The sequence below is a fragment of the Hyperolius riggenbachi genome, chromosome 2 (assembly GCF_040937935.1).
Source record: "Hyperolius riggenbachi isolate aHypRig1 chromosome 2, aHypRig1.pri, whole genome shotgun sequence".
Lineage (NCBI taxonomy): Eukaryota > Metazoa > Chordata > Amphibia > Anura > Hyperoliidae > Hyperolius > Hyperolius riggenbachi.
The window spans coordinates 565461255-565598201 of record NC_090647.1 but is presented as its reverse complement, the minus strand read 5'-3'; the positions used below and the strand labels follow the sequence as shown (position 1 = coordinate 565598201).

The window sequence follows — 136947 nt, the reverse complement described above, 5'->3', positions numbered from 1 at the left end:
TAAAATGGACAGATAATTCCATTAATCACAGTGGACAAGCAGGATGCCGGAGAGGAGAGCGAGGAATAGACTACATAGGAGGTAAGTATGACTTGTGTATGTTTATTTTTACTTTTAATTTTCAGTTCAGGTTTGCTTTCAGACTCCTTCATAAAAGAAACGCCAGTTGCTTGGCTGCCATTGCTGTTCTGTATTCCCATAGATGTATTTTATGACTGTATTTATTGTCCCTTCTCTGTCCTGGATATCTGTGTGTCAGAGTGTGGCCAGCATTCCTGCTGATAAAAGATACATTGCATAGAGAGTCTATTGTTTTCAATAGGTCTGCGCAGATCATGTATATCAGTGAACAGGTTTCCTTATTTATCTATATCTAATTAATAAACTGGATTTGAGATGGGCTAAAATTGGCAAACATGTAAATTCCCATTCAGCAGCACCAGAAAAGGTTATTATAATGAAACTTTATAAAGCGCTAACATTATGCAGCGCTGTACAATAGATAGGAGAGACAGCACAACATTAATGAACAATGTTACACAGGGGGCATTATAGCGTTCAATACTGGTACACAGAATAGTGATGCAGAAACAATGCTGCACAGATTGCAATGTAGAGATAAGTATAGCAGACAAGTCACTGAGTCCATAGGGGGGTGGAGAAGAGCACAGAGGGAGGAGGGGCCTGCCAAATAGGCTTACAATCCAAGGGGGCGGAGGGGGGGAGGAGTTTGAAGCTATGAAGATAAGTTTTAAGATAAGTTTTTGGACCCTGATCAAAAACAGAGCCACGGATTCCAATGTTAAGAATAGCAGCCTTCTTCACTCAAACAAAACAAAAACAACAACAAAAAGCAACGATCCGTCTGTATTCAGGGGGATTGGTTTTCAAAAGCTGAGCGGACGGTCCCGATTTGCAACATTTTCACAGACCGCACATGGATCCGGATACACGGAGGGGTAGTGCAGAGGAATAGGAAAACAGATCCCCCTCTACACAGGTAGCTTTGGACACAGAAACAGATCTGTTTTCTGTGTCCCAGTCTGTGGGTGGTGAGGGGGCTGCCTTGCTGGAGGGGGTAGCAGCCAGGACGGAGGGGTCAGCGGTAAGGGGGGCTGTCCGCCTCCCTCACCGGGGTCCCCCATCCCCGCTCCCCCTTCTGCTACTTTGCGTAAAAAGTTGTTCAAATGTATGTAGGTGGCGAGCGGGGAGCTTACCTTCTTTACTTCCTCCATTCGCTGCGTCACTTCCTGCAATGTCGCCCTTCACTGCGTCACTTCCTGCAATGCCGCCCTCCGCTCACTACGTCACTTCCTGCAATGCCGCCCTCCGAAGTATAGAGGGCAGTAAGTCAAGCGGCGAGCGACGGAACACAAAGAATTTAAAGGGAACCTGTACTGAGTAAAATTATTTAAAATAAACATATGAGGTAACTTCAAATGAACATTACATAGTTAGCTTACCATCAGTTCCTGTCAGAAGCTCACAATTTTCTTCTGACAATAATCCCTTGCAATTCTGACAACATTTTGTCAGAGCTGAAATATATCAGTTGCTGTCAGTTATAGCTGAGAGGACAACTGATGTGCCAATTAATGTCCATGTTTCCCTATGGCTCAAGTGGGCAATGCTACAGTTTAACTGTGTGCTGACCATGAAGTGGTTATGGGATAATGGACATTTTCAAAATGGAGGACGGAGAATTCCCTTGATCACAGTGAACAAACAGGAGGTGGGACAGGAGAAAGATTGAGGAGTAGACTACATGGAAGGTAAGTATGACTTGTGTATGTTTATTTTGGGTTTTAATTTCAAGTTCAGGTTTTCTTTAAGCTCCCCGCTCGCCACCTACATACAATTGAACAACTTCTGCGCAAAGTAACCGGAGGGGGAGCGGGGACCCCGGTGAGGGAGGAGGAGCGAGAACCGATCTGCGTGAGGACTGAGACTGAGGGCTGCTCTGGAGAAGTCCTGGAGCAGAAAGAGCAGCTTGGGAACTATCTATGGACGAGATCGGACATATATGAAGGGGAGGTAAGGTGGATGGATTGGTAGGCCAGTCAGAGCAGTGTGAATGTAATTCTGAGGGGATAGGGAGCCAGTGACAGGATTTGTGAAGAGGGGCAGCTGAAGAGAAGTGATGGCAGTGAATGAGCCTGGCAGTTGCATTCATGACGGATTGCAGGGGGTGGAGTCCGGTCTCCAGAAGGGAGGATATTACTGTAGTCCAGCCAGGAGGTGAGGAGAACATGGACCAGTTTGGCAGCATCAGGGGTTAGGTAGCAGCAAATTTTGGTCATGTTGCTGAGATAACTGGCAGGATCTGGAGATGTTGTGGAGGGGCGAAGAGAGTGCTTACTCAAAGGGTGACATGCAGGTAACCGGTCTGGGAGAGAGGGGGATGGGTGATCTGTTGATAGCAACGGAGATGTCGGGGAGAGGACTCAAGAAACAGGGTGGAACGATCATCAGTTCAGTCTTTTCCTGGTTGAGTTTCAAAAATCTGTCAGACGACAGACAATGCAGTAAAGACGGTTTCATCAATCTTCTCTTAGGCTCTGTTAACATCTAAAAATCGAAATCGCAAATGCAAGCATTATGCGATTTTGTACAGAATATTTCTAAAGCGCCTCCCGGTGCTTGCCTGCACGCTGCGCTTCTGCAGAGCGATTTTTTAATTCACTCCGTGACGCAAGTCAGGAAGTGAACACTTTGACCCGGAAAAGAATACAATGTATCTATTCTTAAACTCGCGAACGCAATTACTGCACAAAGCGATTTTATGAGCATTTAGCACTCTTCCTACACCTTCCATTAGAGCAACCCCCCCCCCCCCTAAAAATGGTACAGGCACCGCTTTGCGGCGTGTAAAGCGGTCAAAATGTGCTGATATGAACCTTCTCATAGAGAATCATTGCACAAGCGTTTTGTGGGCGAGTTTAACAATCGCCTGCACTTGAAAAAAAGGTTGAAAACACCCCGAGTGTGAACAAACCCTTAATACACGTTTTCTGCAATCAGCGCTCCCTACAACATGCAGTCCAGATAACCATCCCTCTCCAGCATTTAGCATTAGTGCCTGACTGTGAATAATTCATATATATGTGTCTGTGTATGACCATACTCATTCCCATTAACAGGGATAGGCTAAAACTTTGCAAAATACAGTAGAGTCCCAGTTATCCGAAACCCAACTAAGCAGAAGTCTCATCTAACTGGCACAAATCACCGGCAGAACTCACAGTGGTGAAGGCCAGCTTCTTAGGCTGTCTGTGGGCTGTGCTGTGCTTACAGACTGGGTCAGTCAGCTCTTCCAAGGCTAATGTATGTACAATGACTGTATTCTAACATTTAATACAGAGATCATGGTATGTATATAGAGTAGGATATAGTACTGTATTAGCTTGCAGGGTTGCTCTCCAAATTCGGGAATTTGTTTTGTACACGAAAATTTGGGTCAATTTTCATGGTTGCCAAATTCGAATCCCAATTCGGATACTGTTGACAAATTCGAATTCAAAGCTACCCAAATAATGACTCTCAAATTCGGTCGAATGATCGCAAATTCGGGTTCGATTCGGTTCAGCTATCTGGATCAAAAAAACTAGAACTCTCCTTCTCCTCCTCCCGTTTTGTCTTGTCTTCCAGGGATTTGTAGGATGTCAAAAGCCAGCTCACATACATTGGCCATGGCCAGGAATCAAACCCAGGTCCACTGCATGGAAGGCAGATATGCTCACCATTATACCACCAACACTGCCTGCTGAAGTACCATTGTGATATACCTTGAATCTACATGGCTATCTGGGGTTCTCTTCGGACAACTGTTGAACACAAAAGGAAAGGCCATCCCTGGGTGGGCTTGAACCACCAACCTTTCGGTTAACAGCCAAACACAATAACCAATTGCGCCACAGAGAATGTGCACACAGCCACTGCTAAACAATTTTATGTGGATGCATGTGTGTGTTGTGGAGGGAGGAAAAAAGTTTGCTCCAAGAAGTTTAACGCCACTTGAAACAAAACCTGTATATATCAAAATTCTACATATATTTCTATGATCCTTTCATAATGACAAAAGCCAGGAAGAAGTAGGCAAATGAGTACCCATTTTTTCGTACGGCTAAGCAGTCTCACTCACTTTTTCCTACAACGAGGAAGCGTGCTGGGCCCATAACCCAGAGGTTGATGGATCAAAACCATCCTCTGCTAGGCATTATTTCATTTTTGCACCTCGCTTTGTCGCATGGGCAAAACGGTTTCCATAGCCCTGTAAGAGAAATTGTAGCAGTGGCTGTGTGCACATTCTCTGTGGTGCAGTTGGTTAATGTATTTGGCTGTTAACCGAAAGGTTGGTGGTTCAAGCGCACCCTGGGATGGCCTTGCATTTTTTGTTCAACAGTTGTCCGAAGAGAACCCCAGATAGTCATGTAGGTGTGTGTGTAGGTGTGTGTTTATTGTATGTTAATCAGAATACTATAATTTAAGTAAGAACAATCTCATAAAAAATACCATTCTGAGTGACATCTTCTCATCTGGGTAAGGGCTGGAACCCACTAGAGCGATTTTGTGAGCGTTTGGGAGCGGTTCAGAACGGTAGCGTTTAACAATTAGCGTTAGCGTTTCTGCAATGTAAAGTATATAAACGCTGGCCTAATCGCTCGTCAAAACCTACACAGAGTGATTTTGCTAGCATTTTTAAATTACTGCACACTGTAAAAAAATTAAAAGTAACTGAAAGGACCAATCAGAATTAAAAACGCTAATCGCAAATCGCTACACAATCGCTGGTAAAAACCTTACACTTTAAAATCGGTACCAAAATCACCAGAAACGACTAATGAAATCGCTTACAAAAGGCTCATTAAAAAACGCTAGCGATTGCGATTAGTGATAGCACTTTGTAGTGGGCTCCAGGCCTCAAGCAGGTGACAAGTTTCGCCCTCGTTTCTGATGTTCAAAATCACCTTCGTGTCAAAAAGCATAAAAGGGAGAGTTTACACTTCTGGTGTGCAGGGATAGCGGAGATTCTTCTCCCTTCCTCCGCATGCGTTATCCTGTGTGACAAGGCATGGGCAGTTACACTTCTGGTGTGCAGGGATAGCGGAGATTCTTCTCCCTTCCTCCGCATGCGTTATCCTGTGTGACAAGGTGTCACGGACGATTGCGGGGACGCAGGCGCGTCCTGGAACCGCCCGTGAAGAAAAGAACGATCGCACTCGATTCCTGCGTCGATTGCGCTTCAAATCGGTACAATCTGGATTTATTGTGTAGGAGGTCTGCAGTCCCTTCTTAGCAGAGGAATAGCATCACCTTAACTGCAGGATGGCTCTTTTGATATGCTAATGAGCCTAATCTGCCCTGGAGGGCCCTGGCTTCAAGCTGTGCTGATGGCCATCCATCAGGTACAAGGTGACAAGCATCCTGGCAGAAGCAATCTAGCTGGGGGGAAAGCCAGACCCACTGGCTCCCTCACTGCAGGGGAGATGACACCTAGCTGGCTGCCCCAAACTTCAAAGAAGCCTTTGCCTGGGAATAACCTCTGTCTCATAGCCATATCTATAACTTCCCAGATCTGTCATATTTCTGGGGTTCCTAAGGTGGCAGCAGTGCCAAACGTGGGGGAAGGGTAGCATGAGCCCCGGTGCTGGTTCTGAGGAAGTTTCAGAACATTCTGAGGTAAGGACTACCAGTTAGGCAGTCTCAAAATGCCCTGATGATACCGCAGGGGTCCCACCCCTCATGTCTGGTATCAGGGCGCTGGGTAAATCGAGACAGACCTGAAAATGTTAATAAATCTGCCCTGACCTGTACGGTTCTGTGAGATAGAGCCCATATATGGGTAGATATGATTTCTAGCCCCAGTACAAGGGGAGGGCTCATCTCATCTTTGAAGGGGGTGTATGGCTCCCCGCCCTCACTCCCTCCTACTGAAGCAGGGGCATAAGAATGGCTGAGGACCCAAACTCAGTGTCCTCCATTCTGAAACATCTTGAACTCATTTATGCCAGCTTGAGGATATGCTGGCATCTGCCTGGTCTGAACTCTGGACTTTGATTGAAACCAAGGACTTTACAAGTTTTCCCACTAAAGGACCTCTTTCCACCTACTAAGTATTTTTCTCCCTTCTTTTATTTTCTTACTGGTTATTACTGTCTTAACGATTGTTGATTTTAATAATTGTCTGTATATATTAATTATTTATATTGCGTGAATAAACGACTTTCTCCAAGTCATTCACTTTCCGCTACCCTACTTATCAGCACACACACAGAAGTGATCCCGTGTCTCTGAAGATACGCTACTGTTTGTTGTTGGCTAGACAGAATATCGTGTGTTTAACCGTTTTATTCGCAGGATTAGTCAGTCAGTAAATCGGGTCCACTGGCCCATACCAGTGGTGGTGGCAAATCCCATGAACCAGTGGGTGACGTTGTAATCACCCATATCTCACAGGCTCCCTTCTGGTCGGGCTGCTGCCCAAATTCCTGTCTGTTTCTGCGCAAAGATCGCGACCAAAGCTTGCATGGTCTGTGTGCAGAAACCGATTGGAAGGCAATCTGTGGTCTGACCACTAGGGCTCCTGTGACAGTGGTAGGCAGCGGTGAGACCTGTGTTGTGCTGAAAGTATCTGCGATAGCGCTAGCGCTATCGAGAAACGAACTAATTCGTTGGTGTAGCTGGAAGGCAATATATTTTTTATATATACAGAGAGACTGTGTAGCCAGTACCCCTCCCCAAAAGTTTTATTTTATTTGGCATGGAAATGTCCGGGAACTACAAGAAAATGGGCCTGGCGGACCTGCAAAATCTTTGCCAAGAGAGAGGCATTGATGTCGGCCGCAAGAAACAACAGGACCTGGTAACGGAATTGTTTCAATGGGATACCCAGCAACTGCGGGAGCCGGGAGTGTCCGCTGAAGTGGATACCAGCCCATCTGACAATCGAGGGGAACCAGAGACTGAGACTCCTGACCGTACAGAGGTTGTGCATCCTGAGGGCCCTGCATCAACAGTTACGCCGGAGAATGTCAGTGTGGACCCCAATCCCAGAGTTTCTGACAGTACTCGCCCGGAACTGGCCAGTACTGGACTGTCCGTTTGTACTGATCCGCTAATGCAGCAGGCGTTACAAAAGCTGATGGACACTGACCTGGACAAGTACCTGCAGTACATGCGTGAGGAGCGCCAATCTGCAGAAGCGCGGACAGAGCGCCAAATGCGGGAGGAATGGGAGCGGCAAGCGGCTGCTACGGAACGGGAGCTCCAACGACAGCATGAGCTAAACATGGCAAAAGTGCAACAGGCCAGCCGGAGTTCACCGCCCAGCCTCCCTGCTGAAGGAGCTGCAGCACCCGTAAGTGCAAAATTTAAATTTGCTAATATTGAAAAAGACACTGACATTGACTTGTTTTTGCGGTCTTTTGAAAAAGCATGCCGTCAGTATCGTCTGTCCCCAGACCAGTGGGCCAGACATCTGACACCTTTGCTGCGCTACAAAGCGCTTGATGCTTTCGCAGAATTGCCTGCGGAAAAGGATAATGATTATGCTGCTATAAAAGACGCTATCATTACTAAGTACCAGCTGACGCCAGAAGCCTATCGGAAAAAGTTCAGGGCCTGGCAGAAAAAATCTTCTGACTCGTACCGAGATGTGGCCAGCAGCTTGCTCACCACACTCCGCCAGTGGACACTAGGCCTCACCAAAGGGTCTTATGGCGTCCTAGAGGACTTGATAGTCCTCGAACAATTTCTGAACATTTGCCCTGCTGATGTACGACAGTTTGTGTTAGAACGCAGGCCGGCTTCAGCCACTGTCGCTGCAGACCTTGCTGAGACTTTTGCAACTACCCGGGTGGCTGATACCCGCAGAACTGTTCCATCCAGCTGGAGAGGAGGTCAGCCCAATACCTCGGCAGACCCTCCTGCCCCTGTGAGCCGTCCGCCACAGAGGCCACCCAGCGCAGCTGCTGCACCCAGGCCTGCAGCGCCTGGAGAGGTCATCTGTCACTACTGCCGCCAGCCCGGACACATGAAATTCGACTGTCCGGAGCGGAGACAGACACCACCAGCACCTGGATCATCTGCATCACCTGCACCTCACCCACAGCAGAGGCAACCCGCCAGCGAACCACAGCCTGGATCATCAGATTTTGTCCTGTTTGCCCGCGGAAAGGAAATCCGCGACCGAACCGACCAGCAGCAACTGGTTAGAGTGAACGGCAAAGTTGTCACCGGATTCCGAGACACCGGAGCTGACATCACGTTAGTTCACTCACACCTTGTGCCAAAGGAGAGCATCAGCTCCAGCCGATCCCTTGCCCTTACTGGAGTAGAAGGCACCCTTTTTCACATAGCCCACGCCAGAGTGAAGCTGGATTGGGGAGTGGGAGGGGTCCAAGAAAGGGTTGTTGGGGTTATGAAGGATCTCCCAGTCCCTGTGTTGCTAGGGACTGATTTGGGCAAGCTTGTGTCCTACTATGAACCTGCCACGACCGCCTTGTCGCTCACGGAAGGAGACGGACTCTCCACCCACCACCAGGTACTTTATACACTTGGGGGAGCACCAGGGGGAGGCGGGTTGAATGTGCCCAGTTCAAGGGTACCAGGTTCAATAGTGCCTGCTTCAAAGGCACCTGAGTTTGATGTACAGACTGTCTGTTGTGAGGATGCTGTAACTGTACCTGAGTTTACTGTACAAACTGTCCGTGATGAAAATGTTCCTGTTACTGTTATAAATGCTTGTGACAATGATGTAGGTAATGCCAATATGTGCCATTCTGACAGTGTACCTGTGCTAGCCATACCGCACAGCTGCACTGCTCGGAACCCGAGCTCAGAACAGGTGGAGGGGGTTCCGGCCTCCTCCCCCTCCTCTGACCGCAGGGATGAGACCTTTCAGCCGCTGGCCTCGTGTGACATGAGCCAGTTGGCTGAAACTGACAGCGCCATATTCTCAGCCGCACTACAAAGTGACCCAAGCCTGGAGGTGCTCAGGCAGCGAGCCGCTGAGCCCCTCGCAGACGGGGCCGCTTTCAAGGTGTACTGGGAAGGTGGGAGACTGTACAGTGAGTCTGCACAGCCCCCTACAGGTAGATCCCACGCGAATACCAAATGGCTTGTGGTCCCGAGTGCGTTCAGGGGACATGTGCTGAAATCCGCACATGGTAATCCTCTGACCGGGCACTCGGGTGTCCGCAAGACACTCGCCGGTATTCGGAAACAGTTTTATTGGCCCCGGATGAACAGGGATGTAGCCAACTACTGCAGGGCATGTGCCGTCTGTCAGGAGCTGGGAAGGTCCAGGGATTCCCGCGGGGTTCCCTTAGGTCCACAGCCACTCAGCAGGGGAACCCTGCGTGGGCTGGCTGTTGACCTAACCAACCCACTGCCCGTTGTCCGCAGTCCCGGCAGACACCACGTCCGACTGCAGTGGCGCAAACGCCCTGTCCAGAACGGTCCATGTTGGGTCAACCCTGAGGGTAGCCGACCGCGACCGGTCCAGGGGAACCGAGCCACAGGCTCCAATAGGTTTTCCCGCCGTACCGGCAACTCGAGACCCGTCAGCCAGGCTAGCGGCGCCGCCACACATCTTGCGGATGAGTGGCTAAGCCACGGACAAGGGGGGGGGCTGTCACGGACGATTGCGGGGACGCAGGCGCGTCCTGGAACCGCCCGTGAAGAAAAGAACGATCGCACTCGATTCCTGCGTCGATTGCGCTTCAAATCGGTACAATCTGGATTTATTGTGTAGGAGGTCTGCAGTCCCTTCTTAGCAGAGGAATAGCATCACCTTAACTGCAGGATGGCTCTTTTGATATGCTAATGAGCCTAATCTGCCCTGGAGGGCCCTGGCTTCAAGCTGTGCTGATGGCCATCCATCAGGTACAAGGTGACAAGCATCCTGGCAGAAGCAATCTAGCTGGGGGGAAAGCCAGACCCACTGGCTCCCTCACTGCAGGGGAGATGACACCTAGCTGGCTGCCCCAAACTTCAAAGAAGCCTTTGCCTGGGAATAACCTCTGTCTCATAGCCATATCTATAACTTCCCAGATCTGTCATATTTCTGGGGTTCCTAAGGTGGCAGCAGTGCCAAACGTGGGGGAAGGGTAGCATGAGCCCCGGTGCTGGTTCTGAGGAAGTTTCAGAACATTCTGAGGTAAGGACTACCAGTTAGGCAGTCTCAAAATGCCCTGATGATACCGCAGGGGTCCCACCCCTCATGTCTGGTATCAGGGCGCTGGGTAAATCGAGACAGACCTGAAAATGTTAATAAATCTGCCCTGACCTGTACGGTTCTGTGAGATAGAGCCCATATATGGGTAGATATGATTTCTAGCCCCAGTACAAGGGGAGGGCTCATCTCATCTTTGAAGGGGGTGTATGGCTCCCCGCCCTCACTCCCTCCTACTGAAGCAGGGGCATAAGAATGGCTGAGGACCCAAACTCAGTGTCCTCCATTCTGAAACATCTTGAACTCATTTATGCCAGCTTGAGGATATGCTGGCATCTGCCTGGTCTGAACTCTGGACTTTGATTGAAACCAAGGACTTTACAAGTTTTCCCACTAAAGGACCTCTTTCCACCTACTAAGTATTTTTCTCCCTTCTTTTATTTTCTTACTGGTTATTACTGTCTTAACGATTGTTGATTTTAATAATTGTCTGTATATATTAATTATTTATATTGCGTGAATAAACGACTTTCTCCAAGTCATTCACTTTCCGCTACCCTACTTATCAGCACACACACAGAAGTGATCCCGTGTCTCTGAAGATACGCTACTGTTTGTTGTTGGCTAGACAGAATATCGTGTGTTTAACCGTTTTATTCGCAGGATTAGTCAGTCAGTAAATCGGGTCCACTGGCCCATACCAGTGGTGGTGGCAAATCCCATGAACCAGTGGGTGACGTTGTAATCACCCATATCTCACAGGCTCCCTTCTGGTCGGGCTGCTGCCCAAATTCCTGTCTGTTTCTGCGCAAAGATCGCGACCAAAGCTTGCATGGTCTGTGTGCAGAAACCGATTGGAAGGCAATCTGTGGTCTGACCACTAGGGCTCCTGTGACACAAGGCATGGGCAGTTACACTTCTGGTGTGCAGGGATAGCGGAGATTCTTCTCCCTTCCTCCGCATGCGTTATCCTGTGTGACAAGGCATGGGCAGTTACACTTCTGGTGTGCAGGGATAGCTGAGATTCTTCTCCCTTCCTCCGCATGCGTTATCCTGTGTGACAAGGCATGGGCAGTTACACTTCTGGTGTGCAGGGATAGCGGAGATTCTTCTCCCTTCCTCCGCATGCGTTATCCTGTGTGACAAGGCATGGGCAGTTACACTTCTGGTGTGCAGGGATAGCGGAGATTCTTCTTCCTTCCTCCGCATGCGTTATCCTGTGTGACAAGGCATGGGCAGTTACACTTATGGTGTGCAGGGATAGCCGAGATTCTTCTCCCTTCCTCCGCATGCGTTATCCTGTGTGACAAGGCATGGGCAGTTACACTTCTGGTGTGCAGGGATAGCGGAGATTCTTCTCCCTTCCTCCGCATGCGTTATCCTGTGTGACAAGGCATGGGCAGTTACACTTCTGGTGTGCAGGGATAGCCGAGATTCTTCTCCCTTCCTCCGCATGCGTTATCCTGTGTGACAAGGCATGGGCAGTTACACTTATGGTGTGCAGGGATAGCGGAGATTCTTCTCCCTTCCTCCGCATGCGTTATCCTGTGTGACAAGGCATGGGCAGTTACACTTCTGGTGTGCAGGGATAGCTGAGATTCTTCTCCCTTCCTCCGCATGCGTTATCCTGTGTGACAAGGCATGGCAGTTACACTTATGGTGTGCAGGGATAGCGGAGATTCTTCTCCCTTCCTCCGCATGCGTTATCCTGTGTGACAAGGCATGGGCAGTTACACTTCTGGTGTGCAGGGATAGCTGAGATTCTTCTCCCTTCCTCCGCATGCGTTATCCTGTGTGACAAGGCATGGGCAGTTACACTTCTGGTGTGCAGGGATAGCGGAGATTCTTCTCCCTTCCTCCGCATGCGTTATCCTGTGTGACAAGGCATGGGCAGTTACACTTCTGGTGTGCAGGGATAGCGGAGATTCTTCTCCCTTCCTCCGCATGCGTTATCCTGTGTGACAAGGCATGGGCAGTTACACTTATGGTGTGCAGGGATAGCTGAGATTCTTCTCCCTTCCTCCGCATGCGTTATCCTGTGTGACAAGGCATGGGCAGTTACACTTCTGGTGTGCAGGGATAGCTGAGATTCTTCTCCCTTCCTCCGCATGCGTTATCCTGTGTGACAAGGCATGGGCAGTTACACTTATGGTGTGCAGGGATAGCGGAGATTCTTCTCCCTTCCTCCGCATGCGTTATCCTGTGTGACAAGGCATGGGCAGTTACACTTCTGGTGTGCAGGGATAGCTGAGATTCTTCTCCCTTCCTCCGCATGCGTTATCCTGTGTGACAAGGCATGGGCAGTTACACTTATGGTGTGCAGGGATAGCGGAGATTCTTCTCCCTTCCTCCGCATGCGTTATCCTGTGTGACAAGGCATGGGCAGTTACACTTCTGGTGTGCAGGGATAGCTGAGATTCTTCTCCCTTCCTCCGCATGCGTTATTCTGTGTGACAAGGCATGGGCAGTTACACTTCTGGTGTGCAGGGATAGCTGAGATTCTTCTCCCTTCCTCCGCATGCGTTATCCTGTGTGACAAGGCATGGGCAGTTACACTTCTGGTGTGCAGGGATAGCGGAGATTCTTCTCCCTTCCTCCGCATGCGTTATCCTGTGTGACAAGGCATGGGCAGTTACACTTATGGTGTGCAGGGATAGCTGAGATTCTTCTCCCTTCCTCCGCATGCGTTATCCTGTGTGACAAGGCATGGGCAGTTACACTTATGGTGTGCAGGGATAGCCGAGATTCTTCTCCCTTCCTCCGCATGCGTTATCCTGTGTGACAAGGCATGGGCAGTTACACTTATGGTGTGCAGGGATAGCTGAGATTCTTCTCCCTTCCTCCGCATGCGTTATCCTGTGTGACAAGGCATGGCAGTTACACTTATGGTGTGCAGGGATAGCCGAGATTCTTCTCCCTTCCTCCGCATGTGTGACAAGGCATGGGCAGTTACACTAAACAGACAATGATGCTCATTGGAATAATAATGCACACGATAAATTGATGCGTGTGGTCAGTTTCTGGCCCACATGAAGGAATCACGTTTAACCACTTCACCACTAGGGGTTTTTTTCTTGAGCAATTTTCACATTTCAGCGCTGCTTCCACTCTTTCTGCAATAACTTTATCACTACAGTAGAACCCCTTTATAGTAAACTCCAAGAGCCTGGAAAAAGTAGTTTGCTAAATTAGAAATTGTCATACTAAAGCACAAAGTATACTATAGAACTGTATTTTCATTTAGTCAGTAGTTGGGAGTCATTTTTTTCTTTTCAATGTTACACCAAGTGAGCACAGACAACACCTAAGCTGGATCAACATGCACAGTGCTCAATATGCAGGGATTTGTATACAATGATCAGGCAACAGCTTGCACAGGAAACATAGGTCTCACCATTACATGCAGGTACAGTACTGATAGTGTGCTCCTGTGTCCACACTGCTGTGCAGCCTGGTTGATGCTGTAGCATTGCAGCCATGCACAAGCAAGTCACAGATGACAGGCAATTCCCTCAGTTATCAGGCAACAGCTTGCACAGGAAACATAGGTCTCACCATTACATGCAGGTACAGTACTGATAGTGTGCTCCTGTGTCCACAACTCTCTGCAGCCTGGATGATGCTGTAGCATTGCAGCCATGCACAAGCCAGTCACAGATGACAGGCAATTCCCTCAGTAATCAGGAAGCAGCTTATACAGGAAGCATAGGTCTCACCACATAGCACAGATACAATACTGATAGAGTGCTTCTCTCTCCACATTTTGTGCAGCCTGGATGATGCTGTAGCTTTGCAGCCATGCACAAGCAAGTCACAGATGACAGGCAATTCCCTCAGTTATCAGGCAGCAGCTTACACAGGAAGCATTGCAGCCATGCACAAGCAAGTAACAGATGACAGGCAATTCCCTCAGTTATCAGGCAACAGCTTGCACAAGCAGCATAGGTCTCACCATTACATGCAGGAACAGCACTGATAGTGTGCTCCTGTGTCCACATTTATGTGCAGCCTGGATGATGTTGTAGTGTTGCAGCCATGCACAAGCAAGTCACAGATGAAGGCAGTTCCCTCATTTATCAGGTAGCAGCTTACACAGGAAGCATAGGTCTCCACCGGCGCGGGTGCTTTTGAGATAATCCACGCAGTCCCGATGTAGTGTGGTTAGTGGCTAACAGCTCAACCAATGACCACGGCTCCTAGGTCTCTGATTGACATATGCCCCGCCCACTTTCCACTATAGCCGGATATAAAATACTGCAGCGGCTCAAGACAGGTATATATAAAATCACATTTTATTTGCCCTTTTGTCCAATTACATTTCAATTATATCTATATTGCAATTTGTGGCGACAATATTTTATTTGAAAATAAAGGTATATTTTGCCATTCTATGTTTTTGTTTTTTGTTATTGTACTCTGTCAATAATTGCAAGTCCTAAGATAATGTATGTATTGTCTTTTAAATTCTGACACTTTGGCTATTTTTTTTTTCACAAGTTATACGGTGACGGGGCAAAATGGATTAATTATACATATTATAGGAATAGCATATTTACTCTCTAATATTTTTAATGCCATTTTCTTGGGACACTAGATGTCCCCACACAATTTCTTAGAATTAGAGATGGCGTAAACGGTTCGCCCGGCGGGTAATTCACGCAGATATTGGCTACCCGCGCACGCGGCGGGCAGCGAATACATAGCGTGTTCGATCTGCCTCCTATACCTAGTCATTGGGCTAAACTTTGACCCTCTACATCACAGTCAGCAGACACATGGCAGCCAAGCAGGCTGCACTCACCCACGGACCCCCCCCCCCCCAATAAAAACGTTGTTCTCAGTCTGCTGATGCTGTAGTGAGAGGAAGGGAGAGACATTTGGAGCTAGGGAAAGTGTTAGGCTGTTAGCTTGTTCCTCACTGAATTTTATTGCTGAAAGCACCCCAAAACAGCTCTATTGAGAGCAAATATTCGTCTGTTTTTTTTTTTTTTTCTGTGACACAGACAGGCATAGATACAGCCCTGTCGCAGCTGGGCCTAGTTGCTGTACTGTGCCAGGCCCAGCACACTCTGTATTACCATTGCATATCTTTCCACTGTATTTGTGATTTAACTTACTAAAGCATAGCTGTCTTTGCGGGTGACACTGCATATAGATACAGCCCAAAGACAGTTGCCAGCCAAGCCAGCTGGGATTTGTAGTTCCACCACAGGCAGCACACTATTTTACCAGTGCATACCTTCCTATTGTATCTGTGTGACAGCACACTGTATTATACTAGTGCATATGTTTCCTCTGCACCTGTGTGACAGCACACTGTATTATACCAGTGCATACCTTTCCTCTGTACCTGTGTGACAGCACACTGTATTATACCAGTGCATACCTTTCCACTGTACCTGTGTGACAGCAAAATGTATTATACCAGTGCATACCTTCCCATTGTATCTGTGTGACAGCACACTGTATTATACTAGTGCATATCTTTCCTCTGTACCTGTGTGACAGCACACTATTATACCAGTGCATACCTTACCACTGTATCTGTGTGACAGCATACTCTATTATATCAGTGCATACCTTTTCACTGTATCTGTGATTGAACGTACTATACCATAGTTCCCTTTGTGGGTGATACTGCATACAGCCCACAGAGAGACAGGGACAGTTAGCTAGGCTGTTCTTTATTGCTGAAACCACCCCAAAACAAAAACCCTTTTGAGGGCTCATATTCATTCTTTTGATGATTTTTGTGATCGTGGTCCTTTAAAAGGACCTAGTGTGATCCTGAAAAGTTGGGTTTACAAGTTATATTTAATAAAGGCAACAAAACTACTTTAATATGACATCCGGATCTCTCCCGGAAAAAACACTCCAACACTCAGTAATGAAGACAGACATTTAATGGCATGTACAACTTATTTCCAAACCGGTGACTGATAAACATGTTCAAGTATTTCAGTTAGACACTGACTCATTCCACCTCTCTGCCCGCACATTACAATATCAGACGATCTGGGCAATCTCAGACGCAATAAAGCAAAGCCTGCCTTTTCTTTCCATGGGGAAAGGTCCGCAGCTGTTGGGTCATATTGGGCCACAGTGCGGATGAGTTACTGAACGACGCACGCACCTACAGCAGGGAACTTGGATTAAAGGGGAACTTCAGCCAAAACAAACAAACATACTGTCAATAAGTTACATTAGTTATGTTAATTAAAATATATAGGTAATATAATCTCTTACCCACACTGTTTTAAAAGAACAGGCAAATGTTTGTGACTTCATGAGGGCAGCCATCTTTTTTGGTTGAAAGGAGGTGACAGGGAGCATGAGACAGTTCCAACTGTCCTGATCACCCCTCCCAGTTGCTAGGCAACGTGAACATCAGAAATCCCATCATGCTTTGCACAGCATTAGGGGAAAAATGCCCGGGCAGTTTTTTTCTGTGCAGCTAAAAATGAGGCTTAGGTAAGAAAAACAAAGTTATGATGCTGTGAAACTGTTAAAGAAACACCAAGCCTTTTCAGTGCTGCCGAGTAGATTTTTAGTCTGGAGGTTCACTTTAAATACATCCAGGATAACTTTGTCTAGGTAAATCTGCAGACCTTAATCTAAACAACCCTCTTGTAGTTTAGTCATTCAGATATTACTTGTGTGACCTGAGGCTTCTGTAGCTAAAAAATCTTGTCTTGAAATGTTGACCACATGACTTGAAGCAGAGGAGTTCAGTAAATTAGCTTTACTTTGTGGGCGGGGCTTCTGCTGAGCTGCTTCATCCTGCTGTTCATACTATAAGGAGGCTGGGCACAGACTGGATCTCTGAGCATATTGCAGCCTGTAGCACAGACAGTCTGGTGTAGGAAGAAGTGGCTGGTACTTGGGCTCCTGATCTAGTATTTCACAAGTGACATCAGCTCATCGAGAAGCTTATAGACATAAGCCAGTTCTACATTTGAGTGCTACATAGATCTAGTGACATCTGTGATGGGAGAGCAGGCACTGTTTAATAAGGCCAGTCAGGTCATATATGCAGTCAATGATTCAGGATAGGCACTTTTATGGTACTTTTCCTGGTTTCAGCATCATAAATACTTCCTATATCTATAGAATGCTGTATATTGGCATGAAGCCCCGCCCTCCCAGTGATGTCACAGCCTTGGCTGTTTAGCTATGCAGAATCCTCCCCCTCCAGAGCATTCTGAGAGACCAGGTATATTTTGTACTGGCTTTGGAACTCTCAGTAACCAAACATTCCACAGTGATCACCATCTGTGATTAATTTGAAAATGTAAATCCTGGTTTAGAAAGCTGTTACAATGGACAAACACTGACTAGATCACTTATAAAGGAATATTGTAAAGTAATAAAAAAAAAAAAAAAAGGTCCTCTTTAAAGTGAACCCGAGGCGGAAAATAAACTGAGTTAAACAATTGCATTTATCCTCCTACTCCTAAAAATATTTAAGATATCCCATAGTTTTATTTTATATTTCAACATTTAGGAAGATTAAATGTTTTGTTGTCTCTGCTCAGTGGCAGCCTATTAAAGAGAACCAGAGATGAAGCACCCTCATGTATTTTACTATATATACACAGTATCAGAGGGAACATTAGAGAAAACCCCTACCCTGCTCTCTGTTTCATTCTTCACTGCTCAGTCTGCTTGTTACCAGCCCTGATGAAATCCCCGACTGAGCATTCAGTCTGGCTTTGCTCAGGAATCATTATAGCTGAGTCTTTCTTCTCTGATATCTTTTCAAGCCCAAGCCTGCCCCCTGCTGGCTCTGCTATAATGACTTAGCTATAAGGATTCCTCAGCAAAGCCAGACAATGCTCAGTCGGGGATTTGATCAGAGCTGATAATAAGCAGACTGAGCAGTGAAGGATGAAACAGAGAGCAGGGTAGGTGTTTTCTCCAATGTTCCCACTGATATATATATATGGTAAATACATGAGGGTTCTTAGTCTCTGGTTCCCTTTAAGTGTCCCTAAATGAAAATACATGAACTATTGATTTTTTTTCCCACTGCTCTCAGAAGTTGTATTCTGCCAGGAAAACTTTTATGCATGTACTTTGCTTATCCGTTATGTTTATTATATTGCTGATAAGCTACCGACAAGACAGAAGCTGTCGCTTCCATGCCTAGAAATTAACTCTTTCAGGCAGCAAAATAAAACAAGTAAAACAGCCTGGTTATTAATATGTTAGGCACTGTACATACACATGTTTATCTCATGTCACGTGTGGCCTCGGGTACACTCAGGGCCGGCGCTTTCATAGAGGCAAAGTGGGGCAATTGCCCTAGGGCCCCAGATTCTGTAGGGGCCCCCAAGGAGTGTGTCCCCCTTCCCTCTAGCTATGGTGACCCACGATAACGAGGATGCAGTGTTTACTCTGTGTTAGAAATGGAAAAGGTGAATGGGAACCCCCAAAAATGCTTTTTAGGGGACATATGATGGGAAAGGAAAGGGGGGGCTTGGATCAGGCCTGGCTGCCAGTTTAGGGACCCTGGGGGTGATTTGATTGGAGGTGGGGGCATCGGGGGGCCCCCCCAAGTTACTTTTTCCCCAGGGCCCTATCGTAGCTAGAACCGGCCCTGGGTACACTTGAAATCCTCCAACTATCTCCTCAGAGCATCAGAGAAAGTATAACAAAATATGGAGCGATATAAGAACTGACATAAACCATCTGTACTTTATGGATAGTCCTTTAAAATGACCCCATTCCTGCCCCGTGGGTGGGTGTGGTCAGGCTATACATTCCCCTGCTGTGGAGTGTGAGGGGCTGTAATGGGAGCTCCATTAGGCTCTGCTGACGCCAGGTTTTGTTCTTTCGCATTCACCGTCTGGCTTTGCTCATCGCTGCGGGCGATTGGGCCACTTCCAAACTTCATAAAATTTGCATCCAGTCAGAATTTTCAGCATCTCATTGACCAGCCCTACTGATCATCTTCACCAAGTTTTTGTTATTTGTCAGGTTTCCTCGCACGTGGCCCCTTATTAATAAGGAAAGTGGTCTGTACCCCCCCCCCCCCCCCACCCTATGTCATCTCAATCCCACTCTCCGACAGACAGCGTCGTACACAGGAACCGCAATCTCTTTCGCCCGCAGCGCTCCCCGATCCAGCACCTCCCTCAAGAACGCCTTCTCCCCCCTCAGTCTCTGGATCTCCTCCTGAATGGGCCGCAGCTTATCGACGACAGCGTCCGCCACCACAAGCTTATACCGCGCCGTCTCCAGGCCCCGGCTCTGCCGCACGATGTCCTCCGGCGACAGACCAGTCACCGCACTGTGGATCGCCACTAGGTTGGAAACGCCGGGTCGTCCCACCGGGTCATAGGTCACCTCAGAGGTGAAGTCAGTTACGGCTTTCCGAAACTTCAACACAATCTCTTCCGGGGTGTCTGTGAGACGCACGGTGGCCAGCGTCTGGGGGTCCGACTTGGACATCTTCACTGAAGGGTCTCTAAGGGAACGGATCTTCTTAGAGGTACCTAAAAATGAAAATAATCAAATATAAAAAGTTGTGCTATAAACCAGCAGATCTGGAGGTACAGTTGGATAAATGGCTGTAAATTTAGGCTGCATCTGTGCTATAAACCAGCGGATCTGGATGTACAGTTGGATAAATGACTGTATATTAGGCTGTATCTGTGCTATAGACCAGCAGATCTGGAGGTACAGTTGGATAAATGGCTGTATATTTAGGCTGCATCTGTGCTATAAACCAGCGGATCTGGAGGTACAGTTGGATAAATGGCTGTATATTTAGGCTGTATGTGCTATAAACCAGCAGATCTGGAGATACAGTTGGATAAATGGCTGTATATTTAGGCTGTATCTGTGCTATAAACCAGCAGATCTGGAGGTACAGTTGGATAAATGGCTGTATATTTAGGCTGTATCTGTGCTATAGACCAGCAGATCTGGAGGTACAGTTGGATAAATGGCTGTATATTTAGGCTGTATCTGTGCTATAAACCAGCAGATCTGGAGGTGCAGTTGGAAAAATGGCTGTATATTTAGGCTGTATCTGTGCTATAAACCAGCAGATCTGGAGGTACAATTGGATAAATGGCTGTATTATTTAGGGTGTATCTGTGCTATAAACCATCAGATGTGGAGGTATAGTTGGAGAAATGGCTGTATATTGAGGCTGTATCTGTGCTATAACCCAGCAGATCTGGAGGTACAGTTGGATAAATAGCTGTAGATCTAGGCTGTATCTGTGCTATAAACCAGCAGATCTGGAGGTACAGTTGGATAAATGGCTGTATATTTAGGCTGTATCTGTGCTATAAACCAGCAGATCTGGAGGTACAGTTGGATAAATGGCTGTATATTTAGGCTGTATCTGTGCTATAAACCAGCAGATCTGGAGGTACAGTTGGAGAAATGGCTGTATATTTAGGGTGTATCTGTGCTATAAACCAGCAGATCTAGAAGTACAGTTGGATAAATGGCTGTATATTTAGGCTGTATCTGTGCTATAAACCAGCAGATCTGGAGGTACAGTTGGATAAATGGCTGTATATTTAGGCTGTATCTGTGCTATAAACCAGCAGATCTGGAGGAACAGTTGGATAAATGGCTGTATATTATATTGAGGCTGCATCTGTGCTATAAACCAGCAGATCTGGAGGTACAGTTGGATAAATGGCTGTATATTTAGGCTGTATCTGTGCTATAAACCAGCAGATCTGGAGGTACAGTTGGATAAATGGCTGTATATTATATTGAGGCTGTATCTGTGCTATAAACCAGCAGATCTGGAGGTACAGTTGGATAAATAGCTGTAGATCTACGCTGTATCTGTGCTATAAACCAGCAGATCTAGAGGTACAGTTGGATAAATGGCTGTATATTTAGGCTGTATCTGTGCTATAAACCAGCAGATCTGGAGGTACAGTTGGATAAATGGCTGTATATTTAGGCTGTATCTGTGCTATAAACCCGCAGATCTTGAGGTACAGTTGGATAAATGGCTGTATATTTAGGCTGTATGTGCTATAAACCATCAGATCTTGGGGTACAGTTGGATAAATGGCTGTATATTGAGGCTGACTCTGTGCTATAAACCAGCCGATCTGGAGGTACAGTTGGATAAATGGCTGTATATTTAAGCTGTAGCTGCACCATAAACCAGCAGATCTGGAGGTACAGTTGGATAAATGGCTGTATATTTAGGCAGTAGCTGCGCTATAAACCAGCAGATCTGGAGGTACAGTTGGATAAATGGCTGTATATTTAGGCTGTATCTGTGCTATAAACCCGCAGATCTTGAGGTACAGTTGGATAAATGGCTTTATATTTAGGCTGTATGTGCTATAAACCAGCAGATCTTGGGGTACAGTTGGATAAATGGCTGTATATTGAGGCTGACTCTGTGCTATAAACCAGCCGATCTGGAGGTACAGTTGGATAAATAGCTGTATATTTAGGCTGTATCTGTGCTATAAACCAGCAGATCTTGGGGTACAGTTGGATACATGGCTGTATATTTAGGCTGTATCTGTGCTATAAACCCGCAGATCTGGAGGTACAGTTGGATAAATGGCTGTATATTTAGGCTGTAGCTGTGCTATAAACCAGCAGATCTGGATGTACAGTTGGATAAATGGCTGTATATTTAAGCTGTAGCTGCGCCATAAACCAGCAGATCTGGAGGTACAGTTGGATAAATGGCTGTATATTTAGGCTGTAGCTGCGCTATAAACCAGCAGATCTGGAGGTACAGTTGGATAAATGGCTGTATATTTAGGCTGTATCTGTGCTATAAACCAGCAGATCTGGAGGTACAGTTGGATAAATGGCTGTAAATTTAGGTTGTATCTGTGCTATAAAGCAGCAGATCTGGAGGTACAGCTGGATAAATTGCTATATATTTAGGCTGTATCTGTGCTGTAAACCAGCAGATCTGGAGGTTCAGTTGGATAAATGGCTGTATATATAGGCTGTATCTGTGCTATAAACCAGCAGATCTGGAGGTACAGTTGGATTGATGGCTGTATATTTAGGCTGTAGCTGTGCTATAAACCAGCAGATCTGGAGGTACAGTTGGATAAATGGCTGTATATTGAGGCTGTATCTGTGCTATAAACCAGCAGATCTGGAGGTACAGTTGGATAAATGGCTGTATATTTAGGCTGTATCTGTGCTATAAACCAGCAGATCTGGAGGTACAGTTGGATAAATGGCTGTATATTTAGGCTGTATCTGTGCTATAAACCAGTAGATCTGGATGTACAGTTGGATAAATGGCTGTATATTTAGGCTGTATCTGTGCTATAAACCAGCAGATCTGGAGGTGCAGTGGGATAAATGGCTGTATAATTAGGCTGTATCTGTGCTATAAACCAGCAGATCTGGTGGTACAGTTGGATAAATGGCTGTATATTTAGGCTGTGTCTGTTCTATAAACCAGCAGATCTTGGGGTACAGTTGGATAAATGGCTGTATATTTAGGCTGTATCTGTGCTATAAACCAGCAGATCTGGAGGTACAGTTGGATAAATGGCTGTATAGTTAGGCTGTATCTGTGCTATAAACCAGCAGATCTGGATGTACAGTTGGATAAATGGTGGTATATTTAGGCTGTATCTGTGCTATAGACCAGCAGATCTGGAGGTACAGTTGGATAATTGGCTGTATATTTAGCCTGAATCTGTGCTATAAACCAGCAGATCTGGAGGTACAGTTGGATAAATGGCTGTATATTTAGGCTGTATCTGTGCTATAGACCAGCAGATCTGGAGGTACAGTTGGATAAATGGCTGTATATTTAGGCTGTATCTGTGCTATAAACCAGCAGATCTGGGTACAGTTGGGCAAATGGCTGTATATTTAGGCTGTATCTGTGCTATAAACCAGCAGATCTGTGGGTACAGTTGGGTAAATGGCTGTATATTTAGACTGCATTTGTGCTATAAACCAGCAGATCTGGGGGTACAGTTGGGTAAATGGCTGTATATTTAGGATGTATATGTGCTATAAACCAGCAGATCTGGAAGTACAGTTGGGTAAATGGCTGTATATTTAGGCTGCATCTGTGCTATAAACCAGCAGATCTGGAGGTACAGTTGGATAAATGGCTGTATATTTAGGCTGTATCTGTGCTATAAACCAACAGATCTGGAGGTACAATTGGATGAATGGCTGTATATTTAGGGTGCATCTGTGCTATAAACCATCAGATGTGGAGGTACAGTTGGATAAATGGCTGTATATTAAGGCTGTATCTGTGCTATAAACCAGCAGATCTGGAGGTACAGTTGGATAAATGGCTGTATGTGCTATAAACCAGCAGATCTTGGGGTACAGTTGGATAAATGGCTGTATATTGAGGCTGACTCTGTGCTATAAACCAGCCGATCTGGAGGTACAGTTGGATAAATAGCTGTATATTTATGGTGTATCTGTGCTATAAACCAGCAGATCTGGTGGTACAGTTGGATAAATGGCTGTATATTTAGGGTGTATCTGTGCTATAAACCATCAGATGTGGAGGTACAGTTGGATAAATGGTGTATATTTAGGCTGTATCTGTGCTATAAACCAGCAGATCTGGAGGAACAGTTATATAAATGGCTGAATATTATATTGAGGCTGTATCTGTGCTATAAACCAGCAGATCTGGAGGTACAGTTGGATAAATAGCCGTAGATCTACGCTGTATCTGTGCTATAAACCAGCAGATCTGAGGGTACAGTTGGATAAATGGCTGTATATTTAGGCTGCATCTGTGCTATAAACCAGCAGATCTGGAGGTACAGTTGGATAAATGGCTGTATACTTAGGGTGTATCTGTGCTATAAACCAGCAGATCGAGAGGTACAGTTGGAGAAATGGCTGTATATTTAGGGTGTATCTGTGCTATAAACCAGCAGATCTGGAGGAACAGTTGGATAAATGGCTGTATATTATATTGAGGCTGCATCTGTGCTATAAACCAGCAGATCTGGAGGTACAGTTGGATAAATGGCTGTATATTTAGGCTGTATCTGTGCTATAAACCAGCAGATCTAGAGGTACAGTTGGATAAATGGCTGTATATTTAGGCTGTATCTGTGCTATAAACCAGCAGATCTGGGTACAGTTGGGTAAATGGCTGTATATTTAGGCTGTATCTGTGCTATAAACCAGCAGATCTTGGGGTACCGTTGGATAAATGGCTGTATATTGAGGCTGACTCTGTGCTATAAACCCGCAGATCTGGAGGTACAGTTGGATAAATGGCTGTATATTTAGGCTGTATCTGTGCTATAAACCAGCAGATCTGGAGGTACAGTTGGATAAATGGCTGTACATTTAGGCTGTAGCTGTGCTATAAACCAGCAGATCTGGATGTACAGTTGGATAAATGGCTGTATATTTAGGCTGTAGCTGCGCTATAAACCAGCAGATCTGGAGGTGCAGTTGGATAAATGGCTGTATATTTAGGCTGTATCTGAGCTATAAACCAGCAGATCTGGAGGTACAGCTGGATAAATGGCTGTAAATTTAGGTTGTATCTGTGCTATAAACCAGCAGATCTGGGAGTACAGTTGGATAAATGGCTGTACATTTAGGCTGCATCTGTGCTATAAATCAGCAGATCTACAGCTGGAAAACTTGCTATAAATTTAGGCTGTATCTGTGCTGTAAACCAGCAGATCTGGAGGTACAGTTGGATAAATGGCTGTATATTTAGGCTGTATCTGTGCTGTAAACCCGCAGATCTTGAGGTACAGTTGGATAAATGGCTGTAAATTTAGGCTGTATGTGCTATAAACCAGCAGATCTTGGGGTACAGTTGGATAAATGGCTGTATATCGAGGCTGACTCTGTGCAATAAACCAGTCGATCTGGAGGTACAGTTGGATAAATAGCTGTATATTTAGGCTGTATCTGTGCTATAAACCAGCAGATCTTGGGGTACAGCTGGATACATGGCTGTATAATTAGGCTGTATCTGTGCTATAAACCCGCAGATCTGGAGGTACAGTTGGATAAATGGCTGTATATTTAGGCTGTAGCTGTGCTATAAACCAGCAGATCTGGATGTACAGTTGGACAAATGGCTGTATATGTAGGCTGTAGCTGTGCTATAAACCAGCAGATCTGGATGTACAGTTGGACAAATGGCTGTATATTTAAGCTGTAGCTGCGCCATAAACCAGCAGATCTGGAGGTACAGTTGGATAAATGGCTGTATATTTAGGCTGTATCTGTGCTATAAACCAGCAGATCTGGAGGTACAGTTGGATAAATGGCTGTATATTTAGGCTGTATCTGTGCTATAAACCAGCAGATCTGGGTACAGTTGGGTAAATGGCTGTAAATTTAGGCTGTATCTGTGCTATAGACCAGCAGATCTGGAGAAACAGTTGGATAAATGGCTGTATACTTAGGCTGTATCTGTGCTATAAACCAGCAGATCTGGAGGAACAGTTGGATAATTGGCTGTATATTTAGCCTGTATCTGTGCTATAAACCGGCAGATCTGGAGGTACAGTTGGATAAATGGCTGTATATTTAGGCTGTATCTGTGCTATAAACCAGCAGATCTGGAGGAACAGTTGGATAAATGGCTGTATATTATATTGAGGCTGCATCTGTGCTATAAACCAGCAGATCTGGAGGTACAGTTGGATAAATGGCTGTATATTTAGGCTGTATCTGTGCTATAAACCAGCAGATCTGGGTACAGTTGGGTAAATGGCTGTATATTTAGGCTGTATCTGTGCTATAGACCAGCAGATCTGGAGGTACAGTTGGATAAATGGCTGTATATTTAGGCTGTATCTGTGCTATAAACCAGCAGATCTGGAGGAACAGTTGGATAAATGGCTGTATATTATATTGAGGTTGCATCTGTGCTATAAACCAGCAGATTTGGAGGTACAGTTGGATAAATGGCTGTATATTTAGGCTGTATCTGTGCTATAAACCAGCAGATCTGGGTACAGTTGGGTAAATGGCTGTATATTTAGGCTGTATCTGTGCTATCAACCAGCAGATCTTGGGGTACAGTTGGATAAATGGCTGTATATTGAGGCTGACTCTGTGCTATAAACCAGCAGATCTGGAGGTACAGTTGGATAAATGGCTGTATATTTATGCTGTATCTGTGCTATAAACCAGCCGATCTGGAGGTACAGTTGGATAAATGGCTGTATATTTAGGCTGTATCTGTGCTATAAACCAGCAGATCTGGAGGTACAGTTGGATAAATGGCTGAATATTTAGGTTGTATCTGCGCTATAAACCAGCAGATCTTGGGGTACAGCTGGATACATGGCTGTATCTTGAGGCTGTATCTGTGCTATAAACCCGCAGATCTGGAGGTACAGTTGGATAAATGGCTGTGTATTTAGGCTGTAGCTGTGCTATAAACCAGCAGATCTGGATGTACAGTTGGATAAATGGCTGTATATTTAAGATGTAGCTGCGCCATAAACCAGCAGATCTGGTTGTACAGTTGGATAAATGGCTGTATATTTAGGCTGTAGCTGCACTATAAACCAGCTCATCTGGAGGTACATTTGGATAAATGGCTGTATATTTAGGCTGTATCTATGCTATAAACCAGCAGATCTGGAGGTACAGTTGGATAAATGGCTGTAAATTTAGGTTGTATCTGTGCTATAAACCAGCAGATCTAGAGGTACAGTTGGATGCATGGCTGTATATTTAGGCTGTAGCTGTGCTATAAACCAGCAGATCTGGAGGTACAGTTGGATAAATGGCTGTATATTTAGGCTGTATCTGTGCTATAAACCAGCAGATCTAGAGGTACAGTTGGATGCATGGCTGTATATTTAGGCTGTAGCTGTGCTATAAACCAGCAGATCTGGAGGTACAGTTGGATAAATGGCTGTATATTGAGGCTGTATCTGTGCTATAAACCAGCAGATCTGGAGGTACAGTTGGATAAATGGCTGTATATTTAGGCTGTATCTGTGCTATAAACCAGCAGATCTGGAGGTACAGTTGGATAAATGGCTGTATATTTAGGCTGTATCTGTGCTATAAACCAGTAGATCTGGATGTACAGTTGGATAAATGGCTGTATATTTAGGCTGTATCTGTGCTATAAACCAGCAGATCTGGAGGTGCAGTGGGATAAATGGCTGTATAATTAGGCTGTATCTGTGCTATAAACCAGCAGATCTGGTGGTACAGTTGGATAAATGGCTGTATATTTAGGCTGTGTCTGTTCTATAAACCAGCAGATCTTGGGGTACAGTTGGATAAATGGCTGTATATTTAGGCTGTATCTGTGCTATAAACCAGCAGATCTGGAGGTACAGTTGGATAAATGGCTGTATAGTTAGGCTGTATCTGTGCTATAAACCAGCAGATCTGGATGTACAGTTGGATAAATGGTGGTATATTTAGGCTGTATCTGTGCTATAGACCAGCAGATCTGGAGGTACAGTTGGATAATTGGCTGTATATTTAGCCTGTATCTGTGCTATAAACCAGCAGATCTGGAGGTACAGTTGGATAAATGGCTGTATATTTAGGCTGTATATGTGCTATAGACCAGCAGATCTGGAGGTACAGTTGGATAAATGGCTGTATATTTAGGCTGTATCTGTGCTATAAACCAGCAGATCTGGGTACAGTTGGGCAAATGGCTGTATATTTAGGCTGTATCTGTGCTATAAACCAGCAGATCTGTGGGTACAGTTGGGTAAATGGCTGTATATTTAGACTGCATTTGTGCTATAAACCAGCAGATCTGGGGGTACAGTTGGGTAAATGGCTGTATATTTAGGATGTATATGTGCTATAAACCAGCAGATCTGGAAGTACAGTTGGGTAAATGGCTGTATATTTAGGCTGCATCTGTGCTATAAACCAGCAGATCTGGAGGTACAGTTGGATAAATGGCTGTATATTTAGGCTGTATCTGTGCTATAAACCAACAGATCTGGAGGTACAATTGGATGAATGGCTGTATATTTAGGGTGCATCTGTGCTATAAACCATCAGATGTGGAGGTACAGTTGGATAAATGGCTGTATATTAAGGCTGTATCTGTGCTATAAACCAGCAGATCTGGAGGTACAGTTGGATAAATGGCTGTATGTGCTATAAACCAGCAGATCTTGGGGTACAGTTGGATAAATGGCTGTATATTGAGGCTGACTCTGTGCTATAAACCAGCCGATCTGGAGGTACAGTTGGATAAATAGCTGTATATTTATGGTGTATCTGTGCTATAAACCAGCAGATCTGGTGGTACAGTTGGATAAATGGCTGTATATTTAGGGTGTATCTGTGCTATAAACCATCAGATGTGGAGGTACAGTTGGATAAATGGTGTATATTTAGGCTGTATCTGTGCTATAAACCAGCAGATCTGGAGGAACAGTTATATAAATGGCTGAATATTATATTGAGGCTGTATCTGTGCTATAAACCAGCAGATCTGGAGGTACAGTTGGATAAATAGCCGTAGATCTACGCTGTATCTGTGCTATAAACCAGCAGATCTGAGGGTACAGTTGGATAAATGGCTGTATATTTAGGCTGCATCTGTGCTATAAACCAGCAGATCTGGAGGTACAGTTGGATAAATGGCTGTATACTTAGGGTGTATCTGTGCTATAAACCAGCAGATCGAGAGGTACAGTTGGAGAAATGGCTGTATATTTAGGGTGTATCTGTGCTATAAACCAGCAGATCTGGAGGAACAGTTGGATAAATGGCTGTATATTATATTGAGGCTGCATCTGTGCTATAAACCAGCAGATCTGGAGGTACAGTTGGATAAATGGCTGTATATTTAGGCTGTATCTGTGCTATAAACCAGCAGATCTAGAGGTACAGTTGGATAAATGGCTGTATATTTAGGCTGTATCTGTGCTATAAACCAGCAGATCTGGGTACAGTTGGGTAAATGGCTGTATATTTAGGCTGTATCTGTGCTATAAACCAGCAGATCTTGGGGTACCGTTGGATAAATGGCTGTATATTGAGGCTGACTCTGTGCTATAAACCCGCAGATCTGGAGGTACAGTTGGATAAATGGCTGTATATTTAGGCTGTATCTGTGCTATAAACCAGCAGATCTGGAGGTACAGTTGGATAAATGGCTGTACATTTAGGCTGTAGCTGTGCTATAAACCAGCAGATCTGGATGTACAGTTGGATAAATGGCTGTATATTTAGGCTGTAGCTGCGCTATAAACCAGCAGATCTGGAGGTGCAGTTGGATAAATGGCTGTATATTTAGGCTGTATCTGAGCTATAAACCAGCAGATCTGGAGGTACAGCTGGATAAATGGCTGTAAATTTAGGTTGTATCTGTGCTATAAACCAGCAGATCTGGGAGTACAGTTGGATAAATGGCTGTACATTTAGGCTGCATCTGTGCTATAAATCAGCAGATCTACAGCTGGAAAACTTGCTATAAATTTAGGCTGTATCTGTGCTGTAAACCAGCAGATCTGGAGGTACAGTTGGATAAATGGCTGTATATTTAGGCTGTATCTGTGCTGTAAACCCGCAGATCTTGAGGTACAGTTGGATAAATGGCTGTATATTTAGGCTGTATGTGCTATAAACCAGCAGATCTTGGGGTACAGTTGGATAAATGGCTGTATATCGAGGCTGACTCTGTGCAATAAACCAGTCGATCTGGAGGTACAGTTGGATAAATAGCTGTATATTTAGGCTGTATCTGTGCTATAAACCAGCAGATCTTGGGGTACAGCTGGATACATGGCTGTATATTTAGGCTGTATCTGTGCTATAAACCCACAGATCTGGAGGTACAGTTGGATAAATGGCTGTATATTTAGGCTGTAGCTGTGCTATAAACCAGCAGATCTGGATGTACAGTTGGACAAATGGCTGTATATGTAGGCTGTAGCTGTGCTATAAACCAGCAGATCTGGATGTACAGTTGGACAAATGGCTGTATATTTAAGCTGTAGCTGCGCCATAAACCAGCAGATCTGGAGGTACAGTTGGATAAATGGCTGTATATTTAGGCTGTATCTGTGCTATAAACCAGCAGATCTGGAGGTACAGTTGGATAAATGGCTGTATATTTAGGCTGTATCTGTGCTATAAACCAGCAGATCTGGGTACAGTTGGGTAAATGGCTGTAAATTTAGGCTGTATCTGTGCTATAGACCAGCAGATCTGGAGAAACAGTTGGATAAATGGCTGTATACTTAGGCTGTATCTGTGCTATAAACCAGCAGATCTGGAGGAACAGTTGGATAATTGGCTGTATATTTAGCCTGTATCTGTGCTATAAACCGGCAGATCTGGAGGTACAGTTGGATAAATGGCTGTATATTTAGGCTGTATCTGTGCTATAAACCAGCAGATCTGGAGGAACAGTTGGATAAATGGCTGTATATTATATTGAGGCTGCATCTGTGCTATAAACCAGCAGATCTGGAGGTACAGTTGGATAAATGGCTGTATATTTAGGCTGTATCTGTGCTATAAACCAGCAGATCTGGGTACAGTTGGGTAAATGGCTGTATATTTAGGCTGTATCTGTGCTATAGACCAGCAGATCTGGAGGTACAGTTGGATAAATGGCTGTATATTTAGGCTGTATCTGTGCTATAAACCAGCAGATCTGGAGGTACAGTTGGATAAATGGCTGTATATTTAGGCTGTATCTGTGCTATAAACCAGCAGATCTGGAGGAACAGTTGGATAAATGGCTGTATATTATATTGAGGTTGCATCTGTGCTATAAACCAGCAGATTTGGAGGTACAGTTGGATAAATGGCTGTATATTTAGGCTGTATCTGTGCTATAAACCAGCAGATCTGGGTACAGTTGGGTAAATGGCTGTATATTTAGGCTGTATCTGTGCTATCAACCAGCAGATCTTGGGGTACAGTTGGATAAATGGCTGTATATTGAGGCTGACTCTGTGCTATAAACCAGCAGATCTGGAGGTACAGTTGGATAAATGGCTGTATATTTATGCTGTATCTGTGCTATAAACCAGCCGATCTGGAGGTACAGTTGGATAAATGGCTGTATATTTAGGCTGTATCTGTGCTATAAACCAGCAGATCTGGAGGTACAGTTGGATAAATGGCTGAATATTTAGGTTGTATCTGCGCTATAAACCAGCAGATCTTGGGGTACAGCTGGATACATGGCTGTATCTTGAGGCTGTATCTGTGCTATAAACCCGCAGATCTGGAGGTACAGTTGGATAAATGGCTGTGTATTTAGGCTGTAGCTGTGCTATAAACCAGCAGATCTGGATGTACAGTTGGATAAATGGCTGTATATTTAAGATGTAGCTGCGCCATAAACCAGCAGATCTGGTTGTACAGTTGGATAAATGGCTGTATATTTAGGCTGTAGCTGCACTATAAACCAGCTCATCTGGAGGTACATTTGGATAAATGGCTGTATATTTAGGCTGTATCTATGCTATAAACCAGCAGATCTGGAGGTACAGTTGGATAAATGGCTGTAAATTTAGGTTGTATCTGTGCTATAAACCAGCAGATCTAGAGGTACAGTTGGATGCATGGCTGTATATTTAGGCTGTAGCTGTGCTATAAACCAGCAGATCTGGAGGTACAGTTGGATAAATGGCTGTATATTTAGGCTGTATCTGTGCTATAAACCAGCAGATCTAGAGGTACAGTTGGATGCATGGCTGTATATTTAGGCTGTATCTGTGCTATAAACCAGCAGATCTGGAGGTACAGTTGGATAAATGGCTGTATATTTAGGCTGTATCTGTGCTATAAACCAGCAGATCTGGAGGTACAGTTGGATAAATGGCTGTATATTTAGGCTGTATCTGTGCTATAAACCAGTAGATCTGGATGTACAGTTGGATAAATGGCTGTATATTTAGGCTGTATCTGTGCTATAAACCAGCAGATCTGGAGGTGCAGTGGGATAAATGGCTGTATAATTAGGCTGTATCTGTGCTATAAACCAGCAGATCTGGTGGTACAGTTGGATAAATGGCTGTATATTTAGGCTGTGTCTGTTCTATAAACCAGCAGATCTTGGGGTACAGTTGGATAAATGGCTGTATATTTAGGCTGTATCTGTGCTATAAACCAGCAGATCTGGAGGTACAGTTGGATAAATGGCTGTATAGTTAGGCTGTATCTGTGCTATAAACCAGCAGATCTGGATGTACAGTTGGATAAATGGTGGTATATTTAGGCTGTATCTGTGCTATAGACCAGCAGATCTGGAGGTACAGTTGGATAATTGGCTGTATATTTAGCCTGTATCTGTGCTATAAACCAGCAGATCTGGAGGTACAGTTGGATAAATGGCTGTATATTTAGGCTGTATCTGTGCTATAGACCAGCAGATCTGGAGGTACAGTTGGATAAATGGCTGTATATTTAGGCTGTATCTGTGCTATAAACCAGCAGATCTGGGTACAGTTGGGCAAATGGCTGTATATTTAGGCTGTATCTGTGCTATAAACCAGCAGATCTGGGGGTACAGTTGGGTAAATGGCTGTATATTTAGACTGCATTTGTGCTATAAACCAGCAGATCTGGGGGTACAGTTGGGTAAATGGCTGTATATTTAGGATGTATATGTGCTATAAACCAGCAGATCTGGAAGTACAGTTGGGTAAATGGCTGTATATTTAGGCTGCATCTGTGCTATAAACCAGCAGATCTGGAGGTACAGTTGGATAAATGGCTGTATATTTAGGCTGTATCTGTGCTATAAACCAACAGATCTGGAGGTACAATTGGATGAATGGCTGTATATTTAGGGTGCATCTGTGCTATAAACCATCAGATGTGGAGGTACAGTTGGATAAATGGCTGTATATTAAGGCTGTATCTGTGCTATAAACCAGCAGATCTGGAGGTACAGTTGGATAAATGGCTGTATGTGCTATAAACCAGCCGATCTGGAGGTACAGTTGGATAAATAGCTGTATATTTATGGTGTATCTGTGCTATAAACCAGCAGATCTGGTGGTACAGTTGGATAAATGGCTGTATATTTAGGGTGTATCTGTGCTATAAGCCATCAGATGTGGAGGTACAGTTGGATAAATGGTGTATATTTAGGCTGTATCTGTGCTATAAACCAGCAGATCTGGAGGAACAGTTATATAAATGGCTGAATATTATATTGAGGCTGTATCTGTGCTATAAACCAGCAGATCTGGAGGTACAGTTGGATAAATAGCCGTAGATCTACGCTGTATCTGTGCTATAAACCAGCAGATCTGAGGGTACAGTTGGATAAATGGCTGTATATTTAGGCTGCATCTGTGCTATAAACCAGCAGATCTGGAGGTACAGTTGGATAAATGGCTGTATATTTAGGGTGTATCTGTGCTATAAACCAGCAGATCGAGAGGTACAGTTGGAGAAATGGCTGTATATTTAGGGTGTATCTGTGCTATAAACCAGCAGATCTGGAGGAACAGTTGGATAAATGGCTGTATATTATATTGAGGCTGCATCTGTGCTATAAACCAGCAGATCTGGAGGTACAGTTGGATAAATGGCTGTATATTTAGGCTGTATCTGTGCTATAAACCAGCAGATCTAGAGGTACAGTTGGATAAATGGCTGTATATTTAGGCTGTATCTGTGCTATAAACCAGCAGATCTGGGTACAGTTGGGTAAATGGCTGTATATTTAGGCTGTATCTGTGCTATAAACCAGCAGATCTGGGTACAGTTGGGCAAATGGCTGTATATTTAGGCTGTATCTGTGCTATAAACCAGCAGATCTGGGGGTACCGTTGGGTAAATGGCTGTATATTTAGACTGCATTTGTGCTATAAACCAGCAGATCTGGGGGTACAGTTGGGTAAATGGCTGTATATTTAGGATGTATATGTGCTATAAACCAGCAGATCTGGAAGTACAGTTGGGTAAATGGCTGTATATTTAGGCTGCATCTGTGCTATAAACCAGCAGATCTGGAGGTACAGTTGGATAAATGGCTGTATATTTAGGCTGTATCTGTGCTATAAACCAACAGATCTGGAGGTACAATTGGATGAATGGCTGTATATTTAGGGTGCATCTGTGCTATAAACCATCAGATGTGGAGGTACAGTTGGATAAATGGCTGTATATTAAGGCTGTATCTGTGCTATAAACCAGCAGATCTGGAGGTACAGTTGGATAAATGGCTGTATGTGCTATAAACCAGCAGATCTTGGGGTACAGTTGGATAAATGGCTGTATATTGAGGCTGACTCTGTGCTATAAACCAGCCGATCTGGAGGTACAGTTGGATAAATAGCTGTATATTTATGGTGTATCTGTGCTATAAACCAGCAGATCTGGTGGTACAGTTGGATAAATGGCTGTATATTTAGGGTGTATCTGTGCTATAAACCATCAGATGTGGAGGTACAGTTGGATAAATGGTGTATATTTAGGCTGTATCTGTGCTATAAACCAGCAGATCTGGAGGAACAGTTATATAAATGGCTGAATATTATATTGAGGCTGTATCTGTGCTATAAACCAGCAGATCTGAGGGTACAGTTGGATAAATGGCTGTATATTTAGGCTGCATCTGTGCTATAAACCAGCAGATCTGGAGGTACAGTTGGATAAATGGCTGTATACTTAGGGTGTATCTGTGCTATAAACCAGCAGATCGAGAGGTACAGTTGGAGAAATGGCTGTATATTTAGGGTGTATCTGTGCTATAAACCAGCAGATCTGGAGGAACAGTTGGATAAATGGCTGTATATTATATTGAGGCTGCATCTGTGCTATAAACCAGCAGATCTGGAGGTACAGTTGGATAAATGGCTGTATATTTAGGCTGTATCTGTGCTATAAACCAGCAGATCTAGAGGTACAGTTGGATAAATGGCTGTATATTTAGGCTGTATCTGTGCTATAAACCAGCAGATCTGGGTACAGTTGGGTAAATGGCTGTATATTTAGGCTGTATCTGTGCTATAAACCAGCAGATCTTGGGGTACCGTTGGATAAATGGCTGTATATTGAGGCTGACTCTGTGCTATAAACCCGCAGATCTGGAGGTACAGTTGGATAAATGGCTGTATATTTAGGCTGTATCTGTGCTATAAACCAGCAGATCTGGAGGTACAGTTGGATAAATGGCTGTACATTTAGGCTGTAGCTGTGCTATAAACCAGCAGATCTGGATGTACAGTTGGATAAATGGCTGTATATTTAGGCTGTAGCTGCGCTATAAACCAGCAGATCTGGAGGTGCAGTTGGATAAATGGCTGTATATTTAGGCTGTATCTGAGCTATAAACCAGCAGATCTGGAGGTACAGCTGGATAAATGGCTGTAAATTTAGGTTGTATCTGTGCTATAAACCAGCAGATCTGGGAGTACAGTTGGATAAATGGCTGTACATTTAGGCTGCATCTGTGCTATAAATCAGCAGATCTACAGCTGGAAAACTTGCTATAAATTTAGGCTGTATCTGTGCTGTAAACCAGCAGATCTGGAGGTACAGTTGGATAAATGGCTGTATATTTAGGCTGTATCTGTGCTGTAAACCCGCAGATCTTGAGGTACAGTTGGATAAATGGCTGTATATTTAGGCTGTATGTGCTATAAACCAGCAGATCTTGGGGTACAGTTGGATAAATGGCTGTATATCGAGGCTGACTCTGTGCAATAAACCAGTCGATCTGGAGGTACAGTTGGATAAATAGCTGTATATTTAGGCTGTATCTGTGCTATAAACCAGCAGATCTTGGGGTACAGCTGGATACATGGCTGTATATTTAGGCTGTATCTGTGCTATAAACCCGCAGATCTGGAGGTACAGTTGGATAAATGGCTGTATATTTAGGCTGTAGCTGTGCTATAAACCAGCAGATCTGGATGTACAGTTGGACAAATGGCTGTATATTTAGGCTGTAGCTGTGCTATAAACCAGCAGATCTGGATGTACAGTTGGACAAATGGCTGTATATTTAAGCTGTAGCTGCGCCATAAACCAGCAGATCTGGAGGTACAGTTGGATAAATGGCTGTATATTTAGGCTGTATCTGTGCTATAAACCAGCAGATCTGGAGGTACAGTTGGATAAATGGCTGTATATTTAGGCTGTATCTGTGCTATAAACCAGCAGATCTGGGTACAGTTGGGTAAATGGCTGTAAATTTAGGCTGTATCTGTGCTATAGACCAGCAGATCTGGAGAAACAGTTGGATAAATGGCTGTATACTTAGGCTGTATCTGTGCTATAAACCAGCAGATCTGGAGGAACAGTTGGATAATTGGCTGTATATTTAGCCTGTATCTGTGCTATAAACCGGCAGATCTGGAGGTACAGTTGGATAAATGGCTGTATATTTAGGCTGTATCTGTGCTATAAACCAGCAGATCTGGAGGAACAGTTGGATAAATGGCTGTATATTATATTGAGGCTGCATCTGTGCTATAAACCAGCAGATCTGGAGGTACAGTTGGATAAATGGCTGTATATTTAGGCTGTATCTGTGCTATAAACCAGCAGATCTGGGTACAGTTGGGTAAATGGCTGTATATTTAGGCTGTATCTGTGCTATAGACCAGCAGATCTGGAGGTACAGTTGGATAAATGGCTGTATATTTAAGCTGTATCTGTGCTATAAACCAGCAGATCTGGAGGTACAGTTGGATAAATGGCTGTATATTTAGGCTGTATCTGTGCTATAAACCAGCAGATCTGGAGGAACAGTTGGATAAATGGCTGTATATTATATTGAGGCTGCATCTGTGCTATAAACCAGCAGATTTGGAGGTACAGTTGGATAAATGGCTGTATATTTAGGCTGTATCTGTGCTATAAACCAGCAGATCTGGGTACAGTTGGGTAAATGGCTGTATATTTAGGCTGTATCTGTGCTATCAACCAGCAGATCTTGGGGTACAGTTGGATAAATGGCTGTATATTGAGGCTGACTCTGTGCTATAAACCAGCAGATCTGGAGGTACAGTTGGATAAATGGCTGTATATTTATGCTGTATCTGTGCTATAAACCAGCCGATCTGGAGGTACAGTTGGATAAATGGCTGTATATTTAGGCTGTATCTGTGCTATAAACCAGCAGATCTGGAGGTACAGTTGGATAAATGGCTGTATATTTAGGTTGTATCTGCGCTATAAACCAGCAGATCTTGGGGTACAGCTGGATACATGGCTGTATCTTGAGGCTGTATCTGTGCTATAAACCCGCAGATCTGGAGGTACAGTTGGATAAATGGCTGTATATTTAGGCTGTAGCTGTGCTATAAACCAGCAGATCTGGATGTACAGTTGGATAAATGGCTGTATATTTAAGATGTAGCTGCGCCATAAACCAGCAGATCTGGTTGTACAGTTGGATAAATGGCTGTATATTTAGGCTGTAGCTGCACTATAAACCAGCTCATCTGGAGGTACATTTGGATAAATGGCTGTATATTTAGGCTGTATCTATGCTATAAACCAGCAGATCTGGAGGTACAGTTGGATAAATGGCTGTAAATTTAGGTTGTATCTGTGCTATAAACCAGCAGATCTGGGAGTACAGTTGGATAAATGGCTGTATATTTAGGCTGTATCTGTGCTGTAAACCACCAGATCTGGAGGTACAGCTGGATAAATTGCTATATATTTAGGCTGTATCTGTGCTGTAAACCAGCAGATCTGGAGGTACAGTTGGATAAATGGCTGTATATTTAGGCTGTATGTGCTATAAACCAGCAGATCTTGGGGTACAGTTGGATAAATGGCTGTATATTGAGGCTGACTCTGTGCTATAAACCAGCCGATCTGGAGGTACAGTTGGATAAATAGCTGTATATTTAGGCTGTATCTGTGCTATAAACCAGCAGCTCTTGGGGTACAGTTGGATACATGGCTGTATATTTAGGCTGTAACTGTGCTATAAACCAGCAGATTTGGATGTACAGCTGGGTAAATGGCTGTATATTTAGGCTGTAGCTGTGCTATAAACCAGCAAATCTGGATGTACAGTTGGATAAATGGCTGTATATTTAAGCTGTAGCTGCGCCATAAACCAGCAGATCTGGAGGTACAGCTGGATAAATTGCTATATATTTGCTATATATTTAGGCTGTATCTGTGCTGTAAACCAGCAGATATGGAGGTACAGTTGGATAAATGGCTGTATATATAGGCTGTATCTGTGCTATAAACCAGCAGATCTGGAGGTACAGTTGGATTGATGGCTGTATATTTAGGCTGTAGCTGTGCTATAAACCAGCAGATCTGGAGGTACAGTTGGATAAATGGCTGTATATTTAGGCTGTATCTGTGCTATAGACCAGCAGATCTGGAGGTGCAGTTGAATACATGGCTGTATATTTAAGCTGTAGCTGCGCCATAAACCAGCAGATCTGGAGGTACAGTTGGATAAATGGCTGTATATTTAGGCTGTATCTGTGCTATAAACCAGCAGATCTAGAGGTACAGTTGGATAAATGGCTGTATATTTAGGCTGTATGTGCTATAAACCAGCAGATCTAGAGGTACAGTTGGATAAATGGCTGTATATTTAGGCTGTATGTGCTATAAACCAGCAGATCTGGAGGTACAGTTGGATAAATGGCTGTATATTTAGGCTGTATCTGTGCTATAAACCAGCAGATCTGGGTACAGTAGGGTAAATGGCTGTATATTTAGGCTGTATCTGTGCTATAAACCAGCAGATCTTGGGGTACATTTCAGTCCATCAAACGAAGTTGCGATCACAATCCTGCCCTCCCAACAGGAGCCTAGGATTTCCCTGAAAAAAAGCAGGAAATAGTGCAATACTGCCTTTTAAAAACACCACGTGCTTCACTCCAACAGTTTGTGCAAGTAGAAGCCTTCACCCAGGACCATAAGAAAGTAAGGGGGATCTTTATGCCCCCTATGTGAGTCTCACTCACCAGATTATTTCTTGAGTGTTATGCATACAAGCCCTCCTTCCTGGGCAACAAGAGCAGCCGTAACCACCTTCAAACACAAAGCGGAACTCGCATAGTGTAAAAAAACTTTAAGATTTATTGCTAAAATCCTTAAAAGATCTGCGTACCAGATTGATGATCATACAAGCGTTTTCTATGTGTGCCAGCACCGCCGCGGTCGGATCTCCGCTGCACGCCACAGTCCCCGCTCTGATCAATTCCCCCTTCCGTCCTGCGTGACTCCTAGCTCCGCCCTACGCGTTTCGTCATTCGACTCATCAGGGGCACCAGATCTTGGGGTACAGTTGGATAAATGGCTGTATATTTAGGTTGTATCTGTGCTATAAACCAGCAGATCTTGGTGTACAGTTGGATACATGGCTGTATATTTAGGCTGTATGTGCTATAAACCAGCAGATCTGGAGGTACAGTTGGATAAATGGCTGTATATGTAGGCTGTAGCTGTGCTTTAAACCAGCAGATCTGGATGTACAGTTGGATAAATGGCTGTATATTTAAGCTGTAGTTGCGCCATAAACCAGCAGATCAGGAGGTACAGTTGGATAAATGGCTGTATATTTAGGCTGTAGCTGCGCTATAAACCAGCAGATCTGGAGGTACAGTTGGATAAATGGCTGTATATTTAGGCTGTATCTGTGCTATAAACCAGCAGATCTGGAGGTACAGTTGGATAAATGACTGTAAATTTAGGTTGTATCTGTGCTATAAACCAGCAGATCTGGGAGTACAGTTGGATAAATGGCTGTAAATTTAGGTTGTATCTGTGCTATAAACCAGCAGATCTGGAGGTACAGCTGGATAAATTGCTATTTATTTAGGCTGTATCTGTGCTGTAAACCAGCAGATCTGGAGGTACAGTTGGATAAATGGCTGTATATTTAGGCTGTATCTGTGCTATAAACCAGCAGATCTGGAGGTACAGTTGGATAAATGGCTGTATATTTAGGCTGTATCTGTGCTTTACACCACCAGATCTGGATGTACAGTTGGATAAATGGCTGTATAATTAGGCTGTGTCTGCTATAAACCAGCAGATCTGGTGGTACAGTTGGATAAATGGCTGTATATTTAGGGTGTATCTGTGCTATAAACCATCAGATGTGGAGGTACAGTTGGATAAATGGTGTATATTTAGGCTGTATCTGTGCTATAAACCAGCAGATCTGGATGTACAGTTGGATAAATGGCTGTATATTTAGGCTGTATCTGTGCTATAAACCAGCAGATCTGGAGGTACAGTTGGATAAATGGCTGTATATTATATTGAGGCTGTATCTGTGCTATAAACCAGCAGATCTGGAGGTACAGTTGGATAAATAGCTGTAGATCTACGCTGTATCTGTGCTATAAACCAGCAGATCTAGAGGTACAGTTGGATAAATGGCTGTATATTGAGGCTGACTCTGTGCTATAAACCAGCCGATCTGGAGGTACAGTTGGATAAATGGCTGTATATTTAGGTTGTATCTGTGCTATAAACCCGCAGATCTGGAGGTACAGTTGGATAAATGGCTGTATATTTAGGCTGTAGCTGTGCTATAAACCAGCAGATCTGGATGTACAGTTGGATAAATGGCTGTATATTTAAGCTGTAGCTGCACCATAAACCAGCAGATCTGGAGGTACAGTTGGATAAATGGCTGTATATTTAGGCAGTAGCTGCGCTATAAACCAGCAGATCTGGAGGTACAGTTGGATAAATGGCTGTATATTTAGGCTGTATCTGTGCTATAAACCCGCAGATCTTGAGGTACAGTTGGATAAATGGCTTTATATTTAGGCTGTATGTGCTATAAACCAGCAGATCTTGGGGTACAGTTGGATAAATGGCTGTATATTGAGGCTGACTCTGTGCTATAAACCAGCCGATCTGGAGGTACAGTTGGATAAATAGCTGTATATTTAGGCTGTATCTGTGCTATAAACCAGCAGATCTTGGGGTACAGTTGGATACATGGCTGTATATTTAGGCTGTATCTGTGCTATAAACCCGCAGATCTGGAGGTACAGTTGGATAAATGGCTGTATATTTAGGCTGTAGCTGTGCTATAAACCAGCAGATCTGGATGTACAGTTGGATGCATGGCTGTATATTTAAGCTGTAGCTGCGCCATAAACCAGCAGATCTGGAGGTACAGTTGGATAAATGGCTGTATATTTAGGCTGTAGCTGCGCTATAAACCAGCAGATCTGGAGGTACAGTTGGATAAATGGCTGTATATTTAGGCTGTATCTGTGCTATAAACCAGCAGATCTGGAGGTACAGTTGGATAAATGGCTGTAAATTTAGGTTGTATCTGTGCTATAAACCAGCAGATCTGGAGGTACAGCTGGATAAATTGCTATATATTTAGGCTGTATCTGTGCTGTAAACCAGCAGATCTGGAGGTCCAGTTGGATAAATGGCTGTATATATAGGCTGTATCTGTGCTATAAACCAGCAGATCTGGAGGTACAGTTGGATTGATGGCTGTATATTTAGGCTGTAGCTGTGCTATAAACCAGCAGATCAGGAGGTACAGTTGGATAAATGGCTGTATATTTAGGCTGTATCTGTGCTATAAACCAGCAGATCTAGAGGTACAGTTGGATGCATGGCTGTATATTTAAGCTGTAGCTGCGCCATAAACCAGCAGATCTGGAGGTACAGTTGGATAAATGGCTGTATATTTGGGCTGTATCTGTGCTATAAAAAAGCAGATCTAGAGGTACAGTTGGATGAATGGCTGTATATTTAGGCTGTATGTGCTATAAACCAGCAGATCTAGAGGTACAGTTGGATAAATGGCTGTATATTTAGGCTGTATGTGCTATAAACCAGCAGATCTGGAGGTACAGTTGGATAAATGGCTGTATATTTAGGCAGTAGCTGCGCTATAAACCAGCAGATCTGGAGGTACAGTTGGATAAATGGCTGTATATTTAGGCTGTATCTGTGCTATAAACCCGCAGATCTTGAGGTACAGTTGGATACATGGCTTTATATTTAGGCTGTATGTGCTATAAACCAGCAGATCTTGGGGTACAGTTGGATAAATGGCTGTATATTGAGGCTGACTCTGTGCTATAAACCAGCCGATCTGGAGGTACAGTTGGATAAATAGCTGTATATTTAGGCTGTATGTGCTATAAACCAGCAGATCTTGGGGTACAGTTGGATACATGGCTGTATATTTAGGCTGTATCTGTGCTATAAACCCGCAGATCTGGAGGTACAGTTGGATAAATGGCTGTATATTTAGGCTGTAGCTGTGCTATAAACCAGCAGATCTGGATGTACAGTTGGATAAATGGCTGTATATTTAAGCTGTAGCTGCGCCATAAACCAGCAGATCTGGAGGTACAGTTGGATAAATGGCTGTATATTTAGGCTGTAGCTGCGCTATAAACCAGCAGATCTGGAGATACAGTTGGATAAATGGCTGTATATTTAGGCTGTATCTGTGCTATAAACCAGCAGATCTGGAGGTACAGTTGGATAAATGGCTGTAAATTTAGGTTGTATCTGTGCTATAAACCAGCAGATCTGGAGGTACAGCTGGATAAATTGCTATATATTTAGGCTGTATCTGTGCTGTAAACCAGCAGATCTGGAGGTCCAGTTGGATAAATGGCTGTATATATAGGCTGTATCTGTGCTATAAACCAGCAGATCTGGAGGTACAGTTGGATTGATGGCTGTATATTTAGGCTGTAGCTGTGCTATAAACCAGCAGATCAGGAGGTACAGTTGGATAAATGGCTGTATATTTAGGCTGTATCTGTGCTATAAACCAGCAGATCTAGAGGTACAGTTGGATGCATGGCTGTATATTTAAGCTGTAGCTGCGCCATAAACCAGCAGATCTGGAGGTACAGTTGGATAAATGGCTGTATATTTGGGCTGTATCTGTGCTATAAAAAAGCAGATCTAGAGGTACAGTTGGATGAATGGCTGTATATTTAGGCTGTATGTGCTATAAACCAGCAGATCTAGAGGTACAGTTGGATAAATGGCTGTATATTTAGGCTGTATGTGCTATAAACCAGCAGATCTGGAGGTACAGTTGGATAAATGGCTGTATATTGAGGCTGTATCTGTGCTATAAACCAGCAGATCGGGAGGTACAGTTGGATAAATGGCTGTATATTTAGGCTGTATCTGTGCTATAAACCAGCAGATCTGGAGGTACAGTTGGATAAATGGCTGTATATTTAGGCTGTATCTGTGCTATAAACCAGCAGATCTGGAGGAACAGTTGGATAAATGGCTGTATATTTAGGCTGTATCTGTGCTATAAACCAGCAGATCTGGAGGTGCAGTGGGATAAATGGCTGTATAATTAGGCTGTATCTGTGCTATAAACCAGCAGATCTGGTGGTACAGTTGGATAAATGGCTGTGTATTTAGGCTGTGTCTGTTCTATAAACCAGCAGATCTTGGGGTACAGTTGGATAAATGGCTGTATATTTAGGCTGTATCTGTGCTATAAACCAGCAGATCTGGAGGTACAGTTGGATAAATGGCTGTATAGTTAGGCTGTATCTGTGCTATAAACCAGCAGATCTGGATGTACAGTTGGATAAATGGTGGTATATTTAGGCTGTATCTGTGCTATAGACCAGCAGATCTGGAGGTACAGTTGGATAATTGGCTGTATATTTAGCCTGTATCTGTGCTATAAACCAGCAGATCTGGAGGTACAGTTGGATAAATGGCTGTATATTTAGGCTGTATCTGTGTTATAGACCAGCAGATCTGGAGGTACAGTTGGATAAATGGCTGTATATTTAGGCTGTATCTGTGCTATAAACCAGCAGATCTGGGTACAGTTGGGCAAATGGCTGTATATTTAGGCTGTATCTGTGCTATAAACCAGCAGATCTGGGGGTACAGTTGGGTAAATGGCTGTATATTTAGGCTGCATCTGTGCTATAAACCAGCAGATCTGGGGGTACAGTTGGGTAAATGGCTGTATATTTAGGCTGTATCTGTGCTATAAACCAGCAGATCTGGAAGTACAGTTGGGTAAATGGCTGTATATTTAGGCTGTATCTGTGCTATAAACCAGCAGATCTGGAGGTACAATTGGATGAATGGCTGTATATTTAGGGTGCATCTGTGCTATAAACCATCAGATGTGGAGGTACAGTTGGATAAATGGCTGTATATTAAGGCTGTATCTGTGCTATAAACCAGCAGATCTGGAGGTACAGTTGGATAAATGGCTGTATGTGCTATAAACCAGCAGATCTTGGGGTACAGTTGGATAAATGGCTGTATATTGAGGCTGACTCTGTGCTATAAACCAGCCGATCTGGTGGTACAGTTGGATAAATGGCTGTATATTTAGGGTGTATCTGTGCTATAAACCATCAGATGTGGAGGTACAGTTGGATAAATGGTGTATATTTAGGCTGTATCTGTGCTATAAACCAGCAGATCTGGAGGAACAGTTAGATAAATGGCTGTATATTATATTGAGGCTGTATCTGTGCTATAAACCAGCAGATCTGGAGGTACAGTTGGATAAATAGCCGTAGATCTACGCTGTATCTGTGCTATAAACCAGCAGATCTGAGGGTACAGTTGGATAAATGGCTGTATATTTAGGGTGTATCTGTGCTATAAACCATCAGTTGTGGAGGTACAGTTGGATAAATGGTGTATATTTAGGCTGTATCTGTGCTATAAACCAGCAGATCTGGAGGAACAGTTAGATAAATGGCTGTATATTATATTGAGGCTGTATCTGTGCTATAAACCAGCAGATCTGGAGGTACCGTTGGATAAATAGCCGTAGATCTACGCTGTATCTGTGCTATAAACCAGCAGATCTGGAGGTACAGTTGGATAAATGGCTGTATATTTAGGGTGTATCTGTGCTATAAACCAGCAGATCGAGAGGTACAGTTGGAGAAATGGCTGTATATTTAGGGTGTATCTGTGCTATAAACCAGCAGATCTGGAGGAACAGTTGGATAAATGGCTGTATATTATATTGAGGCTGCATCTGTGCTATAAACCAGCAGATCTGGAGGTACAGTTGGATAAATGGCTGTATATTTAGGCTGTATCTGTGCTATAAACCAGCAGATCTAGAGGTACAGTTGGATAAATGGCTGTATATTTAGGCTGTATCTGTGCTATAAACCAGCAGATCTGGGTACAGTTGGGTAAATGGCTGTATATTTAGGCTGTATCTGTGCTATAAACCAGCAGATCTTGGGGTACCGTTGGATAAATGGCTGTATATTGAGGCTGACTCTGTGCTATAAACCCGCAGATCTGGAGGTACAGTTGGATAAATGGCTGTATATTTAGGCTGTATCTGTGCTATAAACCAGCAGATCTGGAGGTACAGTTGGATAAATGGCTGTAAATTTAGGTTGTATCTGTGCTATAAACCAGCAGATCTGGGAGTACAGTTGGATAAATGGCTGTACATTTAGGCTGTAGCTGTGCTATAAACCAGCAGATCTGGATGTACAGTTGGATAAATGGCTGTATATTTAGGCTGTAGCTGCGCTATAAACCAGCAGATCTGGAGGTACAGTTGGATAATTGGTTGTATATTTAGGCTGCATCTGTGCTATAAACCAGCAGATCTGGAGATACAGCTGGATAAATGGCTGTATATTTAGGCTGTATCTGTGCTATAAACCAGCAGATTTGGAGGTGCAGTTGGATAAATGGCTGTATATTTAGGCTGTATCTGAGCTATAAACCGGCAGATCTGGAGGTACAGTTGGATAAATGGCTGTATTTGCTATAAACCAGCAGATCTTGGGGTACAGTTGGGTAAATGGCTGTATATTTAGGCTGTATCTGTGCTATAAACCAGCAGATCTGGAGGTACAATTGGATGAATGGCTGTATATTTAGGGTGCATCTGTGCTATAAACCATCAGATGTGGAGGTACAGTTGGATAAATGGCTGTATATTAAGGCTGTATCTGTGCTATAAACCAGCAGATCTGGAGGTACAGTTGGATAAATGGCTGTATGTGCTATAAACCAGCAGATCTTGGGGTACAGTTGGATAAATGGCTGTATATTGAGGCTGACTCTGTGCTATAAACCAGCCGATCTGGTGGTACAGTTGGATAAATGGCTGTATATTTAGGGTGTATCTGTGCTATAAACCATCAGATGTGGAGGTACAGTTGGATAAATGGTGTATATTTAGGCTGTATCTGTGCTATAAACCAGCAGATCTGGAGGAACAGTTAGATAAATGGCTGTATATTATATTGAGGCTGTATCTGTGCTATAAACCAGCAGATCTGGAGGTACAGTTGGATAAATAGCCGTAGATCTACGCTGTATCTGTGCTATAAACCAGCAGATCTGAGGGTACAGTTGGATAAATGGCTGTATATTTAGGGTGTATCTCTGCTATAAACCATCAGATGTGGAGGTACAGTTGGATAAATGGCTGTATATTAAGGCTGTATCTGTGCTATAAACCAGCAGATCTGGAGGTACAGTTGGATAAATGGCTGTATTTGCTATAAACCAGCAGATCTTGGGGTACAGTTGGGTAAATGGCTGTATATTTAGGCTGTATCTGTGCTATAAACCAGCAGATCTGGAGGTACAATTGGATGAATGGCTGTATATTTAGGGTGCATCTGTGCTATAAACCATCAGATGTGGAGGTACAGTTGGATAAATGGCTGTATATTAAGGCTGTATCTGTGCTATAAACCAGCAGATCTGGAGGTACAGTTGGATAAATGGCTGTATGTGCTATAAACCAGCAGATCTTGGGGTACAGTTGGATAAATGGCTGTATATTGAGGCTGACTCTGTGCTATAAACCAGCCGATCTGGTGGTACAGTTGGATAAATGGCTGTATATTTAGGGTGTATCTGTGCTATAAACCATCAGATGTGGAGGTACAGTTGGACAAATGGTGTATATTTAGGCTGTATCTGTGCTATAAACCAGCAGATCTGGAGGAACAGTTAGATAAATGGCTGTATATTATATTGAGGCTGTATCTGTGCTATAAACCAGCAGATCTGGAGGTACAGTTGGATAAATAGCCGTAGATCTACGCTGTATCTGTGCTATAAACCAGCAGATCTGAGGGTACAGTTGGATAAATGGCTGTATATTTAGGGTGTATCTGTGCTATAAACCATCAGTTGTGGAGGTACAGTTGGATAAATGGTGTATATTTAGGCTGTATCTGTGCTATAAACCAGCAGATCTGGAGGAACAGTTAGATAAATGGCTGTATATTATATTGAGGCTGTATCTGTGCTATAAACCAGCAGATCTGGAGGTACCGTTGGATAAATAGCCGTAGATCTACGCTGTATCTGTGCTATAAACCAGCAGATCTGGAGGTACAGTTGGATAAATGGCTGTATATTTAGGGTGTATCTGTGCTATAAACCAGCAGATCGAGAGGTACAGTTGGAGAAATGGCTGTATATTTAGGGTGTATCTGTGCTATAAACCAGCAGATCTGGGTACAGTTGGGTAAATGGCTGTATATTTAGGCTGTATCTGTGCTATAAACCAGCAGATCTTGGGGTACCGTTGGATAAATGGCTGTATATTGAGGCTGACTCTGTGCTATAAACCCGCAGATCTGGAGGTACAGTTGGATAAATGGCTGTATATTTAGGCTGTATCTGTGCTATAAACCAGCAGATCTGGAGGTACAGTTGGATAAATGGCTGTAAATTTAGGTTGTATCTGTGCTATAAACCAGCAGATCTGGGAGTACAGTTGGATAAATGGCTGTACATTTAGGCTGTAGCTGTGCTATAAACCAGCAGATCTGGATGTACAGTTGGATAAATGGCTGTATATTTAGGCTGTAGCTGCGCTATAAACCAGCAGATCTGGAGGTACAGTTGGATAATTGGTTGTATATTTAGGCTGCATCTGTGCTATAAACCAGCAGATCTGGAGATACAGCTGGATAAATGGCTGTATATTTAGGCTGTATCTGTGCTATAAACCAGCAGATTTGGAGGTGCAGTTGGATAAATGGCTGTATATTTAGGCTGTATCTGAGCTATAAACCGGCAGATCTGGAGGTACAGCTGGATAAATGGCTGTAAATTTAGGTTGTATCTGTTCTATAAACCAGCAGATCTGGGATTACAGTTGGATAAATGGCTGTACATTTAGGCTGCATCTGTGCTATAAATCAGCAGATCTACAGCTGGATAACTTGCTATAAATTTAGGCTGTATCTGTGCTGTAAACCAGCAGATCTGGAGGTACAGTTGGATAAATGGCTGTATATTTAGGCTGTATCTGTGCTGTAAACCCGCAGATCTTGAGGTACAGTTGGATAAATGGCTGTATATTTAGGCTGTATGTGCTATAAACCAGCAGATCTTGAGGTACAGTTGGATAAATAGCTGTATATTTAGGCTGTATCTGTGCTATAAACCAGCAGATCTTGGGGTACAGCTGGATACATGGCTGTATATTTAGGCTGTATCTGTGCTATAAACCCGCAGATCTGGAGGTACAGTTGGATAAATGGCTGTATATTTAGGCTGTAGCTGTGCTATAAACCAGCAGATCTGGATGTACAGTTGGATAAATGGCTGTATATTTAGGCTGTAGCTGTGCTATAAACCAGCAGATCTGGATGTACAGTTGGACAAATGGCTGTATATTTAAGCTGTAGCTGCGCCATAAACCAGCAGATCTGGAGGTACAGTTGGATAAATGGCTGTATATTTAGGCTGTATCTGTGCTATAAACCAGCAGATCTGGAGGTACAGTTGGATAAATGGCTGTATATTTAGGCTGTATCTGTGCTATAAACCAGCAGATCTGGGTACAGTTGGGTAAATGGCTGTATATTTAGGCTGTATCTGTGCTATAGACCAGCAGATCTGGAGAAACAGTTGGATAAATGGCTGTATATTTAGCCTGTATCTGTGCTATAAACCAGCAGATCTGGAGGTACAGTTGGATAAATGGCTGTATATTTAGGCTGTATCTGTGCTATAAACCAGCAGATCTGGGTACAGTTGGGTAAATGGCTGTATATTTAGGCTGTATCTGTGCTTGCTATAAACCAGCAGATCTGGAGGTACAGTTGGATAAATGGCTGTATATTTAGGCTGTATCTGTGCTATAAACCAGCAGATCTGGAGGTACAGTTGGATAAATGGCTGTATATTTAGGCTGTATCTGTGCTATAAACCAGCAGATCTGGAGGTACAGTTGAATAAATGGCTGTATATTTAGGCTGTATCTGTGCTATGAACCAGCAGATCTGGAGGTACAGTTGGATAAATGGCTGTATATTTAGGCTGTATCTGTGCTATAAACCAGCCGATCTGGAGGTACAGTTGGATAAATGGCTGTATATGTAGGCTGCATCTGTGCTATAAACCAGCAGATCTGGAGGTACAGTTGGATAAATGGCTGTATATTTAGGCTGTATCTGTGCTATAAACCAGCAGATCTGGAGGTACAATTGGATAAATGGCTGTATATTTAGCCTGTATCTGTGCTATAAACCAGCAGATCTGGTGGTACAGTTGGATAAATGGCTGTATATTTAGGGTGCATCTGTGCTATAAACCATCAGATGTGGAGGTACAGTTGGATAAATGGCTGTATATTTAGGCTGTATCTGTGCTATAAACCAGCAGATCTGGAGGTACAATTGGATAAATGGCTGTATATTTAGGGTGCATCTGTGCTATAAACCATCAGATGTGGAGGTACAGTTGGATAAATGGCTGTATATTTAGGCTGTATCTGTGCTATAAACCAGCAGATCTGGAGGTACAGTTGGATAAATGGCTGTATATTTAGGCTGTATCTGTGCTATAAACCAGCAGATCTGGAGGTACAGTTGGATAAATGGTTGTATATTTAGGCTGTATCTGTGCTATAAAAAAGCAGATCTGAGTACACTTGGGTAAATGGCTGAATATTTAGGCTGTATCTGTGCTATAAACCAGCAGATCTTGGGGTTCAGTTGGATAAATGGCTGTATATTGAGGCTGTCTGTGCTATAAAACAGCCGATCTGGAGGTACAGTTGGATAAATGGCTGTACATTTAGGCTGCATCTGTGCTATAAACCAGCAGATCTGGAGGTACAGCTGGATAAATTGCTATATATTTAGGCTGTATCTGTGCTGTAAACCAGCAGATCTGAAGGTACAGTTGGATAAATGGCTGTATATTTAGACTGTATCTGTGCTATAAACCAGCAGATCTGCAGGTACAGTTGGATAAATGGCTGTATATTTAGGCTGTGTCTGTTCTATAAACCAGCAGATCTGGAGGTACAGTTGGATAAATGGCTGTATATTTAGGCTGTATCTGTGCTATAAACCAGCAGATCTGGAGGTACAGTTGGATAAATGGCTGTATATTTAGGCTGTATGTGCTATAAACCAGCAGATCTGGAGGTACAGTTGGATAAATGGTTGTATATTTAGGCTGTATCTGTGCTATAAACCAGCAGATCTAGAGGTACAGTTGGATAAATGGCTGTATATTTAGGCTGTATGTGCTATAAACCAGCAGATCTGGAGGTACAGTTGGGTAAATGGCTGCATATTTAGGCTGTATCTGTGCTATAAACCAGCAGATCTGGAGGTACAGTTGGATAAATGGCTGTATATTTAGGCTGTATCTGTGCTATAAACCAGCAGATCTGGAGGTACAGTTGGATAAATGGCTGTATATTTAGGCTGTATCTGTGCTATAAACCAGCAGATCTGGAGGTACAGTTGGATAAATGGCTGTATATTTAGGCTGTATCTGTGCTATAAACCAGCAGATCTGGAGGTACAATTGGATAAATGGCTGTATATTTAGGGTGCATCTGTGCTATAAACCATCAGATGTGGAGGTACAGTTGGATAAATGGCTGTATATTTAGGCTGTATCTGTGCTATAAACCAGCAGATCTGGAGGAACAGTTGGATAAATGGCTGTATATTATATTGAGGTTGTATCTGTGCTATAAACCAGCAGATCTGGAGGTACAGTTGGATAATTGGCTGTATATTTAGGCTGTATCTGTGCTATAAACCAGCAGATCTGGAGGTACAGTTGGATAAATGGTTGTATATTTAGGCTGTATCTGTGCTATAAAAAAGCAGATCTGAGTACACTTGGGTAAATGGCTGAATATTTAGGCTGTATCTGTGCTATAAACCAGCAGATCTTGGGGTTCAGTTGGATAAATGGCTGTATATTGAGGCTGTCTGTGCTATAAAACAGCCGATCTGGAGGTACAGTTGGATAAATGGCTGTACATTTAGGCTGCATCTGTGCTATAAACCAGCAGATCTGGAGGTACAGCTGGATAAATTGCTATATATTTAGGCTGTATCTGTGCTGTAAACCAGCAGATCTGAAGGTACAGTTGGATAAATGGCTGTATATTTAGACTGTATCTGTGCTATAAACCAGCAGATCTGCAGGTACAGTTGGATAAATGGCTGTATATTTAGGCTGTATCTGTGGTACAAACCAGCAGATCTGGAGGTACAGTTGGATAAATGGCTGTATATTTAGGCTGTGTCTGTGGTACAAACCAGCAGATCTGGAGGTACAGTTGGATAAATGGCTGTATATTTAGGCTGTATCTGTGCTATAAACCAGCAGACCTGGATGTACAGTTGGATAAATGGCTGTATATTTAGGCTGTATCTGTGCTATAGACCAGCAGATCTGGAGGTACAGTTGGATAAATGGCTGTATATTTAGGCTGTATCTGTGCTATAAACCAGCAGATCTGGAGGTACAGTTGGATTGATGGCTGTATATTTAGGCTGTATCTGTGCTATAAACCAGCAGATCTGGAGGTACAGTTGGGTAAATGGCTGCATATTTAGGCTGTATCTGTGCTATAAACCAGCAGATGTGGAGGTACAGTTGGATAAATGGCTGTATATTTAGGATGTATCTGTGCTATAAACCAGCAGATCTGGAGGTACAGTTGGATAAATGGCTGTATATTTAGGCTGTATCTGTGCTATAAACCAGCAGATCTGGAGGTACAGTTGGATTGATGGCTGTATATTTAGGCTGTATCTGTGCTATAAACCAGCAGATCTGGAGGTACAGTTGGGTAAATGGCTGCATATTTAGGCTGTATCTGTGCTATAAACCAGCAGATCTGGAGATACAGTTGGATAAATGGCTGTATATTTAGGCTGTATCTGTGCTATAAACCAGCAGATCTGGAGGTACAGTTGGGTAAATGGCTGCATATTTAGGCTGTCTCTGGGCTATAAACCAGCAGATCTGGAGGTACAGTTGGATAAATGGCTGTATATTTAGGCTGTATCTGTGCTATAAACCAGCAGATCTGGAGGTACAGTTGGATAAATGGCTGTATATTTAGGCTGTATCTGGGCTATAAACCAGCAGATCTGGATGTACAGTTGGATAAATGGCTGTATATTTAAGCTGTAGCTGCGCCATAAACCAGCAGATCTGGAGGTACAGTTGGATAAATGGCTGTATATTTAGGCTGTATCTGTGCTATAAACCAGCAGTTCTGGAGGTACAGTTGGATAAATGGCTGTATATTTAGGCTGTATGTGCTATAAACCAGCAGATCTAGAGGTACAGTTGGATAAGTGGCTGTATATTTAGGATGTATCTGTGCTATAAACCAGCAGATCTGGTGGTACAGTTGGATAAATGGTTGTATATTTAGGCTGTATGTGTGCTATAAACCAGCAGATCTGGAGGTACAGTTGGATAAATGGCTGTATATTGAGGCTGTATCTGTGCTATAAACCAGCAGATCTGGAGGTACAGTTGGATAAATGGCTGTATATTGAGGCTGTATCTGTGCTATAAACCAGCAGATCTGGAGGTACAGTTGGATAAATGGCTTTCTATTTAGGCTGCATCTGTCTAATAAACCAGCAGGTGTTTGGGGGTCTCTGTAGATATGCAGTAGTTTATTATCTTAGTTTATCTTATGCATTGTGAGGGGGGGGGGGGGTATTTTGGGGGCGGGCCTTGAGCCGGGTCACTTACTCATCAGAGCTCGGGGGATGGGGAAGAACTCTCCGTATCGGCGGTTGAAGATCCGCGCCGTGTCCTGGGTGAGCTCCAGGTGTTGCGATTGGTCATCACCCACCGGCACATGGGTAGATCTGTGCGGAGAGAATCCAGATACAATCAGACATATCAATCATGAGGGCCTGATCACAAGAGCTTACACTCTCTACATATGTACCATGGGAGGCCTGACCACAAGAGCTTACACTCTCTACATATGTACCATGGGAGGCCTGACCACAAGAGCTTACACTCTCTACATATGTACCATGGGAGGCCTGACCACAAGAGCTTACACTCTCTACATATGTACCATGGGAGGCCTGCCCACAATGTGCTTAGTAAGCGTATGTGAAAAATTTGCTTTGTAATCAATATTTTTGAGTTAACAAAGAAAATCAATATTGCGGCACTTGTGTTGTGACGGGAATGGGAGCAAGTTCCTGTGACTCATTCCCCTGTGCAGAGTCTGAGCAGTTCACCTGCAAGCAGGACAGCCGTATGCTGTGTGGTGGAGGCCCCTCCCCTGTGCAGAGTCTGAGCAGTTCACCTGTAGGCAGGACAGCCATACGCTGTGTGGTGGAGGCCCCTCCCCTGTGCAGAGTCTGAGCAGTTCACCTGTAGGCAGGACAGCCATACGCTGTGTGGTGGAGGCCCCTCCCCTGTGCAGAGTCTGAGCAGTTCACCTGTAGGCAGGACAGCCATACGCTGTGTGGTGGAGGCCCCTCCCCTGTGCAGAGTCTGAGCAGTTCACCTGCAGGCAGGACAGCCATACGCTGTGTGGTGGAGGCCCCTCCCCTGTGCAGAGTCTGAGCAGTTCACCTGCAGGCAGGACAGCCATACGCTGTGTGGTGGAGGCCCCTCCCCTGTGCAGAGTCTGAGCAGTTCACCTGCAGGCAGGACAGCCATACGCTGTGTGGTGGAGGCCCCTCCCCTATGCAGAGTCTGAGCAGTTCACCTGCAAGCAGGACAGCCATATGCTGTGTGGTGGAGGCTCCTCCCCTGTGCAGTTCAGCTGCAGGCAGGGCAGCCGTACGCTGTGTGGTGGAGGTCCCTCCCCTGTGCAGAGTCTGAGCAGTTCACCTGCAGGCAGGACAGCCGTATGCTGTGTGGTGGAGGCTCCTCCCCTGTGCAGAGTCTGAGCAGTTCACCTGCAAGCAGGACAGCCATATGCTGTGTGGTGGAGGCTCCTCCCCTGTGCAGTTCAGCTGCAGGCAGGGCAGCCGTACGCTGTGTGGTGGAGGTCCCTCCCCTGTGCAGAGTCTGAGCAGTTCACCTGCAGGCAGGACAGCCGTATGCTGTGTGGTGGAGGCTCCTCCCCTGTGCAGAGTCTGAGCAGTTCACCTGCAAGCAGGACAGCCATATGCTGTGTGGTGGAGGCTCCTCCCCTGTGCAGTTCAGCTGCAGGCAGGGCAGCCGTACGCTGTGTGGTGGAGGTCCCTCCCCTGTGCAGAGTCTGAGCAGTTCACCTGCAGGCAGGACAGCCGTATGCTGTGTGGTGGAGGTCCCTCCCCTGTGCAGAGTCTGAGCAGTTCACCTGCAGGCAGGACAGCCGTATGCTGTGTGGTGGAGGCTCCTCCCCTGTGCAGAGTCTGAGCAGTTCACCTGCAGGCAGGACAGCCGTATGCTGTGTGGTGGAGGCCCCTCCCCTGTGCAGAGTCTGAGCAGTTCACCTGCAGGCAGGACAGCCATATGCTGTGTGGTGGAGGTCCCTCCCCTGTGCAGAGTCTGAGCAGTTCACCTGCAGGCAGGACAGCCGTATGCTGTGTGGTGGAGGCCCCTCCCCTGTGCAGAGTCTGAGCAGTTCACCTGCAGGCAGGACAGCCGTATGCTGTGTGGTGGAGGCCCCTCCCCTGTGCAGAGTCTGAGCAGTTCACCTGCAGGCAGGACAGCCGTATGCTGTGTGGTGGAGGTCCCTCCCCTGTGCAGAGTCTGAGCAGTTCACCTGCAGGCAGGACAGCCGTATGCTGTGTGGTGGAGGCTCCTCCCCTGTGCAGAGTCTGAGCAGTTCACCTGCAGGCAGGACAGCCATATGCTGTGTGGTGGAGGTCCCTCCCCTGTGCAGAGTCTGAGCAGTTCACCTGCAGGCAGGACAGCGGTATGCTGTGTGGTGGAGGCTCCTCCCCTGTGCAGAGTCTGAGCAGTTCACCTGCAGGCAGGACAGCCGTTTGCTGTGTGGTGGAGGTCCCTCCCCTATGCAGAGTCTGAGCAGTTCACCTGCAGGCAGGACAGCCGTACGCAGTGTGGTGGAAGCCCTTCCCCCGTGCAGAGTCTAAGCAGTTCACCTGCAGGCAGGGCAGCCGTACGCTGTGTGGTGGAGGCCCCTCCCCTGTGCAGTCTGTGCAGTTCACCTGCAGGCAGGCAGGACAGCCGTACGCTGTGTGGTGGAGGCTCCTCCCCTGTGCAGAGTCTGAGCAGTTCACCTGCAGGCAGGGCAGCCGTACGCTGTGTGGTGGAGGGCCCTCCCCTGTGCAGAGTCTGAGCAGTTCACCTGCAGGCAGGGCAGCTGTACGCTGTGTGGTGGAGGCCCCTCCCCTGTGCAGAGTCTGAGCAGTTCACCTGTAGGCAGGACAGCCGTACGCTGGGTGGTGGAGGCTCCTCCCCTGTGCAGAGTCTGAGCAGTTCACCTGCAGGCAGGGCAGCTGTACGCTGTGTGGTGGAGGCCCCTCCCCTGTGCAGAGTCTGAGCAGTTCACCTGCAGTCAGGGCAGCCGTACGCTGTGTGGTGGAGGCCCCTCCCCTGTGCAGAGTCTGAGCAGTTCACCTGCAGGCAGGGCAGCTGTACGCTGTGTGGTGGAGGCTCCTCCCCTGTGCAGAGTCTGAGCAGTTCACCTGCAGGCAGGGCAGCCATACGCTGTGTGGTGGAGGCTCCTCCTCTGTGCAGAGTCTGAGCAGTTCACCTGCAGGCAGGGCAGCTGTACGCTGTGTGGTGGAGGCCCCTCCCCTGTGCAGAGTCTGGGCACTTTCTGTTCAGGGGCTCAGTTTAGCAGCATTCCCACCATGTGAGTTGATAGTTCCGTTAAGTCTCCACACACATAGATGAGGTTATAAGGTTGTCGTTCTGGACTGTAACTCTCGGCATCCTGGCAGACACAGGGAGGAGAGAGCCAGAGCTGCGTACAACAAGTCCCTCGCCACACACTGCGGCCAGCGCTAATATTTACACAGAGCGCCTCACAAGTGACTGATTGTCCCATCGCAACGCTGGCCACTGATAGACACTGTCTAATGAGCAGAGTGATAACAGACCGCAGCAGCCGCCGCATCTCACAGGAAAGAGCCGGGTGTAAAGAGAACCTGTCACAACATTCAGTGCCTGTCAGTACTACTGAGAGAGTGACAACAGTGCAAAGCACGGGAGATGTCAGAGAATAACTACCTCCCGAATCATGTGACCGCTCTGAGCAAATGCGATCATGTCTCATCTCGTGACTGCTCTGTGGAGATCTCTGCCATCATGTGACCAATCAGCAGAGATCAGCACACACTGCAGCTAGCTTACAATCAGTACAGGCACAGAGTGACAGCTTATACTGTACATACTGGAGGTAGCAGAGATCAGCACACACTGCAGCTAGTTTACAATCAGTACAGGCACAGAGTGACAGCTTATACTGTACAGACTGGAGGTAGCAGAGATCAGCACACACTCCAGCTAGCTTACAAACAGTACAGGCACATAGTAGTAGCTTATACTGTACATACTGGAGGTAGCAGAGATCACCACACACTGCAGCTAGTTTACTATCAGTACAGGCACAGAGTAACAGCATATACTGTACACACTGGAGGTAGCAGAGATCAGCACATGCTGCAGCTAGTTTACTATCAGTACAGGCACAGAGTAACAGCATATACTGTACACACTGGAGGCAGCAGAGATCAGCACACACAGCAGCTAGTTTACTATCAGTACAGGCACAGAGTGACAGCTTATACTGTACATACTGGAGGCAGCAGAGATCAGCACACACTGCAGCTAGTTTACTATCAGTACAGGCACAGAGTGACAGCTTATACTGTACATACTGGAGGCAGCAGAGATCAGCACACACTGCAGCTAGTTTACTATCAGTACAGGCACAGAGTGACAGCTTATACTGTACAGACTGGAGGTAGCAGAGATCAGCACACACTGCAGCTAGTTTACTATCAGTACAGGCACAGAGTGACAGCTTATACTGTACAGACTGGAGGTAGCTGAGATCAGCACACACTGCAGCTAGTTTACTATCAGTACAGGCACAGAGTGACAGCTTATACTGTACAGACTGGAGGTAGCAGAGATCAGCACACACTGCAGCTAGTTTACTATCAGTACAGGCACAGAGTGACAGCTTATACTGTACATACTGGAGGTAGCAGAGATCAGCACACACTGTTGCTATATTACTATCAGTACAGGCACAGAGTTTTAAAGTTATTCACTTCCTGTATTATCACCTCAACAGGAAGTGAGTGTCTGCAATAAGGCAAGTATAATTAAAGCATCCATTTTTACATGCTCCAATGGTTAGGGTCCGTTCTCACTTGAGCGGGAATCGAGCGATACCCCTAATCACAATCGCTCCGAAACCGCTGCAGTGTCCAGTGATTTTTCTGCATTAATCGCAGAAAAATCACTCCCGTAAGACAGCGGTGGCAATTGCCGGCGTTATGCGGTTTTAGATGTGAACGGACCCTTAACCAGCTGGGCGGTATGGACGAGCTCAGCTCGTCCAACACCGCCAGAGGGTGCCACTCAGGCCCTGCTGGGCCGATTTACATCAAATAAAAAGCAGCACACGCAGCCGGCACTCTGCCAGCCGCGTGTGCTGCCTGATCGCCGCTGCAGCGCGACGATCCGCCACGTGCAGCGGCGAAAGAGGGTCCCCCCAGCCGCCCGAGCCCAGCGTAGCCGGAACAAACAGTTCCGGACAGCGCTAAGGGCTGGATCGGAGGCGGCTGACGTCAGGCTTATTGCGGCCTTCCGTGTTACTTCTGGCCGCCGGAGGCGATCGGAAGAACGCCTCCGGAGCGCCCTCTAGTGGGCTTTCATGCAGCCAACTTTCAGTTGGCTGCATGAAATAGTTTTTTTTTTTATTTAAAAAAAAACCTCCCGCAGCCACCCTGGCGATTTAATCAGAACGCCAGGGTGGTTAATGGTGGTGTGACAAGCCCTATTGGTGAACATGTCAGTAATTGTAGCCGGATGCCCACAGAACAGAGATACGATCTGTGATTACCCTTTATTATTGATTAATAAAGCACCAACATATTCCACGGTGCTGTACAAAGAAAAACATAATACAGACAATAGTATACACCAATATACAAAATACAGCAATGGTTATTACAGTGACACATGTAACATGATGAATAACAAACTCCAAGACACAAAAGGGTGAGAAAGCCGTGCCCTTGTGAGATTACAATATAAAGGAACGGGGGGGGGGGGGGGGGGGATGCAGTATTCATACAGGCAGTGTGTGATTTTAGGTTGCCTAGTAAGGGGCTGGTTATTTGGGGAGAGGCTGAAGGGGGAGTGGCCTAAGTTAGAGCGTAAGCTTGTCGGAGTAGGAGGAGTTTTGAGGGAGCGTTACCTACTTGTACAGGAGGATGTCGGCCGCCTGCAGCACCGGATAGGTGAAGAGCCCCACGCTGCCCTCGTTCTGCTGCGTCTGACTCTTTATCTGCCAATCAGAAGACACAGGAGATACAATACCGTGTGACATCATAAATCACATGACATCACTGCAGCAAAACAAACTGACCCTCCACCTTTCACACACTGCGGTAAATTCACTGTTATTCTGCACACCTGCGGTCACCTGACCGAATTCCCCCATCTTCATCTTGGTACACATATACAATTTTGATTGGCCCGTCAATGGCCACCTCCATGTAGTATGAGTGCATACCTACACAATCTGTTAGTATTCAAAATCTGTCTGCCCTCATACAGCATAGAGATGGAAAACATGGCCAATCGGTCAATCAATATTGGAAGTGTGTAGCAGGCCCAGGCCTGACTCACCATCATCTCACATGAGCAAGCTGGTGCGAGTGCAGCCCAGTACATCATGCAATCGCCCAGGCCTTCCCTCGCAGCACTCACAGGGCACAAGCTGTCTGAAGTGTTGAGGAAAGGAGGGGGGGGGGGGGGGGGTAGTGGTTGTGCCGAGTTATCCTGGACCCTGCACACCCCAACTTTAGACCTCCCCCACCCACCCACTTGCCAAACTGTGTAAAATTAAAGACAAACTACAAAATTGTAATATTTTGTATCTTTGACGTCTTCAGGGGACTTTTTCTGGACTAGTCTAAATCTGCTAACTTGTCTTGGAAAAATCTAACAAAAAAGGTATGAAAAAGAGCTCATCAATATTTATACCACTCCTCGGAAGAGTCCCACGCCTTCACAACTCCTCGGAAGAGTCCCACGCCTTCACAACTCCTCGGAAGAGTCCCACGCCTTCACAACTCCTCGGAAGAGTCCCACGCCTTCACAACTCCTCGGAAGAGTCCATACTTGCTCGTCTTCGTAAGTACTCAGAGACGCTACCAAAGCCTCTATGGGATCCAGAGAGCTCTCTCTCCATAAGTGAGTATCTGACTTTTTTCCTACAGTGGCTTCAGAATCGCTTTAGGAGTGGTTCTTATGTCCAGTGCAGGTTACTGAGGTGGTAATACTCCAGTTCTGTAGTTTACTGTTTATAGGTTTCCTTGAGGTAGCCTTTGTGACAACAGGATAAGAGAAGAGGAAACTGAAGACCACACTGTATGTGGAGGGTTATTATACTCCAGAGAACAAGGAGGAGTACAGTTGCGCCAGTCCTGTCCATGCTTGTCTGAATGGCTGGTAAAACTGGAAATACTCCTGTATCCAGAGAAAAAAAAAACCTGTGTACCCACAGCATGGTCTTCAGCTTCCATTTCTGTCATCGTAATGCTAAGAATCACTGCAGTTTCCTTCAGGAAGCCACAGGTCAGACCACACTGCACTGCAGACTGACTCCCAGTGGAGGGACACGCTCCCTCCACTGCAGGCTTGTTCTCACTAAAGGAACATGACCCCTCCCACCACTGCAGACTGGCTCCCACTGGAGGGACACACCCCCTCCCAGGACTGCAGACTGACTCACAATAGAGGGACACGCCCCTCCCACCACTGCAGGCTTGTTCTCACTAAAGGAACATGACCCCTCCCACCACTGCAGACTGGCTCCCACTGGAGGGACACTCCCCCTCCCAACACTGCAGACTGACTCACAATAGAGGGATACTCCCCCTCCCAGCACTGCAGACTGACTCACAGTAGAGGGACATGCCCCTCCCACACTCAGTGTTAGTAAAGCACAGGATTCTCACATGGTATCGCTCACCTTCCATTGTGGTAAATGCCGGATACGGGGCATGGATGTCAGGCAGCTCAGAATCCACCCGAGCTCAGCATGTTCCGGAACCTGGAGAGACAACACAACACAGGATCAGATGGGCTGAACAAGAATGGTAAACACTGTCCATACAGATCCCACCTGCAGTATACAGAACTATACTGCTATATACTGCCTGCCACTAGGACTGGGGTGACCGAGGAACTGTCACATTGAGCACATAAAAAGGATACCTCCTCCTCCATGTATTGATAATCCTGCCACTATACCAACATGCTGTGACTCCCCCCTCAGCACCATCACGCTGTGACTCTGCCCTCCGCATCATCACATGGTGACCCCGCCCAACACAGTGACTCCGCCCTCCGCACGGAAAGCCTGATAACAGCCGGAAATTCTCAGTAGTTGCTCAGCCAAAATAGGGCAGCATGGTGACCAAGTGACCCCCAGTCCTGGGAACAAATCCCACCTACGACATTATTTACATGGAGTTTGCTCCCACATCTTAAAAAAAAAAACATACCGGCAGGTTTATTGGCTTCCTCCCAAAAATAGCCCTAAAGAGTGTCAGACTGTGCAACTGAGATATTAGATAGCGAGCTCTGAGGGACATTTAGGGGGATGTTGGGTAAGGCACATGCCCCTAAACACACATTGCTAAGTGAGGACTGTTTGAGGTTAGATTAGAATTAGCCTTGCCAAGTTCTGAATTTAGTTGGAGTATAAATTGTCTAGCCTTCCTGATGCGTGATGTTTGTGTACCCCTTTAAGTCCTGCCCCTCAACCTCACCGACCTGGGAGTGTTGGAAGAGGCAGGTTGTATAGCCCTGCTGACACATTACAACATATCATTGAGTTACCCTTTAAGTCCCACCCCTTGCCCCCCCCCCCACACTGACCTGGGCCAGTTGAGCCTTGTTGACGTGTTACAACACATCACTGAGTTCTCCTTTACGTTGTGCCCTTCCCCGGACTGACCTTAGACTCTTGGAAGAGGTGGGTTGTCTTGTCCTGCTTTGTTACAAAACATCACTGAGTTCACCTTTATGTCCCACCCCTCTCCCCTCCCCTGACCTTGGACTGCTGGAAGAGGCAGGTTGTTTAGTTTCTTCTTTGACGTGTTACAACATATCACTGGGTTCCCCTTTAAGTCCCGCTCCCACACTGTCCTGGGAAGATGTAGATCCTCTTGTGGTAAATCCCGCAGGCCAGCAGGTAGGCCGCCATTAATGAATTCCCCGCCGATGGGCGTAACCGCGACCCCAGGACCGCCTAACGCTGACTGGTCTCAAGTTCTGGAGCTGCAGTTTCCCAGGGAACAGCCGCGTGCATGCGGGATAGTTCCCTGCCACTTCATGAAGCTGAGCTCCGTGATTAGCTTGCTAACCGCCGATCGCGGCTGTTTGTAAATGAAAGGGGAAAGAAATCCCGTTTGTTTACATCCGTACAGCGCCACGGTCTGATTGACCGGGGATGGCCGTGCTCTCATAGGCTGATGCCTACAAGAGGCGGAGAACAAGACGGATCGCTGTCCTGTACAATCCTGTAGGCGGAGGGGAGGGAGGAAGGAGAGGGAGGGGGACAGAGCCAAAGAGAGCCTCTATGAGGCAAAAAAATAAATAAATAAAAAACAAGTGCAGCAGAGATTGGACCCCTCCGGTAGCATGTCCCCTTAGGGACAAAACAAGGAGGTGAGTCCGATCGCTGGGCTCCTTAGTTGGGCTGTGGAGGAGGCTGAAAAGGGCCTAGTCGTTAGGGGGATTAACACTGTGGTCCTCAAGTGGTTAAGTCCCGCCCCGCCCCTCACCTGTGACTGCTGGAAGAGGTGGGTTGTCCAGCATTGTTGACGTGTTACAATATATCACTGAATTCCCCTTTAAGTCACTCCCCCGCACTGACCTGGGACGGCTGGAAGAGGTGGCTTCTCTAGCGTTCCCCTCTAAGTTCCGCCCCTTGCCCATCCCCCACACTGACCTGGGGCTGCTGGAAGAGCCAGGTTGTCTAGCGTCTCACTTTAAGCCTTGCCCCCTGCCCCTCCCCCACACTGACCCAGGATTGCTGGAAGGCAGGTTGTCTAGCATCTCCCTTTAAGTCCCTCCCCCGCACTGACCTGGGATTGCTGGAAGAGGCAGCTCCTCTCGGGGTGGATCCCGCAGGCCAGCAGGCAGGCCGTCATGTCCAGCACACTCTCCCGTAAGGTGTCTGGGTTCTGGGGGACGGTGATGGAGTGCAGATCCACGATGCTGTACAATACGGAGCTGAACTCCTCCTGTAGGGGCACCCAGCTCTGCAGGGCCCCCAGATAGTTCCCCAGGTGGGGGATCCCTGTGGGCTGGATCCCGGAGAAGACACGAAGGCCGCCATCCTGAAATACCAAAGACAGCGAGATCATATGGGGAATACTGCTCGCTGCCTAGCAACGCTCTGTTACTAGGGGCGACGGCGCACAACAGACAAGTACGGAGTGGTTGTGGCAAGAGTACAATACTCTCGTCCGCTAGGCTGTTCTCTGGCCGATGCTCCGAGTGCACTCTCCCTATGCTTTAAACACGGTAAATCCCCCCCCCCCCGATACCTGAGCGCGCACTGCGACGCTGAGGGCTGTCGATCTATCGCCGCTCCTGCCCCCAATTATCTAATGGTGGCCACTAATGATCCAATCTTTTTCATCCAATCTTACCATTTCTATATAATATAAGGGAACTGCTTAAATTATCCATTTAATATATTCACTCAATTTACCATTCTACTACATAGATTTGGTAAAGGGGCCCATACACTTACCGATTTTCCCGCCGATATACAGCCGAGTCGATCACTGTGATCGAATCGGCTGTGAAATCATTGCGCAAACTGATACAATGATCGATTTCCGTTCAAAATCGATCGTTCCCGATGATTCCCGTCGTTCCGCCCATGAGGAAGATTTCCCTCGATTGCCGGCGGGTCGGGGGTGCGTTAATAGTGGTGTTCGAATGCCCGACGCAATACAGCGGCAATACATTACCTGCTCCGGCCAACGCGAGTCCCTGTCTTCTCCGCGCTCGGCTCCAGGTTCCGGCTGGCTTCACTTCCTGTCCGGGGAAGTTTAAACAGTAGAGCGCCCTCTACTGTTTAAACTTCCCCAGACAGGAAGAAGTGAAGCCAGCCGGTCCAAAACCCGGAGCCGACGCGGAGAAGAAGACATCGGTGACCGGGGGATACGCGCCAGCTGGATCAGGTAATGTATAGCTGGCAGGGGCAGCAGCGGCACAGATGGTGATCAGTTTCAGGCTAAAATCGGTTCACAATCCGTTTGCAGTAAAGGCAGTCATACGATCCCTCTCTGATCAGATTCGATCAGAGGGATCTATCTGTTGGTCGATCTGATGGCAAATCGACCAGTGTATGGCCACCTTAAGATTGGAATGAAGATTGGATCATTAGTGGCCACCATTAGATTCCCGGGAAGTAAGGGGGGCCGCACTCCCGCCCGGGAAGTAAGGGGGGCCGCACTCCCGCCCGGGAAGTAAGGGGGGCCGCACTCCCGCCCGGGAAGTAAGGGGGGCCGCACTCCCGCCCGGGAAGTAAGGGGGGCCGCACTCCCGCCCGGGAAGTAAGGGGGGCCGCACTCCCGCCCGGGAAGTAAGGGGGGCCGCACTCCCGCCCGGGAAGTAAGGGGGGCCGCACTCCCGCCCGGGAAGTAGGGAGGCCGCACTCCCGCCCGTGAAGTAGGGAGGCCGCACTCCCGCCCGTGAAGTAGGGAGGCCGCACTCCCGCCCGTGAAGTAGGGAGGCCGCACTCCCGCCCGTGAAGTAGGGAGGCCGCACTCCCGCCCGTGAAGCCGAGGCAGCCAGACGGCAACTGAGAGATCAAATGACACTTCTGATTAGTCACAGATGAGAGGAATTAGGGTAAACTCTCTAAATACACACAGGGTGCGTTTCTATTCTGTTTTCCTTCTGTCCTGCGCAAGAGTTCAGGTCCACTTTAAGTGCTTATTTAGGGCACTTTTCCCTTCAAGAAGACTAAGTAAATAAATTAGAGAAAGAAAGAAAAAAAAAAAAGTAATCAGAGATCTGATCTGCAGATTTATGAGAAGCAGCGCAAGGAGAACTGAAGCAAAATCGGAGTATAAATGAGCAGAAGTCTGGATGGAGGGTGGGGCTATCTCCAGGTCCCGCCTCCTCTCCCCAGCTCTGTGCCGGTTATACAATCCTGCCTGTCAGCTGTATAAACACCCCACACACACCAAGACCCCATATCCACAAACAATCCCTCTCTCTCCGCAGGATCTGTTGCTAATGAGCGTTGCAGTGTGCGAGTCCTCCCACAGCGTAACCACAATAATAATAAATGTAACCGGGTAAATATAACATAACAAATGGCTTTGTCCCCAGGCTACAGAGACATCGGAGTGTGAGCTCCTGGGACAAGCCTGCCAGCGACAGTAACAAGACCGCTGTGACAGAAGGTGATGTCAGAGGCAGTGTTTGTACAGAGAGGGGCTGTATAGTGTACTGGTGAAGGGCTCTGGCTTTGACATGGGAGACCAGGGTTTGAATCCTGGCTAGGGTCAGTGCCTATTCAGTAAGGAGTCCTTAGGCAAGACTCCCTAACACTGTTGGGTGGCCTCCGCACGTCCCAGTGGCTGCAGCTCTTGAGCGCTTTGAGTCCAACAGGAGAAAAGTGCTATAGAAGGTTCGGTTTGGATTGAGATGTGGAAATCGTATTACAGAGACACACCGATCTTTACTACAGCTCCATACATTGCAAAAATTAATGGCAGACAACTTACAGTGAGCGTACAAAACGCAGGCATTCCACGGTGTTCTTAAAGGAGACTTGTGAGATTGTGCCCATTAATCACTTAATTTGAGTGTAAAAAAATATGGGCAAAGTACAAAAAAAATAAATAAAAAAAAATAAAAAATAAATCAAAAAGATGTTCCAAATCAATTACATATAGGTCTAAAAGACAGCACTATTGCCTTGCAGCACTCACAGGTCAATCCTGGACCGAAGCAAGAGGTATATGGAGGTATATGGAGGCTGCCATATTTATTTCCTGTTAAACAATACCAGTTGCCTGGCAGCCCTGCTGATATATAGCTGCAGTAGTGTCTGAATCACACATATGAAACAAGCATGCTGCTAATCCTGCCACACTTCAGTCAGAGCACCTGATCTGCTGCATGCTTGTCCAGGGGCTATTGCTAAATGTATTTAGAGGATCAGCAGGACAGCCAGGCAATGTGCATTGTATAAAAATAAATATAGCAGCCTCCATATACCTCTCCCATCAGATGTCCGTTAACCTGCATGGAGTTTGCATGCTCTCCCCATGTTTCTGTGCACCTCACTTTCCTCGGCAGAGGCGGTTGTCATCGGCCATGTTTCATCTATTTTCCGAATGGCAGACGAGTAGGTTTATAAGCGGGCATCATTGTATAGATCCTTTTCCAGGGAGAGATTTTCTAAATTATAAAGGAAATGCTGAAACTCCCCCATGAGGCGATGGACTGGTCCAAAATCTGTCAGAACTGTCAGATTTCTACTACTGTTCTGGGAGAAATGTACATTTTTAGTCTATGTGTAAACATGTATTTTAACTTTTACAATTTTTCACAGCAGTGGTCCTGTAAGTGCCGGGTGTGTTGCAGCAGCCAATCACTACGCGATCCCCTATCGGATTGGCATATGCGGCCGCGGACAATCCATGTATGCCAGGTGTGAGTCTGGCATCTGTAAGGGGGCTGCACTGTGCCGGGGGTCCCTCCATGTATGCCTAGTGTGAGTCTGGCATCTGTAAGGGGGCTGCACTGTGCTGGGGGTCCGTCCATGTATGCCTAGTGTGATTCTGGCATCTGTAAGGGGGCTGCACTGTGCTGGGGGTCCGTGTCTGAAGTGTGCACACAGACAGGATACCGTCTGAATATTGTTATGGAGTAAAAGCAACAAGCTGAGGCTGGATCTGTGTCAGCCTATTTCCGGAGAGAGGTGTACACACACACACACAGAGACGCCATCTGTAGTAACAGCACTGGTGGCAGGACCGCGGCAGAGAGCGCAGACAGCGGGGGTCCTCCCCTGCTGCTGACTGACAGGGGTGATTGATGGGGGGTATCCCCAGCCCAGGCAGGGGGCAGGAAGCTCAGACACGACCTCCGCAGCAGTTACACCTATGAGGGGGGTGATTAATGAGCAGCGGGTATCTGGGGAGCAACAGACACCCCCAACACCCCTCATCTGTGCAAAGCATAATAACACTCCGCTGGCAGAGAAAGAGACATCAGACTCCACAAGAACGCTGGCCGGACGCCAGCACAAGGACGTCAGCCAATCATATCACTGGAATGGCTGCGCTGCATATCGCTTATAGCGAGGCCTGAACTAAAGGTGCTCAGTAACGGTACAATCACCATAATGATTGCCTGTACAACAGATCGAATTGGCTACCGTTAATGCAGCTGAACGACTACAAACGATCATTTTGAATTCTGGAACAGTTCTATAAAGGTGGCCACTAACTATCCAATTTCTAGTGAAAAATCGTTCGAGCGATCAGATAATTTTGATCAGAAGTGAAATATTATAATACATTGTTCATTACACCATCAACGAACCAATCTTTGCTTCCTGTCTTTCACAACCGACAAGAAAACCCAAATTTTGGTTCAACAGAAATCCAATCGGAAGACTGTTTTTATGATCGTTCCTAATCGATTGTGCCAATGGAGATTATTTACAACCCATCCGATCAGAATTATCTAATCGCTCAAACGATTTTTTGCTGGAAATTTAGCTGTTTAAAGGCCACCTTTAGTCTGATTTGGATTGCTAATCATTATCCCCTCCGTTGGTTGGCCCAAATGATCGTTACCAATCACAGTGGTCGATCATTCAAGAAATTGGATTGTCAATGGGCAACTTAAAGAGACACTGAAGTCCCCCCAAAAATTATGATATAATGAATTGCTTGTGTAGTGCGGATAATAACTAGAACATTAGTAGCAAAGAAAATATTCTCATATTTTTATTTTCAGTTATAGTTCTTTGTCCTTTGCAAAGAAAAATAAAATACGACTGACAGTTGAGATAAGCTTCAGAAGACAGAGCGCTCTGCAACTTTGAAAGTCCTGGAGCTCAATGGCTCTTTTGCAGAGATAACAACTGGAGTTTCTTAACTCTTCCTGTACCGGAAACAATATTAGACTTAAGTCTTTGCTCCTAATGTTTTATTTCTTAGCTGTACTACACATATGACTCATATCATAAAAATGTTTTCGCTTCAGTGTCTCTTTAATGTCCATCTTGGGGAAGATTCTGTATCATAACTTTTGTCATGATAACTAAACTTGTTACAGATAAATGCGGCCATTTACTTGCTCAATTTTCTGAAATCTGCTACAGAGCAACTGACACATTTCTGGTCGATTTTGGACTATATCGACTGACTGCGCGATTCGGTGAGCTTAGGGCAGCAGAACTTCAATAAATTATTGTCCAGATTTGTGCTAAAATCAGATTAGGAGGGGAAAATCGAGCGCTGTAAAAACAGCGTAGGAGGTTTGGGCGCACTGATCACACTGCTTCTCTGTGACTTCTCCTAGACATGACCATCACTAATCAGAGACTTACATATCTATCACCTGACCAGACTGATCACATGCTTCTCCATGACTTCTCCTAGACACGGCCATCACTAATCAGAGACTTACATGTCTATCACCTGACCAGACTGATCACATGCTTCTCCATGACTTCTTCTAGACACGACCATCACTAATCAGAGGCTTACATATCTATCCCCTGACCAGACTGATCACATGCTTCTCCATGACTTCTCCTAGACATGACCATCACTAATCAGAGACTTGTTTATCTGTCACCTGACGAGACTGATCACATGCTTCTCCATGACTTCTCCTAGACATGACCATCACTAATCAGAGACTTACATATCTATCCCCTGACCAGACTGATCACATGCTTCTCCATGACTTCTCCTAGACATGACCATCACTAATCAGAGGCTTACATATCTATCCCCTGACCAGACTGATCACATGCTTCTCCATGACTTCTCCTAGACACGCCCATCACTAATCAGAGATTTGCATACCCATCACCTGACCAGACTGATCACATGCTTCTCCATGACTTCTCCTAGACACGACCATCACTAATCAGAGATTTGCATACCCATCACCTGACCAGACTGATCACATGCTTCTCCATGACTTCTCCTAGACACGACCATCACTAAATCAGAGACTTACATATCTATCACCTGACCACACAGATCACATGCTTCTCCATGACTTCTCCTAGACATGACCATCACTAATCAGAGACTTACATATCTATCCCCTGACCACACTGATCACATGCTTCTCTGTGACTTCTCCTAGACATGACCATCACTAATCAGAGACTTACATGTCTATCACCTGACCAGACTGATCACATGCTTCTCCATGACTTCTTCTAGACACGACCATCACTAATCAGAGGCTTACATATCTATCCCCTGACCAGACTGATCACATGCTTCTCCATGACTTCTCCTAGACATGACCATCACTAATCAGAGACTTGTTTATCTGTCACCTGACCAGACTGATCACATGCTTCTCCATGACTTCTCCTAGACATGACCATCACTAATCAGAGACTTACATATCTATCCCCTGACCACACTGATCACATGCTTCTCCATGACTTCTCCTAGACATGAATATCACTAATCAGAGACTTACATGTCTATCACCTGACCACACTGATCACATGCTTCTCCATGACTTCTCCTAGACATGACCATCACTAATCAGAGACTTACATATCTATCACCTGACCACACTGATCACATGCTTCTCCATGACTTCTCCTAGACATGACCACCACTAATCAGAGAGTTCCATATCTATCACCTGACCACACTGATCACATGCTTCTCCATGACTTCTCCTAGACATGACCATCACTAATCAGAGACTTACATATCTATCACCTGACCACACTGATCACATGCTTCTCCATGACTTCTCCTAGACATGACCACCACTAATCAGAGAGTTCCATATCTATCACCTGACCACACTGATCACATGCTTCTCCATGACTTCTCCTAGACATGAATATCACTAATCAGAGACTTACATATCTATCACCTGACCACACTGATCACATGCTTCTCCATGACTTCTCCTAGACATGACCACCACTAATCAGAGAGTTCCATATCTATCACCTGACCACACTGATCACATGCTTCTCCATGACTTCTCCTAGACATGAATATCACTAATCAGAGACTTACAGATCTATCACCTGACCACACTGATCACATGCTTCACTATGGGTTTTTCTAGACATGTCCATCACTATAAGTGACCTATAAATGTGCCTGCTGCAAGCAACAAGGGGCTAAGAGCCAGTAGCACAATGAAGTCCTGGCTCAGTTTTTAATCCATTTAAAACTGCTGCATCAAGTATTTTGTGTAAAATAAAATACTTGTTGCAGCGGTTCATGATTTTCCAATTCCCCCCCCTGGGTTGACTCCATCCCAGGTATCAACCGCACCCATTCAAAGCCTTTCCTTAAACAATGTGCTTTTTAATGAGGGAAGTGAACAGGGATGGGCTCAAATTTGTATTCGGGTGAATTCGGATAGTTGCTATCCGGATTTCACCCAGTTACCTGTGCGGGAGGGGTCAAGCTTACCTGACGTCTTCTTCGGTCCGTCCCTCGGCGCCTCCCACGATGCGGTCCACGCGACTACAACCACTTCCTCCAACCCGGGAGGAAGTGTTTGTAATCACATGACCGCCGCGTGGACCGTATCGTGGGAGGCGCCGAGGGACGTACCAAAGAAGACATCAGATAGGTAAGCTTGACCCCTCCCGCACAGGTAACTGGGTGAAATCCGGATAGCAACTATCCGAATTCATCCGAATACAAATTTGAGCATCCCTGCCTGTAAACTGCTGCAACATGTATTCTACAGTATACCTCATCTCTCTTAAGGTAAAAAACAGTGCAATTTAGATATAAATTATTGATTTTTCCTATGGAGTCAGGCCCTGGACTTTTAGGCCTCTGTCACATGGGGAGGCTGAATGTGGTGGTCTCACCTGCTAGCACCTGACACAAGCAGCCGCTGCACTGAGTCACATCTGAGCATGTCTGCACTCGGACAAAACATGACACAGTTTTTTGCAGCCCGGTAACCGCACTGCATGTCATAGGCTGCCATGCTGGGGGGCGTACATTTGAAATCGGCGCCGGTAGACTTGGGCGCAGGATACAGCGGTATATGGCTGATCCTGCTTCTGCACAAGTCCGGGCCGATTTAATTACTATTCCCCCTCCAGGCCGACATGGATAGTGGGGGAATGAAATAATTCGGCTTCCAGCGATTGCTGGAGGCCGAATTATTATGTTTTTAAGCAACTTCGGCTCTGTCTTCTGACGGAGCCGACGTTACTCACTGAGCGCTTCAATAGGAATGATTCCTATTGAAGTCTATGGAGGCGCCGGCTGCGCCCAAATCTAGCAGCGTTGAAAAGCACTGCTCCGTGCTGGGGGTGCCACTCTGCTTCATTAAATTGCAGCCGGAGGGCACTATGTGGCCTGCAGAGGAGAGGCTGACAAGTGCACAGTTCAGCTTCCAATATGTAAGAGGCCTTGAGAACCGCTCCGACAACGCCTAGAACAGCTTCAGGTCCAGCTGGCACTCTGAGAGTCCATATTTCTGGCTGAACTTCTTACTTTGATTGAATCTCCAAGAGATCTAATAAGTCAAATACTGCTGACCAGTTTGGAAGGTGAACTGAATGAAAGGGTGATCGCTGCACAGCAATGTGCTCTTGTGGAGACGGCGGTAAGGGAAGGTAGAAAGAAGATCCACCTGATTTCCAATCAGGGACTGACGGATCACCTGCAAAATCTGAGTATTATCAGCCCATATACATCGAGCTTTACGCAAGCAGGAAGATGGAAAGTCTGGGGAGTCCTTAACCAAACTGACTGTTGTCACGGCTGCAAAAAAATAAATAATCTGAAGGACGCAGGAGAGAAGATATGAAGAGCTCATCATTAATGACGCTCATTACATAATTAAGCAATAAGCAACTGAATTCTATTGTGTGATTCCGACAGGAGAAGTGTCACAACAGGGAGCTGGGCTGTACCATCAGCTAGACATCTGTCTGATCTCACAGCAACTACAAGTCCCAGCATGCACTGTGCTATTATATCCGAGGGACTACAGGTCTCAGCAGGGCCGGCCCGCTCATGAGGCGGGGTGAAACTTTTGCCTCAGGCGGCAAATTTCCAGGGGCGGCAGTGCGGCACCCGCCCGTCCGTGGGTGCGGGGAGCCGGCCCGCCGAGCTGGAGGGGTAGCTGGCAGGACGGGGGTATTGGGCCAGCGGCGGGGAGGGGGGTCGGACCCCCCCCTCCCTCGCCTGGGTCCCCGTCCTCCGCTCCCTTCCAGCCTAAATAGACGCAGCCAAAGTGTAAGAGGCACAGGCGGGGAGGACACTCACCTCCTCCTCGCTCCAGCGTGCGCTCCACTGACATCACTTCCTGCAGGACGCTGCAGGAAGTGACGTCAGTGGAGCGCACGCTAGGAAGAGGTGAGTGTCTTCCCCGCCCGTGCCTCTTACACTTCGGCTGCGTCTATTTAGGCTGGAAGGGAGCGGAGGACGGGGACCCAGGCGAGGGAGGGGGGGGTCCGACCCCCCTCCCCGCCGCTGGCCCAATACCCCCGTCCTGCCAGCTACCCCTCCAGTTCGGCGGCCCCCCAGAGCGTGCCCCCCCCCCTCTCGGGGGGGGGGGGGGGGGAAGGGGCGGCGGTGGCAATTTTTTTAAAATTTGCCTCAGGCGGCAAAAAGTCTAGGGCCGGCCCTGGGTCTCAGCATGCCCTGTACCCGTATAGCGGGACTACAAGTCCCAGCATGCACTGTGCTATTATACCAGAGGGACTACAAGTCCCAGCATGCCCTGTGCCTTTATGGAGGAACTACAAGTCCCAGCATACCCTGTACCTTTATAGAGGGACTACAGGTCTCAGCATGCCCTGTACCCGTATAGAGGGACTACAAGTCCCAGCATGCACTGTGCTATTATACCAGAGGGACTACAAGTCCCAGCATGCCCTGTGCCTTTATGGAGGAACTACAAGTCCCAGCACACCCTGTGCTATTATACCAGAGGGACTACAAGTCCCAGCATGCCCCGCGATATTATATTAGACATCCCCTGCGCGATTACATATTTGTACAGTGATGATAAAAGCACTACAAGTCCCAGCATGCCCCGGGGGAAGGGGATTATGTGGGTGACAGGGGCCGTACCTTCGCCCCGCCGCTCAGTCCCCGGTATCCGCTCCGCAGGCGGAACACCGCAGCACGCCGCAGCCTGGGCAGCGCCATCTTACTGACGTCACTACGGCGGCCCGAGCGCTCGAGCAGCTGCGTCACGTGACCCTCCAGAGCTGTCAGCGTGAGTGTGCGACGCCAGTTACCTGAGGCTTGTGACTGTAGCTGTACCGCCCCGCTGACGTCACTGCCCTCTTCACCTGTCCAGCCATGCCGCGCCCCTTCTATCCTCTGGCGACACCCCAACCAGAGGCCACACCCCAATCACCTATCTTACACCTCCCATCTTCCTCCACCCCACTAACAACTGCACCTTGCTGTGCATAGCAACCACCGCCCCACTCCCGACTGCACCCTGCTGTGCATAGCAACCACCGCCCCACTCTCAACTGCACCCTGCTGTGCATAGCAACCACCACCCCACTCCCAACTGCACCCTGCTGTGCATAGCAACCACCGCCCCATTCTCAACTGCACCGTGCTGTGCATCGCAACCACCGCCCCACTCCCCAACTGCACCCTGCTGTGCATAGCAACCACCGCCCCACTCCCCAACTGCACCCTGCTGTGCATAGCAACCACCGCCCTACTCCCGAATGCACCCTGCTGTGCATAGCAACCACCGCCCACTCTCAACTGCACCCTGCTGTGCATAGCAACCACCACCCCACTCCCAACTGCACCCTGCTGTGCATAGCAACCACCGCCCCATTCTCAACTGCACCGTGCTGTGCATCGCAACCACCGCCCCACTCCCCAACTGCACCCTGCTGTGCATAGCAACCACCGCCCCACTCCCAACTGCACCCTGCTGTGCATAGCAACCACCGCCCCACTCCCCAACTGCACCTGGTCCCTGCTGTGCATAGCAACCACCGCCCCACTCCCAACTGCACCCTGCTGTGCATAGCAACCACCGCCCTACTCCCGAATGCACCCTGCTGTGCATAGCAACCACCGCCCACTCCCAACTGCACCCTGCTGTGCATAGCAACCACCGCCCACTCCCAACTGCACCCTGCTGTGCATAGCAGCAACCACCACCCCACTCCCAACTGCACCCTGCTGTGCATAGCAACCACCGCCCCACTCCCCAACTGCACCCTGCTGTGCATAGCAACCACCGCCCCACTCCCCAACTGCACCCTGCTGTGCATAGCAACCACCGCCCCACTCCCTAACTGCACCCTGCTGTGCATAGCAACCACCGCCCCACTCCCCAACTGCACCCCGCTGTGCATAGCAACCGCCGCCCCACTCCCAACTGCATCCGGCTGTGCATAGCAACCACCGCCCCACTCTCAACTGCATCCGGCTGTGCATAGCAACCGATGTTGCTATGCACGTATGGAGAAGTTTGAAGAGGCAGCTTCAAATGTCCCCCAAGTCCCGGCACATGCGGCCTGCAGCTTCGGCAGTGTTGGGCATACCTTCCACACAAGTCCAATGCTGTCCATCCTCTATCGCCGGCTCTTGCATACCTCCTGGTTCCCGTATGTCACATGACATACAGGAAGTATGCCGTGCATTAGAGCCTGCAGGAGGCAAAGTGGATAGATGGGCATTGTTGGACTCCTGCTGGAAGGTTTCCACTAGTCCCTTATCCTCACATCATACGTTCCTCCTGGGTAGGCTCTCACTTGCCTACAGTCATCCCATTATTCCCCTCTGACCAAGAAGGCCACGTGTAGTCCCTGACCCTTCCATCATACTGGAATCATGCTGGCCCCTGCTCCTCCCATCCCATTATACTCACCCGCCCCCCCCCCCCCCCCCCCCCTGGAAGATCCCAGCCCTTCCATTATACTTGTCACCCTTGAGCCTTTCATCCTAGAAAGGCTCCTGCTGGTCCTCCCATCATATCTCCACAGCAAGCCACCTACTGGTCCTTGCTCCTCTCATCACTCACCTCCCCCGGAAGGTCCCAGCCCTTCCATTACACTTGTCAGCCTAGGAAGGCTCTCGCTGGTACTCCAATCACTCCCCTCTCCCCAGGAAGGTTCCTGTTACCCACAGTCATCCCGACATATACACATGCTTGATGCTCTCATCATACCCCCAGGAAGGAACCTGCTGGACACTGCTTTTCCCATCATACTCCCCACCCCAAGAAGCCTTCTGCTGGCCCACGGTCATCCCATCCTATTGTCCTGCCAGTAGTTCCTGATCCTCTTATGTACATCTCCTCACTAGTTTCCGGCCACCAACCCAACCGCAATCTCAGATCTGTACATGAGCTTCTATTAGCCTCCTCTAGAATCACCTTCTCGCATTCATGTACACAAGACTTCTCACATGCTTCACCCCTCCCCAGGAATGCCCTTCCATAGCACATTTGTCACTCTCTAACCTTTGAAATCTTTAAACATTCCCTCAAAACTCGCTTGTTCCGAAAAGCATGCACTCTAACTTAGGACAAAGGCCATTCACCATTTGTCCTAAGGCCAAGTTGCACTCCTACTAAATATCCTAAAAACCAGGGCTGTGGAGTCGGTCCAAAAATCCACCGACTCTGACTCCGACTCCTCAGTTTAGGATTCTACCGACTCTGACTCTGGCTCCTCTACTCCGACTCCTCTAATTTGCATATTACAATTTTGTTGATTAACAGTATGTAACGTGAAATTCGTCTCTTAACTGCCAACGCTTAGGAATTTTACAAGACAACTAAAGTGAAAAGGATATGGAGACTACTATATGTATTCCCTTTAGACTAAAACTAGTCCTTGGTAAGAGTACTTGTAAAAGGTACAGACCGGATCAAAGAACATCTATCAGGCCCTAGGCAATGTAAGTGTGGGTACATGTAAGAATGATGTGCAGGTACTCTGCAGGGGAATGAGGAGATTCTTCCTCTATTACACATTCTTCATGCACAATTTGAACAAGGTTTATGGGTGATAGACAACACCTCTGTGTTCAATGTGCACAGCATTCTCAGTGGATTCCCTGCAGCTATGTGGGGAGTGCATATGTAGAGTATAGTACTACTGTGTAACAAATTAAACCCGAGACAGATGAAATTAAAGTTTTATACATACCTGGGGCTTCCTCCAGCCCCCTTCAGGCTAATCAGTCCCTTGCTGTACTCCTCTGCCACGTGGATCTTCTGCTATGAGTCCAGGTACTTGAGCCAGTCTGGTGTAGTGCGCATGCACACACTCCGCCGCCAGGAGCATACTACACCTGTGCAGCACTATTGCGCAGGTGCAGAACGCTCCTGGCTGTGGAAGCGGCATGCGGCCAGACTGCACTGACTGGCTGAATTACCTGGACTCATAGCAGAAGATCCAAGTGGTGGAGGTGGACAGCGAGGGACTGAATGGCCTGAAGGGGGCTGGAGGAAGCCCCAGGTATGTATAAAGCTTTTCTTTTAATTTGTCTCAGGTACCCTTTAATTCAAAGTCACCAAACCAAATTTTAACAAAATATCAAATTATTTGATTTCATGAGCAAAGAGAGTGCGTACATTTGCATAAATCAGCATCAATACAGAATTATTTCCATCTCATTGACCATCTCTATTAGTGACACGGCTACACATTAGGCTTTATACTAACATGGTGCTAATCTACTTTCTTTACAGAAAAAACACTCCCACCTCCCAGCTATTGTTCCAAATCTACTCCCACAGCCACCTCCACTACATTCCCCATGCTCAAAAAAGGTTAATTAACCTTTTTTGGAAAACATTAACCACACCCATGTCCCGCCCACTGAATTGACCACACCCATGTCCTGCCCATTGAATTACCATTCAAATTGATTGATTATTGTCCCAAAAACTCCTCCCTTTTGGCCAAATTCCATTAAAAAGCATAGAAACGTTTTCTGTCCGTTTTTTGGGGTTAAAAACGGACCGGAAACGGATGCACTTTTTGGTAAAACGGATCCGTTTGCGGTCCGCGGGAGTTCCCCTCAGCACGGACTGCAGCATCCGTCCTGCAACTGGGTCTAGTGTGGACCCACTCTTATTTAGTATATATAAGAGATTCCTGTGTACACATCATATATACAGTCACAATCAGATGTGTATATCTGACTTTAAAAATGAGGGGACTGCTTTATTGCAGCAGCACAAGTAACTACTTTTGATTGGTTTATTTCATTTTTGTGGACTGAGCACAGCTATTACTGTATGTATAAATTATTTATGATGACTATTATCTGAGAAATAGAACATTTTATCATATTTTCTATTTTAATTACAGTTACAAATTCATTAGGAGTCGGAGTTGGTGCATTTTTTCCCGACTCCAGGCACCCAAAATTGCTCCGACTCCATAGCCCTGCTAAAAAAACACTGCCTCTAGATATGATTATATGCTACCCCACCTCTTGTCTTCCCCCCCCCCTCCCCCCATTCCTTTAGATTGTAAGCTCACATGGGCAGGGCTCTCTCCCCCTTTTGTGTCTTGGATTTGTTATACATTTTATTCATGGTGTTACTTTTGTTGCTGTAATTACCAATTCTGCAGTTTGTACCGATTCTGTATTTTGTGGTGTATACCATTGTCTGTATTATTATGTTTGTTTCTTACTTTGTACGATGCCACAGAATTCTGCGGCGCTTTCATAAATCAATAATACCTCATGAAGACCCAATCTGCCTCTCTTCCTGCAAAGTCACCGAACCGACACCTCACCCCTGGGGGGCTGTCCTGGCCTCACCTCTTCTCTGGACAGAATTTCCCACTTCAAAGGCAGCCTCGTCATGTCTGGTGCAGACGTCTGGTCACTGGAGGGGTGACCCCGGCTGAGGGGTATGGGGGGGCAGAGACATGCACCTTCTTCACATTAAGCCATTCAGCATACTGTGGTGGTCCACTGACCCCGATTATGGATGCTGTGGGGGTCACGGAAGAGGGGAGGGAGAGCAGCAGGGCTGTGGGACATTATCATATTAGGGGTAATTGTAGAGTGATTAACCCCTCACTGCCAGCCTTGATAACAGAAGGCTCTACCAAGGAAGGGTTAACGCAGGATTCCCCTACATTGTCTATGTGCTGACAGAATCACGAGACCCCCCCCCATATGTCACTAGTGGCCTTCAAAAATCACCTCAGGCCCTATTGGGGGGAGGGAATGGGACAAGTAGACTTTCATGCTGAAATCTATTGGAAATCCGTCTGCAGTGCGTCGCCAAACAATATCCCTCTCTGATCACATCCAATCAGGGATCTCTCTTATAGTGCCCATACACGGTAGAATCAAAACGTTAGTTTTTTCCGTTTATTTAACCAAAATGATCAAATAGAGTGAAAATCGTAAAGAATCTTTTTGTCGATGGAGAAAAAGCGAAGGATTATTCCATCTGATGGAACATGTTGGAAAAATCTGGGTGATTGACTGTGAAATTGTATTGTGTATGGTATTTTGTATAAAAAACACAAACTTTTTCTTCATAATTGATCGTTTTTCTCAGATTTTTTGGGGGAAAAGACGTTCATGTATGGTACCTCGAAATTAATTTTCAAAAAAATTCTACCAAACAGAATAATCAATCAAATATTTCTGATCAAAAGAAAATTGAAAAGAATTGTACCGTGTATGGGTATCGTTAGGGCTGGATCCCGTTACAAATCACAAAGCGCTATCGCAGTCGCTAGCGGTGTGTGGCGGCGCTTTGTAAGCGGTCTTAGAAGCGATTTCCCTGCTCCTATGCGATACATTCGAGCGTAAACTCTCCCAAAATGCTGCAATCGCTCTAGTGAATTCACCACCATTCACTTTCATTGGCAAAGCATTTTTGGAAATCGCTGGCGATTGTCGGCGATCCAAAAACGCTCACAAAAGCGCTCAAGTGGGCCCTTACGGTTGATTTGGCGGCCATTGTCTTATGTGTGGCCTGCGTAAAGCGTAGTGAGCCCATTACCTGTCTGTTTTCAAACGTGTGCTGCGATCGGATGCAGACTCTGCAGCGAAGGCTGGGCGGCCGTCCCTCGCGTTTTACGAAGACATTACAGCGGCGGATTGTTTTCCTGATCCGGCTGACATCACTTTGTCTTAATGCCTCTAAATTCCTCTAACCTCTTCCAAATGTGTAGCCTCCTCGCCGCAGGCGGGGATACGGTTACTGGCGGAGCCCGGCGTGTCGCTGCGCCCATTACGCTCTAATAACAAGGATCGGCCGCGTCATGATTGCAGCCCGCAGCAAAGTTCTGGTCACTCTTAACCTCATTTAGGGGGTCTCGGGGGAGGGGAGAGGCGGCTGCAACTCATTACATGGGCCGCCTAATCTCCAAAACACGGAGAGGGAGAGAGACTCTCTGTAAATCAGATTTCATCTCTGCCAGCCGCTGACATCCCGACGATAACTGAATTATAGAGGCCTGCCACGCCCTCACACCTCTGCTTCACTGTCTGAGCAGAATACTGAATTAGAGGCCTGCCACGCCCTCACACCTCTGCTTCACTGTCTGAGCAGAATACTGAATTATAGAGGCCTGCCATGCCCTCACACCTCTGCTTCACTGTCTGAGCAGGATACTGAATTATAGAGCCTGCCACGCCCTCACACCTCTGCTTCACTGTCTGAGCAGAATACTGAATTATAGAGCCTGCCACGCCCTCACACCTCTGCTTCACTGTCTGAGCAGAATACTGAATTATAGAGCCTACCACATCTCACACCTCTGCTTCACTGTCTGAGCAGAATACTGAATTATAGAGCCTGCCACGCCCTCACACCTCTGCTTCACTGTCTGAGCAGGATACTGAATTATAGAGCCTGCCACGCCCTCACACCTCTGCTTCACTGTCTGAGCAGGATACTGAATTATAGAGCCTGCCACGCCCTCACACCTCTGCTTCACTGTCTGAGCAGGATAGGACTTTAAGGTAGCCATACATCTAGCAATGATGGGCACATTCAACCAAGAGACAAATCTCTCTCTAATCGAATCTGAGAGGGAAATCTGTTGGCTGCCCATACACCACAGGCCGAAATCTGATCAATTTCATGCTGAAATCGATCAGGAATTGGCCTTGTAACGCCGCATCCGACCGCCTTGCCGACCCGACACTGCCCCCCCTAATGTTTAATGTCCCCCCCGGGTCCCAGCGCACAGGGGCGGCGCCTGGTGGGTGCTTTGATTGCTGAAGCACCCCCTAAAAATCTCCAAGCACCCTATTAGCACCCCCCAAAAAAAAAAACAGGTGCTGATTTGAAATTATTTTTTGAATTTTTTTTTTCGTACAGCGCTGCTCTGTTGCTTTAATTTTTCCCAGACACTAGCCCAGCCCCGTCTAGCACGCCACTCACGCTGCTGTGCTCTGCTCAGGCTCCCCCTTGCTGTGTGCGCCGGGGCGATTGACGTCAGACGTTCCGTGCGCAGGCAGCATAAAACTGCACACGCCGCATGGTGTCGGCGTGGTGAGGGCGGAGCCGTGGGTGTGAGGAGAGAGGGAGTGCGGAGACGAGAGCCGAGCAGTCGAGAGAGAGACCGTCAGTCAGAGCATGGACTGGAGACAGAGAGTGGGGAGCTCTGGAGTCGGAGAGAGGAGAGTCAGTCCCATTGTGTGAGTGAGGGAGGCCCAGTTCAGCGCGGGCATCGGGGGGGGGGGGCGGGGGGGAGGGGTTAAGGTGGGGCCCCTTTTGCTGCGTCATAATCATTGCCTGCCAGCGCTACCTGGGTCGGGGCCAGCTAGGCTGGCTCACTGTAATCCTGTCAGTGTAATGTCCATACTATATTTATATAGCAGTAACATCTTATCAAGCACTTTACAGAGTGCTTAGTCAGGTTCTCGGAAGAGCTCACAATCTAATCCGACCATACTCTTATATCCTACCATATCATTATGTATTTATATAGCACTGGAATATACTCCAGCACTTTACCACGCCCCTCTTTTTAGACCACGCCGCAACACCTAGCCCCCCTTCAAAAGTATCCAGCACCTGCATAGCACCCCCCCAAAAAATTCCTGGAGCCGCCACTGCCAGCGCAAGATATACATTACGTGTCCATGGCTGCCGCTTGTCCTCCGCTGGCTCCAGGCGCACACCGTTCTCCATACACGCGCGTTCCACGTGGTTGCAGGGACGGATCTAGGGGGGGGGGGGGGGCAAGCGGGTATCTTGCCCCAGGCGCAGTTTGTTGAATTCTTAAAAAGGCGGCAAAATGAATGGCAGTTTAGGCGCCAAAACCTGACCTTGCCCCAGGCGCAACTTGGTCTTGTTCCGTCCCTGCGTGGTTGCCTAGTAACGGGGGCCCATGTGTGACATCTGACGTCACACACACACCATTACTAGGCAACCACGTGAGGCGCACATGTTTAAAGTGAATGTGTACCAGTTTAAAAATAAAAGTCAGATACTCACCTAAGGAGAGGGAAGGCTCGGTCCTAATGAGCCTTCCCTCTCCTCTCCCGGTGCCCGGTCCCGCGCAGGATCCCGAGTAGCAGTATTCGACCAGTTCGGTCAAATACTGCCACTTCCGCCACCGAAGGGAGGTTTCGGAAGCCTTCGGGAGCACTCGGGCTTCCGAAGACGGGCCGCTCCATACTATGCATGCGCGAGCGCCCTCTATGACGCGTAGTGCGTAGTATGGAGCGGCCCGTCTTCTGGAGCCCGAGTGCTCCCGAAGACCTCCGAAGTCCCTGCGGCGGCGGACACGAACGGGGAAGCCAGCGCAGCACCGAGGGCACCGGGAGAAGAGAGGGAAGACTCATTAGGACTGAGCCTTCCCTCTCCTTAGGTGAGTATCTGACTTTTTTATTTTTAAACTGGTACCCATTGGCTTTAACATTAGTGGGGACAGCGCTGGTGGTTTTGTTGCACGACCCGATATCGCAAGTTGGCCCTACATCTTGTAGCATGTGAGATCGACTACTGTGACCACATTTCGGCCCCAAATTGGTCGCATTGTCGGCCGTACATGCGTTTGGCGGCACCGATTTTCATTCCAATTCGAAAGAGTTAAATATTAGGTATGTAAGTGGCTGACTCAGTCCTGACTCAGACAGGAAGTGACTACAGTATGACCCTCACTGATAAGAAATTACAACTATAAAACACTTTCCTAGCAGAAAATGGCTTCTGAGAGCAGGAAAGAGATAAAAAGGGGAGTTTCTTATCAGTGGGGGTCACACTGTAGTCACTTCCTGTCTGAGTCAGGACTGAGTTAGCCACTTACATACCTGATATTTAACTCTTTCAGACAGAGAAAGATAAAAATGAACACAGCATAGTTATATGTGTGCTAGGCACTGTACATACACATGTCTATCGCCTCATGTCACATGTCACCTCGGGTATCGTTTAAAGGAAAACTGTAACAAGAGGTATATGGTGCCTGCCTGTTAACTGTCCGTGAAAAAGAGACCTAAAGATGGCCATATATCAAGCGACTTAGCGTCTGATCGACCATCTGATTCGATTATTATAATCGGAATCGGATGAAAATCAGTGCTGCCAAGTGCACACCCTACCGACAATGCAACCAATTGCGGACCGAAATTTGTCGTATTAGTCGATCGGACATGCTGCAAGATGCAGGGCTGACTTGCTCGATCGGGTGCGCGGCAGGAACGGCGAGCGATATCGGGACGAGAGATGAATACGATGGCACCCCCGGTGTTGTTTGCGCAATGTAAATGTGCTGTAGTTGCATTTATACATTACCTGTTTTGTCTCGCGGTGTCCGTCCGTCTTCCGCATTTCTTCAATTATCCACATAGCGTGTATGCAGATAACTGAAGAGAGACGGAAGACAGGCGGACACCGCGAGACAGGACAGGAAATGTATTAACGCACATTACAGCACATTTATACATCACACACACAGCGGCGAGGCGGAGAATGCAGCAAGCTGGTTCGATTCCCGAGACATTTCATGCTGAAATCGATCTGGAATCGGCCTGTAGTGAATGGGCAGCCGACTGGCTGGATGGTGTAATGGTTAAGGGCTCTGCCTCTGACACAGGAGACCAGTGTTTGAATCTCGGCTCTGCCTGTTCAGTAAGCCAGCACCTATTCAGTAGGAGACCTTGGGCCAGTCTCCCTAACACTACTACTGCCTATAGAGCGCCCCCTAGTGGCTGCAGCTCCGCCCTAACCCTGCTACTGCCTATAGAGCGCCCCCTAGTGGCTGCAGCTCTGGCCTAACACTGCTACTGCCTATAGAGCACCCCCTAGTGGCTGCAGCTCTGGCCTAACACTGCTACTGCCTATAGAGCACCCCCTAGTGGCTGCAGCTCTGGCCTAACACTGCCATTGCCTATAGAGCGCGCCCTAGTGACTGCAGCTCTGGTGCTTTGAGTCCGCCAGGAGAAAAGCGCAATATAAGTGTTTGTCTTTAGCCGACAGATCTTTCTCCGATCATATTTGATCAAGGAGAGATCTGCCTCTTGGTCCAATCTGCCCATCATTGCTAGATGTATGGCTGCCTTTAGCCACAGCCCCTGAACAAGCATGCAGCAGATCAGGTGCTCCGACTGAAGTGTGACCAGATTAGCTGCATGCTTGTTTCAGGTGTGTGATTCAGCCACTACTGCAGCCAAGAGATCAGCAGGACGGCCAGGCAACTGGTATTGATTAAAAGGAAATAAATATGGCAGCCTCCATATCCCTCTCACTTCAGGTGTGCGTTCAGGATAGTGTGGGCGCCTCCAAAACATTTATTCCAGCTATAATTCTGTATTTGGATCCAACAATGTGAATGCCTTGTATGAGCTTGATTCACTAAACCCTGAGAACTGATATCACGGTGGCACTAGCATTTTGCGTAACGTTTTTTCACGCGCAATCGCAAATTTTCATGTGCAAACATGAAAAACATTACGCGTGTTAACGTGCGCAAAACGCTAGCGCGACCGTGATATCAGTTACCACGGTTTCGTGAATCAAGCCCCATGTGTGTTGAGGCAGTTGGTGCTGAAGATTGTTCACCGATAGTTCCTTCTTATCGATCTGCACGGTGGAATTTACTTGTTGATTGCAGTAGAGTAGAGAGAAAAAATTGTGTGATACAATTGTACAGTTAATGGGAACTCGTGTCCATGAACGGTATAATTTTTCCATCATATTCGATCCTATGATTGAATTGTATAGAAAACTGTGCTTTGTGTGGCACAGATCGATGTGAACTGATTCTTTGGTCGATTGGAAAAGGAAACAATATTGATCCGAAAGTTGTGTTTTATGATCGAAGAATCGGATTGTACAACCTTCTTCAGGCCCTCCACACACCGCAAGTCCGATTTGTGATTCCGATTTTTCCTGAATGCTATCAAAACAAAAACGCAGAAAAAACGCAACATGCAGTACCGATTCAAAATTGCAAATTGGAATCGCATGTAAAATCGCATCAAAATCGTATCGCATGGAGTGTGCAAGAGGTCTACATCGTTCCAACAATGAAAACAATCGATAATTGCCTTTCGATTAGTTTTGATTGTTCAAATTGCACCTCAAAAAAAAAAAATCGAATCTGAAGGAAAAATTGTACCATTAATACGAACCTTTATGCGGGGTAAACACCATACGTTTTTCCTGTAGATAGATGGATTCGATAGATAATTTCCGACATATCCGATATTCCTTCCGATCGATTCTACGCTCGATTTATCATAGAAGTGAATGGAAGAAGATAAGAAAAACGAGCAGAAGATAAGAAAATCGAGCGTAAAACCGTATTGTGTGTACTCAGTAATACTGTAATATCTCAGCACTGAATTGCCTGGGTTTGACGTTCTGAGTGATTCTGGTCATTAAGTTGTTTATAGAGAGGTCCCCCTCCCCCCCTCGCCGTGCAGCAGGACACCTTCTGTGGATGATGATTTTTTTATATGGTCTTGTATAAACGCTGTTATTACATTAGCTTTGCCGTAAGCGGGGCTGCTCTTATCACTTGACGTGAGTTGTGCTGTAATAAGGCTGCTGGGGGTCACTGGAGAGCACCGCGGTCAATATGAAAGGGCGGCCCCCGTGGCCCGGCGCTCTGCTACGGGTCATGTGATTCCCCCGTGGCCTGTAACGCCCTTAATCTGTTGCTAATGAGTCTCGTCACCTCAGACAGTGCGGGGAAGCGGAGGGAGACGGCGGGGCGCTCGGCCTGCACAGGGATGGTTCCCTTTTTTTTTATCGAGTTACATTTTTCTGGAGGGGTTTGGGGGTCTTTTAGTGAAAGCAGGCCTGTGTAACCCAATAAGGGGTCTGCCAGGAGGGCCTGACGATAGACGTGTCAGAGGTGTCAGGGCCTGAGGGGGCCGCAGCGGAGAATGAGAAACATGAAGAGCTGGTAACAGGAAGCACCGTCTGCCTTTCAGCAGCCCGGCCTGAAACAACAAACACTGGGCCACACCGTGCCCGCGACGCACGCCTGATCCACTAGCATCCTATGCTGCCTGCTACGGGACCCCGCCATGTTCCTGCGCTGCACGCCACGAGACGCCGCTATACTCCTACACTGCACGCCACGGGACGCACGCCTGATCCACTTGCATCCTATGCTGCGCGACTCGGGACGCCGCCATATTCCTGCGCTGCAAGCCACGAGACGCACGCCTGATCCACTAGCTTCCTATGCTGCCCGCCACGGGACGCCGCCATATTCCTGCGCTTCAAGCCACGGGATGCCGCCATATTCCTGCGCTGCACACCACGAGACGCACGCCTGATCCACTAGCTTCTTATTCTGCCCGCCACGGGACGCCGCCATATTCCTGTGCTACAAGCCACGGGATGCCGCCATATTCCTGCGCTGCACACCACGAGACGCACGCCTGATCCACTAGCATCCTATGCTGCCTGCTACGGGACCCCGCCATGTTCCTGCGCTGCAAGCCACGGGATGCCGCCATATTCCTGCGCTGCACACCACGAGACGCACGCCTGATCCACTAGCTTCTTATGCTGCCTGCCACGGGACGCCGCCATATTCCTGCGCTACAAGCCACGGGATGCCGCCATATTCCTGCGCTGCACACCACGAGACGCACGCCTGATCCACTAGCATCCTATGCTGCCTGCTACGGGACCCCGCCATGTTCCTGCGCTGCACACCACGAGACGCCGCTATACTCCTACACTGCACGCCACGGGACGCACGCCTGATCCACTAGCATCCTATGCTGCCCGCCACGGGACGCCGCCATGTTCCTGCGCTGCACGCCACGAGACGCTGCTATACTCCTACACTGCACGCCACGGGACGCACGCCTGATCCACTAGCATCCTATGCTGCCCGCCACGGGACGCCGCCATGTTCCTGCGCTGCACGCCACGAGACGCCGCTATACTCCTACACTGCACGCCACGGGACGCACGCCTGATCCACTAGCATCCTATGCTGCCCGCCACGGGACGCCGCCATGTTCCTGCGCTGCACGCCACGAGACGCTGCTATACTCCTACACTGCACGCCACGGGACGCACGCCTGATCCACTAGCATCCTATGCTGCCCGCCACGGGACGCCGCCATGTTCCTGCGCTGCACGCCACGAGACGCCGCTATACTCCTACACTGCACGCCACGGGACGCACGCCTGATCCACTAGCATCCTATGCTGCCCGCCACGGGACGCCGCCATGTTCCTGCGCTGCACGCCACGAGACGCTGCTATACTCCTACACTGCACGCCACGGGACGCACGCCTGATCCACTAGCATCCTATGCTGCCCGCCACGGGACGCCGCCATGTTCCTGCGCTGCACGCCACGAGACGCTGCTATACTCCTACACTGCACGCCACGGGACGCACGCCTGATCCACTAGCATCCTATGCTGCCCGCCACGGGACGCCGCCATGTTCCTGCGCTGCACGCCACGAGACGCCGCTATACTCCTACACTGCACGCCACGGGACGCACGCCTGATCCACTAGCATCCTATGCTGCCCGCCACGGGACGCCGCCATGTTCCACGCGCTGCACGCCACGAGACGCTGCTATACTCCTACACTGCACGCCACGGGACGCACGCCTGATCCACTAGCATCCTATGCTGCCCGCCACGGGACGCCGCCATGTTCCTGCGCTGCACGCCACGAGACGCCGCTATACTCCTACACTGCACGCCACGGGACGCACGCCTGATCCACTAGCATCCTATGCTGCCCGCCACGGGACGCCGCCATGTTCCTGCGCTGCACGCCACGAGACGCCGCTATACTCCTACACTGCACGCCGCGGGATGCACGCCTGATCCACTAGCATCCTATGCTGCCCGCCACGGGATGCCGCCATGTTCCTGCGCTGCACGCCACGAGATGCCGCTATACTCCTACACTACACGCCACGGGACGCACGCCTGATCCACTAGCGTCCTATGCTGCCCGTCACGGGACACTGCCATGTTCCTGCGCTGCACGCCACGAGACGCCGCTATACTCCTACACTGCACGCTACGGGACGCACGCCTGATCCACTAGCATCCTATGCTGCCCGCCACGGGACGCCGCCATGTTCCTGCGCTGCACGCCACGAGACGCCGCTATACTCCTACACTGCACGCCACGGGACGCACGTCTGATCCACTAGCATCCTATGCTGCCCGCCACGGGACGCCGCCATGTTCCTGCGCTGCACGCCACGAGACGCCGCTATACTCCTACACTGCACGCCACGGGACGCTATATTCCTGCGCTGTACGCCACGAGACTCCTCCATATACCCGTGCTGCCTGTCACGAGGCACTGCTATATTCTTGCGCTGCATGCCACGGGACGCTATATTCCTGCGCTGTAAGCCAAGAGACGCACACCTGATACACTAGCATCCTATGCTGGCCGCCACGAGACACCGCTATATTCCTGTGCTGCACGCCACGAGACACCGCTATATTCCTGCGCTGCATGCCACGAGACGCCGCTATATTCCTGCACTGCATGCCACGAGATGCCGCTATATTCCTGCGCTGCATGCCACGAGACACCACTATATTCCTGCGCTGCACGCCACGAGACACCGCTATATTCCTGCGCTGCACGCCACGAGACACCGCTATATTCCTGTGCTGCATGCCACGAGACACTGCTATATTCCTGCGCTGCACGCCACGAGACGCTGCTATATTCCTGCGCTGCATGCCACGAGACACCGCTATATTCCTACACGGCACGCCACGAGACGCTGCTATATTCCTGTGCGGCACGCCACGAGACACTGCTATATTCCTGCGCTGCCCGCCATGAGACACCGCTATATTCCTGCGCTGCATGCCACGAGACACCGATATATTCCTGCGCTGCACACCACGAGACACCGCTATATTCCTGCGCTGCACGCCACGAGACACCGCTATATTCCTGCGCTGCACGCCACGAGACGCTGCTATATTCCTGCGCTGCATGCCACGAGACACCGCTATATTCCTGTGCTACACGCCACGAGATGCCGATATATTCCTGTGCTGCACACCACGAGACACCGCTATATTCCTGCGCTGCACGCCACGAGATGCCGCTATATTCCTGCGCTGCACGCCACGAGACGCTGCTATATTCCTGCGCTGCATGCCACAAAGCATCGCTATATTCCTGCGCTGCATGCCATGAGACACTGCTATATTCCTGCTCTGCCCTCCACGAGACATCGCTATATTCCTACACTGCATGCCACGAGACGCCGCTATATTCCTGCGCTGCATGCCACGAGACGCTGCTATATTCCTGCGCTGCATGCCACGAGACACCGCTATATTCCTGCGCTGCACGCCACGAGGCGCCGCTATATTCCTGCGCTGCACGCCACGAGACGCTGCTATATTCCTGCGCTGCATGCCATGAGACATCGCTATATTCCTACACTGCATGCCACGAGATGCCGCTATATTCCTGCGCTGCATGCCACGAGACACCGCTATATTCCTGTGCGGCATGCCTTGAGACATAGCTATATTCCTGTGCTGCATGCCACGAGACGCTGCTATATTCCTGCGCTGCAGGCCACGAGACACCGCTATATTCCTGCGCTGCATGCCACGAGACACCGCTATATTCCTGCGCTGCATGCCACGAGACATCGCTATATTCCTGCGCTGCACGCCACGAGACACAGCTATATTCCTGCGCTGCATGCCACGAGGCGCCGCTATATTCCTGCGCTGCACGCCACGAGACGCCGCTATATTCCTGCACTGCATGCCACGAGACACTGCTATATTCCTGCTCTGCACGCCACGAGACACCGCTATATTCCTACGCTGCATGCCACGAGACATCGCTATATTCCTACGCTGCATGCCACGAGACGCTGCTATATTCCTGCGCTGCAGGCCACGAGACACCGCTATATTCCTGCGCTGCATGCCACGAGACACCGCTATATTCCTGCGCTGCATGCCACGAGACATCGCTATATTCCTGCGCTGCACGCCACGAGACACAGCTATATTCCTGCGCTGCATGCCACGAGGCGCCGCTATATTCCTGCGCTGCACGCCACGAGACGCCGCTATATTCCTGCACTGCATGCCACGAGACACTGCTATATTCCTGCTCTGCACGCCACGAGACGCTGCTATATTCCTGCGCTGCATGCCACAAGATGCCGCTATATTCCTGCGCTGAATGCCACGTGACATCGCTATATTCCTGCGCTGCACGCCACGAGACACCGCTATATTCCTGCGCTGCACGCCACTAGACACCGCTATATTCCTGCGCTGCACGCCACGAGACGCCGCTATATTCCTGCGCTGCATGCCACGAGACGCCGCTATATTCCTGCGCTGCATGCCACGTGACATCGCTATATTCCTGCGCTGCACGCCACGAGACACCGCTATATTCCTGCGCTGCACGCCACGAGACACCGCTATATTCCTGCGCTGCACGCCACGAGACACCGCTGTATTCCTGCGCTGCACGCCACGAGACACCGCTATATTCCTGAGCTGCATGCCACGAGACACAGCTATATTCCTGCGCTGCATGCCACGAGACACCGCTATATTCCTGCGCTGCACGCATTGAGACACCGCTATATTCCTGCGCTGCATGCCACGAGACACCGCTATATTCCTGCGCTGCACACCACGAGACACCGCTATATTCCTGTGCTACACGCCACGAGACGCTGCTATATTCCTGCGCTGCACGCCACGAGACATTGCTATATTCCTGTGCTGCACGCCACGAGACACCGCTATATTCCTGTGCTGCACGCCACGAGACGCTGCTATATTCCTGCGCTGCATGCCACGAGACATCGCTATATTCCTGCGCTGCACGCCACGAGACGCCGCTATATTCCTGTGCTGCATGCCACGAGACACCGCTATATTCCTGCGCTGCACGCCACGAGACATAGCTATATTCCTACGCTGCAGGCCACGAGACACCGCTATATTCCTGTGCTGCACGCCACGAGACGCTGCTATATTCCTGCGCTGCATGCCACGAGACATCGCTATATTCCTGCGCTGCACGCCACGAGACGCCGCTATATTCCTGTGCTGCATGCCACGAGACACCGCTATATTCCTGCGCTGCACGCCACGAGACACCGCTATATTCCTGTGCTGCACGCCACGAGACATCGCTATATTCCTACGCTGCAGGCCACGAGACACCGCTATATTCCTGTGCTGCACGCCACAAGATGCTACTATATTCCTGCGCTGCATGCCACGAGACATCGCTATATTCCTGCGCTGCACGCCACGAGACGCCGCTATATTCCTGTGCTGCATGCCACGAGACATCGCTATATTCCTGCGCTGCACGCCACGAGATGCCGCTATATTCCTGCGCTGCACACCACGAGACACAGCTATATTCCTGTGCTGCACACCACGAGACAGCGCTATATTCCTGCGCTGCACGCCATGAGACGCTGCTATATTCCTGCGCTGCACGCCACGAGACACCACTATATTCCTGTGCTGCACGCCACGAGACGCTGCTATATTCCTGCGCTGCATGCCACGAGACATCGCTATATTCCTGCGCTGCACGCCACGAGACGCCGCTATATTCCTGCGCTGCACGCCACGAGACACTGCTATATTCCTGCGCTGCATGCCACGAGACATCGCTATATTCCTGCGCTGCAGGCCACGAGACCGCTATATTCCTGAGCTGCACGCCACGAGACGCCGCTATATTCCTGCGCTGCACGCCACGAGACACTGCTATATTCCTGCGCTGCACGCCACGAGACACCGCTATATTCCTGTGCTGCACGCCACGAGACACCGCTATATTCCTGCGCTGCATGCCACGAGACATCGCTATATTCCTGCGCTGCACGCCACGAGACGCCGCTATATTCCTGCGCTGCACGCCACGAGACGCCGCTATATTCCTGCGCTACACACCACGAGACGCCGCTATATTCCTGCGCTGCATGCCACGAGACGGCGCTATATTCCTGCGCTGCACGCCACGAGACACCGCTATATTCCTGCGCTGCACGCCACGAGACAACGCTATATTCCTGCGCTGCACGCCACGAGACACTGCTATATTCCTGCGCTGCACGCCACGAGACACCGCTATATTCCTGCGCTACATGCCACGAGACACCGCTATATTCCTGCGTTGCACGCCATGAGACACCGCTATATTCCTGCGCTGCATGCCACGAGACGCCGCTATATTCCTGCGCTGCACGCCACGAGACACCGCTATATTCCTGCGCTGCATGGCACGAGACGCCGCTATATTCCTGTGCTGCACGCCACGAGACGCTGCTATATTCCTGCGCTGCATGCCACGAGACATCGCTATATTCCTGCGCTGCACGCCACGAGACGCCGCTATATTCCTGCGCTGCACGCCACGAGACACTGCTATATTCCTGCGCTGCATGCCACGAGACATCGCTATATTCCTGCGCTGCAGGCCACGAGACATCGCTATATTCCTGCGCTGCACGCCACGAGACGCCGCTATATTTCTGCGCTGCACGCCACGAGACACTGCTATATTCCTGCGCTGCATGCCACGAGACATCGCTATATTCCTGCGCTGCAGGCCACGAGACACCGCTATATTCCTGTGCTGCACGCCACGAGACGCTGCTAAATTCCTGCGCTGCATGCCACGAGACACCGCTATATTCCTGCGCTGCACGCCACGAGACACCGCTATATTCCTGTGCTGCACGCCACGAGACACTGCTATATTCCTGCGCTGCATGCCACGAGACATCGCTATATTCCTGCGCTGCACGCCACGAGACGCCGCTATATTCCTGCGCTGCACGCCACGAGACGCCGCTATATTCCTGCGCTACACACCACGAGACGCCGCTATATTCCTGCGCTGCATGCCACGAGACACCGCTATATTCCTGCGCTGCACACCACGAGACACCGCTATATTCCTGCGCTGCACGCCACGAGACGCCGCTATATTCCTGCGCTGCACGCCACGAGACACCGCTATATTCCTGTGCTGCACGCCACGAGACACCGCTATATTCCTGAGCTGCACGCCACGAGACACCGCTATATTCCTGCGCTGCATGCCACGAGACATCGCTATATTCTTGCGCTGCACGCCACGAGACACTGCTATACTCCTGCGCTGCACGCCACGAGATGCCGCTATATTCCTGCGCTGCACGCCAGGAGACGCTGCTATATTCCTGCGCTGCACGCCAGGAGACGCTGCTATATTACTGCGCTGCATGCCACGAGACATCGCTATATTCCTGCGCTGCACGCCACGAGACGCCGCTATATTCCTGCGCTGCACGCCACGAGACACCGCTATATTCCTGCGCTGCACGCCACGAGACACCGCTATATTCCTGCGCTGCACGCCACGAGACACTGCTATATTCCTGCGCTGCACGCCACGAGACACCGCTATATTCCTGCGCTACATGCCACGAGACACCGCTATATTCCTGCGCTGCACGCCATGAGACACCGCTATATTCCTGCGCTGCATGCCACGAGACGCCGCTATATTCCTGCGCTGCACGCCACGAGACACCGCTATATTCCTGCGCTGCATGGCACGAGACGCCGCTATATTCCTGCGCTGCATGCCACGAGACGCTGCTATACTCCTGCGCTGCACGCCACGAGACACCGCTATACTCCTGCGCTGCACGCCACGAGACACCGCTATATTCCTGCGCTGCATGCCACGAGACACCGCTATATTCCTGCGCTGCATGCCACGAGACGCCGCTATATTCCTGCGCTGCACGCCACGAGACACCGCTATATTCCTGCGCTGCATGGCACGAGACGCCGCTATATTCCTGCGCTGCATGCCACGAGACGCTGCTATACTCCTGCGCTGCACGCCACGAGACACCGCTATACTCCTGCGCTGCACGCCACGAGACGCCGCTATATTCCTGCGCTGCACGCCACGAGATGCCGCTATATTCCTGCGCTGCACGCCAGGAGACGCTGCTATATTCCTGCGCTGCACGCCAGGAGACGCTGCTATATTACTGCGCTGCATGCCACGAGACATCGCTATATTCCTGCGCTGCACGCCACGAGACGCCGCTATATTCCTGCGCTGCACGCCACGAGACGCCGCTATATTCCTGCGCTGCACGCCACGAGACACCGCTATATTCCTGCGCTGCACGCCACGAGACACTGCTATATTCCTGCGCTGCACGCCACGAGACACCGCTATATTCCTGCGCTACATGCCACGAGACACCGCTATATTCCTGCGCTGCACGCCATGAGACACCGCTATATTCCTGCGCTGCATGCCACGAGACGCCGCTATATTCCTGCGCTGCACGCCACGAGACACCGCTATATTCCTGCGCTGCATGGCACGAGACGCCGCTATATTCCTGCGCTGCACGCCACGAGACACTGCTAAATTCCTGCGCTGCACGCCACGAGACGCTGCTATATTCCTGCGCTGCATGCCACAAGACACAGCTATATTCCTGCGCTGCATGCCACGAGACACCGCTATATTCCTGCGCTGCACGCCATGAGACACCGCTATATTCCTGCGCTGCACGCCACGAGACGCTGCTATATTCCTGTGCTACACGCCACGAGACACCGCTATATTCCTGCGCTGCACGCCACGAGACACTGCTAAATTCCTGCGCTGCATGCCACGAGACACAGCTATATTCCTGCGCTGCATGCCACGAGACACCGCTATATTCCTGCGCTGCACGCCACGAGACATCGCTATATCCCTGTGCTCCATGCCACGAGGCACTGCTATATTCCTGTGCTGCATGCCACGAGGCACCGCTATATTCCTGAGCTGCACACCACGAGACACCGCTATATTCCTGCGCTGCACGCCACGAGGCACCGCTATATTCCTGAGCTGCCCTCCACGAGACACCGATATATTCCTGCGCTGCACGCCACGAGGCACCGCTATATTCCTGCGCTGCAGGCCACGAGACACTGCTATATTCCTGCGCTGCATGCCACGAGACACTGCTATATTCCTGCGCTGCCCGCCATGAGACACTGCTATATTCCTGCGCTGCACGCCACGAGACACTGCTATATTCCTGTGCTGCATGCCACGTGACATCGCTATATTCCTGCGCTACACACCACGAGACACCGCTATATTCCTGCGCTGCATGCCATGAGACAGCGCTATATTCCTGCACTGCATGCCACGAGACACCGATATATTCCTGCGCTGCCCGCCATGAAACAGCGCTATATTCCTGCGCTGCATGCCACGAGACACCACTATATTCCTACACTGCACGCCACGAGACACCGATATATTCCTGCGCTGCCCGCCATGAGACAGCGCTATATTCCTGCGCTGCATGCCACGAGTCACCGATATATTCCTGCGCTGCCCGCCATGAGACAGCGCTATATTCCTACACTGCACGCCACGAGACACCGCTATATTCCTGCGCTGCATGCCACGAGGCACCGCTATATTCCTGTGCTGCACGCCACGAGACGCCGCTATATTCCTGCGCTGCATGCCATGAGACACCGCTATATTCCTGCGCTGCACGCCACGAGACACCGCTATATTCCTGCGCTGCATGCCACGAGATGCCGCTATATTCCTGCGCTGCATGCCACGAGACACCGATATATTCCTGCGCTGCACGCCACGAGGCACCGCTATATTCCTGCTCTGCCCTCCACGAGACATCGATATATTCCTGTGCTGCATGCCACGAGACACCGATATATTCCTGCGCTGCACGCCACGAGACGCCGCTATATTCCTGCGCTGCATGCCACGAGACGCCGCTATATTCCTGCGCTGCATGCCACGAGACACCGCTATATTCCTGCGCTGCATGCCACGAGACACCGATATATTCCTGCGCTGCATGCCACGAGACACCGATATATTCCTGCGCTGCACGCCACGAGGCACCGCTATATTCCTGCTCTGCCCTCCACGAGACATCGATATATTCCTGTGCTGCATGCCACGAGACACCGCTATATTCCTGCGCTGCACGCCACGAGACACCGCTATATTCCTGCGCTGCATGCCACGAGACACCGATATATTCCTGCGCTGCACACCACGAGACGCCGCTATATTCCTGCGCTGCACGCCATGAGACACCGCTATATTCCTGCGCTGCACGCCACATCGCTATATTCCTGCGCTGCATGCCACGAGACACCGATATATTCCTGCGCTGCACACCACGAGGCACCGCTATATTCCTGTGCTGCACGCCATGAGACACCGCTATATTCCTGCGCTGCACGCCACGAGACACCGATATATTCCTGCGCTGCATGCCACGAGACACCGATATATTCCTGCGCTGCACGCCACGAGACACCGCTATATTCCTGCGCTGCATGCCACGAGACACCGCTATATTCCTGAGCTGCACGCCACGAGACACCGCTATATTCCTGCGCTGCATGCCACGAGACACCGCTATATTCCTGCGCTGCATGCCACGAGACACCGCTATATTCCTGCGCTGCACGCCACGAGACACCGATATATTCCTGCGCTGCAGGCCACAAGACACCGCTATATTCCTGCGCTGCATGCCACGAGACACCGATATATTCCTGCGCTGCATGCCACGAGATGCCGCTATATTCCTGCGCTGCACGCCACGAGACACTGCTATATTCCTGCGCTGCACACCACGAGACACCGCTATATTCCTGCGCTGCACGCCACGAGACACCGATATATTCCTGCGCTGCAGGCCACAAGACACCGCTATATTCCTGCGCTGCATGCCACGAGACACCGATATATTCCTGCGCTGCATGCCACGAGATGCCGCTATATTCCTGCGCTGCACGCCACGAGACACTGCTATATTCCTGCGCTGCACGCCACGAGACACTGCTATATTCCTGCGCTGCATACCACGAGACATAGCTATATTCCTGCGCTGCATGCCGCGAGACGCCGCTATATTCCTGCGCTGCATGCCACGAGACACCGCTATATTCCTGCGCTGCATTCCACGAGACACCGCTATATTCCTGCGCTACACACCACGAGACGCCGCTATATTCCTGCGCTGCATGCCACGAGACACCGCTATATTCCTGCGCTGCATGCCACGAGACATAGCTATATTCCTGCGCTGCATGCCACGAGACACCGCTATATTCCTGCGCTGCACGCCACGAGACATAGCTATATTCCTGCGCTGCATGCCACGAGACACCGCTATATTCCTGCGCTGCACGCCACGAGACACCGCTATATTCCTGCGCTGCACGCCATGAGACATCGCTATATTCCTGTGCTGCACGCCACGAGACACCGCTATATTCCTGTGCTGCACACCACGAGACATAGCTATATTCCTGCACTGCACGCCACGAGACACCGCTATATTCCTGCGCTGCATGCCACGAGACACCGCTATATTCCTGCGCTGCACACCACGAGACACCGCTATATTCCTGTGCTGCACGCCACGAGACAACGCTATATTCCTGCGCTGCATGCCACGAGACATCGCTATATTCCTGCGCTGCACGCCACGAGACACCGCTATATTCCTGTGCTGCACGCCACGAGACACCGCTATATTCCTGAGCTGCACGCCACGAGACACCGCTATATTCCTGCGCTGCATGCCACGAGACACCGCAATATTCCTGCGCTACACGCCACGAGATGCCGCTATATTCCTGCGCTGCATGCCACGAGGCACCGCTATATTCCTGCGTTACACACCACGAGATGCCGCTATATTCCTGCGCTACACACCACGAGATGCCGATATATTCCTGTGCTGCATGCCACGAGACACCACTATATTCCTGTGCTGCACGCCACGAGATGCCGCTATATTCCTGCGCTGCACACCACGAGACGCCGCTATATTCCTGCGCTGCATGCCACGAGACACCGCTATATTCCTGCGCTGCACACCACGAGACACCGCTATATTCCTGCGCTGCACACCACAAGACACCGCTATATTCCTGCGCTGCATGCCACGAGACACCGCTATATTCCTGCGCTGCATGCCACGAGATGCCGCTATATTCCTGCGCTGCACGCCACGAGAAACCGATATATTCCTGCGCTGCATGCCACGAGACACCGCTATATTCCTGCGCTGCACGCCACGAGACACCGCTATATTCCTGCGCTGCATGCCATGAGACATCACTATATTCCTGCGCTGCACGCCACGAGATGCCGCTATATTCCTGCGCTGCATGCCACGAGAAACCGATATATTCCTGCGCTGCATGCCACGAGACACCGATATATTCCTGTGCTGCACGCCATGAGACACCGCTATATTCCTGCGCTGCACGCCACGAGACACCGCTATATTCCTGCGCTGCACGCCACGAGACACCGCTATACTCCTGCGCTGCACGCCACGAGACATAGCTATATTCCTGTGCTACACGCCACGAGACGCTGCTATATTCCTGCGCTGCACGCCACGAGACACCGCTATATTCCTGCGCTGCCCGCCACGAGACACCGCTATATTCCTGTGCTACACGCCACGAGACGCTGCTATATTCCTGCGCTGCACGCCACGAGACACCGCTATATTCCTGCGCTGCCCGCCACGAGACACCGCTATATTCCTGTGCTACACGCCACGAGACGGTGCTATATTCCTGCGCTGCACGCCACGAGACACCGTTATATTCCTGCGCTACACGCCACGAGACGCTGCTATATTCCTGCGCTGCACGCCACGAGACATAGCTATATTCCTGCGCTGCACGCCACGAGACATAGCTATATTCCTGCGCTGCACGCCACGAGACACCGCTATATTCCTGCGCTGCACGCCACGAGACACCGCTATATTCCTGCGCTGCACGCCACGAGACACCGCTATATTCCTGTGCTGCATGCCACGAGATGCCGCTATATTCCTGCGCTGCACGCCACGAGACACCGCTATATTCCTGTGCTGCATGCCACGAGACGCTGCTATATTCCTGCGCTGCATGCCACGAGACACCGCTATATTCCTGTGCTGCATGCCACGAGATGCCGCTATATTCCTGCGCTGCACGCCACGAGACACCGCTATATTCCTGTGCTGCATGCCACGAGACGCTGCTATATTCCTGCGCTGCATGCCACGAGACACCGCTATATTCCTGTGCTGCACGCCACGAGATGCCGCTATATTCCTGCGCTGCACACCACGAGACACAGCTATATTCCTGTGCTGCACACCACGAGACACCGCTATATTCCTGCGCTACATGCCACGAGACACCGCTATATTCCTGCGCTGCACACCACGAGACACAGCTATATTCCTGCGCTGCACACCACGTGACACCGCTATATTCCTGCGCTGCAGGCCACGAGACGCTGCTATATTCCTGCGCTGCATGCCACGAGATGCCGCTATATTCCTGCGCTACACACCACGAGATGCCGCTATATTCCTGTGCTGCATGCCACGAGATGCCGCTATATTCCTGCGCTGCACGCCATGAGACACCGCTATATTCCTGCGCTGCACGCCACGAGACACCGCTATATTCCTGTGCTGCATGCCACGAGATGCCGCTATATTCCTGCGCTGCACACCACGAGACACAGCTATATTCCTGTGCTGCATGCCACGAGACACTGCTATATTCCTGCGCTGCATGCCACGAGACATCGCTATATTCCTGCGCTGCACGCCACGAGACACCGCTATATTCCTGCACTGCACGCCACGAGACACCGCTATATTCCTGCGCTGCATGCCACGAGACATCGCTATATTCCTGCGCTGCACACCACGAGACACCGCTATATTCCTGAGCTGCACGCCACGAGACACCGCTATATTCCTGCGCTGCACGCCACGAGACACCGCTATATTCCTGCGCTGCACGCCACGAGACGCCGCTATATTCCTGCGCTGCACGCCACGAGACGCCGCTATATTCCTGTGCTACACGCCACGAGGCACCGCTATATTCCTGTGCTGCACGCCACGAGACGCTGCTATATTCCTGTGCTGCATGCCACGAGACATCGCTATATTCCTGCACTGCACGCCACGAGACACCGCTATATTCCTGCGCTGCACGCCACGAGACGCCGCTATATTCCTGCGCTGCACGCCACGAGACACCGCTATATTCCTGCGCTGCATGCCACGAGACACCGCTATATTCCTGCACTGCACGCCACGAGACACCGCTATATTCCTGCGCTGCACGCCACGAGACGCCGCTATATTCCTGCGCTGCACGCCACGAGACGCTGCTATATTCCTGCGCTGCACACCACGAGACACCACTATATTCCTGCGCTGCACACCACGAGACACCGCTATATTCCTGCGCTGCATGCCACGAGACATCGCTATATTCCTGCGCTGCAGGCCACGAGACGCTGCTATATTCCTGCGCTGCACACCACGAGACACCACTATATTCCTACGCTGCATGCCACGAGACACCGCTATATTCCTGCGCTGCCCGCCATGAGACACCGCTATATTCCTGCGCTGCATGCCACGAGACATCGCTATATTCTTGCGCTGCACGCCACGAGACACCGCTATATTCCTGCGCTGCCCGCCACGAGACATCGCTATATTCCTGCGCTGCACGCCACGAGACGCCGCTATATTCCTGCGCTGCACACCACGAGACACCGCTATATTCCTGCGCTGCCCTCCACGAGACATCGATATATTCCTGTGCTGCATGCCACGAGACACCGCTATATTCCTGCGCTGCATGCCACGAGACGCTGTGACTGTACATTGTACATCGGGGACGTGTGTCTTCCAGGTGACAGGTCCTCATTGCCCCACCCCTCCAGTGACTGTACATTGTACATCGGGGATGTGTGTCTTCCAGGTGACAGGTCCTCCTTGCCCCACCCCTCCAGTGACAGTACATTGTACATCGGGGACGTGTGTCTTCCAGGTGACAGGTCCTCATTGCCCCGCCCCTCCAGTGACTGTACATTGTACATCGGTGACGTGTGTCTTCCAGGTGACAGGTCCTCATTGCCCCGCCCCTCCAGTGACTGTACATTGTCCATCAGGGACGTGTGTCTTCCAGGTGACAGGTCCTCTTTGTCAGGCCGTCACAGTGCGGTATAAAGTCATTACTGGCCGCTGGGAGTGGATTATGTACCCGGGATTTTTATATTCTCGCGGTGGAAGGAAATATTCCAGTAAATGATATTAACATGCTGGCAGCCGGGATACGGCACCCTCGGGTCCAGCATGAGGTATACTGAGGACTGCCAGAGTCAGATCCTATAAGACCAGCACAATGTTTAGTCTACATATCATGGGAAGTACGGGGGAAGGGGGACATTAGCTCCCAGCCGGATGACGGCATCGGCCAGCTGCGGTACTGCCGAGGGCTCCTCTCTGACGGCCTGCAAACCATATATAATAATAGATAGAGATATACCAACCATTCACCAGTTATTTTACGCCTGCCATTAGCTGCAAATGTAGTTGTGTGGCTATACATCTTACCTGGGGGCTGCCCTGCCCCTCCCTCTGGGTACAGTGTATAGTCAGGACCAGCTATACCTGCACCTTACCTGCAGGCTGCCCCGCCCCTCCCTCTGGGTACAGTGTATAGTCAGGACCAGCTATACCTGCATCTTACCTGGAGGCTGCCCCGCCCCTCCCTCTGGGTACAGTGTATAGTCAGGGCCAGCTATACATGCATCTTACCTGGAGGCTGCCCCGCCCCTCCCTCTGGGTACAGTGTATAGTCAGGGCCAGCTATACCTGCATCTTACCTGGAGGCTGCCCTGCCCCTCCCTCTGGGTACAGTGTATAGTCAGGACCAGCTATACCTGCATCTTACCTGGAGGCTGCCCTGCCCCTCCCTCTGGGTACAGTGTATAGTCAGGACCAGCTATACCTGCACCTTACCTGCAGGCTGCCCCGCCCCTCCCTCTGGGTACAGTGTATAGTCAGGACCAGCTATACCTGCATCTTACCTGGAGGCTGCCCTGCCCCTCCCTCTGCGTACAGTGTATAGTCAGGCCCAGCTATACCTGCATCTTACCTCGAGGCTGCCCTGCCCCTCCCCCCTGCGTACAGTGTATAGTCAGGACCAGCTATACCTGCATCTTACCTGGGGGCTGCCCTGCCCCTCCCTCTGGGCACAGTGTATAGTCAGGACCAGCTATACCTGCATCTTACCTGGAGGCTGCCCTGCCCCTCCCTCTGGGTACAGTGTATAGTCAGGACCAGCTATAGCTGCATCTTACCTGGGGGCTGCCCTGCCCCTCCCTCTGGGTACAGTGTATAGTCAGGACTAGCCATACCTACATCTTACCTGGAGGCTGCCCTGCCCCTCCCTCTGGGTACGGTGTATAGTCAGGGCCAGCTATACCTGCATCTTACCTGGAGGCTGCCCTGCCCCTCCCTCTGGGTACAGTGTATAGTCAGGACCAGCTATAGCTGCATCTTACCTGGAGGCTGCCCTGCCCCTCCCTCTAGGTACAGTGTATAGTCAGGACCAGCTATACCTGCATCTTACCTGGAGGCTGCCCCGCCCCTCCCTCTGGGTACAGTGTATAGTCAGGACCAGCTATACCTGCATCTTACCTGGGGGCTGCCCCGCCCCTCCCTCTGTGTACAGTGTATAGTCAGGACCAGCTATAGCGGCATCTTACCTGGAGGCTGCCCCGCCCCTCCCTCTGGGTACAGTGTATAGTCAGGACCAGCTATAGCTACATCTTACCTGGGGGCTGCCCTGCCCCTCCCTCTGTGTACAGTGTATAGTGTATAGTCAGGACCAGCTATACCTGCATCTTACCTGGGGGCTGCCCCGCCCCTCCCTCTGGGTACAGTGTATAGTCAGGACAAGCTATAGCTACATCTTACCTGGGGGCTGCCCTGCCCCTCCCTCTGTGTACAGTGTATAGTCAGGACCAGCTATACCTGCATCTTACCTGGAGGCTGCCCTGCCCCTCCCTCTGGGTACAGTGTATAGTCAGGACCAGCTATAGCTACATCTTACCTGGGGACTGCCCTGCCCCTCCCTCTGTGTACAGTGTATAGTCAGGACCAGCTATACCTGCATCTTACCTGGGGGCTGCCCCGCCCCTCCCTCTGGGTACAGTGTATAGTCAGGGCCAGCCATACCTGCATCTTACCTGGAGGCTGTCCTGCCCCTCCCCCTGGGTACAGTGTATAGTCAGGACCAGCTATACCTGCATCTTACCTGGAGGCTGTCCTGCCCCTCCCCCTGGGTACAGTGTATAGTCAGGACCAGCTATACCTGCATCTTACCTGGAGGCTGCCCCGCCCCTCCCTCTGGGTACAGTGTATAGTCAGGGCCAGCTATACCTGCATCTTAACTGGAGACTGCCCTGCCCCTCCCCCTGACTACAGTGTATAGTCAGGACCAGCTATACCTGCATCTTACCTGGAGGCTGCCCTGCCCCTCCCTCTGGGTACAGTGTATAGTCAGGACCAGCCATACATGCATCTTACCTGGAGGCTGCCCCGCCCCTCCCTCTGGGTACAGTGTATAGTCAGGACCAGCTATACCTGCATCTTACCTGGAGGCTGCCCCACCCCTCCCCCTGGGTACAGTGTATAGTCAGGACCAGCTATACCTGCAACTTACCTGGAGGCTGCCCTGCCCCTCCCTCTGTGTACAGTGTATAGTCAGGCCCAGCTATACCTGCACCTTACCTGGGGGCTGCCCTGCCCCTCTCCCTGGGTACAGTGTATAGTCAGGCCCAGCTATACCTGCATCTTACCTGGAGGCTGTCCTGCCCCTCCCTCTGGGTACAGTGTATAGTCAGGGCCAGCTATACCTGCATCTTACCTGGAGGCTGTCCTGCCCCCTCCCCCTGTGTACAGTGTATAGTCAGGGCCAGCTATACCTGCATCTTACCTGGGGGCTGCCCTGCCCCTCCCTCTAGGTACAGTGTATAGTCAGGACCAGTTATACCTGCATCTTACCTGGGGGCTGCCCTGCCCCTCCCTCTGGGTACAGTGTATAGTCAGGACAGGCTATACTTGCATCTTACCTAGAGGCTGCCCTGCCCCTCCCTCTGGGTACAGTGTATAGTCAGGACCAGCTATACCTGCATCTAACTTGGAGGCTGCCCCGCCCCTCCCCCTGGGTACAGTGTATAGTCAGGACCAGCTACACCTGCATCTTACCTGGAGGCTGCCCTGCCCCTCCCTCTGGGTACAGTGTATAGTCAGGACCAGCTATACCTGCATCTTACCTGCAGGCTGCCCTTCCCCTCCCTCTGGGTACAGTGTATAGTCAGGGCCAGCTATACCTGCATCTTACCTGGAGGCTGCCCTGCTCCTCCCCCTGGGTACAGTGTATAGTCAGGACCAGCTATACCTGCATCGTACCTGGAAGCTGCCCTGCCCCTCCCTCTGGGTACAGTATATAGTCAGTAACAGCTATACCTGCATCTTACCTGCAGGCTGCCTTGCTCCTCCCCCTGGGTACAGTGTATAGTCAGGACCAGCTATACCTGCACCTTACCTGGAGGCTGCGCTGCTCTTCCCCCTGGGTACAGTGTATAGTCAGGACCAGTTATACCTGCATCTTACCTGGAGGCTGTCCTGCCCCTCCCTCTGGGTACAGTGTATAGACAGGACCAGCTATACCTGCATCTTACCTGGAGGCTGCCCTGCCCCTCCCTCTGTGTACAGTGCATAGTCAGTACCAGCTATACCTGCATCTTACCTGGAGGCTGCCCTGCCCCTCCCTCTGGGTACAGTGTATAGTCAGGAGCAGCTATACCTGCATCTTACCTGGGGCTGCCCTGCCCCTCTCCCTGGGTACAGTGTATAGTGAGGACCAGCTATACATGCATCTTACCTGGAGGCTGCCCTGCCCCTCCCTCTGGGTACAGTGTATAGTCAGGGCCAGCTATACCTGCATCTTACCTAGAGACTGCCCTGCCCCTCCCCCTGGGTACAGTATATAGTCAGGACCAGCTATACCTGCATCTTACCTGGAGGCTGCCCTTACCCTCCCTCTGGGTACAGTGTATATATAGTCTGGACCAGCCATACCTGCATCTTACCTGTAGGATGCCCCGCCCCTCCCTCTAGGTACAGTGTATAGTCAGGACTAGCTATACCTGCATCTTACCTGGGGTCTGCCCTGCCCCTCCCTCTGGGTACAGTGTATAGTCAGGACCAGCTATACCTGCATCTTACCTAGGGGCTGCCCTGCCCCTTCCTCTGGGTACAGTGTATAGACAGGAGCAGCTATACCTGCATCTTACCTGGAGGCTGCCCTTCCCCTCCCTCTGGGTCCAGTGTATAATCAGGACCAGCTATACCTGCATCTTACCTGGGGGCTGCCCTGCCCCTCCCTCTGGGTACAGTGTATAGTCAGGACCAGCTATACCTGCATCTTACCTGGGGTCTGCCCTGCCCCTCCCTCTGGGTACAGTGTATAGTCAGGACCAGCTATACCTGCATCTTACCTGGAGGCGGCCCTGCCCCTCCCTCTGGGTACAGTGTATAGTCAGGACCAGCTATACCTGCATCTTACCTGGAGGCTGCCCTGCCCCTCCCTCTAGGTACAGTGTATAGTCAGGACCAGCTATACCTGCATCTTAACTGGGGACTGCCCTGCCCCTCCCTCTGGGTACAGTTTATAGTCAGCCAGCTATACCTGTATCTTACATGGGGGCTGCCCTGCCCCTCCCCCTGGGTACAGTGTATATTCAGGACCAGCCATACCTGCATCTTACCGGGGGCTGCCCTGCCCCCCCCCCCTGGGTACAGTGTATAATCAGGACCAGCTATACCTGCATCTTACCTGGAGGCTGCCTTGCCCCTCCCCCTGGGTACAGTGTATAGTCTGGACCAGCCATACCTGCATCTTACCTGTAGGATGCCCCGCCCCTCCCTCTAGGTACAGTGTATAGTCAGGACTAGCTATACCTGCATCTTACCTGGGGTCTGCCCTGCCCCTCCCTCTGGGTACAGTGTATAGTCAGGACCAGCTATACCTGCATCTTACCTAGGGGCTGCCCTGCCCCTCCCTCTGGGTACAGTGTATAGACAGGACCAGCTATACCTGCATCTTACCTGGAGGCTGCCCTGCCCCTCCCTCTGGGTCCAGTGTATAATCAGGACCAGCTATACCTGCATCTTACCTGGGGGCTGCCCTGCCCCTCCCTCTGGGTACAGTGTATAGTCAGGACCAGCTATACCTGCATCTTACCTGGAGGCTGCCCTGCCCCTCCCTCTGGGTACAGTGTATAGTCAGGACCAGCTATACCTGCATCTTACCTGCAGGCTGTCCTGCCCCCCCCCCCTCTGGGTACAGTGTATAGTCAGGACCAGCTATACCTGCATCTTACCTGGGGGCTGCCCCGCCCCTCCCTCTGGGTACAGTGTATAGTCAGGACCAGCTATACCTGCATCTTACCTGCAGGCTGTCCTGCCCCCCCCCTCTGGGTACAGTGTATACCTGCATCTTACCTGGGGCTGCCCCGCCCCTCCCTCTGGGTACAGTGTATAGTCAGGACCAGCTATACCTGCATCTTACCTGGGGGCTGCCCTGCCCCTCCCTCTAGGTACAGTGTATAGTCAGGACCAGCTATACCTGCATCTTACCTGGAGGCTGCCCCGCCCCTCCCTCTGGGTACAGTGTATAGTCAGGGCCAGCTATACCTGCATCTTAACTGGAGACTGCCCTGCCCCTCCCCCTGGCTACAGTGTATAGTCAGGACCAGCTATACCTGCATCTTACCTGGAGGCTGCCCTGCCCCTCCCTCTGGGTACAGTGTATAGTCAGGACCAGCCATACATGCATCTTACCTGGAGGCTGCCCCGCCCCTCCCTCTGGGTACAGTGTATAGTCAGGACCAGCTATACCTGCATCTTACCTGGAGGCTGCCCCACCCCTCCCCCTGGGTACAGTGTATAGTCAGGACCAGCTATACCTGCAACTTACCTGGAGGCTGCCCTGCCCCTCCCTCTGTGTACAGTGTATAGTCAGGCCCAGCTATACCTGCACCTTACCTGGGGGCTGCCCTGCCCCTCTCCCTGGGTACAGTGTATAGTCAGGCCCAGCTATACCTGCATCTTACCTGGAGGCTGCCCTGCCCCTCCCTCTGGGTACAGTGTATAGTCAGGGCCAGCTATACCTGCATCTTACCTGGAGGCTGTCCTGCCCCCTCCCCCTGTGTACAGTGTATAGTCAGGGCCAGCTATACCTGCATCTTACCTGGGGGCTGCCCTGCCCCTCTCCCTGGGTACAGTGTATAGTCAGGCCCAGCTATACCTGCATCTTACCTGGAGGCTGCCCTGCCCCTCCCTCTGGGTACAGTGTATAGTCAGGGCCAGCTATACCTGCATCTTACCTGGAGGCTGTCCTGCCCCCTCCCCCTGTGTACAGTGTATAGTCAGGACCAGCTATACCTGCATCTTACCTGGAGGCTGCCCCACCCCTCCCCCTGGGTACAGTGTATAGTCAGGACCAGCTATACCTGCACCTTACCTGCAGGCTGCCCCGCCCCTCCCTCTGGGTACAGTGTATAGTCAGGACCAGCTATACCTGCATCTTACCTGGGGGCTGCCCCGCCCCTCCCTCTGGGTACAGTGTATAGTCAGGACCAGCTATACCTGCATCTTACCTGGGGGCTGCCCTGCCCCTCCCTCTAGGTACAGTGTATAGTCAGGACCAGTTATACCTGCATCTTACCTGGGGGCTGCCCTGCCCCTCCCTCTGGGTACAGTGTATAGTCAGGACAGGCTATACTTGCATCTTACCTAGAGGCTGCCCTGCCCCTCCCTCTGGGTACAGTGTATAGTCAGGACCAGCTATACCTGCATCTAACTTGGAGGCTGCCCCGCCCCTCCCCCTGGGTACAGTGTATAGTCAGGACCAGCTACACCTGCATCTTACCTGGAGGCTGCCCTGCCCCTCCCTCTGGGTACAGTGTATAGTCAGGCCCAGCTATACCTGCATCTTACCTGGGGGCTGCCCTGCCCCTCCCTCTGGGTACAGTGTATAGTCAGGACCAGCTATACCTGCATCTTACCTGGAGGCTGTCCTGCCCCCCCCCCCTTCTGGGTACAGTGTATACCTGCATCTTACCTGGAGGCTGTCCTGCCCCCCCCCCCCCTCTGGGTACAGTGTATACCTGCATCTTACCTGGGGCTGCCCTGCACGCATACTTTAAATAACGGCACCAGGAAAAAAGGAGTGGGGTATAGCCAACATTTTACGATATTGAGCTTGATTCACTAAGCGGAGCTGCTAAAGCAGGGCAGCTTAGTTTGAGTTAAAGTCCTCAGCATTCTCTACCGCTGTGTAGCATGTGCTGCTGATTTAGATGCACTCCCTTGTAATTAGTGGCCGCTCCTTACTCCCGCCCTGAGCCCAATTGCGTCCTGTAGCTGTTTAGGACGTTATTCCTGCATTTTGATTGGCCCAATAGGCTGCCAGTCACTTGATAGGCAGCCTATTGTGCCAATCAAAGTGTGGGGATCATGTCCTAAACAGCTACAGGACGCGATTGGGCTCAGGGCGGGAGTAAGGAGGGACGGTCTACAAATCTTTGTCTACAAAACTTTGTATGATTCGTTATCAGTGGCTGTTCAGATGCAGTCATTAGAACAATTGTGCAGAGAGCAGAACGTTTTTTTTTCTTTCTGTGCCCTTAGTTGTCAGTCTTTCTGGACAGAGAAAAGAAACATCTCCCCCATGGGGCCCCCTGCAGCTTTTGGGCCCCCCTGCAGCTGCATCCCTCGCAGGGTCTATTGTTACACCCCTGTATAAAGACTAATGGATACAGCCCTGTTGGCTTGCGGTGTGTTTTGGTGAAAAGTGGACAGACTGATGTAAAGTGGCGAAAACTGTCCAAAATGCGGGAACAATATGTGACATTCGGGGAAGGTGGAAATGATAAAACGCAAGAAGAGAATGGCTGCGATCAGCCTCATAAAACCTCCTAATTGTCAGGAAAACATCCCCTGGCAAGAAGTATAAAAGTCATAGTCTGACCTGTAGGTGTCCCCCTGAGCGCTGCCCCCTCTGCACCTGTTATTGGAACGCTCCTCTGTCCGTCCCGCGTTCTGCCTGTTCGGGACGGCGAGGAAAGCGAGGTGTTAACGATTGGCCTCGCTGCGTCCAGATGGACGAATTCCACCGACTTTTATAGGAATCTTTTATAGTTTATTGCCTGCGAATGGCGAGCGATTTACAGGCGAGGAAACAGGAATTCCCCATAAATCCGCAGAGCAGGTCCACGCTGGCCAGTCAAACGCTGGGGATTAAAGCGCCATTTCAGGTGCAATTTTTTTATGTGCTCATTATGTCGTTAATTATTTGACTTCTCTAATGCACATGAAATGTTTTGTTTAAAAGTCGACATTCTGCGCAAGCGAGTTCAGAATTCCACCTTCTCTTCCGTCAGAGCTCAGGTCTTTGGTAACTGCTTCCTCTCCTCCGCCAGAGTCACATGACCATGGCTGTGACACAGCCCAGACCTCAGTGTCACATGACCACTGCTGTGACGCAGCCCAGTCTTCAGAGTCATGTGACCATGGCTGTGACACAGCCCAGTCTTCAGGGTCATGTGACCATGGCTGTGACGCAGCCCAGTCTTCAGAGTCACGTGACCATGGCTGTGATACAGCCCAGTCCTCAGAGTCATGTGACCATGGCTGTGACACAGCCCAGTCTTCAGTCACGTGACCATGGCTGTGACGCAGCCCAGTCTTCAGAGTCACGTGACCATGGCTGTGACACAGCCCAGTCTTCAGAGTCACGTGACCATGGCTGTGACGCAGCCCAGTCTTCAGAGTCACGTGACCATGGCTGTGACGCACCCAGTCCTCAGAGTCACGTGACCATGTGTCAGGATCACTCAAGAATCTTACCACAGTCTGATGTTCTGGCAGCCCTGTCATGTTCCAGGGGTCTGCGGCCTGGATGGACTTTGTTGCTGCAAGAGGCACGGGACTCTGTGTCTCATCGGGAGCCGGCACTTCTGAGTGGTCTGTGTGAGAGGAACGCTTAGGCGCACATGTGCGTCATCTCAGAAGACTCAGAGTTTGCCGCTGAGGGTAATGGCGCCGGAAGTAGGAGCCGCGGGACATAAGTGCGTAATACGCATGCACGGCTGGTGACAAACGAAAGTACGCATGCGCAGTGGCGCGCAATTCAATTGAAAGGCCAGCCCTCCTCCAGTATATAAGGCATCTGCTCACAGCGCTCCTTGCTGATTCCTCTGTCAGCTAGTGTGTGAGCACGCCTGAAGCTCTGCTTATTTTCCTGATTGATCTCTGTTACCAACCCGGCTTGTTCTTAGACTACTCTGATCTGCTTTACCCGGTCTGACCCTTAGCTCATCTCTGACTCTCCTGGATTGCCGTCTGCCCTGACCTTAGCTTGTTACCCGGACCTGGATTACAATCATATACCGCAGCTTGATACCGGATTACCTTGTTCCTTCAGTACTACTGGATCCTCCTCAAACTACCTGCCTCCACATTGAGGTGTCATCTGTTCTCTTACCCACTGTTGGAGTCCTTCCTGTGTGCAACCTGGTGGGCACTAGGCAGCTAAAGTAGTCAGTAACCCACTAGGGGTTGCGGCCCATCACCCCCTCCTGGTGAAGACCCGTGGTCACTTAGACTCTGCACTCGGGAGACTCACCTCAGTGGAACGGTCAACAGTGCACTATTGTAACACCATGGCTGTGACACAGCCCAGTCCTCGGAGTCATGTGACCATGGCTGTGACACAGCCCAGTCCTCGGAGTCATGTGACAATGGCTGTGACGCAGCCTAGTTCTCAGAGCCATGTCACCTTCCTATGTGAAGTAACCCAGTCCTCAGAGTCACGTGACCACTGATGTGACCCAGTCCTCACTATCATGTGAGCACTGCTGTGACGCAGCCCAGTCCTCAGAGTCACGTGACCACCGTTATGACACAGTCCAGTCCTCAGTCACACTACACAGAGAATGTTATGTGTGCATCAAACCAAGTTGAACCTGGCAAATCTGGCTTTGCAAATTAGGCCTAATTGGCTTCTCACGAGATATTGCTCATGCAAATATGCATTTGCTTTCGCATGCCAAACTATGCAGGGTCCAAAAACCAATACCGCAAAGCGATCGCCCTGCGGGAATTAGTTCATGCTACATTAGCACTATCCAGGAGCGCCACGGGGAGGCTTCCCAAAGCCCCCATACAACTGGAAACCAAGCCAATTAGGCAAAATTTGCAAAGCCAGATTTGTCAGGTTCAACTTGGTTTGATGCACACATAAAATTCTCTGTGTAGTGCCAGTCCTTAGTCACATGACCACCGCTGTGACGCAGCCCAGTCCTCAGTCACATGACCACTACTGAGACTCAGTCAGCCCAGTCCTCAGAGTCACGTGACTAATGATGTGACGTAGCTCAGTCCTCAGTGATGTGACCACCGCTTTGACGCAGCCCAGTCCTCAGTTACATGACCACCGATAAGACTCAGCCCAGTCCTCAGTCACGGGACCACTGCTGTAACTCAGCCCAGTCCTCAGAGTCATGTGACCACCTCTGTGACCAGGGGCGCCTCTAGCCATTTTGTCACTCCAGGCGAGAAAACCTGTGGTGCTCCCCCCCCACCCCCCCCCTCCATGAAAAGAGTTGTAATGCGGCAGCATTTCAGCAGAAGATAATCGTAATGCAGCAGCATTTCCCTAGAAAAATACACAATGCGGGTAGCGTTTCACCAGAAAATACACGTAATGTGGACAGTGTTTCACCAGAAAATACACATAGGCAGGGATACACTTTCATGAGGCACAAAGGAGGTCAGAAGAAGTCATAAAGGAGGACAAAAGGAGGCACACAGGGGGACAGAAGGAGGCACAGGAGGACAGAAGGAGGTACACAGAGGGGCAGCGGGAGGTACAGGGGGATAGAAGAAGGCGTGAGAGCCAAAAGGAGGCACAAAAGAGGACAGAAGGAGGCACAGGGGGACTGAAGGAGGCATACAGGGGGACAGGAGGTTGCACAAAGTGGGCAGAAGGAGGGACAATTGGGGACAGAAAAAAGCACAAAGGGGAGCAGAAGGAGGCACAGGGTGGCAGTAGGAGGTACAGAGGGAAACAGAAGGATGCACAAAGAGGGACCGGAGGGGGCACACAAGGGGGGACAAAAGAAGGCAGAGTGGGATGTTAGGAGGCACAGGGAGACAGAAGGAGGCAGAGGGGGACAGACAGAGCCACAGGGAGACAGAAGAAGGCACAAAGGGGCAAATAAGGAGGCACAGGGGGACTGAAGGAGGCTCAAAAGGGACAGAAGGAGGCAAAAAGGGGGAAAAAGGATGCACAAGGCACAGAGGGACGCAGTGGCAGCTGCCTGCAACTTACGCTAAGCAGATGCAGGAAATAGATCACCCATGGGGGCAGAGATTCACTCAGGGGGTGGGGCTTTGTTCAGGGGCGGGGCTTAATCCAGCAACATGGCGCCCCCAGGACCAATGGCACTCCAGGCAATGGCCTGTACTGCCTATGCCTAAAGGCGCCCCTGGCTGTGACGCAGTCTAGTCCTCAGTGTCACATGACCACCGCTGTGATGCAGCCCACATAGTGGGAGAGGAGGTGCCTGCTCTGAAACCAAGCCTCCTGAAAAGTGACAGGAAATGAGTGCAGTCCACAATAGATGTTTTATCACGTGAGATGATCATTGTGATTGGCTAGGTAGGGCTAAATCTCCGTATGCATGCTGATGCTAGACCGCCATCGTTGGATTGTTGGAAATGAATGATAAATGATGGTCTGGCCAAGAATTGTCTGAAAAAAAAAATATTGTCCCAACAATGTTAAAAGACAGCAATTATCGTCCATGTAGACGGTAGACCGATTTGTCCTAGTGAATTGGTTCAGATGATAATTGGTGTTAGCAATGACAAACAATCGATCCATTCAACTTACTCACTTTTGAGTCCTCATTTCATGTTCACAGCACTGCGTTGTAACTGATCGCTTTAGTCTAACTCGCTGCATACAGGCTTTGCATTAGAGTATATGGCCAGTCTCCATTGCAGTTCACGCATACTATATAGCGTGCGATATGCAACACACCACTGTGAACCTAGCCTTAAGACAATAGTGAGAATCCCTCATGAGGAAATGAACTAGTCCAAAATCAGATCTGTCCGATACTACCTACTGTAGTTTTTAGTGCATATTACTCTGAGAGAAATGTACCGTATATTTGGGAATATAAGACCCTACAGACTAAGACGCACCTAGGTTTACAGGGCAAAAACCAGGGGAAAAAAATACTAAATCTGGTGCGTTCATGTTCCAGGACCAGGAGCGTCTTGTAGATGTTCTCCCCTAATAATTGTATCCTCCTGTGTCGCCTATATGTCCCCTTCTGTCCCCCATGTGTCCGCTGTCCTACTTGTGTCCTCCTCCGTGCCCTAGTTGAGCCCCCCTGTGTCCTCCTGCCCTCCTGTGTGTTGCTGTGTCCCTCTTTGTGCCTGTTTGTCCCCCTCTCTTCCCTCCTGTGCCCCCTCCACTGCCCGTGTATAGTGTGATGGGGCAGTACTAGCTCACCTGATCCAGCGGTGATCACAGACCTCCTATCTCCCGCACAGCTCCCCCTAGTGACGGCTTCTGCTGCACTAGGGGGAGATGAGAGGTCTGCGATCTCAGAATCAGAATCAGATTTATTTAGCCAAATACAGCACACGCTATATTCGGAATTTTTTGTGGTACACATGGCATAGACATAGTACAGGAGGACAAGAAGCACAAACACAGACAGTTTACAACTGCAGAGATCACCTTATCTATGTATCAGGTGAGCTAGCGCTGCCGCTTCACGCTATGGGCTCGATTCAGTAAAGTGTGATAACTGCTATCAGAGCAATTATCACACGGCTGCCGCGCGCAAACCTTTGCGAAAATCGTTACTTTGCGTGATAATCGTACGTGATCGCATGCAAACCTTCGCTTATCATGTGAAGTAATACTGTTCACGCACAAATCTTTGCACCCAGCACCAATACACGGGCAGCTTTTTATCTCTTTCTGCTCTCAGAAACCATTTTCTGCTAGGAAAGTGTTTTATGGCTGTATTTCTTTATCAGTGAGGACTATGCTGTAGTCTGACTCAGTCCTGACCTGCATACCTGATTTTTTAACCTTTTAGGCAGAAAAAGAAAAAAAAACACACAGCCTAGTTATTTGTGTGCTAGGCACTGTACATACACATGTCTATCTCATCATGTCACCTCGGGTATCCTTTAAAGCTACTTAGTGGTAAATAGCAGGTTGAACGTCAGGGGAAGGGAGAAGGTTAGTGATCAGTTCAGGTTACTGTCAGGCACATTCAGAGGGATGCAGGTTCACTATGGGTAACATTATGGGTGACAAAACTTCATCTTGTGTGTACACATAAGCACTTGCACAGCCACTCCGCAGTGTTCCTCAGGCTGGGATCACACAGAGCCGTGCATTGTGTTCCCTGTGGCAGCGGGATGCAGCAGATCTGGGAAGCAGCGCCGTATGTTATGCTTGCGTTAAGCATCCAGTCCATGCAAAGTATGCTTCACTGTCACTAGCGCGTTTTGTGGTAACACTACATGCAGCACGTTACGATGCTACACGCCGTTATGCTGCAACGCTGAACGCCGCATAGGTGGTGCATTGCAGAGCGGTAAGTCGCATGTCAGAGCTGCTGTTACACCGCACTGCCTCACTGTGACTGCAGCATGAGTGAAACCGCAAGATTAGTGTGCCCCAGGCACTGCCAATTGCTAGATCAGTCCAGGTGTGCAAGAACCAGGTACAGCTCCTCCCCCTCTGGGCAGGGAATGGCTGAGGCAGGGATACTGGATCTTGTGGGCAGTCTGATGACTGTTGCTATGGCTACAGAGGAATGCAAACTGAGTTAACTGTCAGTTGTGGAAAACTGGTGGACAGCTGGACACAGACATGGAAAGAAAGTTTTTAATGGTAGAAGAGTATGAGCAGAAGAATCTGAGATTGCAGCGTCTGTGTAGCCGTATACTGTATATACAGGCCCGGCAGAGCCAGGACAAGGTCCTCCAGCACCCAAGGCTAAGACACCAAAATGCGCCCCTCCATCCCTCCCACCCCAGCCGTCACACACTAATTGCTATTAGACTAAGAGGCCCCCATGGGCCCACAACCTCCCCAACACCTTAATATCTAGTTTGCAGTCACTGCCATGTATCCCCTTTTCTTATTTCTTTCTGCTTCAAACACAATTAGGAATGACAGCTGAATGAATTCTGCGCCCCCTCCTACACTGCGCCCTGAGGCTGGAGCCTCTCCAGCCTATGCCTCGGCCCGGCCCTGAGGCCCGGGGTATCTCTCTATATACAGACATACAGACAGTCCTCTACTTACAAACGTCTCGAGTTACAACGTTTCAGAGATACAAAGTGGTCCATCTGTACAAAATATACAATACTGTTTTTTTTTGTTTTTTTTACAGTAGACTCCCTTTATAGTATTCTCTGTGTAATAGTAGACTCCAAGTGACTGACAAAGTAGTTTACTATATCAGAATTTGTCATATTCAAGCACGTAAAGTATACTATAGCACTGGATCTTAATTCAGTCAATAAATAGTTGGCATAGCTCCAAAATGTCCCTCTTTCAGGACTTTGTCCCTCTTTCTATGTAAATATATATATTTCTCTACTAAAAAATGTGTTTGATTGACTTTAAACTTTATTCCCATCCTTTAAATTGATATATTACTAATTGTAAAATGTTAATATGAAGGAAAATGAACCAGAATAGAAAGGACCAGTGTGGTTTGATTTATAAAACATATTTTTCTTATGAAATCATTATGGTATGTGTGACTAAGAGTGTGACGGGGGCGTGATCAGGGGTGTGGCAGGGGCGTGGCTTAAAGGACAACTCTAGTAAGAGTTACAAGGAGGCTGCCATATTTATTTGCTTCTAAATAATACCAGTTGCCTGGCAGCCCTGCTGATCTATTTGGCTGCAGTAGTGTCTGAATCATACCAGAAACAAGTATTCAGCTAATCTTGTGAGATGTGACAAAAATGTCAAACACCTATCTGCCGCATGCTTGTTCAGGGTCTATGGCTAAAAGTATTAGAGATAGAGGATCAGCAGGATAGCCAGGCAACTAATATTACTTAAAAGGAAGTAAATATGGCAGCCTCCAGTATTTCTCACTACAGTTGTCCTTTAAGGCTGCTTTCACAGCGGGACGTTAAAGTCGCACGTTATAAAAAGTACTAACACAGACTAACGCACAGCAATACAAAGTATGTGCGACATTCACAGTGCACACGTTGCGTTGTGTGTAACGTGTAGCAATATTACAAAGTGCTGCATGCTGTGCGTTATCTGCATTATTAGCTACGTTGGACTGTTTGCACATGCTCAGTAATGTTTTTGGATTTTTTTTTAAAATGTGACGCATGCGCCGTTTTCGTTCTATCAGTATTCGACGAAAACGGCGCACCAAGAGACGCATAACGCAGTTCAATATAACGTCCAACTTCAAAACTAACATGCGTTGCGTTAGGGGCACGTTATGCGACCTTAACGTTGCATCAAACGCAACGTCCCATTGTGAAAGAGGCCTAAGTGTCCCTCTTTCTCATCTCAAAAAGTTGGGAGGTATGAGTTAGGAGTCATTTTATCTTTTCAATGCTTCAGTAGGGCCGGTGCTAGACTTTTTACTGCCTGAGGCAAACTTTTGAGAATGCGCTCCTCAGACTCCTCACACAGCACAACAAGCTGTTTTTCCCCAATGCTGCTCTCCCGCCTCCACCCTCCTCACTCACTGTCACACTCCTCACACAGCACAACAAGCTGCTTTTCCCCAATGATGCTCTCCTGCCTCCCCCCTCCTCACTCACTGTCAGACTCCTCACACAGCACAGCAAGCTGCTTTTCCCCAATGCTGCTCTCCTGCCTCTCCCCTCCTCACTCACTGTCAGACTCCTCACACAGCACAACACGCTGCTTTTCCCCAATGATGCTCTCCTGCCTCCCCCCTCCTCACTCACTGTCAGACTCCTCACACAGCACAACAAGTTGCTTTTCCCCAATGCTGCTCTCCTGCCTCTCCCCTCCTCACTCACTGTCAGACTCCTCACACAGCACAACACGCTGCTTTTCCCCAATGATGCTCTCCTGCCTCCCCCCTCCTCACTCACTGTCAGACTCCTCACACAGCACAACAAGCTGCTTTTCCCCAATGATGCTCTCCTGCCTCCCCTCCCTCCTCACTCACTGCCAGACTCCTCACACAGCACAACAAGCTGCTTTTCCCCAATGCTGCTCTCCTGCCTCCCCCTCCTCACACAGCATAACAAGCTGCTTTTCCCCAATACTGCTCTCCTGCTTCCCCCCTCCTCACTCACTGTCAGACTCCTCACACAGCACAACAAGCTGCTGTTCCCCAATGCTGCTCTCCTGCCTCCCCCTCCTCACTCACTGTCAGACTCCTCACACAGCACAACAAGCTGCTTTTCCCCAATGCTGCTCTCCTGCCTCTCCCCTCCTCACTCACTGTCAGACTCCTCACACAGCACAACAAGCTGCTTTTCCCCAATGCTGCTCTCCTGCCTCCCCCTCCTCACTCACTGTCAGACTTCTCACACAGCACAACAAGCTGCTTTTCCCCAATGATGCTCTCCTGCCTCCCCCCTCCTCACTCACTGTCAGACTCCTCACACAGCACAACAAGCTGCTTTTCCCCAATGATGCTCTCCTGCCTCCCCTCCCTCCTCACTCACTGCCAGACTCCTCACACAGCACAACAAGCTGCTTTTCCCCAATGATGCTCTCCTGCCTCCCCTCTCCTTACTCACTGTCAGACTTCTCACACAGCACAACAAGCTGCTTTTCCCCAATGATGCTCTCCTGCCTCCCCCTTCCTCACTCACTGTCACTCCTCACACAGCACAACAAGCTGCTTTTCCTCAATGCTGCTCTACTGCCTCCCCCTCCTCACTCACTGTCAGACTCCTCACACAGCACAACAAGCTGCTTTTCCCCAATGATGCTCTCCTGCCTCGCCCCTCCTCACTCACTGTCAGGTTCCTCCCACAGCACAACAAGCTGCTTTTCCCCAATGCTGCTCTCCTGCCTCCCCCTCCTCACTCACTGTCAAACTCCTCACACAGCACAACAAGCTGCTTTTCCCCAATGCTGCTCTCCTGCCTCCCCCCTCTTCACTCACTGTCACTCCTCACACAGCACAACAAGCTGCTTTTCCCCAATGATGCTCTCCTGCCTCCCCCCTCCTCACTCACTGTCGGACTCCTCACACAGCACAACAAGCTGCTTTTCCCCAATTATGCTCTCCTGCCTCTCCCCCTCCTCACTCACTGTAAGAATCCTCACACAGCACAACATGCTGCTTTTCCCCAATGCTGATCTCCTGCCTCCCCCCTCCTCACTCACTGTCAGACTCCTCACACAGCACAACAAGCTGCTTTTCCCCAATGATGCTCTCCTGCCTCCCCCCTCCTCACTCACTGTCACACTCCTCACACAGCACAACAAGCTGCTTTTCCCCAATGATACTCTCCTGCCTCCCCCCTCCTCACTCACTGTCAGACTCCTCACACAGCACAACAAGCTGCTTTTCCCCAATGATGACCTCCTGCCTTACCCTCCTCACTCACTGTCAGACTCCTCACACAGCACAACAAGCTGCTTTTCCCCAATGATGCTCTTAAGCCTCCCCCTTCCTCACTCACTGTCAGACTCCTCACACAGCATAACAAGCTGCTTTTCCCCAATGCTGCTCACCTGCCTCCCCCTCCTCACTCGCTGTCACAGTCCTCCTCACACAGCACAGCAAGCTGCTTTTGACCTCTTCACCTCCCTCTCGTCTCACTTCTCCTCTTGCTTTGACTGCATGCTGTTAGTGTATACACAGAACAAACATGCTGCACCTGTCATCTCTGTGCCTGATGCAAATGTTTCGCCTTGCTTCATGAGAGAACCGGCCCTGTGCTTCAGCAGGTGAGCACAGATGGTGTCTAAGCTAGATCACAATGCACAGTGCTCAGTATGCGGGGATTTGTATGCAATGATTAGCAACAGCATGCATGGGAAGCAAAGGTGTCACCAGTTAACGCAGATACAGTACTCATTGGCCTTGATTCACTAAACTGTGATAACTCAAATATCACACCTTATGAAAAGATATCACACCTTATCAAATATATCACACCTTATCAGAGTAGCATAGCAAGCGAAACAAACTTATACCTGCTAATTGGCAAAGGCACTCGTCCTGCCCTGAGCCCCTGCGGGTTCGTAGAGCTCGCTATGCTACTCTGATAAGGCGTGTTAACTTTGATGAGGTGTGATATATTTGATAAGGTGTGATATTTGAGTTATCATGGTTTAGTGACTCAAGCCCATAGTGTGATGCTGTAGTGTTTCAGCCATGCACAAGCAAGTCACAGATGACAGGCAATTCCCTCAGTTATCAGGCAGCAGCTTACACAGGAAGCATAGGTCTCACCATTACATGCAGGTACAGTACTGATAGTCTGCTCCTCTGTCCTTATGTCTGTGCAGCCTGGATGATGTTGTAGTGTTGCAGCCATGCACAAGCAGTCACAGATGACAGGCAATTCCCTCAGTAATCAGGCAGCAGCTTACACAGGAAGCATAGGTCTCACCAGCTGGTGCTTGTAAGGTAATCCACACAGGCCCAGAGTAGCGTGCAGATAGCGAGCAGGCTACAGAATCCTGCAGGGGCCAAAAAAACAGGTTTACTATACCGGACATTACTCCTATATACTTATAATGGTGCTTGGCCGGGACCTGGACATTTAGTTTACTTTACCTGAATGTTTACTATAGCAGGGTTTACTATAGCAGGGTTTACTATATCAGAATTTACGAGATTATTCTGTATTACATATTTTTATTACATTTTACAGTATTGTATAATCTGTTATAAGGAGTGGAAAACACTTTAAAAACATATCAAACAACCCAAAATGATAGTTTATACTCTATGTCCAAATCCAGTGTTGTCCGGAAGCAAATCATTTATCCACGTATCATTGTATCATAGGACTCAACTTACACACAGATTCAGCTTACAATCTCCGGGAGCAGAACCTGTGTGTAAGTCGCGGACCGGCTGTACTGCGTGTAAGTAGGAGACAGCCAGTACTGTATTGTTCTACAGGTAGCAGGTTTTCAGAAGGCGTCAGTGATTAGCGGAGTGCCCCTTTATCCTGGGCTGTGAGCACTGACCGCTGGTTTCCATCAGCCCGTCTGTGATCCGCGCTCCATGGAAATAGTGAGTCAGAGCTGCCGCTGGGCGTAGAGCGATCACCAGAGTCTCATATTCACCTCTCTTTATTGGTTTCACACCTCTCTGCATATGAATAATCATATGCAGCCGGCATAGCCTGCCTTTCCAGACTGTGTCCCCTGGGGGGCGCCATAGAGTCTTTCCTCCAACACTTGGGTCAGGGGAACCCCCCTCCTCTGGGCCCAGGAGGGCGCCCCCTGCCCCCCGGGGTGTAAGGTCACAGCTGTACCCTGCTAGGATCGTGTCACCACCTCCGCAGATTAAAGACGGCGCCAGGAGGCGACACGCGTCCCGTACAGCCCGGCAGGCCCTCGCTGGGCTCCGCGGCTTCCATACGGGGTTAAAACCGAGCCAAAAACACCTCCGCAATATGCTCTAAACAAATAGACATTTTTGTTATGTTAGATGTGAAACACTCACTTCTCGGTAGACATCTGTGGGGAAAAAAGCCAATTACATGAGCAGAAAGCGAAGACTTTTAGGATATCCTGTTCACCCCAAGTGCGCCGGTTATCAGAAGATGCGAATGTAATATCTTCTCAGTAAAAGAAGATCATGTCTGGATCTGGGGGAGTTTTCGGTTCGGCACACACGACACTTTGCTTTGGACGATATAATCGCAAACGCACTTATTGTAAAGGTACATTTGCATCAGCGCAGCGTCAGTGCGGTGCGATGGAATCCGTGGAAAGAACGCAAGGCACGCTATGCGGTGCTGAATGCGTCACAGCTCACATGTATCGGGCAATGCGACCTTTGTGGTGCCTTCACAGGGCAATCGAAAATAAGATCGGATATGTCGAAAATTATCAAACCATCTATCTGCTGAAAAAACTTATGGTGTATTCCCAGCATTAGATTTTCTGTTAGATTTACCTGCCAGATAGATAATTTCCGACCTGTTGGAAATTATAACCAGAAGACAATGCACCAGAGATAATGAGCAGTCTCTACCAGTACTTTACAGAAAATAATCTAACAGAAAATTGTATGGTGTGTAGTAGGCATTACTCTATGCTTGGTCTATGCTTTTCGTGACAGAAGTGGGAGTGTTTCAGAATGACTGTCAGTAGCAGAGTATCAGAGTTAGGGCCGAGGCAGAGGCGAGAGAGGCTCCAGCCTCAGAGTATCCTACCCATGAATACTTGAAGCAGGTATCTTCTCTTTTATTTCCAGTTTTTTTTTTTTTTTCCATAACGGTTTTATGCATCATTTATTTAAAACATTTTCCATGTATTGCACATAACGTAGATTGTGGCACCCATCTATACAGTGCCGCTCCCAACTATCAGACTTCCCCCACGGCAGACTGATATCCTGTTAGTGCAGTTGTTTTTTCTCTCCTCCTGCTTTGTGCAAGGTGACAGCATCCATATATTTATTTTCTAGAAAGTGACTAATAAATACATAAAAGGGGATATAAACACTTATGGCTGTGACTTAAAGAAAACCTGAACTGAAAATTAAAAGTCAAAATAAGCATACACAAGTCATACTTACCTTCCATGTAGTCTACTCCTCAGTATCTTTCTCCTCTCCTGCGTCCTGTTTGTTCACTGTGATCAAGGGAATTATTCGTCCTCCATTTTGAAAATGGCCATTACCCATAACAGCTTTCTGGTCAGCACACAGTTAAACTGTAACATCGCCCACTTGAGCCATAGGGAAACATGGACATTACCTGGTACATCAGTTTTCCTCTCAGCTATAACTGACAGCAACTGATATTTTACTGACAGCAACTGATATATTTCAGATCTGACAAAATGTTGTCAGAACTGGAAGGGATAATTGTCAGAAGAAAATGGTGAGCTTCTGAGAGGAACTGATGGAGAGGTAACTATGCAATGTTCGTTTCAAGTTACCTCATGTGTTTATTTTAAATATTTTTACTCAGTACAGGTTCTCTTTAAGTGCTGTTACTAGTGATTTGTGGTAGTGCTTTGTAAGCGATTTTAGAATCAATTTCCCTGCTCCTTTACAATACATTAGAGTGCAAACACTCCTAAAATTCTGCATGTCCTGTGATTGCGATTTCCATAATCGCAGTCGCTTCAGTAGGATCTGCTCCATCCACTTACATTGGCAAAGTGTTTTGGGAAATCGCTAGTGATCGATCCAGTGGATCCCAGTCCTAAGGGAGGGGTCGCACTTGTATCTGTGGGAAACACAGACCATTCCCCTCCAGGATTTCATATCCTGCAGGATAGGTGCAGTTGTTTGCGATTCAGGGCCCGTTACCACCGGTGCGGAAATCGTCCGAATCCGTTTCCCCGCAAGCAAATCACGCGGGGAAACTCTGCCCTAGTGGATAATGCTGCCGCCGTCTGAATCGTTTGCCTTAGTGAATCGGCCGACATTGCAGCAAGTTTCCGTGCAACTGGCAGCGAATCCCATAGCCATGCACGGCTTCCGGGATTCGGCTGCGTACTCCAGTGATTTTCAAGGAATCGCGTGCGTTGTGCATAACAGTAGTGCAGGTTGTATTTTATTATATTTATTTATTTATTTTTAAACGCTGTGCAGAGTCAGAGAGGTTTCTTGTAAACGCAGCAGCTTGTTTTCGCCTTTCAGCAAAATGGCTGTGACCTCTGCCAGATGCCCAGTGTCCATTTGTGCCGCTGTGTGTCTCCAACACACATCTGTGTCCCTCTAAGGACTTGGTCACACTTAGGGCGTCTTTACTATTTGTTTAGCGCCGGCAATTTTGAAAATCGTCCTAAAAGAGCCTGTGCAATGATTCCTTATGGGACTGTTCATATCTGCGCATTTCGTCTGATTTCCGCTGACGAAAGTGCTGCCTGCACCATTTTTGGGATGATTTTGCTATAATGGAACGTATAAGAAAAGCGCAAAACGCTCACAAAATCGGTTTATGCAGCGATTGCGTTTGTGCTTTTTGTTCTGTGACTATTTAAATGTGAAGCTCTTAGGTAAGGGGCTCTTTAAATCTGGTCAAAAACTAGCTAAAAATCGCAAATCACCCCCAATAAGCATTTGCCCAAAAACGCAGCGTGAGGTGAGTGCCGGGAGGCGCTAACAAAAAAAAATAGTGTAAAAACATCAAAAAACGCTTGTGTCCGCGGTTTCGATTTAGATGTGAACACAGCCTGACTGTACTATGCGCTCCTAGGGGGATCATGTGCGATGGTGTGGTTTTTTTTTTACCCCTACGTGTAAATTCAGAAGCAGCCTGTTGAATTCCCCATTTGTGGGGATCGCTCCGAAATTGCCACTAATGGAAACGAGCCCTAAAGGTGGCCATACACAAGTGAATAAAATTGAATGATTTTCCAATTTAAAAAAAAGTTTCTAATCAGGTCGGATGTTTTTGAAAAATACATGAATATCAGTTTCAAAAAATGGATTGTAAGTATATGGTATATTGGATCGAAATTATTTGAACAAGGTGAAAAATCGATTAGATTTTTCTGGTCAACAAAGCACCATAAATTGGATTGTGTATGTTCTCCTTGACAGTGAAGGCCACGTGAGTTTTCCAGGCCGCGGCGCCAGCAGTCGGTGGAGAATTTACCGTTATTCTGGTTCTGATAACCTCTACGCCTTCCGACTTCCTGTCCAGCTCACCCTCGTCTGCGTCTCATCCCCCCTCCCCCCAGCAAAGCGATACCTCGCCCCCACCACTGCCTGCCCCGGGGGGGGGGGGGGGGGGGGGGGGATTCTGCTTTTAAGCTGCCACTTCCCATTTCTGGGGGTCTTTTTACCGGGCAATGACGGGAGGGACACCGAGAAGTGTCACAGCGTCCCCACAGTCCTGCCGGAGGAGGGGAATATTCTCACAAGAGACACACATCAATATACAGCTACACTGTTAACAAAACTCGCCAAAAGCGATATAAATATGTTTTGGCCATTTTAGTGTACTGGTTAAAGGACAACTGAAATGAGGGATATGGAGTATTCATTTCCTTTTAAGCAATACAAGTTACCTGGCTGTCCTGCTGATCCCCTGCCTCTAATACTTTTAGCCATAGACAGTTAACAAGCATGCAGCAGATCAGGTGTTTCTGACATTATTGTCAGACCTGACAAGATTAGCTGCATGCTTGTTTCTGGTGTGATTCAGACATGACTGCAGCCAAACAGATCAGCAGGGTTGCCAGGGAACTGGTATTGTTTAAGAGGAAATAAATATGGCAGCTTCCATATTCCTCTCACTTCAGGTTCACTTTAAGGGCTCTGCCTCTGACACAGGAGACCTTGGTTTGAGTCTTGGTTCTCCCTATTCAGTAAGCCAGCACCTATTCAGTAAGGAGACCTTGGACAAGACTCCCTAACACTTTAGGAAACCCCTCAGATTCAGCATTGCTATAGAAATGGCCAACACGCAGTCCTTTATTTGCACGCCAAATGCAATTTCTCAATGACCACCATTGCTTAAAGGGGTTCTGTGGGGGCTGCTGCAGATAAAAACAGACACTTACCTGGGGCTTTTATCAGCCCCCTGTAGCTGTCTTGTCCCACGGCGTCCTCCTCCGATCTGCCGTTCCCTGCCACCGGGCTATTATTCGTCTAACACAGACGACTAATGTTCGCGTCATCGGGAGCTTACTGCGCAGGCACAATGCAAAGTTTTCTTGTACTGCGCCTGCGCAGTAAGCTTCCGATGACGTGGGCGGGAGCGAGCAGGGCCGTGCAGCTGCAGTTGGATGCATGATGCGCTAGACCGGGGCCGGTGGCGGGGAACAGCAGATCGGAGGAGGACGGCGTGGGACATTACTGCTACAGGGGGCTGATAAAAGCCCCAGGTGTCTGCTTTTATCTGCAGCAGCCCCCACAGAACCCCTTTAACCCTTTCGGGACCGGCCGCCTAACCCCTCTTCAGGATCAGGCATTTGTGCAGAAGAGGGGGGGGGGGTGTTTGGGGGATCAGGTAGCCGGATCCCTGCAGGGTCTGGCTGGGTTGTCCCCTGTGTGGCCAGGTGTCCCTCCTTGTCAGCAGCAATCACTCACCTTCCAGGCTACAACGACGAGCCGCAGCGGTTCCCTCCGCTCCAGCCGGCATCTCTGCTGCTACTGCCACTCAGTTCCGGGTGGCGGCTTGATGACGTCATCAAGCCGGGACCTGGTGCTGACATCAGAAGGAGCAGAGATGCCGGCAAGAGCGGTGGGAGGCGCCGATCGTTGCGGGAACGGCAGGGAGGTGAGTGGATGCTCTTCTTTCCCCCCTACCACCGCAGTTGTCAAATTGATCACTACGATCCGCCGGCGATCGTAGTGATCAGGTGATCAGCAGCCATACGCGATGGCTCCTGAACACTGAGGGGAGATGCCAGCTGTCATATGACAGCTTAATCTCTGCGGCGCGCACGATCGCGTCGGGACGGTTCGTTAGCGCGGACGCTGAATCAACGTACTTGGTCCCCAAAAGGTTAAAGAACCACGTGTAACCGCAGAGAAATGCACATGTTGTTAGGCTGTCTAACAGGCAGGAATTTTTATATTCCGTTATTATTGTGTATTTACAATGTGGACAGAACAAAGGTCTGCGTAATAAGCTGCATAACATACAGCAAAACACTCATTCACAGCGACAGAGCGGGGAAAGCATGAGCGACACCGAGGAGGACGACAGGTGGGTGACACATAGTGACCAGCCGGGGATAACACTACTCAAAGAGGCCCTGTGGTGACATACACATAGTGACCGGCTGGGGATATCAGTACTTAAAGGGGCCCTGTAGTGACATACACACAGTGACCGGCTGGGGATATCAGTACTTAAAGGGGCCCTGTAGTGACATACACACAGTGACCGGCTGGGGATATCAGTACTTAAAGAGGCCCTGTAGTGACATACACATAGTGACCGGCTGGGGATATCAGTACTTAAAGAGGCCCTGTAGTGACATACACACAGTGACCGGCTGGGGATATCAGTACTTAAAGAGGCCCTGTAGTGATACACACAGTGACCGGCTGGGGAGGCCCTGTAGTGACATACACATAGTGACCGGCTGGGGATATCAGTACTTAAAGGGGCCCTGTAGTGACATACACACAGTGACCGGCTGGGGATATCAGTACTTAAAGAGGCCCTGTAGTGACATACACATAGTGACGGGCTGGGGATATCAGTACTTAAAGAGGCCCTGTGGTGACATATATTAGACTGCAGTAAATCAATCTGGATTCACACTTTTATGGTAATTATCCTGATTTCTGCATCAGAAACACTTCATGTATCTATATATTGCTGGATATTGGTGTGTAGCCCCGCCTTTCCTGTGATGTCACAGCCTAGGCTGATTAGCTCTGCAGAATTCTCACCCTAGAGCCTTCTGGGTGACCAGGTATATTTCCTACTGGCTTTAGAACTTTAAGTACAAACATTCCGCAGTGATCAACCTGACAGGACTAAAACTGTAGCCATCAGAATGTAAATCTGCATGAGAATTATTTTTTTTACAAGGAGCATACACTGACTAAATAATTTATAAATAAATATTGTAATTAAATATTTCATTTTATTCATTACATTATTTTTACTACAGTTCCTCTTTAAATATTACAGCCGCACGGGCGTGAGTCTCACATCCGTGCAGTTTGCGGGGCAGCGCGGGCGATCGCAATGGTCCCAGCGACAGGGAGGATGTGTGGAAGGGGACAGAAGTTCCCTGAGCCAATCCATGCTTGTCCGGCGAGAATGATCACTGTTCTTGTTCAGAAACAGTGATCATTCTCAAATGGTGCCGCCGCGCTCCCTCCCTCCCGCTTGCTCAAACTGCCGATCGTTAGATCCCATTCCTTCATCTATCCTCTAAGTCCCTGTGATCCCTATCATCATTCAGATGCCTGCATCACTTCCGGAGTGTACGTAATAGAAAAAAAACTGCACAAGGACATCTTGTGGCCAAATAGTAAAATTACACCTACAGACATTAGGAAATAATTTTTTTTAATATGTATGTCAAGAGGGTATATTATTATTAAATTATGGGCTTAAAATTAGTGATGGATGAAAAACTGAAAAAATGCACCTTTATTTACAAATAAAATACTTTGGTGGATTTGATCTGCCCCCTATACATCATCATTGGGCTAAACTTTGACCCCTTACCTCACAGTCAGCAGACACATGGCAGCCAATCAGCTAGTACCCCCTCCTGGATGCCCCACCCCACTATAAAAATGCCAGGGGGGCAGCCATCTTAGCATAAAACCTCAGTGCTGTAGGAGACAGGTCTGCTGGTCCTAGTAGTGCACCGACCATAACCCACCTTCACGCCACTACTGGCATCTAGTATCCACTGGCCCCTGTGTAAAACCTCAGTTCTGTAGGAGACAGGTCTGCTGGTCCTAGCAGTGCTCTGACCATAACCCAATAATCCTTCACCACCACTACTGGCATCTAGTATCCACTACTGCCCCCTGTATAAGGGCTCAGTGCAGAATCAGTGTTTTTTGTCACTTAATTGTCATTGAACTACCTCAGCCTGACCATAGAGGCTGGAAAACCGCGATCGCCTGCACTCCCACGATTGTGCGCACGACAAGCACAGCAGCCACTGCACACCACTACACCAAGATTGCCGCCAAGAGGACAACTAGGTGTCAACTAGTAAAAACAAAGATATGCTCACCTGATGTAATCACTGAAGGTCTTTGCAGTTGTTTGCGGACTGCGGTGCGTTAAACGCGACGTTTTGTCTGTCAGTGTGAAGCGGGCGTAACCCTCACGCTACCCGATTGACATGTACACACGCCGGATGTTTTAAAGCACTTTAGGAACGCAGCGTGATCTGATTTCTGCCCTTAAAACAGAAATCTGCGATCAAAACACGACTCTGCATCAACTACGTAACTTTTGGTGGGACTTTTGCCATGGACCCCCCTCCGGCATGCCACAGTCCAGGTGTTAGTGTTAGGTCCCTTGTAACAACTGTTCCATCACTTTTGTGGCCAGAAACAGTCAAAATTTGATATTTGGACAATCTCTGCTGATTATTTACATACCCCCCCCCCCCCCCCCCCAAAAAAAAAATTATGCGAGGATTGACGAGTTGGGGTGCCGAGCGTGTCACTGCAAAGTGTGGGGGATTTGGGGGGGGGGGAAGAAGTGGTCAGGATGTGGATGGAGCTAACTATTATGAAGCTCTGTACTCAGTGACATGACTATGTACTCTGTAATGTGCTGCAGAAGATGTTAGTGCTATATAAATACATAATAACATGGTAGGACATTACACTATGACTATGGTAGGATTAGAGTGTGAGCTCCTCTGAGGACAGTCAGTGACATGACTATGTACTCTGTAATGTGCTGCAGAAGATGTCAGTGCTATATAAATACATAATAATAATAATATGGTAGGACATTAGACTATGACTATGGTAGGATTAGAGTGTGAGCTCCTCTGAGGACAGTCAGTGACATGACTATGTACTCTGTAAAGTGCTGCAGAAGATGTCAGTGTTATATAAATACATAATAATAATAATATGGTAGGACATTAGGCTATGACTGTGGTAGGATTAGATTGTGAGCTCCTCTGAGGACAGTCAGTGACATGACTATGTACTCTGTAATGTGCTGCAGAAGATGTCAGTGCTATATAAATACATAATAATAATATGGTAGGACATTGGACTATGACTATGGTAGGATTAGATTGTGAGCTCCTCTGAGGACAGTCAGTGACATGACTATGTACTCTGTAATGTGCTGCAGAAGATGTCAGTGCTATATAAATACATAATAATAATAATATGGTAGGACATTAGACTATGACTATGGTAGGATTAGATTGTGAGCTCCTCTGAGGACAGTCAGTGACATGACTATGTGCTCTGTAATGTGCTGCAGGAGATGTCAGTGCTATATAAATACATAATAATAATAATATGGTAGGACATTAGACTATGACTATGGTAGGATTAGAGTGTGAGCTCCTCTGAGGACAGTCAGAAAAGGGGAACATACCAAAGAGGAGGATGCATAGATGGGGGAGGGAGGGGAGGATAAAGAGGTAGAGGCACAAGACAGAGAGCCTGGTGGGAGAGGAGAAATGGCAGGAAATCCTCTCACTAGGACTGGTAATGGGAGCACAATGGGGCAAGCAGCCGGGCAGCGCATGTGCAGTACGTCCCGACTGGCCAAGCTCACGGGGCTTCTACCGGGCAAACGAGGAGGCTGAGGACGGCGGCGAGGGAGTGATCCGTGCGGAGGGAGCTGGAGGAAGCCCCAGGTATGTACAAAATGTTTATATCCTTAGATCTCAGGTACTCTTTAAGCGGGGTACACACATCAGATAAGAATCTTTGCAAAGCGAGGAATCAATTTTCTGCATAGGTTTGTGAAGAAAGTTTGAATGGTGGATCTTCCCTTACACATGCAAACGATCAGTTCATGCAGAGGACCCGAGAAATGCTTGTCGATTTATGACCGTTTTCCACGCTTGCGCTGTGCACACAACGATTAAGAAATATCTGATGATCTCATACACATCTTGTTTAACCACCCTGGCGTTCTGATTAAATCGCCAGGGTGGCTGCGGGAGGGTTTTTTTTAAATAAAAAAAAAACTATTTCATGCAGCCAACTGAAAGTTGGCTGCATGAAAGCCCACTAGAGGGCGCTCCGGAGGCGATCTTCCGATCGCCTCCGGCGCCCAGAATAAACAAGGAAGGCCGCAATGAGCGGCCTTCCTTGTTTTGCTTATATCGTCGCCATAGCGACGAGCGGAGTGACGTCATCGACGTCAGCCGACGTCCTGACGTCAGCCGCCTCCGATCCAGCCCTTAGCGCTGGCCGGAACTTTTTGTTCCGGCTGCGCAGGGCTCAGGCGGCTAGGGGGGCCCTCTTTCGCCGCTGCTCGCGGCGAATCGCCGCAGAGCGGCGGCGATCAGGCAGCACACGCGGCTGGCAAAGTGCCGGCTGCGTGTGCTGCACTTTATTTGATAAAAATCGGCCCAGCAGGGCCTGAGCGGCAGCCTCCGGCGGTGATGGACGAGCTGAGCTCGTCCAGACCGCTCAGGAGGTTAACGAACAATAGTCTGCAGATCAGATCCGCCAGGATGGGTTTGTAAGACTGAGAGACAAATATCTTTGATTGATGTCCTTGGGTGGCTTTTGCAAATTTTTGTTTTATGACGATTATCTGCAGATCGATCGTTATTTGTTTTCCAAAGACTTTACCTCTTGCGTGTATGCATATTTTAAAGCTTATACACACCATGCAATTTTCACGTTAGGTCAAATGATCAATCAATAATTTCCAGCATTTCTGATCAAGAAGGATATCAATTTTTAGATCAGTACTGCTCAAAATTGATCTTTTTCTCAATCAGAAGCAGGTCAAGACATGGAAATAATCGATCGATCGGTCTGATGTGAAAATTGCATGGAATAAGCTAAGCACCCATGGACAGATGGATCATGCAGTCCTGCCAACTAACACATCTGTCAACATTCCACGAAAAGCGATTGATGGGACGCAAACAATCATTTAAACGATCTCTCCCATTTTTTGCTAAAGTCTATTGCAATATCACACTATCATATTTATAAGCAGGGATCACAGAATGAGACCACATGGTAGATCCAGCCGCATGAGAGATCGACCACTGCTAACAGCTACGGCATGAAGCTAACATACTGGACACGTAACGACAAGGAGGTGGTGATATTACTGAACGGAGCAGATTCTAGCGTGACACGTGTCAGTCTGTGGTCAGTGGCTTGTGCTGGAATACACTGCACTCTGCAGTCACCTCCTCTGACAGCTGTATATTATACAGGATCTTCTCAAAAAATTAGCATATTGTGATAAAGTTCATTATTTTTTGTAATGTACTGATAAACATTAGACTTTCATATATTTTAGATTCAAATACACACAACTGAAGTAGTTCAAGCCTTTTATTGTTTTAATATTGATGATTTTGGCATACAGCTCATGAAAACCCAAACTTCCTATCTCAAAAAATTAGCATATTTCATCCGACCAATAAAAGAAAAGTGTTTTTAAAACAAAAAACGTCAACCTTCAAATAATGATGTTCAGTTATGCACTCAATACTTGGTCGGGAATCCTTTTGCAGAAATGTCTGCTTCAATGCAGTGTGGCATGGAGGCAATCAGCGTGAGGCACTGCTCAGGTGTAATGGAGGCCCAGGATGCTTCGATAGCGGCCTTAAGCTCATCCAGAGTGTTGGGTCTTGCGTCTCTCAACTTTCTCTTCACAATATCCCACAGATTCTCTATGGGGTTCAGGTCAGGAGGGTTGGCAGGCCAATTGAGCACAGTAATACCGTGGTCAGTAAACCAGTGGTTTTGGCACTGTGAGCAGGTGCCAGGTCGTGCTGAAAAATGAAATCTTCATCTCCATAAAGCTTTTCAGCAGATGGAAGCATGAAGTGCTCCAAAATCTCCTGATAGCTAGCTGCTTTGACCCTGAACTTGATAAACCACAGTGGACCAACACCAGCAGCTGACATGGCACCTCAGACCATCACTGTGGGTACTTGACACTGGACTTCAGGCATTTTGGCATTTCCCTCTCCCCAGTCTTCCTCCAGACTCTGGCACCTTGATTTCCGAATGACATGTAAAAGTTGCTTTCATCTGAAAAAAGTACTTTGGACCACTGAGCAACAGTCCAGTGCTGCTTCTCTGTAGCCCAGGTCAAGCGCTTCTGCCGCTGTTTCTGGTTCAAAAGTGGGTTCATGCTTCCATCTGCTGAAAAGCTTTATGGAGATGAAGATTTCATTTTTCAGCACAACCTGGCACCTGCTCACAGTGCCAAAACCACTGGTAAATGGTTTACTGACCATGGTATTACTGTGCTCAATTGGCCTGCCAACTCTCCTGACCTGAACCCCATAGAGAATCTGTGGGATATTGTGAAGAGATAGTTGAGAGACGCAAGACCCAACACTCTGGATGAGCTTAAGGCCGCTATTGAAGCATCCTGGGCCTCCATAACACCTGAGCAGTGCCACAGGCTGATTGCCTCCATGCCACGCCGCATTGAAGCAGTCATTTCTGCAAAAGGATTCCCGACCAAGTATTGAGTGCATAACTGAACATCATTATTTGAAGGTCGACTTTTTTTGTTTTCAAAACACTTTTCTTTTATTGGTCGGAGGAAATATGCTAATTTTTTGAGATAGGAAATTTGGGTTTTCATGAGCTGTATGCCAAAATCATCAATATTAAAACAATAAAAGGCTTGAACTACTTCAGTTGTGTGTATTTGAATCTAAAATATATGAAAGTCTAATGTTTATCAGTACATTACAGAAAATAATGAACTTTATCACAATATGCTAATTTTTTTAGAAGATCCTGTATATCTGTGTATCATCCACACTGATGTGACACTGCTGCCATCTAGTGGCCACACTGCAGTCCTGACATCCCTATACGTTTTACCCTTCCTTCATATACAGTGCTGCCCATAAATTATTCATACCCCCTGACAAATCTTGACTGAGGGCTCATTCACACTAGGGGCGTTTTTGGCCTTTGTTCAAGCACAGGCTATTTTTAAATCGCCCCCAAAACGCTTGTGCAATGAATGTCTATGAGAAGGGTCATATCAGCGCAGTTGGTGTGCTGTGCGTTCAGCAAGGCGGTGCTTGTACCATTTTTGAGGTGATTTTGTCTCAATGGAAGGTATAGGAAAAACCCAAAACGCTCACAAAATCACTTTGTGCAGCGATTGCGTTTTTAAGAATAAATACATTGTATTTATTTTTTTCCGGATCAAAGAGTTCACTTCCTGCGTTGTGTCAGGGAGGGAATTCAATAAACGCTCAGGAAAAGTGCTTAGAAAGCGCTTTTAACAAAAATGCAACACCCACCCAAGCGCCAGGAATCAGAGAAAAAAACTCAAAAAAGCAAAACGCCAATGCGAACAGAACACAATTTGAATGAGCCCTTAGAGTTACTTTTATTCAACCAGCAAGTACATTTTTTGATGAAACCTGACATAGGTGTCTCCCAAAAGATAAACAGACAATGTACAAGAGGCATGATTGTGAGGAAAAACATTTCTCAGCTTTCATTAACATTTGAGCAAAAAGTGTCCAGTCCAAAATTATTCACACCCTTCTCAATAATCAATAGAAAAGCCTTTATTGGCTATTACAGCTATCAAACGCTTCCTATAATTGCAGACCAGCTTTTTGCGTGTCTCCACAGGTATTTTTGCCCATTCATCTTTAGCAATGAGCTCCAAATCTTTCAGGCTGGAAGGTCATTTTACCATCACCCTGATCTTTAACTCCTTCCACAGATTCTCAATTGGATCCAAGTCAGGACTCTGGATGGGCCACTCCAAAATGTTAATGTTGTTGTCTGCTAACTATTTCTTCACCACTTTTGATGAATGTTTTGTGTCATTGTCATGCTGAAATGTCCACTGGTGCCCAGGAACAAGTTTCTATCCAGACTGCCTGATGTTGTCGTTGAGAATCCTCATATATTACTCTGTTTTCATGGCACCGTTTACTGTGATTAGGTTCCCTGGCTGAAAAACACCCCCAAAGCATTAGGTTCCCACCACCATGTTTGGCAGCGGGGATGGTGTTTTTTTGGGTTGAAGGCTTCTCCTTTTTTACGCCAAATGAAGGAAACATCATTGTGACGAAACTACTCAATTTTTGTTTCATCTGACCATAACACAGAAGTCCAGAAGTCTTCTTCTTTGTCCAGATGAGCATTTGCAAAGGCCAAGCGAGCTTCTGTGAGCCTTATCTGGAGAAGTGGCGTCCTCCTTGGTCTGCATCCATGGAACCCAGCAGTGTCTGTTGGATTGTCTGCCTTGAGACATTGCCACCAGCAGAGCCCAGATTCACCAGGATGGCCTTGGTGGTGATCCTTGGGTTCTTTATCACCTCTCTCCCTATCCTCCTGGCTAGCACAGGTGTCACTTTTGGCTTCCGACCACCTCCTCTGAGATTTTCCCCAGTGTGGAACATCTTGTATTTTTTACTAATAGATAGGGCTGGAGAAGCGGAGTATTTTAGGAGAGGGGACTTATGTGAACAATATATAGACGACAGTTAAACTTTTCTCAGTGTTAATTAGTAATATTTACTGCTTCTGCTCTCAGCCAGTTAGCACCTCTGCTCACTTATATCGCTCCTGTGGTCTTTCCAGATTAACCCTGTGAGACGCAGGTCACTGAGTACAGCTAGTCGTTACCAATTAAGCATGTCAAACGTCGCTTCTGGTCACCGTCCTTCATCACCCCTTGTCACTCATTTACTTGATAGAAAGTTCAGTTTTAAGTCCACAAGGAGAGCTAGTACTCCTACAGCTTCATCCAATAATCACGTCACTGATGTCTTCTGCAGCACTTTACAGAGCATATAGTCATGTCACTGACTGTTCCCAGAGGGGCTCACAATCTAATCCTACCACAGTCATAGTCTAATGTCCTACCATATTATTATATAGCATTTATATAGCACTGACATCTTCTGCAGCACATTACAGAGTACATAGTCATGTCACTGACTGTCCTCAGAGGAGCTCACACTCTAACCCTACCATAGCCATAGTCTAATGTCCTACCATATTATTATTATGTATTTATATAGCACTGACATCTTCTGCAGCACATTACAGAGTACATAGTCATGTCACTGACTGTCCTCAGAGGAGCTCATACTCTAATCCTACCATAGTCATAGTCTAATGTCCTACCATATTATTATGTATTTATATAGCACTGACATCTTCTGCAGCACATTACAGAGTACATAGTCATGCCACTGACTGTCCTCAGAGGAGCTCACACTCTAATCCTACCATAGTCATAGTCTAATGGCCTACCATATTATTATATAGCATTTATATAGCACTGACATCTCCTGCAGCACATTACAGAGTACATAGTCATGTCACTGACTGTCCTCAGAGGAGCTCACAATCTAATCCTACCATAGTCATAGTGTAATGTCCTACCATATTATTATTATGTGTTTATATATCTCTGACATCTTGTGCAGCACTTTACAGAGCATATAGCCATGTCACTGACTGTCCTCAGAGGAGCTCACACTCTAATCCTACCATAGTCATAGTCTAATGTCCTACCATATTATTATTATGTATTTATATAGCACTGACATCTCCTGCAGCACATTACAGAGTACATAGTCATGTCACTGACTGTCCTCAGAGGAGCTCACAATCTAATCCTACCATAGTCATAGTCTAATGTCCTACCATATTATTATTATGTATTTATATAGCACTGACATCTTCTGCAGCACATTACAGAGTACATAGTCATGTCACTGACTGTCCTCAGAGGAGCTCACACTCTAATCCTACCATAGTCATAGTCTAATGTCCTACCATATTATTATTATGAATTTATATAGCACTGACATCTTCTGCAGCACTTTACAGAGTACATAGTCATGTCACTGACTGTCCTCAGAGGAGCTCACACTCTAATCCTACCATAGTCAGTCTAATGTCCTACCATATTATTATTATGTATTTATATAGCACTGACATCTTCTGCAGCACATTACAGAGTACATAGCCATGTCACTGACTGTCCTCAGAGGGGCTCACAATCTAATCCTGCCATAGTCACAGTCTAATGTCCTACCATATTATTATTATGTATTTATATAGCACTGACATCTTCTGCAGCACATTACAGAGTACACAGTCATGTCGCTGACTGTCCTCAGAGGAGCTCACACTCTAATCCTACCATAGTCAGTCTAATGTCCTACCATATTATTATTATGTATTTATATAGCACTGACATCTTCTGCAGCACATTACAGAGTACATAGTCATGTCACTGACTGTCCTCAGAGGAGCTCACACTCTAATCCTACCATAGTCATAGTCTAATGTCCTACCATATTATTATTATGTATTTATATAGCACTGACATTTTCTGCAGCACATTACAGAGTACATAGTCATGTCACTGACTGTCCTCAGAGGAGCTCACACTCTAATCCTACCATAGTCAGTCTAATGTCCTACCATATTATTATTATTATTATTATTATTATTATCTATATACAGGGCCGGATTTGTACTCTTTACCGCCCTAGGCCACTGTCACCAGCCGCCCCCCTTCAGTAGGTAGCGAGATGACCCCTCCTCCCTTCCCTTTAATATAGGTAGCCAGATGACCCCCCCCCCCCAGCTGGCCTTCACACCACAGCAGCCATCAGTGTCACTCGTTTCTCCACTCGTCTCCAGTGCAGAAGCCTCCTCTTCCTTTCTGTCTCCAATGCTGCCCAAGTCCATAGCCGCCGGCCACAATGCAAACGTGCACAGAGAGCAAGGTGGCTGCTGCACAGACAGCTAGCAGCAGAGTACCGCAGTTAGGTGCTCGTCTGATCTCCCTGCATTGCAGCATTTGCAAGCTTACAAATGCTGCACCAGACTAGCCTGCTGCTTAGGTGCCCTTCCAACTGTGGTTCCCTAGGCCATGGCCTAGGTGGCCTATGCCTAAATCCGGCCCTGTCTATATAGCACTGACATCTTGTGTAGCACACAGTAGAGCTCCCCCTGGTGGCTGCAGCACATCTAAAGGGATGACAGTCTGCACACACACAGCTCCCTGCCTGCCGCCCTGCTAGAAGGCTGGTAAGTGACACTTACCGACCAGGGCTTGATGAATTGAGGCAGTTTGTTCTGTAAATTACCAAACTTCTGCCTCATGGGGGAAAACTGTTGTAAATTTGGAAAAAAAAGTGTAATATATCGTAGGAGGTATTTTACCATCCGAAATGATTTTACCGAACTGCTTATTGTGAAAAGAGCCCTATGTGGTTATCAAGAGCTAAACAACTCCTGAGGAAGTGAAGCTTTGTTCTTCACGAAAAGCGTTGAGCCAAGTGCTCGTCCTTGATGACTATTGTTCCTTTATGATAAAATTATCTGATGATTGTATGAAAATGATGTATGCTTTTGGTCATTCAGATATCTCAAACATCTAACCCAGACATGGGCAAACTTGGCCCTCCAGCTGTTAAGGAACTACAAGTCCCAAAATGCATTGCAGGAGTCTTACAGCCACAGTCATGACTCATAAAGGTAAATGCATTGTGGGACTTGTAGTTCCTTAACAGCTGGAGGGCCATGTTTGCCCATGCCTGATCTAACCTCTCGGCTTGGTGATCTTGCACATCGTAACTAGAGATGGCTTGAACCTCCGATTTTCGGTTCGTGACCTTCAAACGTGAGCTTTCGCAAAAGTTCGGTTTGCACGAACTTTCGCGAACCGCAATAGACTTCAATGGGGATGCGAACTTTAAAACTAGAAACATTTATGCTGGCCACAAAAGTGATGGAAAAGATGTTTCAAGGGGTCTAACACCTGGAGGGGGGCATGGCGGAGTGGGATACACACCAAAAGTCCCAGGGAAAAGTCTGGATTTGTCGCAAAGCAGCGTTTTAAGGGCAGAAATCACATTGAATGCTAAATTGGAGGCCTAAAGTGCTTTCAAACATCTTGCATGTGTATACATCAATCAGGGAGT

At 48.4% G+C, this 136947-nt stretch overlaps 2 protein-coding genes across 5 annotated transcripts in view; one reads left to right on the top strand and one right to left on the bottom strand.

The window, feature by feature from the left end:
* Positions 1–16062: 16062 nt before the first annotated feature.
* WARS2 (tryptophanyl tRNA synthetase 2, mitochondrial) lies at positions 16063–118875 on the bottom strand. 4 transcript variants are annotated; one of them, XM_068270985.1, is made up of 6 exons: positions 118646–118875; positions 62572–62826; positions 60450–60530; positions 58672–58757; positions 53063–53181; positions 16063–19671 (listed from the first exon to the last, which is right to left on the bottom strand). In XM_068270985.1, exons 1-6 carry the CDS (start codon positions 118646–118648, stop codon positions 19223–19225), a joined length of 993 nt encoding a protein of 330 aa, XP_068127086.1. In that variant the 5' UTR covers positions 118649–118875; the 3' UTR covers positions 16063–19222. The 4 variants fall into 4 exon arrangements, with proteins under 4 accessions (XP_068127086.1, XP_068127085.1, XP_068127084.1 ...); XM_068270984.1 differs by lacking the exon at positions 118646–118875 and adding an exon at positions 74256–74294; XM_068270983.1 differs by lacking the exon at positions 118646–118875 and adding an exon at positions 72972–73067.
* A 6147-nt stretch (positions 118876–125022) lies between these two features.
* The window catches only part of LOC137545306 (protein FAM186A-like), a 43375-nt gene continuing 31450 nt past the window's right edge, over positions 125023–136947 (top strand). Inside the window, exon 1 of the mRNA XM_068266421.1 lies at positions 125023–125048. Coding sequence (XP_068122522.1) covers positions 125023–125048 — 26 coding nt within the window. The remainder of the gene's footprint in view (positions 125049–136947) is intronic.

What these genes read in the sequence shown, in the direction of transcription:
- WARS2 (XM_068270981.1), bottom strand. Translation starts at nt 72,879, where the DNA reads ATGGCGCTGCCCAGGCTGCGGCGTGCTGCGGTGTTCCGCCTGCGGAGC. An exon ending in GACTGAGCGGCGGGGCGAAG is followed by an intron (nt 62,827 to 72,801) that starts GTACGGCCCCTG and finishes TTGGTATTTCAG; the next exon opens with GATGGCGGCCTTCGTGTCTT. An exon ending in GCCGACATCCTCCTGTACAA is followed by an intron (nt 53,182 to 58,671) that starts GTAGGTAACGCT and finishes CTCTCCGCACAG; the next exon opens with ATCTACCCATGTGCCGGTGG.